The sequence below is a fragment of the Neolamprologus multifasciatus genome, chromosome 4 (assembly GCF_963576455.1).
Source record: "Neolamprologus multifasciatus chromosome 4, fNeoMul1.2, whole genome shotgun sequence".
In the NCBI taxonomy this organism is placed as follows: Eukaryota; Metazoa; Chordata; class Actinopteri; order Cichliformes; family Cichlidae; genus Neolamprologus; species Neolamprologus multifasciatus.
Genome location: NC_140442.1, coordinates 5110963 through 5255141, shown reverse-complemented (window position 1 = coordinate 5255141; position 144179 = coordinate 5110963). Strand labels below are relative to the sequence as shown.

General features: G+C 40.4%; 5 protein-coding genes across 6 annotated transcripts in view; 2 read left to right on the top strand and 3 right to left on the bottom strand.

Annotated features, from left to right (window-relative positions):
- tbc1d17 (TBC1 domain family, member 17) overlaps positions 1 to 8399 on the bottom strand; it is a 10642-nt gene extending 2243 nt beyond the window's left edge. Inside the window, exons 1-13 of the mRNA XM_085155772.1 lie at positions 8268 to 8399; positions 6499 to 6594; positions 6331 to 6408; positions 6119 to 6230; positions 5860 to 6043; positions 5593 to 5704; positions 4506 to 4676; positions 4290 to 4415; positions 3362 to 3465; positions 2851 to 2945; positions 2648 to 2764; positions 764 to 864; positions 57 to 156 (exon numbers count right to left, since the gene is read on the bottom strand). Coding sequence (XP_085011898.1) covers positions 57 to 156; positions 764 to 864; positions 2648 to 2764; positions 2851 to 2945; positions 3362 to 3465; positions 4290 to 4415; positions 4506 to 4676; positions 5593 to 5704; positions 5860 to 6043; positions 6119 to 6230; positions 6331 to 6408; positions 6499 to 6594; positions 8268 to 8294 — 1423 coding nt within the window. The 5' untranslated portion in view covers positions 8295 to 8399. The remainder of the gene's footprint in view (positions 1 to 56; positions 157 to 763; positions 865 to 2647; positions 2765 to 2850; positions 2946 to 3361; positions 3466 to 4289; positions 4416 to 4505; positions 4677 to 5592; positions 5705 to 5859; positions 6044 to 6118; positions 6231 to 6330; positions 6409 to 6498; positions 6595 to 8267) is intronic.
- Positions 8400 to 11285: 2886 nt separating this feature from the next.
- On the top strand, positions 11286 to 21224 carry akt1s1 (AKT1 substrate 1 (proline-rich)). Its single transcript, XM_085156734.1, has 6 exons — positions 11286 to 11437; positions 13029 to 13770; positions 13863 to 14130; positions 15469 to 15552; positions 15636 to 15811; positions 19082 to 21224. The coding sequence occupies exons 2-6, from the start codon at positions 13378 to 13380 to the stop codon at positions 19217 to 19219; spliced, it is 1059 nt and encodes a 352-aa protein (XP_085012860.1). The 5' UTR covers positions 11286 to 11437; positions 13029 to 13377; the 3' UTR covers positions 19220 to 21224.
- Positions 20705 to 36110, bottom strand: LOC146519570 (tripartite motif-containing protein 16). The gene is made up of 5 exons (XM_085156735.1): positions 35779 to 36110; positions 29162 to 29185; positions 28989 to 29051; positions 22449 to 22588; positions 20705 to 22074 (listed from the first exon to the last, which is right to left on the bottom strand). The coding sequence occupies exons 1-5, from the start codon at positions 36062 to 36064 to the stop codon at positions 21670 to 21672; spliced, it is 918 nt and encodes a 305-aa protein (XP_085012861.1). The 5' UTR covers positions 36065 to 36110; the 3' UTR covers positions 20705 to 21669.
- A 9227-nt stretch (positions 36111 to 45337) lies between these two features.
- On the bottom strand, positions 45338 to 53760 carry emc10 (ER membrane protein complex subunit 10). 2 transcript variants are annotated; one of them, XM_085156737.1, is made up of 8 exons: positions 53617 to 53760; positions 53415 to 53481; positions 52512 to 52624; positions 51705 to 51818; positions 48969 to 49153; positions 48645 to 48738; positions 46750 to 46847; positions 45338 to 45647 (listed from the first exon to the last, which is right to left on the bottom strand). In XM_085156737.1, the coding sequence occupies exons 1-7, from the start codon at positions 53704 to 53706 to the stop codon at positions 46761 to 46763; spliced, it is 750 nt and encodes a 249-aa protein (XP_085012863.1). In that variant the 5' UTR covers positions 53707 to 53760; the 3' UTR covers positions 45338 to 45647; positions 46750 to 46760. The 2 variants fall into 2 exon arrangements, with proteins under 2 accessions (XP_085012863.1, XP_085012862.1); XM_085156736.1 differs by lacking the exon at positions 46750 to 46847.
- Positions 53761 to 63037: 9277 nt separating this feature from the next.
- On the top strand, positions 63038 to 140051 carry mybpc2a (myosin binding protein Ca). The gene is made up of 28 exons (XM_085156801.1): positions 63038 to 63207; positions 92268 to 92282; positions 92887 to 92952; positions 93084 to 93232; positions 95028 to 95145; positions 95385 to 95433; positions 100314 to 100370; positions 100474 to 100640; positions 100850 to 100982; positions 106811 to 106935; positions 110266 to 110371; positions 112064 to 112233; positions 115387 to 115552; positions 116088 to 116194; positions 116296 to 116325; positions 120574 to 120713; positions 120955 to 121114; positions 121830 to 121934; positions 122100 to 122288; positions 122428 to 122562; positions 124451 to 124618; positions 124947 to 125035; positions 131707 to 131902; positions 133040 to 133179; positions 135813 to 135972; positions 137179 to 137315; positions 139166 to 139352; positions 139651 to 140051. Exons 1-28 carry the CDS (start codon positions 63186 to 63188, stop codon positions 139683 to 139685), a joined length of 3321 nt encoding a protein of 1106 aa, XP_085012927.1. The 5' UTR covers positions 63038 to 63185; the 3' UTR covers positions 139686 to 140051.
- Positions 140052 to 144179: the final 4128 nt, after the last annotated feature.

Sequence of the window (144179 nt, the reverse complement as noted above, 5' to 3'; positions counted from 1 at the left end):
ATTTTACACTCTCACTTCTACTGTTAATGTGCCTGGCTAAATAGGAGCTCACTTACCCAGGAAGTCACAGAGCTCTGGGTCCAGCGCCTTCAGCAGGATACTGAGCTGAAGAAGCTGCTGCTTCATGGCCTCCTGAGACTCTTCAAAGTTCTGGTGCTGCAGGAAAGAAAAACAAAGACCTGTTCTTCAGCTGGAGTCTACGGCTTCTTACAAATACATCAATCTTTTGGATGTTTCTGCTTTGACACTCCGCTAATTTCATTATTGTTTTTCTCTCACTGCTTCATCAGATCTCAATGATCAATATCACATTTCAGCACAACATAGAACCAGATGACAATGTGCCTTTATTTAACATTTAATAAGGTGTAATGCTTGTGATTGTTGGCAAACAGCCTCAGGCTACAAACCAAAATCCAGTGAGTGTTTTTGTGGTTGCTTCACAACTGGAGACAGCAGCGAGTTAGCAGAAGAGCACACTGAGAGACATCCAAAGCAGTTTTAAGTGTGGGCTTTTTATATTCATTCAAATCAGATGTTGATGAGGTCTTAAGTAACTGCACAAAAATCACTTCACTGGCCCAAGTGCATTTAAACTTTCAAAGGTTATGTTTGTGCTGCTGCCGAGTTAATTATTCTCCATTCGGAGCAGAAATCGACTCAAATATGGAGTAACAGCTTTAAAAGCTCTTGTGTGTCTCAACAGAAGATCACGGGTTTGTGACAGACGATAACAAAAAAGAGAACAGATGTTTTTACTAACCACCAGCTCCATGAATCCTGTCAGACACCAGAACGACTCCACCTCATTCTGGGTGACGAACAGGATAGGAGAAAGAAGATCACTCATCCCCTGCACATAACCTGCACCGATGAAAAAGGAGACCTGTGTTAAACCTGTGTTACAAACATATTTAAATACATACTTTACTCAAACCGCTTTTAATAGCTGCCAAACCCTTTGTTGATTGGTCTTAAAACACCATGGACATCTCTGTTGTTTCACTGTTTATTTTGTTGTTTGCTGAACACAAGGAAGTAGAGAAAATTAGCCAGTTAAGTAACAGGAAGTTGTAGAATACTTTTCCTCCTGTCGTTGCAAATCTTTCTGGTCACCAGACGCCACTTGTACTGGCACCGTAATGCTTGTTCAACTTTTATTTTCATATACAAACAATATGAAGTCATGTGAAAGTAAGCTACTGAATCACGTGGTGTACTTAGAGAACCAATTTTAGCAGCAATAGGTTGACGTGATGGGTAGGGCTGTTCGATATAACGATATATATCGGATGACGATAAAAACGTCTATCTTTCATTTTACGCTATCGTTTGTTTCGTGGTGTCGCAAAATAAACTGTTTACGGTAATATTTTTTCTTTATTTTGATGGTCACTGTAGTGGCTATATTAATTTCTTAAAGTTCTCTCTTTCTCTTATATTTAATATAACCACACTACGGACGGACAAGCGCCTGTTTTTATGCGTTGTCGTTAGCAACAACGACGGTAACACCATAGCGTGTCTGCTTTCACAGTAAAGCTCAAGATCCTGTTGAGACTTTTCAAAATAAACTGAATCACGTGAAAGAGCAGATTATTTAAGGATGAGAAGTAAAAAAAAAGAGCCGCCAGGTGCTAAAAAATAAACCTTAGACTCAAACGTTAGAGCAGGCTTTTCCCCGCAGCACGCCGTGTAATAAATACTCACAAAGAAAACGGCGGCCGTTACAACTTATGTCTAAAAATGTATCGTTTCATGCGTCGGTTAAAACACTCGACTCCAGGTACATGACGTGCAGCTGGAAACACTTCCCGCAAGTCGAGCTGCCCGAGATTCACAGAATTTACAGAAAATGTTTGATTGATTTATATCGTTATCGGGACGATAGAATTCTTATATCGGGATATGAGATTTTGGTCATATCGCACAGCCCTAGTGATGGGTTTCTATATGACTTCATCAGTCACTGGAGGAGTTTTGGTCCACTCTTCTTTACAGCATTGCTTCAGTTAATTGGGCTTTGAAGGGATTACTCTCTTAAGGTCCCACCACAGCACTTCAATCAGGCTGAGGTCTACACTTCGACTGGGCCCTTGCAGCACCTTGATTATTTTCTTATTCAAACATTCTGTTGTAGATTTGCTGTTGTGCTTGGGAGAGGATGTCCTGTTAGATGACCCAATTTGGGCGAAGCTTTAGCTCTCGTACAGCCTTACATTTGACTGGAATACTTTTGTATACAGAAGAGTTCATGGTCTAGTCAGTGACTGCAAAGCCGTGACACTGTTCTTCATGGCCCAACACGTCTACTTTGGTTTCATTGTTCCTGAAGTCTTGTAGTTTGCTCTTTCTAAACCTGCGCCATGTTCTTTTTAAAGAGAACGGGCTTTCTCCTGGCAACTTTTACAAACAAGCCATACTTGTCATGAACTTAGCTCATGGGTTTTCTGCTATTTCTATGCGCCTTGCACGGTGTGACCTTGGGGCGAATTTTTTGGGTCGTCCACTTCTGGGAAGATTGTGGCATTACACCTAAAAGATCCAGTCCAGGAAACTACCAAAGGTGATCTTTTTGTCAGTCACATGTACCGGTGATCAATTTATGAAGTGCACATCTGTTTACCAGCGGTTCATAAATACACACCCAGATCAAAGTTGTACATGCAGTAAGTCATCAGCACGTCGTGAAGCAGGGTCAGTCCCGGATTGTCATTCCCAGAGAAGAAAGTGTTGTGTCTGTCTGTCCTGTTGACGTCTCGCTCTGTCACAACAGAACAAAGACAGTTTAACTTCTGACGGGCAGCTGACTAAACGCTGAACAGATCTTCTGTTATTAGACGTACTGACCTATCAGGCTTCTGTATCCTCTGAGGAGGGAGTTTCTCATCTCCTGCTCTTCACTGACAGACTTCCACTGCACCTTCATCCTGAAGTACTCATCCCTGCACACGCAGAAGGGTTGTTAAAGCAAGTGAACAGTTCAAGAGTTTAGGAAATACACTGGCTCGCTGCTAAGCATTAAAAAAGAAAAAAAGTGGCTGCATCTAGCTCAGGAGGGAAGGAGAGCAGGTCATCTGCTAATTGGAAGGTTGGTGGTTCGAACCCTGGCTACTAACCCAAAGTTACTCTCTGATGTATCCATCGGAGTGTGTGTATGTGTGTTTGAATATTAGCTATGAAAGCACTTTTGTAGGAGATGTGTGTGAACAGGGCGACTGTTTTGAGCGCTCAGGTGGAGTAGAAAAGCGCTATATAAGAACCAGTCCATTTACTATTTACCAAGCAAGGCAATGAGAGCGTTTCCCAAAGCCTCAATAAATTATCATAAAGATATGACAGGAAAAAAAATTATACTAACGTTTTGACCCGAAGAATGTCCTCTCTTTCCTTGGCAGTGCTGTTCCACGGATAAAACCCCAGCAGGAATTTCCATATCTCCTTCCTCAGTGAGTGTGTGACGCCCTGCAAGATACACAAAAACCCCATCAAAGAATGCACACCTGGTTAAACATGAGAAACACACGTTTGTCTCTAAGGCTACGTTCACACTGCAGGCGAAAGCGCATCAAATCTGATTTTTTTGACCCTATGCGACCCATATCCGATCATGGTGTGACAGCGTGAACGGCACAAATCCGATATTTTCAAATCCGATCTGGGTCACTTTCGTATGTGGTACTGAATCCGATACATATCCGATGTTTTAGAAAGCGACTGCTGTTTGAACGGTCATGTCGCATTAAATCCGTCTTTTACGTCACTGACACAAGACAGACGCCAATTATCAGCGCCCGATAAGACATCGCGAACACTTCCTGGCCATCCTGTGTAGATGTCAATGAAACTGTTGGGAAGACAACGTTGGAGAAACGTGAACATTTTATTTGTACTGTATAATCTGCAGATTCTGACCGAAATCTGCAGCTATCCTTTGAAGCACCGCTCCTCTAAAACAGCAATAAGGATAATTATTAGGTTTTTTACATTATTGTGTAAATAACAAAATAACTTAAAGCAAAAATTGGGAAACGTAAAGTCTGAAGTCTTTACATTAAGGCCATCAGTCAAACAATACTGTTGCTCTGGGTCTAAACAGAGCGCGTTGTGTGTGACGTCTTCTTTTGCGCATGCGGGCCGCTTTGAGCGTTCACACTAGAGCGCGTTTGCTGTCGCATTTTATTTGTAGTGTGAACGAGCAGACAAAAAAATCGGATTTGATCAAAAAATCGGAATTGAGCATTAAGACCTGCAGTGTGAACGTAGCCTAACTCTATTTACTGTCCTACCCCTCTGAACACAAGTTCTTTGATTTTTTCTTTGCAAGTCACTCGCCCCTCAGAGTCCAAAAACTCCTCCCACTTATCCAGAGGCTGTCCCCTTGTTACATCTGGTTTGGGTCCAAGTTCCACACCCTTGATGAAAGAAATAAAAGCAAACATTAATAACTTATTTTTTATTCCATCTATCCGCGCTCAAATTATCTTTTTGTATCTTTCTCTTACGCAGGTGATGAGTTCGAATCCGGGCTCTTCATCCGGCTGTGGAGGCAAACTGGGATCCTGAGGAGTACGTGTGTGGATGGGGGACTCTGGAGGCCGAAGTGCTGCCCTGAAGAAATTTGTGACTTTGGAGAATCCACCAAATGTAGTGGCATACGGGTCATGGATAAATCTCTGTTATAGGTGAAAAATAAAGAATGTTTATGCAAATGAAGGCCTGTCGTTTTAAGTATGATGTTTCCTTCACTAATGTTAGCTGGTACCAAAGGCTATGATTAAAAAAGACAGATGAAACCACTGTGTCGCTGCCACCGCATGTAGTCCTGTGTTGATTGTCTGTTATATGTTATATGTAGCACCAAGGTCTTGGAGGACCATTGTCTCGCTTCACTGTGTACTGTACCACTGCATATGATTGAAAGGAAATGCTACTTGACTTGACTTGACTTGACTTGGTGGAACCTGTTTGAAGCTCTGATGGTTTCGTTTTTGGCCGATCCCATCTTGCTTTCTATATGCATAATCTGTATGAGAGCAGTGCACAGATACAGAAACCTGCTAATAATTTCTGTTTTGTGTGATCTATTAGTACAATTACCTGCACAGTTAGTGCAGGAGCTGAGGCGAAGGCTGGTAAACAGCTACTGGACTACTCTGCCTGTGATGGCATCCAACTGTCAATGTGACCATGCCCAAATAATGCAACCTACTTTAAACATAAAAACATCTGAAATCGGTTTCGGAATTTAGTCGTCATCCGAGGGGAGACAAAAACTCTGAACTGCAAAAATGCTATAAACATGTTTATTACTACTCTGCAGTTGGAGGTGTTAACATCGGGGATCTATATAGCTCAAGCTGCTTTTAGAGGAAATTGAGATTTTGACACTTCCACATTAGCTTTTGTTTTCAAGCTCTGATGCTGCTTCGGTGGAAGATGACCTCATCACCGGGTCACTGGTGTTAATGGACAAGCTAGTAATTCATAGATTTTAAAATGATTAAGTGCGAGATTACTTAAGAAAATTACTCATTAGAAATGCAACATGCACTATCCTCTAAAAAAATAACAACAAAAAACTCTACTTACTGAGACAAGATCATTGCCTCCATCCTCAAGAAACTGCAGCCTATCAAAGGATTGAGGGAGCGTGCCTGAGTCCTGGGGGTAGGCAAGGAAGAGCCGCCCGTCAAGTGGTGACCTGATAACAAGAACAGAAACCGCATGACACCCTGACAAAGAAGCAAAGGGCATCTGAAACTGAGGTACTAATCAGGGTTTCTCCAGCATGTAAACAATGCTGGCATTCCACTGTAATTAGAAATCTGCTGCTAAAATGATTGCAGTGATGCTTACGGGTCCAGAATAATGTAGCGCTGAAGTGCCCTCAGCAGTTCCCGGGTTCCTCCTCTGTGGAAGTGCAAAGGAGGCAGTGGGTGACCACCTCTACTAGTCAGCACGAGAAAGTTTCGACCCAAGGAGAACCGAGACCTCCGAAGAGAGTACAGCTCTGAGAGAGGCAGCGAGAACGCCCACTGACCTGTGAGAAAAAAGAGGAGTTTTTAGTTTTCTGAGCACGAGCCTTTGCTAGGATCACCAGAAAAGCAGACTGCACCTGAATTTTTGACTGGGACGTGTTCTCGTTCTTTCTTCACAGTGCTTATAACTGCCCAGTCTGGCTCATACCCCGGGTCAAAGTTTGTATCCTCTTCCCCTCCATCACCATCCTGATCAGGTGGAGATTATTGGATGAGAATCCTATTCGAGCTAATAACAAATACAAATACTTTTTATTTTTCAGCATGTAGCAAATAGATGGTTCCTAACCTTTTTGCTGTAGAGTACAGCAGGAGCGTTGCGACCGTCATCCTCCAGTGGACTCCACTCTAGAGCTGGCAGCCCAGCCTGAAAAAACAAAGACATGATAGGTTACCCCCGTGCTTTCCTGATCATACCTTTGACCTAAACAGTCTTAGCTCACACAGACTTTCTTACCCGCTCCACAATGCGGATGAACCCTGGGATGCTAGTGTCCTGGTTACTCCTCTTGGCATTTGTGTGGAGGTATACCCCCTCCTTCTCAAATATCAGCTGAGGAGAAAAAAGCCCCACATAAATATGAAGTAGCAGAAATTAAGTGTAAAATATATTTGCAGTTAAAGGTGTTTGTTTTTTTTTGGTTGGTGTCAAATTTCAGTCACTCAAACAGGCAGGTAATAATTTACCTAAAGATTATTTTAATCATCATCAATAACTACAGTATAACTGATACCTTGTGTGGTTGAACACCACTTGTTTCTCTCAGAAGTTGAACTTGAACCATATACAAAGAGCAGGGATTTAATGGCCTGTGCATACTCAGAATTCCTATCGCTACTGGTGTTCTCAGGGTAAAGAGGTTGTCCACACCTCTTCACAAAGGCTAGGCACTCTGTGTGACATCTAAGCAGCATTTCAGGCTAGCCCAGCCCTGTTTTTGCCCAATCATTGTGGAATTTGCATGTTCTCAATGCACCTGATTGGGTTCTCTCCAGGTACTCTGGCGTCCTCCCATAGCCCAACGTGTCTTTTCAGCCCCAGTCACACACACAAACTGGTCAGTGACCTCCTGGCAACCCAAAATCCTCCAGCAGCCACTTTCCCTTAGGAACCAGTGGTCGCCAAACAGGTCTGTGTTCCTGACTTCGGGCTAATTGGTGGTACCACACTGACAGCAGGTTGGTTGTAAACAAAGCAAGTTTACTTTCTTGCAGTTAAAAAAACAAAAAAACATCCACGTGGAATAAACTCATCACATGGCAGATGGAAACAAGAATTAACGTCTAACACAGCTGATCCAAACTGATTCGTAGTTATCTGAGGTCAAGTGAGAAAAACAAAACGTGATGATTGTAAAAATAACGTAAACTTTAGAAATCATGAGAACTAACTGAAATACTTACATGATAACACTCAACCTGTAAAATTAGCTCATTTAGTTTCAGTCTTTGTCAGTCAACACCACAAGCATTAACCCACAAAAACCATGGTGGGTTCAACCCAGGAAGCTAAATGACAGCTCGGTATTTCCTAGGAAATAGCTCAAACGCCTTAATAGCATATAGTTATGGCAAATGAGGTCTTCGAGACCTTATTTAGAAGATTAACGTATTTTCCTGTTATTTTTCACCGTCTGAGAAACAAGAATTGGGTAAATTAAACCTCATTTGAAAAATGATTGACGATGGCTAAAACTTTTTGGAAAACTGGACAGCAAACTAAAATTAAAAACTAAATGATACTAATAAAAAATAAATAAATGCAAATGTAGCCCACCCAGTGCCCAACTGTGATTAACGCGCCCGTGCACCACGTGACCAGTCAAACAGCTGACCCGGCAGGTAAATCATAACAAAGAGCTGGTAAGTGACACGTTCACATCACATGACTATAAAGTCACTGCTCTGCTCAGGTCAGTGGGTGAAAGCGAGACAGCCGAACAGGACAAGTTGAATTAAGTTCGCGACTTTCTGAACACACTTTAAGCTTCCATGTCTGTGTGGTTATACACACAACTATACAAACAATATATCCAGCTCTTATATCGAGCTAAAGCACCACGTAGCCCAGCTCGAGCTTAACGAACGTTACTGGAGATCCACAGCTAGCTTTAGGTGCTACCATTAGTCAGCTATCAGAAGTTCTGCCCAATATTCAACAGCACAGTTACGAACATTCACAGAAACAGCCAGTGAAAACGTGTTAAACATTTAATTCAGGAGTACCTTATAATCCTCAGCGCTTTGCTCCATTTTCCTGTCGTCTCCGTCGTTCTCCCAAAACAATCGTGACGTCAAGCTTCCTGCTAATGCAAAACCCCGCCCATGGCAACGTCATGTCAGAAAACACCCAATCAGAACGTAATTTGTACTGCTTTGTTTTTAAATTATATTTTAAACGCTTTAATATTATTACAGAGGCCAATATTTATGTAAGAGTTTATGGTATTATTTGATATGATTTTAATGTCAGCTACAGGCTGTGTCCTATTATGTCTGAATACCTTAATGTAAATTTTTATGTAATGCACATGACAACCACTAGAGGGCAGCAAACAACGCTGACTCTAAACAGCATTGGATTAGAAAAAAAAAGAATAACTTTAGTTGTATTCTAAAACAACAACAACAACAACAACGACAACAACAAACACAGTTACAAAGTGCCTCACAGTTAGGATGAACACCTACATCAAAAGACTGTGCACATCCCAACACACAGAACATGTGTTAAGTACTTGATGTAAACTTTAGCTAAAATAATGAGGAAATGATTACATGAAAGCTACTCTAGACTACTCAAAATTAGGTTTCAGCACTTTCTTTTTTAAACAAACCAATGACTCAGCTCACTTAAAGGAAGAAGAAAGGATGTTACAAAATTTACTGGTGTCAAAGACAGAAAAATGTGGGCATGCACAGCATTTTAATGTGAATGTGGCTCAAGAATATCACATAAGACCATAAAAATATTCTGATTCTGGGTTACTTGGCTGTCAAATTGCAGCTGAATAACCAGAGCAGACCGGCAGGCCTTAGACAAACTCGCTGCTTTCAGGGATATTTCAAAAACAATATTTCTGGCACTGATCTCAGTGGGGATGAACAGATGGTACCTTTCAGATGCAGTCGCAGTTTCAGGCATCCCTACATCCCCTCTACACCAGCAAGATAATTACATTAGAACAGAGGATATCCATCACAGAGAAATAATAGAGTTTTTGTATGATAGCCCTATATCTGCTGCTAAAATAGTGTGGCTGATTGGGGTTTAAATAATTCATCTATTTACAACCTTTTTATGTGTTTAAATTTTTTTTACTGTGACCAAGAGCTGCTATAATCAATATTTATTTGATTGCAACTTATTAAAAGGATAAATGTCAACGTTAATGTCTATTTGGGAAATATATAAACACAGATTTATAAAGCTCTAGGAAGATCCTGAGGAGAGTGCAAAAGAGCATTTAGCTACAAAAGGACCACATCTCCCTGCCAAGCGCCAGCTGAGAGAAACATGACTCCAAATTCATGCTGATCTATAGCTACTGAACGTGATGATGATATCTGGGCTGTGCTGACAATTAGTTTCTTCTGGCTTCGCAAGAAAGAAAGGAAGAAATGACACATTTAGAGGTGCTGACCCACGTTTTATTTTTTACTATTGTGCAATTTCAGACAGTGATGTTGCACTTTTTCTCAATATAACTGCTAGACTACAGCTAACATAATTACACTACTCTCAGGTGTTTCCACATAGCAGTGTAATAATCACAGCAATACGAGCGGCTCATACTGATCATTGGATAGATGTTTATTCGGCACCCAAGTGTGCTGTTGCAAGCTCTCATTGTGACCGCCAGGTGGCAGAAAACACACAACTCCAAAATCACTCAGGCTGCTGGTTCACCGAGGGCTGCGTCATTAACGACACTTTAAATGGCGGGACGGCAGCTGCTGGGGCTATCCAGCTTTTACTGCAGAAACAACGCAGGCCCATAACTTCCGAGTAGCTGGTAGGGCAGGTGGGCTTTGATGAGGCTAGGGGGGATAGCTCCATGTGCACGAGAACAGAGCGAGCACGAGCGCGGCCCCAAACGTCTGTCACGTGTGAAACGTGCTCTCGAATGGAAGGCAGTAAACAGGTGACGTCAGAGAGGCGTCAAGTTAGGCAGAGTTAAAAAACGGATAAGAGCCAGAGAGAAAGAGAGAGAGTCATGAGTTCAAAGAGCAGAGATAGTGATAAAAAAAATGTGGCAAAGCATATTTTAAAAATATTTAAACTTTTCTTTTTTAGCCAGGGATTTGACTTGTGTTTCTATACATGTATTTTTCTTTCTTTCTTTTTTCCAATTAAAATTTAAACTAATTTAGATGAAGTGGAAAGATTTGTTTCTAGGACGGCTTTCTTACATACACCTCTCAATTTTTTTTCTTAACAAAATAAATAAATAAACAAATAAAATAAAATAAAAAACCGGGTCAGAATCCAAGCTGGCTTTACTGATTAATTTAAATACATTCTTTAATTCTTCTGTATTTTCTAGGACTTCCGGCGGCTAGTGCGCACACTAAGGCCAGTGGACTACGATGGCTTAGAGCTTTCTAGAAAAGTTGAGTGTAGTGATATGGGAGTGTGATCATGTAGTCAGGGTGAGGTCATTTTAATAGTACCCCAATTTAATCTTTAGTAGGACCAGTGGATTTTTATTATTATTATTATTTTTTTAACATTTTATTAACTGATTTATATTTCCTTTTGAGGACCACCCATGTTCGCGACTCTCTGTCAATAAACTCAAGTAATGTATGTAACTACCTATAATTAATTAATTTCAAGTTTTGGAAGTTATTAGGAAGTAAATAAACAAGTTATCCAAGTTTACACAAAAATCCTTAAAAGCAAGACTGGCCAACCTTGAAACACTAGGACGCTTATTTGATAAGTTATGTTGAAACTTAATCTAAATTCACTTTAAATGCACACTGAGATGTTAAAAAAATGCAGGTATTAAATTTATTTATTAAAAACCCATTAAAAAACAATGGGTAACTGTATACTGATTTTTCCGCCTGTAAAGTAAGAGTTTAAAAATACTTTTTCTCGAAAAGTAATATTTTCTTTTACCAACAGCTTTGAGTTCAAGATTATTTCACTTTAAATAATTGTATTTTACTTAATTTAAAAAAAATGCACGCCGTTTAATGTTGACGAAACAGGCCTTTATTGCGAAATTCTTGACCGGAAAAGGCCTTATTAGTCCTTGCTAGCTTGCTCTCGCTGGTGTCGAGCCTAGCAAGGGGAGAGAAACTGTGGCAGAAGGCACAGTACGAAAGATTCAAACAACTTTAAGGTCGATAAACATCTGGCAGCGTGGAAGAAAGAAACTGACAAGGTAGGTGAAGCTCTCACCTCGTTTTTGTAATTTATCTTTCCAAATCTTGACTCCTACTAAAGCCCGAAAATGGAGGTGAAGTGTGCTTCCATCATGAGGAGGTTGCACACAACACTGCTTAAACAACAAGATCAGCGACAACAACAACAACACCAACAGCAGCAACAACAGCAGCAGCAGTGGTGGCAACCGTGCAGTAATGCCCACAGCGTGCAGTTCAGAAATGAGACATAAATCAGTGCAGAGGTGGCAGCAAATGGAAGCAGGAGCGAGCATAGTGGTTTGAAAGCGGTGCAGTAGCTACAGTAGTTAGCATCGGTAGGTGTCATGCAGCCCACAGAACTGGTGGGGGCTGCGACAGTCAGACTAATTCATGCAGGTTTACACGTTAACCTGCACACACCTAAATTAGACCAGGTCCCATAAAACCAAATGTTGGTCAGAGAGCGTGTTTGCATGCAACAGTGTGGAAGGCATTAGGATGGCATTTTATTATATTTAACTTAATAAAATAATTACGCAGGTTGAAGGTTTGGGGTTGATCACGCGAAGAACTAATATACAACAGTTTATTTGAATGCAATTGTTACAACTTCGTGTAAGTATAAAGGGAAGCTAAGGTATGTTATTTCAGCTGCTGTAATGTCTGGGGACCATCTTTGGGTGCCAGTAGGGGTACATCCATAGATCAACACTTGTGAGACTCACATGTTGACTTGTGTACACCAGACTCCCCCCCCCCCCCCCGACTTTTTCAATCTGAAAAAACTAGAATCAACTTTCTGTGATTGACTTGGGAGCGTTTTCTAGGTTGACTAAACCCCAGTTAACCTCTTCACATCCACCTAGTGAGTTGGGGTAGGGTTAGGTTGTCATCTTTCCCTTTTTAAGGAGTTTACAGGTACTTGTAAATGGCATCACCACTTATTTTGATATGGAAGAGTTTTCCTTTCCTGCTGATATCTCAAAGGGATTTGTATTTCGGGCTAGAGTGAAACCACTGACCATTTGCTTGCCAAATGAATGTGTTAATCACTACACTATGGAGCTAAACCCATATAAAATTAGTGAATCGTGAGAAATGTTCCCATCTAACCCCTGCAAAATCAGTCTGTTTTTAATGTCTGTGACATGCAGTAACAGGAACAAGCACTGGTACTCTGTATGATTTATGTATTTTCTTACAATCCAGTGGAAAAATACCAAAGCTGAATTTTAGGTAATCTTTCCAGGGTCCTGTGTTAGGTGGCTGTTGCCTAATATGCAACTCTTTCAACCCCTACGTTATTTGGTGGTGGCTGTTAAAGGGGTTAAAGTATAATTGGAATCCTTTAATTGTCATTAAACATCAGATGTTCAATGTAATTAGAGGCAATTCCACTATGATCTCAGTTTAAAGTCTTGGATTGTGCTTGAAGAACTTTTAAGTCTTTTTGTAATGTTCTTTGAAAAGTCACAAATTCACAAATTGAGCCAATCAGTTGTCTGCATTTTTTTTTTAAATTCTTCCAACTTTTTTGTGTTTATTGTTCACATGAAAAAAAAAAACAGTAGTGATTTAACCTAACTCTATTTATTTATATTTTTTTAGGTATCACCAGCAACTTGACAACACCTCTTCTCTCCCCTGGCTCTCCAGTGTGTAAGGACACCACCTTGTATGTCATATCTCAAAGTCACCCAGTGCCTCTCTGCCTAATAGGTCCTACCCTTCCCCTTCATCTTCATCAGTGCAAAAACTATCCATACACCAGCAAGTGAGTAACTGTAAGTTTTCAGCCATTTGAGCAAAGTCAGACACGCCACAGCTACCAAAGTCAGTATTTTGTTAAGTTTGGTGCCCCCAAGTCCTCAAAGCTCTTCATCACTTCTTAGTATTACTCAGTTGTCTCATCAAATCAGCTCATCAAAGAAATCCGTGAACAGCATTTAGCACCATTATGGCCTCCATCACGCAGTCATCCGAGCTCGAAATCCCAGACAACCACAAAGAGAGCTGGCTGGCACTACTTTCTGCAGCAGAAGTGTATTGCCAAAAGTCTGGCTGCGACCTGGCCATACTCACAGCCTGTAAGAAGTTCCGGTCGGTGACTGGAGAAGGAGAAGTGGGGAGGAAGCGGGAGAGCGGCAGTGCCTTTTCCAGGGAGTGCGATTTCTCTTATAATGTATGGGGTCAGGGATTTCTGGCTGAGTCGGCGCGTCGCTACATGGATGACATCGGTGTGCTGCACTCCACAACCATGCTAACAGCCCAAAAGCACACACGCCAAGCTGGAGGAGAGGGAGGAACCAAGCTAGTGGTTGACTTGACCTCTGACCCTGGAAACAGGGGGGTGAGTGAACTGTTTGCTTTAGATAGCAAACTGCGGTATTGATTCAGAAAGTTCACATCTGTAATGTGTTTGATTCTCTGTTGTTGGTGCAGAGCTTAACAAGTGACGTTGTAGTGGGAGGAGTCAGTCCTAATGGAAGACTGTACTCCCAAAACTACCCGTCGATCTACAGCTCAGGAGCCGTGACCGGGCAGGGCGGCGGGCAGAACGGTACCGGAGAGAGGGAATGTGAGAAGAGCGCGTTGGAGGCCGAGCGAGGTCGACAGAGGTCTGGGATTGAGGATTTAGAAGAAGAGGGTGAGGATGAAGAAGAGGAAGAGGACATGGATGAGAGGAGACCCTATGGGAATGAAAGCGCAGGTGAGGAACGACACCGTAATCTGTCGCTGTGTCTCTGATCCATGCAGATTCTTACTGTGTTCTCACTGGAAACGTGATACTTGAAGTATTCTGCTTTTTTTGTTTTGTTTTAATTAAACAATTATTATAATACATATGCCCACATAAGTTCTATTAAACTACAATCGGTTTCATAAAAGGACACATGAAAACCACGTCAGCGTCCACACTTATTCAGTTGTAGTTTGACTTTATGTTTGCTGAATTATTTTAATAAAAATTCAACACGTTGTCTTTACCTAGTCTGTTTTGTAGGCCTAAAGATGGTATTTGTGGCCATTCATTTATGCACAGCTCTCTTAAGCTCCCTCCACAGCATTTCAGTGATGTTGAGGTCCGGACTGGGCCGTTGTGAAATCTTGGTTCTTTTTTTTTTTTTTTCAAGCTATTCTGTTGGAGATTTTCTGTTGTGCTTAAGATCACTGTCCTGTTGCATGATCCAGTTTCAGCTATTTTTAGCTGCTGGACAGATGGACCCACATTTGACTGTAGAATACTTGGGTAGACAGAGGAGTTCATGCTTGACTCAATGACTGCAAGGTGCCCATGTCCTGCAAATGATGGTGCAAAACAAGCATCATTCATCATTCCTCCACCACCGTGCTCAGTTGGTGTGAGGCGTTTTTGTTGATATCCGGTGTTTTTGTTGATATCCGGTGTTTTTGTTGATATCCGGTGTTTTTGTTGATATCCTGTGTTTTTGTTGATATCCGGTGTTTTGGTAAACTCAGTGCATCCTTTCCAGTATTTATCAAATGTATCAAAGTTTTGTAATCATGCTCAGATATAATGCATGATAATCTTTCAGTGTGAGAGGTCTTTGACATTTGTCAAATAATAATAATAATTATTATTATTCATTTTTTAATTTTTACAATCCGTCTCTAATTGTCATCCAAAAAAGGAAAATCCCTGGGAAAACCCAAAATATCTACATGTGACTTGGTGGTGATTAGCTCATTTAGTCCTGCAGGCTCTCCGGCACCATTACTCTCCATCCTCGGACTATTTAATTGCTCGTTTTATGAGCTTTTACGAGCTGGCCATATTTTCCAGCCACACACACTTTAGATAATGAGGAGGTTGCTCATCATTCAGGTTGTTTCAGTTTTTTGATCATTAAAACGCTTCATTCGTTCCGTTTTCACTTTCTGAAACAGAAATGTTAAAACGAAGAGTTTTAAAACATTTCGATGGTATTGAAATGTGTGCAAAAAACATTTAGGAAAAGAAAACGAGAAATCAATTTGTTTGCACGTGTTGTGTTTATTCCAATTCGAAGTTTGCCTTCTGCTTCAGGTGTGTTCTCTATGGATGAGGACTCTGTTTCCCGGGACTGTGAGCCGTTCTTTGAATCTGATGGAGAGGAAGAGAGCACGGATGGTGAGCGTTCAATATGCTGAGCATCATATGTACACATGCACATGTGCATGAGCTGAATTTCTTTCTTTTTAAATTTGTTTCAGGCTCCTTGAGTGAGGATGCCCCTCCGCCGTCGCGCGGTATGGCTGTGGGTCAGGGTGCGTATTCATCCCGTCAGTCCCATCCCATGGCGTTGGCCCGCTCCCTGCCTGTATCTGTGCCTGTGTGGGGCTGCAGAGGAGGCAGAGCTGCTCAGGGAGACAGCAACAGTGGAGAACGGGTGAGCACATCTCGGACACTGAGGCCAAATGATCTGACCTTCTGTGTCACACATGGAGATCGGCGGGCAGCCAGTCAGTCGTTTACAGCTCAGACTAACTAGTTTTAACTCTTAACTTCTCTTAAGTGTTGATCACCATGGTTGGTTACATACAGACAGGGGTCAGCAGCACTGACCACTGAGCAGTCGGGTAACTGGAAAAATTGTTAGAATCCTTACTGGGACCAAAACATTACATAAAACGCAAAGTGATAGTTTAGAGTATAAACCAGCAGAAACTTTGGATTGTAGGTTGAATTAGTGGTGCCTTTTGCAGTGTTTCATTTTCAACCAATTTGAATGTTTTTTTTTAAGCATTTCAGCATTATACAGTTTAATAAATATGCAGTAGACCCACTAATATACCTACATAATCCTGAATAACAGTCCAATAACATTCGAATCCAAAGAGAATTCAATTTTATTAAATCGAATGATGCATTTCATTTTGATTGCCCGTCAGTGACCTCACATCTGCTCTTATCAAACGAATCTGTGTGCTAATGTTATCAAATCGCATCACAACAACGTTCAGCAGCTCATGAATTTATTTGTAGTGCGTCTGTGTCGATCACAGATAACATGCTAGGCCACCCCACAATTTAATTTGCCAGATGGTGTCTGCTGCTGTAGCTCTATGGCCTGCACTCATGCAATGTTAAGTTCGTGTGATGGATCATACATTGGAGGCTGATACCTTTAACTTACTAGATAATCTAAGTTATGTAGTACAGAACGGCAGCTGGGAGAGCAAGTCCAGGAAAAAGTGGAGTTTCTGCAGGGCCAAACGCAGGCATGCATCTATCCACACGCTGTCATACGTAAACAAATAATAGTTTGCATAAGTAAATGCATAATGCATCAAATAGTGACGTGTAGGAGCTGCACAGAGAGTGTCGTGTTTTACAACCCCTGTTCATTGCCATAAATGAAAGGAGGGGGAACGAATTAGAGGTCAGATATGAGAAACTCTCAACTGTGCGGATGATTGATGCCTGCTTTGCTTGAGCTGAAACGCCAGAGCTATCTGTTTGGGAGATGGTGGCTGCGCAGTTTATGGTTGTTTGTGATATGTGTTCTTTGCATGTGAGCTGCACCAAAAGTGCAAGCGCTGCAGTTCTTAAAAAGAGTCATTTTAACGTATTTCATTACTTCATCTTGAATATGCTGAATTTATAGCAGCACAGTTACAGCTGCAGTCTTGTTGTGCTTATTCAAAGGAGCTTGCAAAGAAAAGCGTCTGGACTTCTTTAAGTTACTTGAAGACGTTTCACCTCTCGTCCGAGAAGCTTCTTCAGTTCAATTCTATTTAGAACTGAAGAAGCTTTTCTTTGCAAGCTCCTTTGACTACGATGACCTGGATGACTGAGAACCTTCACAGACATATTGTTGTGCTTATGTAGGTTGATACGGTTCAGACTGGTTCTAACTTCTTCTTTAAATGTTGGGGATAGTGGGAGATTGTCAAGAGATTTATTCTAAAGACACTTCTTCAGCTAAGAATCTAAAGGTAGAAACACACAGACGCTGCAGTTTTTACTTGCAAGGGCGATCACAGAACGCTCACACCAGAGTGCGAGCCCTGTGATGTGCGCTTTGTACCTGCACTTGCCTTTATTTATATACAAAAGTAATACAACAGTGAATATGTCTATTCATTAACAGAGGAATGTTAGTATGTAGGGAGTGAAGATAAAAGTGGTTCAGGTGTATGTGTGTGTGTGTTATTCTGAAGGATGTGGCCCCTCTTCTTGAAGATAAAAGCATCCAGCTCCCCTCTTCCTGGCAGGAGTGAAATGATAACAGCTTGCTCAGCTATTATCACTGTGAGAAAGAATTTATAAAGCAAGTCTTGATTCCAACAACAGTCTAAGTCATAAAAGGGTCATCATGCAGTATTCTATACAGTGTTGCCAACTCCTCAGTAAGGAAAATCGCTATTGGCTGTCCTAAAAGTCGCTAGAAGTCGCTAAATGACGTCATCACCTAATTTGCATAATTGGTCATGCTAATGTAATTGTAACCTACGCTGCTGGAGAGAGAAATAACATCGTGGAAGAGACATAAAGTGAGTAAAAAACGTCCTAAATGCATTTAGAGTTTATTTAGAACTACAAATTAAATTTCTTTTAGCAATTATTGTTTTTTTTAATGTCACAATTCCAACCCTGCTCCTTTACCCGGGCTTGGACCGGCAAAAGTGACCCGAAATAGGCACTCTGGTGGAGTTACTTTGTGTGTGTGAGTTTATAAGTAGTTTTAAACCTTGTGATCCACAAAACAGCATAAGAGTAAAAGAGTAAAAGAGTAAAAGAAGAACTGACTGCGTTACAGCACCCGCTGCTAGCGACTTTTCATAGAAAAAAAGTCGCTAGGGGGGTCTGAAAACTAGCTAAATATAGCGACAAAGTCGCTAAGTTGGCAACACTGATTCTATAATATGCAAACTTATATCACTAAAAGATTATACTGACTACTAAGTACAATTTTATATTGACAGAGATATAATTAGGAATATGCAGATGTGGTACATTCAAGTAGAACTGAAATGTTTCAACAGCTGTGAATAGTTAGTGCAGTCATGTGGTGCTTTTAAAAAGGTTTAAACGATAATAAACACATTATGTTTTGATGGTTTGATCTCGTTTCATGTCAGATTTCACTTTTTTTTAAAAAAAAATGAATTGTTGGATAACTTACCATGAGTTCAACTCAGTGCTGAGCTGAGGTTTATCTGGTGGTAATATCTGTAACTAACACATTTGAATGGTATCAAATGTTAGAATGTCATGAGGTTTTCTGATTCAGAATGAATGCAGACGGTAGTTTAAACACGAATGTTATAATCTGTTTAAGAACAGACAGTTTAAGCTCTGATCCAACAGCTTGATGGGCATAGATAAACAGACCTCCTGAAAAGAAATGGGTCATGACATTTTGATAATTAAGCAGGCTTTTGTTTTTAGCGTTCATGCCCGTTGGTGTCAGTCCATCCTGACATATTTCATGCTGTCTGAAGACTAAAACAAAGACGCTATTCATTTGCACCCATTAATGGCCATGACGGCACTGTCGAACACAACTGACAGAAAGAGTGTTTACGGTCGAGCTGGGAATGTCGAACACCAGAAATGTACAGGAAATGAACATGAAAGGCAATATTTGATACCGGTCAGTTTCAGTCCACATCCCTTGTTAACCGCTCGTTTTCCCTGTGTGTTTGTCTCTTAGTCGGGCTGTGCTGACCTGGAGCACATCGCTGCCAGTATGAAGGCTCTGCTGGCCCCTGGAGCCACCGATGGGACGGAAATGTTTGGGGCCCTGCCTCGACCCCGTCTCAACACAGGGGACTTCTCTCTCAAGCACTGAGTGAAGGGGGGAAGGAGAGGGTGTAGGGAGGGAAGGAAAGGGAGTGAGGCAAGTACAAAGAGGGAGAGTGATAAAGGGATAGGAGGAAATGTGGAGAGGAGTGACGGGAGGAACCCTGGATTTTCTGGCAAATGTGACGTACAATATGTGACACAGTGTAAAAGCTAATACCTCCATTTATTTCTCACTAACCAAAATTAACGGCACATGCTTTGTGGAGTAACTTTCCTAAAGAAATGTGGTTATGAACACTAATAACGTTTCAACACTACCCCTGCCCCTCCCACTTCGTCAATACTAGCTTCCACGACACTACATTACAATTGGGCCTCGAGATGTTTGTGTAGCGACCCACTGCACTGAACTAAAAGTCACTAAAACAGGGTGTGTAATCATGTACCTGGTGTTTTTTTTGGACGTTTGCCTTTTGGTCAGGTTACCTGTGAAGTGATGAGACTTTGGGGAAGAGCCGCCTGTACCCGCTTCATCATAGATGCTGCTTCTTTGTGCTTAAGTTCCAACTTTGAGTTGTATTAGCTTTATTATGAAGATGAGGCAATATGTGGTAGTTAATAGTTAAGCTTTTTTTTTCGATCGATGCCACTCTCAAGTCTGTTAAATGTGGAGGCATAACCGGAGACTGTTAGCTTAGCTCGTCTCAGTTTGGCAAAGCTTTTCACACCAGAAAAGCTGAAAGCAAACCGGAAACTTGATGGACTCAGTTCAACCTATCAGCCCCACCAAAGCTAAAAATTAACATGTCTTTACCAACAGAGGGATCTAGGCCTGTAACTCGTTTATCCAGCTCTTCACAGCAGCACCCGACTGTGCAGCATTTCTAGCTTTACAAATGTAAACAAACAAGGAAAAATGGATACATTGGCCATAATTTCAGCTTAGGAGTGTTCAGGGGTGTTTCTTTTCACTGTCAGCATTACAGTGAAACTGTTTAAAGTTGTACTGTGAAACTACCCTTACATATGGTGTAAATTTTATAAGAGGTTCGGTAGTTCTTTACGCAAATTTGGCAGCATATGGTGCTAAAAATGGTTCCTACCTCCACCTCAGAATTACAGGAGGAAACTAACATGGGTCTAAATCATTTGCAATAGGTGGTGGTGCTTAGTAACTTTACTATGCACACGAAACTGTCTTTAAATCATTGCTGTAAACCAATTAGACGCATGTTAATCAGTGACTTTTAAGAGCGAGCCAGCCCCTGTGCTATTTAACCTCTGGTTCTCAGTTCACACCTGCAAAGGTATTCGTGTTTCAAAGAAGGTAAATAGGCAAATTGGTCCTTTTTAAAGTTTAAAAATAGCAGGGAGAGTCTCAACTTTTATGGAGAAAACATAAATCCAACATTCCCCTGAAAAAATCCTATAAGATCCGCACAGATCTGTGGGTTTAAACGCAGAAAACGTTTGCATCTGTTGGTCATTAATCATTGACGAGGTCAGATTTAACTGCAGGGCCTCGCCGTCATTTAGCTCAACATGCTAAAGTTGCCACATTTGTGTTTTTTTTTTTTCCCTTCTGTATGCTCCCATCATTTACCTGGTAAGATGACCAAGAGGCCTGCTGTTGCCCCCAATAGAAACCAGTCTATTCCTTCTAAGGGGTAGAAACCAGTGGTTGCTTTGATATGAAGCTTGTGGCTTTAGATAATGTGAGCAGAGAGCAGAGGACACCAGCACCTCGTCGTAACATGCCTATTTTTACTTTTACTTTTGCCAATGAATGACTGACTGATAGAATGATTGTAAATCAAAACTGATTTTTAGAAGATGTGTTTTTTCTTTTTTTTTCCCTTTTTTTCTTTTTTGCTCCTGATATGTTGTTGAAAAGATTGAATGAATGAGAAGACTGCGTGAGAGAGGGTGAAAGAGAGGTAGAGTGGATCTGAAAAGATAAATGTCCACGTGTGACATTTCGAAAAAACAAACAAATGTTCCGTTAACTACTTTTATGTTTCAAATAAAGGAGCAACACCAAGAGAAAAGACTTTCTGTGTCATTATAGATGTATTCTTATAAAAGGCCTCTAGAGTGTACCAGCGCTCTGTGTTTAAGTCTGCCAGGCAGCAGTCGCACAGATATAATAGAAGAGCTCAGTGTTATTACACAATAGGAGAGTTTATTGACTACATTTGGCACATACAAAACATCCAGACTGAATAAAACAGGCAGTCTAGCTCATGAAAAGTCCCAGCTGGATTGAAATATACCATTAAATGCCCATTCTTCTAAGTTTAAATAACAGATAAATGCCCGTTAGTACGATATTTGGGCATCTCTGGGGACAGTCTGAAGCTTTCTTCATGCACTAGAGAAAGCAGAAATGGTTACAGCACTTGTTCCCCAAACATCACAAGATCCCCATCTCCCCCTGCTTTTTAGATTGATACGTGACCCTCCCTCCCTTTTCCCCAATTTGCTTATACTACTGTGTCACTGATCCTTTTTCCGAATAAGGCAGAATGAATTGGTGCCAACCCAGAATCCAGGGAAGACCTTCTCCTGGAGGTTTTCTTTGAATTTGTGAATCAGCCGCACCTCCTTCTCAGCATCTCCCTCCACCAAGAGGAACTTTATGATGCCTGCGGGCTGGTCGACATAGACGCCCATGGTGGAGGACAGGGGCAGCTGGATGTCCACGTTCACCGCATTGTGCCAGATCTGACAGCAGGAGCCAGACCAGCCGGCACCCCAGGAGGTTTCGTTCTCTCCGATGCCGCAGGGTCCGTCCTGCACCTTCCGGGGTGAGCTTTCGCTGACCACCCCGATCACCACCCAGCCGTCGTATTCCACCTCCCAGTACCCTCGATGGCCCAGCAGCCCTTCCTTGCACAGCACCTAAAGGTTAGACGAGCCATAGTAGGAAAGTAAGCTAGCAACAAAAAAATGGCTTCAAGAATTAAATGATGAGCAGAATTATTGATTCGATTTGCAGACAATTTGATGAAGTAATGTTCCTAATACATTTTTTCCCAGTAGATGCACTTCTGAACCTTTTAAATTTGCTTGTCTTTAATTATGGTAAAAACTGTCTTTGGATTCTTAATTGTTGTCAGATCAAGATATTAATTTGGAAGGCTCGAGTCATTTTTGATTTTAACATACAGGAAAAAAAAAACACCAACATGTTAGTTCCAAGACCAAAAGTTTAAATAAAGTTCTGGTTCCTGTTAGTTTTACTTCCTGCCTCTCTGATGGGCCCCCAAGCTTACCTGTGGTGAGTGGTCGTATCGCTCAGGTCTCTGGGGATAAGGGCACACTGCATCTGATGTACGAGCCACCTTAGAGCCGCCCTCTGAAATCCACAACAGTTTCTCTGCAGTTCTGTCATCGAAAGAGAGGGGGATCCAATCTGAGGAAAGGGGAGGGCAAAAATACAAACTAAGACCGGGAGGCTGGTGATGGACTGGTGGCTGTCTTTCAGAGTAACCCAAAATTAAAGACTTTCAACTTTAAAATTGCACGTCTAAGTTTCGAGATCTACTAAATCCAACTCAGAAATTAGATTTTTGAGAAAGAAAACAAAAACCTTGATCTTAAATTTCTGTTGTTGCAGTTTTCAGAGTATTAATGTGCAACTTTTCTGTTTGATTTTTGGCTTAAAGTATGTTTAACTGATATCTTTGGATTTAATTGAGGCACTAACCCAAAATAGTAATATTAATGAACTATTTTTGCATTTATTCCACATTATTGTAATTTTCCCTCCTCCACTACATAAACATTATTTTGTCATCGTAAGTACATCCTTGTGCATGTACTTGCATGAATACTTGAATACTACTTTTGCCTTTATTAAAACAGATTCAGGCCTTCTCACCAAACATCTGGACAGGTGTTTTCTATCATTATTCATAGACAGCTGTGTTCAGCTTCTCTTTGTTTTACTTTTCTTTTAAGTAACCCAAAGATGTTAAATGTCATATTTTTATGACATAGAAACTGTTTTGTTTTGGACCATTCCTCTTCTGACAGGCTCCTGGAATCTTATCCAAGGGTATCTAGAAATGCTATGTCCCCAGAACCTTTGGCACTCTCCCACCTCGATGCTTCACTGTCAGCACTGTGATGCATTCATTGTGAAAGTCGTGGCTAGGTTCTTGCCAAACACGCTGGACCCCTTCTGAGCCAAATAACTTTATCTTGGTTTCATCTGACAGAAGAATGCGCTTCCTGCTGTTTTGTTCCGAACAGCCAGCGAGAGTTTTGTCACTGATATTTTGCAGTGTCTCTTGCACTCCCTGAACTGCCACATAAGATCTTCCATCCCAGTTTCAGTGAAAAGCCCACTACCACCCCTGTGCAATACTTGTAAGTCTATTTTTCAGAGTTAAACTGTACAAGCAGCGCATTGACCATGAGGTCAATTTAGGAGCACTGCTGCGCAGTTTACTTCCTCCACTGCTTTTTCACTTTTCTTTTTGTTTCTCGGATTACAGATTTTCTGACATGTGTAAATTTTTGTTGTGTTGAGTTTCTACATACAAGCTTTTATAGCTGACTTAGCTGTTTTTTGATTGTTTATAAGAGAAAATCTTAATTTTAGTGCTCCTGGAGTGATTAGGATTTGGAAAATATTGTGAATTTCCATGTAGCTCTGTCAAATCCAGTGTGTTATTGGGAGTATTAGTAGTTTATATTAATGAATAGCACCTGGGTAAATGTGAAAAATTCTCTCATTTTGGGGATACTCGGAGCGAGAGTTGAGGAAAGACTTGATTAATGTGACAAGTGATCCTTCAAAGACGGGCTACGTTAAACTGGCAGGTGAACTACGAACACTGCAAATGTAGGTTTACCTACTTACCTATCCACCCACCCCACCTTACCCTTTAGCATAATTAATTTAACTTTATCCACAAAATGCCTTTTAAAAAGAAGGTGGATACACTGGATCATCCCAAGTAGGGATGGGTATCGTTTAGGTTTTATCCGATACCGGTGCCAAACTGGTACTTTTGAAACGGTGCCGGTGCACAAACCGGTGCTTAAAGAATGGAGAACACAAAATTGGTCCAAAAACCTCTCATTTTCAGCTGTTTTTTTTGTAAAAAGATAACAATGTTAGCCTTTTCTGCAGCTATGGGGCATATATGGTATCACTCTTGGCTGGAAGCAGTGCTTAAACAATGGTAAAAACATAAACTTTGTCCAAAAACCTCTCATGTTTAACTGTTTTCCACTTTTTCTTTGGTCATTTTAGCCTTTTTGGCCAGGGTGAAGGGAGTATCTGCCATCAAACAAGAAGACAGCCGCATGTAACTACGACGGTTTTTGCTAGTTCACCTTACATGCATTAATGTAATAACGTGGTTAGCCTACTCAACGTAAATTACACACGAACAACATTAAGCTACTCACGCAGAGAAGAACGGCTGCTGCTGCATCATCCTCATCATTTCTGCTACACTGGCAGGGCTAGGGGCCAGGACTCTACTCTTCGGGTATTTGGGGGATGTTGCTAAACTCTGGGTCCGATAACAGGCACCACACCTGCAGTAGATGTGCTCGGTGTGAGGTCCCGCAGCAAGCTATCAAATACGGCGCATTTCTCGGCTTTTAAAAAAACCCGCTATGCGTCGCCAGGTGTTTCATCGGATTTGAGGTGTTACTTCCTTTGACAGCATCACAGTATCAACTTAAAGCACTTGTTGCAGGCTGCTGAGTTTGCATCTTTTGCTGTGAAGTACAGCCAAACTTTGACCGCTTCGCCTTGGCAGTGTTGCCAACTCCTCAGTAAGGAAAATCGCTATTGGTTGTCCTAAAAGTCGCTAAATGACGTCATCACCTAATTTGCATAATTGGTCATGCTAATGTAATTGTAACCTACGCTGCTGGAGAGAGAAATAACGTCGTGGACGAGACATAAAGTGAGCAAAAAATGTCTTAAATGCATTTAGAATTTATTTAGAACTACAAATTAAATTTCTTTTAGCAATTATTGTTTTTTGTAAGGTCACAATTCCAACCCTGCTCCTTTACCCGGGCTTGGACCGGCAAAAGTGACCCGAAATAGGCACTCTGGTGGAGTTACTTTGTGTGTGTGTTTATAAGTAGTTTTAAACCTGATCCACAAAACAGCATCACAGTAAAGGAAGAACTGACTGCGTTACAGCACCCGCTGCTTGTTGAGAGTAAAAGCGATATGCGCTTTCACATCTTTTTTTAGCGACTTTTTTTTTTAGAAAGAAAGTCGCTAGGGGGTCTGAAAACTCGCTAAATATAGCGACAAAGTCGCTAAGTTGGCAACACTGCGCCTTGGGCATTTTTAATCTGTAGCTCTGCTCTAAAAGAACGTACGTTCCTGGACCCGCCTACTATCCTCGGAAACGTAAAATGATTGGCTAGAATTCAAAGTGTATGACATCTAAGAAAAAAAAAAGCACCGAAATGTGCGCTGCTTTTCGGTCTGGTTACTACCGTTTATGTCAGAACCGGTACCCATCCCTAATCCCAAGTGTGTGTGTGGACAGTGTGACAGGCATTCCTTTAATTTCCTTAGTATTAAAGTGATATTTTTCAGAGGGTGGTTCTCATTTATACAGCCTGCATGAATGGTAAATGGCCTGCATTTGTATAGCGCTTTTCTAGTCCTTAAGGACCCCAAAGCGCTTTACACTACATTCAGTCATTCACCCATTCACACACACATTCACACACTGGCGATGGCAAGCTACATTGTAGCCACAGCTGCCCTGGGGCGCACTGACAGAGACGAGGCTGCCGGACACAGGCGCCACCGGGCCCTCTGACCACCACCAGTAGGCAAACATGGGGTTAGTATCTTGCCCAAGGATATTTGGTATGCAGCCAGGAGGCAGCCTGGGATCAAACCACCGACCTTCTGATTAGTGGCTGACCTGCTCTGCCACCTGAGCTACAGCCACCCCCATGAAACAACATGGTAAGAACTCAAGAGGCAGTTTTTGGGATCCATTTTTCGGGACATTGTAGTTTCAACCCTGCAGAGTAAAATCACCCACATTAGCTGTGGATTAGATGATCAATGATATTGTAAGTTAAACAGGTGGAAATCTGTCAGTGGTTTAAAACGAATGACACCAGAGGCTATAAAACTGGTTTTAAATGCATTAATTCTGTCACAGCTTGATTATTGCTGTGTGATCTGGTGCTTCCAACAAGTAACTCAACTGCTAGAAAGATGTCGGCCTATATGTTGATGAGTATAATCACAAAAACACTCGTGACAAGAATGTAAACGTATTATATTGAAGACTGTTTTAGAATTTTAGCCAACATATCAAATCTGATTTGCAATATAAATTAGGCTCATGTGGCCAAAAGTTAATACAAGTAATATACAGAAGACTGGTTATAAAACTTTATAACCCTGATCTTGTAAATGGGACTAGAAGATAAGTAATGTTTTATTAGAATGATTATTTTTTGTATAAATTACATGGTACCTGTATAAGTAGAACCAGCTTGTTTGTGTGTGTGTAGGTCGGACCTAAGGAAGAACAGCTAAAGCTGAGGCTGATGCCTAGGGATGGGTACCGGTGTCCGGTGCCATGATGGCACCGGTTCTGACATAAACGGTAGTAACCAGACCGAAAAGCAGCGCACATTTCGGTGCTTTATTTCGGTGCTTTTTTTTCCTGAGATGTGATACACTTCGAATTGTAGCCAATCATTTTACGTTTCCGGGGATAGTAGGCGGGTCCAGGTACGTACGTTCTTTTAGAGCAGAGCTACAGATTAAAAATGTCCAAGACGAAGCGGTCAAAAGTCTGGCTGTACTTCACAGCAAAATATGCAAACTCAGCAGCCTGCAACAAGTGCTTTAAGCTGATACTGTGGAAAGGAGGTAACACCTGAAATCCGATGAAACACCTGGCGACGCATAGCGTCTTTTTTTAAAAGCCGAGAAATGCGCCGTATTTGATAGTTTGCTGCGAGACCTCACACCGAGCGCATCTACTGCAGGTGTGGTGCCTGTTATCGGACGAAGAGTTAGCAACATCCCCCAAAAAGCTGAAGAGTAGAGTCCTGGCTCCTAGCCCTGCCAGTGTAGCAGAAATGATGAGGATGATGATGGCAGCAGCAGCCGTTCTTCTCTGCGTGAGTAGCTTAATGTTGTTCGTGTTTAATTTACGTTGAGTAGGCTAACCACGTTATTACATTAATGCATGTAAGGTGAACTAGCAAACATCATCATAGCTACATGCGGCTGCCTTCTTGTTTGATGGCAGATACTCCCTTCACCCTGGCCAAAAAGGCTAAAATGACCAAAGAAAAAGTGGGAAACAGTTAAACATGAGAGGTTTTTGGACAAATTTGTGTTTTTTTCCATTGTTTAAGCACTGCTTCCAGCCAAGAGTGATACCATATATGCCCTATAGCTGCAGAAAAGGCTAACATTGTTATCTTTTTACAAAAAAACAGCTGGACATGAGAGGTTTTTGGACAAAGCTTGTGTTCTCCATTCTTTAAGCACCGGTTCGAGCACCGTTTAAGCACCGGCACCGTTTCAAAAGTACCGGTTTGGCACCGGTATCAGATAAAACCTAAACGATACCCATCCCTACTGATGCCTTAACAAGCAAGCAAGCAAACAAACATGAAGTGCCAGTGCCGTCAGATTCTCTGAACTCCTCATCACCCTTAACATCCTTCTCTGTATCCTTCCTTCATTCATTATTGCTTCTCATTACTAGCTTTGTTTGGTAAAGATTAACTGTTGGGTCTGAAAAAGAAAATCAGTGCTATAAACCTTTATTCTGTCTAACAGACAGCAGGGGCATCGTCTAAGGTTGCAGAAAGAGGTTTGTGTAGAAATGTCTGAGAAAAGTTTAATGTCTCAGTCGCTATTTTTTTTAAAGTCTTATTTCATTCAGCACAGTTATTTTGTAAATTGTCCCATTTGAGTAAAAGAAAAAGAAAAAAGGGTAAACTAAGGCATGCTGTGGGCCCGCTGTATGACTGAGACCCACTTTGAGGACACACCTACGCAAATACAATATTATACTTATAATTTATTCCAACGTGGATCATGTTATAATACATGTTTGCTGACAACATCAGTAACCTGATGATGTAATCTAACTCAGCAATGTGAGTGAATGAATCTCAGGGTTGGAAAAGCTTAAAAAAAAGTTGGGTTATATGAGAGTCAGCCCCCTGCAGAGTCCCCTGCAGTCTTTCTCAGAATCAGCTGCTTACTGTGTGAGCAGTGAGTATAGCATGGTAAATCATATTTACTGGCCCTATTTTAACAGTCAGCCTGGTCTAACCCCCCCCCCCCCCCCCCCCCCAAACAACAACAGCCAAAAAAATAGGTGTAATAATAATAATAATAAACATTAGAAGCAACTATTGGCAAGTGACGAGCCAACTTTGAATCATTAGACGTTTAACTGGTGCGCTGTTTCTGTGGGATATAACATTTGTGAATATGCTGTTACAGATTTATTTAATAATGTAGTTAGCGACTGGTTCTGGGACACATGTAATAACCTTTTAAATACATATTAAAAAGTGTAATAGTCTAATTGAATTTGGTATTAAGTGATCTGGTAACCAAGTCTTACACCTTCATTAACCTTTTTATGCAGTACAAACTTTGACCATTATTATCTTAATCTTTGATCATCTTAATACGTTTGCTCCATAATTCTTTTGAATAAAAAAATCAAATAATAATAATTAGCATGGTGTGACATTACTTAATTATTAATTATTCATCTATTTTTCTTTACTCGGGAGCTTAATTTTAAAATAAAAAGCCTTACATTTCATGAAGTCGGCCCTGGTGGTTGGTTCGGGGATATTGGGCTCATATGGTGGCAGTGTTACTGAAAAGAAGAGGAAAGAGTGGATAAATAATGACACATTGATTTAATTTAATGCATTAATATCCACATGCAAAGCCTTCACAACAGCGGGACTCCATGCTGGTTTTTACCTTCTGTAGCACTGTTTTTTCTCCCTGGAAAAGAAAACGAGAGCATCATTTCACTGCTGTCTACTACAGACACTGTATATGGAATTACAGCCTGTCCTCAGACATGATTTCTCACATGAGCTTATATGACAAAAAGCTGAAAGCTCGACGCCCAGGATGGCAGCGGCGGTTACTTTAAACCTTTTCATCTTCCTCTACAGGCTGCACCTTCTTCATAGTGTCTGCCAGCACTGCAGCTGCAGTTAATCACCTGCTGCTCTCAACACACTGTAGATCACACAGGGGTATGCGTGAAATGTCGGCTCACCACTGATTCATGGAGTTCCCTCATGCTTTTCGAGGTTCTGGTTTCAACGTATGGGACTCCGCATACATTTGCTGGGAACACCGTTCATGGCCACTGATGACAGGAAGCTGATTCTAAGAATAAACTTTCTGAGGGATGCTTTTCCTTCCCACCGCTGTGGGCGTGTTTATCGTGTCACAGGCTCTCCGTTTGTTCTTCCTCCAGTTTGTGAGTCACTGCGTCTTCTGACATTCGGAGAAAACTGTGATCCCTCACCGGCCCGTCCGGTCATCAATCATGCCTCTGCGTATGTCAAGTTACCGTCTCTCAGATTTCACACAGAAAACGATTTGATTATTTTATGATTCACGCTCATTTAACAGACTGTTACATCCCGGTATTTATCTGATTTGTGTCTAACAAAATAAGACAGAACAGGCTCGTTTTTCTGAAATCCTATATGGAGGGTATAACTGTGTTCAAAGCTATGAAAATTTAATGAGAAGAAGTCATAAAACATGCTTTCTTTCACTTTTAAAGAAAAAATCAAGACATTTTAATTAAACTAAACCTCGCCCTACTCAAACTCTGCTCTCCCTCCCCTCATTTTTATACCATAAAAGGCTGTAACAGACTGAAATATAGTTTTATGGCAGTATTATGACTGAATCCCTGATTGTCATTCATCTCCACTAAAATGATAGTAAAGATTTAAGGCTTGGCCATTTGGTGAGGACGTGTAGATTAAGGGTTGATTGTTCAATTATAATTGTATAAGTCGTTGCTTTTAGTGATCTAGTACTTCCTGCAGAGTGGAAGCTTTGTATGGGTCAGTACATAAAAACTTAATTTGAAAGTTGTGCTTTTATTAAAGCTTTATAATATCTGTTGAATGGCCAGAATTAAATTACTTTTACATTGTTGTATACTTATTCAGTCCCAGTTGCAGGCTTCATAAAAAGTCTTGAATTAAAAATAATGTAAGAAAATAAAAGCATCCAGTGCAGGAGTATTTTTAACTTCAGTATTATGACGTAATTTGATTAGTTGATTTTAACTCCTTTAAATATTTGTTGGGTGTTTTACGCAGCGACAGTGCATCCTGTTTTATAAAAATCCTCATATACCTGTAAACTTTATTTGTTAAAGGTACTGTTTGTAGTTCCCGTCTGCCAATTTTAACTAAAGGTTTTACCAACAGGGGGCAGCGTTTTCCCACACCACCATTTGTTCTTTTGCCTGTTTAAATAAAGGTGATACTGACTTGCTGCATCATCTTGTGGTACAAACTGCTATCATATGAAAGTACAGCTTGGCTGAGTTAGCCTTCAGTCAGTTACTATCTCTTAAACACAATACAAAGATGTTTTGAACATGAATTTGTGGAAATTTCTTCTTTAATAGCATTAGCTCATTTTGGAAGCCTAAACAGAGGAAGGACATAAACTTGACAGGATAAATCGAATAAATTCATGCTTCAGCTCGATACATGTTCACTTTGATTTTATATATCTCCAGGTTTAGTTGATTTTTATATTTATTTATTTTTTTAATCATTGTCCTTATGTTTTTCCTTTTTTTCCTCTTTTGTTGTATAGATTATTTAACCCTTTAAAGCTGGCCGGAGCAGGCACGCTCCGTTTTGTGTAACTATTTTTAAATCCCGGTAGAACCGGAACCGCGTAAGCTAGCGCAATAATTTTTTTTTCATATGAAACCAGATGAGTTGTACTTGATCTTATGCCATGAGCTTGTCCCAGTGTTGCCAACTCCTCAGTAAGGAAAATCGCTATTGGCTGTCCTAAAAGTCGCTAGAAGTCGCTAAATGACGTCATCACCTAATTTGCATAATCGGTCATGCTAATGTAATTGTAACCTACGTTGTTGGAGAGAGAAATAACATCGTGGACGAGACATAAAGTGAGTAAAAAACATCCTAAATGCATTTAGAATTTATTTAGAACTACAAATTAAATTTCTTTTAGCAATTATTGTTTTTTTAATGTCACAATTCCAACCCTGCTTCTTAATCCGGGCTTGGACCGGCAAAAGTGACCAGAAATAGGCACTCTGGTGGAGTTACTTTGTGTGTGTGTGTTTATAAGTAGTTTTAAACCTGATCCACAAAACAGCATAAGAGTAAAAGAAGAACTGACTGCGTTACAACACCCGCTGCTTGTTGAGAGTAAAAGCGATATGCGCTTTCACGTCTTTTTTAGCGGGGTCTGAAAACTCGCTAAATATAGCGACAAAGTTGCTAAGTTGGCAACACTGGTAACACTGCGTGTGCAAACCGCTCTGACGCCACATCTAATCTCGCGCGATTTCATTTGCAGTTTGGACGCACAGGTGTCTTAAGAGCAACCCGCACTTTCACGTCAAAATAAATAAGTCTCCAATAATACCAGAAAAAGACGCCAGATTTGTCGCTAGTCGCTTTTTAGAAAAAAAGTCGCTAAGGGGGTCTGAAAACTCGCTAAATATAGCGACAAAGTCGCCAAGTTGGCAACACTGGTTTGTCCTAGGTCACGGTTTTCTTCCACATAAAGCTTTGCAAAAATTGCATAAAAAGCGCTTGCAGGAACAAAAACATAATATTCCAGAAACGGGCTTTGCCGATCTGATCAGCTGTTCGGAACACTTCCTACATTGAAACAGACGTCAGTGCGAACTATCGCATGTCCGCCATTACCTCCCCGAAACCGGAAGTGACGAAAATTTAGTTTTTTACTTGTAGGCCTTAAAAGCCTATACTGGTGTTTTTAAAAGTCATATTTGACTTTATGCTGTTCTGAATAGTTTCTGGGATGCTTAGAACTCAAATTGTACTGCTTTAAATTGTTTATTTTTATGCACATGCTGTTTTCTCTGCAAATTTGCATTATAGGATTGTTTTTTGTTTTTTCTGCAGTATATAAAAATTGGTGTATCCCAAAAATAAAACTATAAAGACACTCAAAATAAATTTCCTGTTGTTGTAAACTATTTTTTGCAACTTTTTTGTATTTAAAGTTTTGAGGGATAAACCTCTTAAATTTCTCTAACGAGAAATATATGTAAAAAAACCAAAACCAATTTTCAATTATTTTTTTTTAGTTTATTGCACTTTTTTTTTGCAATTTATGTCGTTACTATGGACTTAATGCAGACATATTATTAAAATTTGGGCTATAATGGTTGTATTGATGTATAGCAACTTGAAATGCTCCCAAAAATGGCTCCACAGCATGTAAAAATATAAAATAAAGCTCTGGCAGACTTGGTTCTATGGTAGGTCTTAAAGGGTTAATGGGATGAACTACAAACTCTTTAAAGCTGTTTTTGATTATAATGGTTCTCCTGTGTGTAGTTTAGATTATTAACAGGAATGCAAATGCACTGGATCCCATGTCTTTAGAAAGGTGACTTCTGAGCCCACAGGGTCCCTATGTCTGAAGAGGAGAATCCGACACATATCTGAGCCTGGGGAAACTTTACCTCTACGACCTGTGGGACCCTCCACTGGGGAGGATGCCAGCAGCGTGACAACCAGAAGGACAAATGATGGCCTGGCATAACACCTGCAAACATCAGATATAATTGAAGGGGTGGCATTGCTTTCTCTGAAATGTGTTGGCTTGCAATTCTCTTTACTGTGGCTAATGCACCGAGGTAGGGTAGGGTTTCCAGAAGAGGAGTGGGCCAACTTTAAATGTGTTGGCTTTTCCTCAATATGTAAAGTAATGTGTGTCACTGGGTGCTTTAATTAAAACCTAAATATATGCTGAGGTATTGTTTTGCAGGAGCGCATTACGCCAAGAACAATTACCTGATCAACATCACTACGGCCAGCGAATTTGATAATTGGCTGAGCATGCAGACATATTAATTAAACCCTACTGAGTAGCAGGATTCAGTTACAGACGAGGTTTGAGTTTGGATATTGTCCACATGTCATGATTGACTTCAACAGCAAGCCTGCCAGTTTACAATGCACAAGCTCAAACGTTTTAATAGACTGATGCGTGCGCATAATGCTGCACCATTGATGGATGGGGCAGACAGAGATTTGGCAAGACGAAGCAGGATATTGTGAAGGTCATGAAGTCATCATTGGAAACTGTGGGAGCAGAAAGTCGCTGGTGACAGATCACTTCATCGGTCTTTCTTTCCCTCGTCCTTTGAGCTCTTTCAGAAAGGGACACAGCAGGTGGGATGGGGACGCAATACAAGAAAAGCCTTCATTCCGATTTTTACTGGAATTGCTATTGGACAGATTAAAAAGAGACCAACAGTCATTAAATTCATCTCCAAATATGATGTCCCTGGCAACTATCCAAAGGGAATAAATTGAACATCTCCGATAATCTTGGATATCAAGCCAGCAGTAAGTAAGTTGGGTTGCTGGAAATATTCCAGATCTCTGGCTGCACCATGAAGGTTAAACCTCTCTGGATTCCTGTCTACACTCAGCAGGATGAACAAGAAAGCCGCGCTGGGATAAACAGATTCCCCAGAAGATTGATGACTTGACACAACAGCAATAGAGACATGGAGGGAACAGAGTGAGGTGTGTGGCATAAAAGGGACGGCTAATGATTAAGCTGCAGGTTGTAATGGATGGATATCTGGAGGAAGCCATTTCTCAGGAGGAGTTTCAGCAAGTTGACCGTTTTAAAACGAGAAAGATTCCCTGAAAGATTTGACTTAAAACTCTGGTGCCCTCCCCAAGAGCGCTCGAGCTCAGCTCAGTCCAGCTGGAAAGGTCAACGGCGACTCTCACAGTGTTTCACAAGAAGTGTTTGTTTTGGAGTGTCACGAGGTAAACCTGTTTTTTCGCCCCCTCCCCAGATTCCTCTCTCAGTGGGACAGAGCTATCTGCGCAGATCGGGTTTAGAGCATCCCACTGAGACAGCAAGATCAGAAGATAGTGAGATGAGGTGGAGGGAGATCCAGGATCATCCCTCTAGTTCCTGTCAAGTGTCAAAACTTCCTGGCTAGAAGCCCTATGGGTGACGAGTGCACATGTGAGATGGAGATTGGAAGGACATAAAGTACACTCAGGAGGAAAAGGCCTTTTTGAAGGGCTAATACAAGTAGAAGAGGGCCTCATTTATCCTGTAGGCTCCCATAACAAATTTCCATTTTGAATTATTTAATTATGTTTAGAGTATTTTTATGCATCAAAGATTAGCTAATCACATTAGTTAGTTAGATTTGCCACATTACGCTTGCATTCATGTACATTATGGTGACAAATGAAACTTTTAATGGCACTAATTCCTCCAGGAGTCGACAAACTGCAGAAGCCGCGGGTGCTGTATGTTACATAAAGGCAAAATCAAACAGCCATAAATAACACCAAGATGAGCGTTTGCATTTTGGTCCCTGAATTACTGTGCAGCATTTCACACTTCATCACTGTGGCAGCCAGAGGAGGGATTAGCAACAATTGAGGATGGAGAAGGAGGGAGAGCGGGTGACTTGGGTTATGTAAGCTATTATGGAATTGGAAACACTGAAAAAATCCATAAGAAGCAGGTAGGATATGGAGAATCTATATGAAATATCTTCCTCTAGCTGGAGACAGAGAATGAAGCAACGTGGGCGCGTTTGGACGGGTGTGTCACGTTGCTTAGGGACAGAAACAAGAAAGACAGAGAAATATGAGCACTGAAACTGCAGGCGAGGCCGTGACATTGACGAAACGAGCACCACCCGGCGAGAGGCTCTTTGTTGACATGACTAATGGACCACAAAAAACTGGCACAATCCAAGGTGAGGAAGGATATCTGGCTCCCAGCTAACGTCCAGGGATGGTCAGCGTGAGTTAACTTAACAACGTCAAATAAACAACATATAAAACACATAATAAATCAGTAATAACACACTGTGACAGATTGTAATTACAATTTTTAAAGTCCATAAGGAATGGTAAATGAACTGGTTCTTAGATGATGCTTTTTTACTCATTCACAAAAGCACTTTTTTCCGTGCCTAAGTGCTTTCTATCTAACATTCACACTGAGCAGCCCAGGCTTCAGTATCAAGGATAATCTGGCATGCAGACTGCTGCAGCCAAAGATCACACCGCCAACTTTACGATTAGCAGATCACCTGCTCTACCTCCTGAGCCACCTTAATTTAAAACACACAAAAAACCAATCAAACACAAACATTTGGGTCACATTACATTTGAAAGTCAAACATTTGAACTGCCGTATTTGTCATTAAATGCATCACAGTATAATGTACTCGTGCTTTAGAATATTGACTACAACAGTTCAAATGTCATGAAAGATATATCGAAGACACGATGCTCATAAAGACTCAGGTGAGATTGATTTCTTACCTGCTTTCCTGGGTACGGGCATGATTCTCGTGTTTCTCACGGCGCAGTTTGGCATGAATCGGGGACGTCCTGTGAAAGTGCCTGTGCATCTCCGGAGTGTCACTCTTATTAACTTCCAAATCAGTAGAGAGGGGAGGTGCACGAGTTTGGGTTGGATGTACCGGCCATCCAAAGGGATGGTCCTGTTACTTGAAACTCCTGATCCTTTCTTGGGATCGCTTGATGGAGATGAGAAAATACATCCCAAGTATGCAAACTTATCTGCGTACACATGGACTGAGCACATGCACGAGGTAAACCCCAGAGCTTACATAACATTTAGCACTGAAAAATTTAAGTATCTAGTTTAAAGAATGGGGGGAAAATATAGCAATGTGCCCAAACCTCTTTGTGTCACGCATGTAGACAGAAGCAGATACTTTATGTTCTGTGGATTGCCTCATGTGGCTTCTGTCAATCTATTGGATTGGGCAGGTCTGGAACTCAAAATCTTTGCTACTTTGTTGTGTTTGTTTTCTGGTAGAAGCCACTGCCTTTGGGGAGTGTCATTGCCATGGTAGGAGGGCGGCGGTGAGGTCAACATGTCAAAATGACATCAAGATGAATTTGGAAACGTGCAAATTTTCTGCCAGAACATTGCATTTCAACATGAAACTCAGTGCTATTCATGCAACCTGTTAATGTTTTGGCTAATTGGCATATGCTCACATCCACATATCAGTGCTTAGCCTTGTAGTGGCCTCACAGAGGAGTCATCTGCTAAATACATGAAAGACCAGGAGGAGACACAAATCCCTGTAAGGGCTGCATCAGGAAGCAACTGGTGTAAAAATCTGTGCCAAGTCACATGTGTAGATCCATACACTATGGCGACCCTTTGCAAATAAGGGACTCGTCCTGTCACCTCAGCAACACGATGAACTGCAGCTTAAACTGACTAACACAAGCTATAGGGGGTTATTTTCTGTACAGAGAGTGGGAGATGTCTACCCACCGGGGAGCTGTCATCAACCCAAAAATCCCATCTATCTGCAGTTGCTTCGAGCGCACGTGGCAAAGAACTTGGAGCAAAGTTGATCAAAATGCTGCTGCACTTCAAGCTTGTAAATAGCAATTTCTAATTAGTCTGTTTGTCCAGATTTTACTCACATTTCCTGTCAGTTATATTAAATAATTAAATATAACATTAGCATACATTTATAGTTAGTATAGTGAATGTTCTGTTTTGTTTTTGAAGATAAGATACATTTTTATAGTGTTGTGGAGTTATATGTTAATACTGTTGTAAACACCATACACAGGCATCCTTTTAAAGATTCTGTCCTAATATCAACCCACTCCTGATCCAGAAGCATCTTACCTGGGGGAAGGAGAAAAAGAACTGGACTTTAATCATTGGTCCAAAGAAACGGATTGAAAGTAGGGAGGCCTTGAATCCATGATGTCTGAAGTCCATCTGTGAAGGCTCTGCAACGTCTGCAGCCATATCATCAGCTGGTGTTGGTGGTGGTTGGTTGGTGGTTTTATCAGGTCCAAAATCAATGCAACCAATTTTAGAGCCCTTCAGCTTTCCACGTGCTGACAAGCTTTATGGAGATGCCAATTTCTTTTTCGAGCAAGACTTAGCGCACAGTGCCACAGCTACTACCAAATGGCTTGCTGACCATGTTATTACTGTAGCTTGACTGGCCAGCACACATGCCTGACCTGACATGGAATCTATGGGCTACTGTCAACAGGAAGATGAGGAACACCCGACCCAAAAATACACATGAGCTGAGGGTTGCTATCAAAGCAACCTGGACTTCTGTCTATGGGCCTGATTACCAACGATAACACGCATTCAGTGGACGGAAAACATTCAAAGCAATGCAACAAACCACGGTGACGGAGCCCCGACCACATGGTGAGGGAGTTTTAGAAGCTGGACCTGATCTACCGACTCAAGAGATCTGATTTTATTATCATTCTTCAAATTAAAATGACAAAAGCATGAAATATTTCACTTTATGCGGAAAACAACGTTAACAATCCAAAAGGTTTTTTTTTCTTTAAATATACAATTTTGGGGAAATAATGTTTGGTAAAAGGAACTTTTTTTTTTTTTTTTTTTTTACATATAATTGTAAGCAACATTTTAGTATTGAATTTATTGGCACATCCTGATAATTACAGTCAAATAACTCCGTCTCACTGTTATTACAAGAGGAATTTTAATGAGGCGCAAATCGCAGCTTAGTGATGGTTCCTGTAATACTACATACACACTGTAAGCCATGTAAGCAAATTTCAGCACCTGCTGCTTACTGCTGTCGGTGAGCGGTCTAACCAGTGTTGTACCATGACCTTTGGTCTATGTGTGTTTAGGGATGCTATATTATACACTCAGCAATCACTATGTAATATTCCAGTCCACCACCACCACCCCGACCTGGCTGTTAAGTGTCTGATCATGTTACTTCATTGCATGTTAACATGACGGGCTGTGGTGAAATGTATAGCACAATTGGTCGCTGGGGATTCATTGAGTGTGAGACCATAATCTGCGGAGGCCTGCTGGGATGCTTTTCTGGGACTGTGGAGACTTCCCTTTGTAGTTTTCTTAGCTTTTCTCTGATTGACAAGGCAGGTGCTGGCCTCTCAGTGTTTTGTTCACATTTACAGTATTTGGCTCTCAGTATGTATGCTATGAAGAGTGTTTATCCCAGACTGACAGAAGGGTCTGAAACAACTGTATGTTTGTTTGTTTTTTAAATTTACTGTCAATCGGTGACAAAAAGAAATATTTCAGGTCGTTTGCTTCATGAAAACGATCAAAGCAACAATTTAAATCTACTTAATGAGAAGAAATAAGCAACACAGTCGCATTTTTATGCAAAAGGTACACAATCTAAATCTGTTATTGAATATATATCATTAAATATAGCAAAAGTGAAAGATGCGAGAAAGAACAAAGACAGCAGAGCATTAATGTGTCTATAGGATTTGACTATTTTACTTCATATACTGTAATTTTAGACCCAACAAGGGGATCAGGGTCACGACACATATACAATCAATTTGTGAAATATTCATTCAAATAAATCATATTAAAAATATTTCTTTTGGGATTAAAGATTACAACTTCCTGAACTCAACATTTGAAAAATTAAAAATAAATAAAGAGGCCAAACAACCAAAAGGAGGGAACAGATAGGCTGGGCAGGGTCTTCAAGGCCAAAACAAGAAGCACAGCTTATGAGTCTATGTTTGAATTTTTTAGAAGTTTTTATATTTAATCTGTACTCTTAGATCATCGAACACCACTGGAGCTGTAGCTGAGAGAATACCATACCATGCACGAGTAATATTAATTTAACGGAATAACAATTAGAATCCACCAGATCCTGCGTCGCACTGATGAAGCATTGATACTCTGTTAAATGTTAGAGTTCTGGTTTCTAATGGGCTAAACTTCTTTATTTGATTACTCTTTTGTGGTTAATCAAATGCTGCCTCATTCATGCGAATGCAGTCATAGCTAGATTGATAAACCCTGAATTAATTTATTGAGTTGATAACCACCTTTATGTGACTGCTTAGCCTGATTGCCCACATTAAGATAAGTTGTCTGCTGTGTACGTTTCTTCTGTGGTTGGTAAAGAGACAAACTGTTAATGAATTTATATAAAATGAAAAAAAATTGCAACTTTTCTAAAAGGGTAATTTTTGTATGTTACATTAACTTAAACTCAAAATCTTTACCACAGTTTAAATTGTTCTCAATAAGATGCAGACTCCAAGGGCACAAACAGATCGTGCCACTCTGAGGAATTTGGGATCTCGCCTTTGGATACTTATTTTAACCCTTTAAGACCTACCATAGAACCAAGTCTGCCAGAGCTTACTTTATATTTTTACATGTTGTAGTGCCATTTTTGGGAGCATTTCAAGTTGCTATACATCAATACAACTGTTATAGCCCATATTTTAATAATATGTATGCAATAAGTCCATAGTAACTACATTAATTGCAAAAAAGTGCAATAAACTACAAACAAATTGAAAATCGGTTTTGTTTTGTTTTTACATATATTTCTACTTGGAGAAATTTAAGAGGCTTATCCATCAAAACCTTAAATACAAAAAAGTTGCAAAAAATAGTTTACAACAACAGGAAATTTATTTTGAGTGTCTTCATAGTTTTATTTTTGAGATACAGCAATTTTTATATACTGCAGGAAAAACAAAAAACAATCCTATGATGCAAATTTGCAAAAAACAAAAACAGCATGTGCATCAAAATAAACTATTTCCAGCAGTGCATTTCGAGTTCTAAGCATCCCAGAAACTATTCAGAAAAGCATAAAGTCAAACATGACTTATAAAAACACCAGTACAGGCTTTTAAGGCCTACAAGTAAAAAACTACATTTTCCACGAAAATGACGTCACTTCCGGAAATAGCGGACATGCATCGTTCGCGCTGATGTCTGTTTCAATGTGGGAAGTGTTCCGATTCCGAACAGCTGATCGGATCGGCAAAGCGTGTTTCTGGAATATTATGTTTTTGTTGCTGCAAGCACTTTTTATGCAGTTTTTGCAAAGCTATATGTGGAAGGAAACTGTGACTGAGGACAAGCTGATGGCATAAGATGTAAGTACAACTCCTCCGGTTTCATATGCAAAAAAAATTATTGCGCTAGCTCACGCGGTTCCGGTGTTGTGCCAAAAAGTGATTGTCTGCCAAAAAGTGATTTCCGGTATTTGCCAAAAACTGATTGCTCGTATTTAAACTGCTATAAGTAACTTGTTGGGCTATAATATGTGAAACATATGTTAAATGCATCCCTCATGGATGACATAAAGTCATATTGAGCCACAAACAATATTCGTGTAACAAGGTAGAAGCCGCAATCAGTTTTTGGCAGTGACGTTTATATAACCTTTATTTATGCAGTTAAAAAAAATCTCATTAACAATAAAAATGTCTTTTGTAAGAGTAAGTGGGCCAAGAGGACAGCAGAAATGGCAGCAAATATGACAATAGTTCTGTAAAAATATTTTAAACGAGGATAAAGGACCGGATTGGTTATAATGTAAGTACAATAACACAGAGCTGTAAAGATACTTGAAAAAACAGATAATTTTTTAATTCTATATATAACCCCTTTGTAAACGCTGTTCACCGAAGTCTATTTACCAACATACATAAAGATATTACACATAAAAAAATACACGGAAACATTGGAAATCGGTTTTTGGCAGGCAATCACTTTTTGGCACAACACCGGTTCCACAGGGATTTAAAAATAGTTATGCAAAAATCACTGTCTGCTGAGTTTAATTTCAATCATCATAGCAACATTTAAAAATAACAACCATCATATCTTAGATCACCAGCCAAATTTGATTAAAAACTACTTAAAAGGTTTGCTCATTTCCCCTAAAAACAGTGTTTTAAAAAAGTTTTTTTTTCCAACCCAGACTTGCTTTTTCTGAACTCTCTTTAGATTTAATTTCAGAACTCTCTTGTAATGTCTCTGTTCCCATTTTCTGAGACTGTACTCTCACTGTAACCACAAATACGCTGGATTCCTAAACATCAGCACAACAATAATGTGTCCCTGTCAGGGCCCCCCTCCCCGCTCCCTGGTACAGGGACATACATCACACCCCCTGCTGACTTTCCCTCTGGATTTATTAGTGTGTGAGTTATGTAAGTGTGTAGCTGTAGTTCTGGTTTTTAAACTGTGTGGCAGGAAACATTTCAAAACAAGTTTAGTCTCGGCTCATTTAGCTGATGTTACACAAAAACTCAGATTGATCACCATCTCTAGTCTAAGCTCTGCTGCTGACAGAAGCAGATCTTTTTACAAATAGATGACTTTTGTCATATGACTTATTTCATTCCAGCTCTCATCTTTCTCTCAGCTGTTGTTATCACCTTATCCCTCATGTTATTCATCAAGATAGCGCAGGCAGTGGCTGAAAACAGTCACAGAGTAAGACTGTGTGTGTGTGTGTGATTCTGAGAAATGCCTGGTTGGTGAGTGGAAGAGGGCAAAGGGGACCAAAGTCTTGAGGCGCAACATTTAACCTCCCAAAAGAAGAGGATGTCCCTCACAGTTGGACATGCGGACTCAAAACAGCCAGTATGACTGACATGTGCTGATGAATGTTGTCTCAGGGATTCTGGAACATTCTGTTACTAAAGCCACGAAGCTGTGGTCTCTCTCCTTGACTCATAATTATAAATACACAGATTGGAAGCAGGAAATGCTCACATTAGTTCGCCCTAACATGGCCAGAGAAAGGATCTGTGGTAGAGGGGTTGTCCCACTTTCATTTGGATTGGGCTGCTGTCCAAGCAAGTAATAGCTTACTATTCTAGGATTATGCCTTTGAAATCAGCAGCATTAACAAAATCTCTTCAGTGAATAACTGTTTTTTCTTCCTTTTATTAATTATCATAGCTGTGATCTATATTGATCACACACAGCTGCAGCTGATTAATATATCGCTATCATAGACTGTAAATAAAGGATGGTGATAGCCACCTTGCTTTCAATCATGGTTAGTAAAACCTTAAGGTGAGCATTTTGCTGTCGCTATCTTAGCTTCTTGAAACTCTCTGTGATGAGCCAAGTCTGAATCTGATTTAAAGAGACTCTGTGATGTGATTCTGATGACGACTGTAATTTATTCTGGAGCCTATCCAGCTGTGATGGAGAAAAAGACGCGATACAAGCCGGACAGATCACCAGTTCATCACAGGGCTAACAGACAGGCAGGTGTGTGGATCCTTGAGCAAATGCCTAGAATGAGAATGCCGATTGGATAATCCAGGCCAGGTTGGAGGAACGTGGAAACTCTATAGAAAAAGGCCCCAACCAAGCAGGTTGCAGAGCATTCTTGCTTTTTACATTTTGATGTTCAGTGTGTTGCACTTTTAGTGTTTCCCCAAACATCCATTTTCTTGCATACATAAGAAATCATAAAATGCAGTGACGTTTTCTAAGGGATATCCTTAAATATCCTTCTGTGTGTGCAGTTTTTTTAAGCAGCACTTACTGAATAAACTGTCACAACAGTTGACACTTGCTGGGGGAAAGCAGCAGCTGCTCTAATCCCACGGGGTTAACCCTTGGGTGTATTATAAAAGATTAAACTGCTGAATGAAGGATTTCCAGTTCACATGTGGTGAAGTGACACAGAGGCAATTCTCGCTTCACCCATTAGTGAAAGAAAACAGGAAGAAAGCCGGAATATACAAGAGCAGATAGAACTAGATTTAAAGTAACAGTTTTGAAAATGAGGCTAGGTCTTAAAATAAATATATGTCACTCATACATTAGATTTGGTTACCCCATTTTCTAGATCTTATTATACTTCTTATCTGCAGTTTATTTTCATTTATACTTCTTCCATTTGCTGTTTTTGTCAAGAAGAGAGGACTTTTGCACACATTGAGTCAAGCCTGAAGTGCAAGTTTCCATTTGGACTGTTTGAATGCGGGTTGTCCAGTTTTAGCAACAGTTCCTACATGAACTGCCATTCAGTTCCATTAACCCTTTAAAACCTGCGGGAGCGGGCACGCTCTGTTTTGCGCAACTATTTTTAAATCCCGGTAGCTCTGCAACCACGTGAGCTAGCGCAATAATTTTTTTTGCATATGAAACCGGAGGAGTTGTACTTACATCTTACGCCATCAGCTTGTCCTCAGTCACGGTTTCCTTCCACATATAGCTTTGCAAAAACTGCATAAAAAGCACTTGCAGCAACAAAAGCATAATATTCCAGAAACAGGTTTTGCCGATCCGATCAGCTGTTTGTAACACTTCCTACTAGAATAGACATCAGAGCGAACTTTCGCATGTCTGCCATGACCTGCCTGAAACCGGAAGTGATGTCATTTTCACGGAAATGTCGTTTTTTACCATCAGGGCCTCATGAGTCTAGACTGGTGTTTTTAAAAGTTATGTTTGACTTTATGACTTTCTGTGTCGTTTCTGGGATGCTTAGGACTCATATTGCACTGCTGGAAATAGTTTATTTTGATGCACATGCTGCTTTTTTGCAAATTTGCATTATAATATTTATTTTCGTTTTTCCTGCAGTATATAAAAATTGGTGTATTTCAAAAATAAAACTATGAAGACACTCAAAATAAATTTCCTGTGGTGGGAAACTATTTTGTGCAACTTTTTTGTATTTACAGTTTTGAGGGATAAGCCTCTTAAATTTCTCTAACTAGAAATATATGTAAAAAACAAAAACGATTTTCAATTTTTTTGTAGTTTATTAAACTTTTTTTCCAATTTATGTAATTACTATGCACTTAATGCAGACATATTATTAAAATTTGGGCTATAATGGTTGTATTGATGTATAGCAACTTGAAATGCTCCCAAAAATGGCTCCACAGTATGTAAAAATATAATATAAGCTCTGGCGGACTTGGTTCTATGGCAGGTCTTAAAGGGTTAAGAAAACACATACCCTCCAAAATGAGGCAACTAAAATAAAAAAATATATATTTAGATGGATAAACAACACTACAAGCCAGAGGAAAGCACTGGAATGTAATTTTGAGAACAAGCTCCTTACTTCATCAGATTACAGTAATAATAGTTGAATTAATTGGAAAGAACACATTATGTTGTCTTTTCATCATTTTTGTGAACATTTTGTCTGTTTGTATCATCTAAAGTTCAAACTGAGCATCAGAATGAGGAAGAAAGGTGATTTAAGTGACTTTGGTGTGGTTATTGGTGTCAGACAGGCTGGCAAGAGTATTTCAGAATCTGCTGATATGCTGGGATTTTCCTGCACAGCCATTTTTTTGTATTTATAAGAGAGAATTTTCCAACAAAGAGAAAATATCCAGTGATCGGCAGCGCTCTGGGGAAAAGTAAGTCAAATGGTACGCAGAAGAGCATCTCTGAATGCACAGCACATCCAGCGTTGAAGCAGATGGGCTACAGCAACACCACATGCCACTCCTGTCAGCTAAGAACAGGAAGCTGAGGCTACAGTTCAACAAAACAGGACAACAGAAGATTGGAAAAACATCGTCTGGTCTGAGGAGCCTCGATTTGTGATGTGACATTCAGTGACGGGGTCAGAGTTTGTGAAACATGGATGAAACCTGCCTTGTCAAAACTTTTCAGACTGGAGGTGGTGATGTAATGGTGTGGGGAATATATACATTTTTTAACCATGCATTGTCTAAACACCACAGATTACTTGAGTACTGTTTCTGACCATGTCCCTTTATCTCGCTATGACCAGTTTGCCTGGCTGCCTCAAGCTGGATAACATGTCACAAAGCCCAAATCACCTCAAACTGGTTTCTTGAACACGAGCGAATGCACCACAATTTTTCACAAGTATTGATTTTTATTTTTTTCTTTCACTACAGTAGTTTTTTTTTTTTTTTTTACCTCCACTGACTGAAGTTTTGGAAGCATACTAGTGCAACTAAATACAAATCTGAGTAAAGAGGACCTATAGTATAGTATAATAGAGGAGCAATAATATAAGCTTGAGTAACTCTCCCTCAAAAAAACAAAGACAGCTCAAGTAATAAATACTTTATTTTCACATTAGAATTAAAAACGCAGTCATCTGCAGGGCACTAAATCTCTTCTACAAGAGGTAAGTTGTGTGTGACCGACATGTATCTTCCATTAACAGCATTATGTACAGCAATGAAAAACTGCCCAAGAAGTATTGTTTACTTCACAAAAAACAAAAACAAAACAAAAATCGTTGTGTTGTTGATCATCGGCCACCGCCATTGCCTGCTCCACCGCCAGCTCCTGCTCCCGACTGATCCTGAGCGCCAGACATCATCAAGAAGAGAACGAGAGGCACAATGTACATCCACTGGAAGAGAAGAAGAAAAGGGCAACTAAATACTGCAATATTTTTGGTTTCGACATACAAATCAACTATTATCTAGCATCAGTGGTTCCTGATTGGTCATCCCAGATTAGCTTCAGAAGAGAAGAAAAGGCACAAGTAGGTGACAGGGCTATAGAGTGACGATCTCAGGGGTCAAACACCAAACACATGCTAAATATAGTCAGAATAATAATTTCAGATATACTGGTGCTTTATCCTGTAGACTCCCAATAATACATACTGGTGGATGCCAGTGGTATCCCTAAGCCTCCCAGTAGATACCCCTATGCTATGAATTCCAAAATTGTATGTCGCCTTGTTCTGAGTTATCACATTCACAAACTTGGGTGTCGATGTCACCTGCCAGCCCAGCGTAGTGACGACAATACACAATCAGCCTTTTACAGCTGACGAGTAAAAACAAATTTGATCTCTGTAATTCATGTTTTTGGCATTTTCACCTTTCCTCCCAATCACACATGTATGAGAGAAAGGCAGGTGGAATGTTAAAAATGCAAGTAGTCGAGATAGGGAAGGAAAATTACTTTAAATACCTGGGCCAACCCAAATGACAGACAGTGCACGAGAGAAATGCAGAATGGATAACAGCAAGAGTGAAAGAGAAGGTTTTAAGACCTGCTATGATGTACAGTTTGGAGACAATTACACTGACAAAAAGACAGAAGGTGGAGCTGGAAGTGTTCGGATTTTCATTGGAAGTGACAAGCACAAACAAGATTAGAAAAGAGTATAGGAGGGACAAAGTCAGAGAGGCAAGGCTGAGATGGTTTGAGCATGTGCAGAAGAGGAACACTGGATATTGAAGATAGAGGAAAACAGGAAGATCTCAGAGAAGGCTGAAGGATGTAGTCAAGGAGGAAATGCAGGGGGTTGGTGCTAAAGAGCCACTGTGGCAACCCCTAAAGGGAGCACCATTGCAAGTATTTAGCATTAGACCTGAAGAGACCATGAAAAGACAGAAGGACAGAATGAGTGGACACAGAAAGGAGACGGGGTTTCATTTAGTCACGCTGACTAAAAGTTAAATACAAACTGAAGAAGGGGACAAGTAAGGAAACTGTACTTCAGTGGGACTCAGCTCTGCTCTCTGCCTCCCCCTGCTGGGGGCTGTGCTGAATTGGTGACCATGAGGAAGATTGCACCACCCAGAATCAAATACCACTGGAACACAGTACAGCATCAGGTCAACACAGATCAGTGAACACAGCAAGAAACACACAGAACAGCAAAACAAGACAGATTTAACAGCGCTCAGGCAAACTACGACAGGATACAGGGCGGGATTGTGCCTGGAAAAACAGCTCGAAGCTAAGAAAGTCTGAAGACACACAAAACCTTACCACTGGGTTTAAGGGATTACTTTTTATGTTCTTATGCACGTTGTGGAAAAACTAATATTGGACGACTAGCAAGCGACCAGCTGGCTGGAGCAGTTTGAAAACAAATCAGACGGAAAAACAAGTCTGCATACTCGTATGCCTCATAAAGATAAACACTATCTGTTCCAGAATTAAGGGTTTGATTACACTGTCCATCTATATTTGACCACCAAGTCCAGTTCTTTTTACTAGTGTCTTTAACAGAGTTGCATTGCAAAGAAGAAGGAAAGGAGGAGGACTCGCATCGCTGCTTTCAGTGGAGTAAGAGAAACAAACTGAAAAGTGTACCTGTGCCTAAAAGGTACAGACAAATAACTTTCCCCCCCGTAGTTTGACACAAACTGCAGGTAGAAAAGAGCCTTTCAATTGGACAACAGGAACCATTTTGAGAGATATTTTCACTTTTCTGCCATAAATACTGGCAAATGAAATAAAAGCAAAAGTGCAGTACAGCACTGATGTCTCCGGTGTATAGGGATGGGTATCGTTTAGGTTTTATCTGATACCGGTGCCAAACCGGTACTTTTGAAACGGTGCCGGTGCTTAAACGGTGCTCAAACCGGTGCTTAAAGAATGGAGAACACAAAAGTGGTCCAAAAACCTCTCATGTTCAGCTGTTTTTTTTTGTAAAAAGATAACAATGTTAGCCTTTTCTGCAGCTATAGGGCATATATGGTATCACTCTTGGCTGGAAGCAGTGCTTAAACAATGGAAAAAACAAAAACTTTGTCCAAAAACCTCTCATGTTTAACTGTTTCCCACTTTTTATTTGGTCATTTTAGCCTTTTTGGCCAGGGTGAAGGGAGTATCTGCCATCAAACAAGAAGACAGCCGCATGTAGCTATGATGGTGTTTGCTAGTTCACCTTACATGCATTAATGTAATAACGTGGTTAGCCTACTCAACGTAAATTACACACGAACAACATTAAGCTACTCACGCAGAGAAGAACGGCTGCTGCTGCATCATCATCCTCATCATTTCTGCTACACTGGCAGGGCTAGGGGCCAGGACTCTACTCTTCAGCTTTTTGGGGGATGTTGCTAACTCTTCGTCCGATAACAGGCACCACACCTGCAGTCGATGCGCTCGGTGTGAGGTCTCGCAGCAAGCTATCAAATACGGCGCATTTTTCGGCTTTTAAAAAAAACGCTATGCGTCGCCAGGTGTTTCATCGGATTTCAGGTGTTACCTCCTTTCCACAGTATCACCTTAAAGCACTTGTTGCAGGCTGCTGAGTTTGCATCTTTTGCTGTGAAGTACAGCAAGACTTTTGACCGCTTCGCCTTGGGCATTTTTAACCTGTAGCTCTGCTCTAAAAGAACGTACGTACCTGGACCCGCCTACTATCCCCGGAAACGTAAAATGATTGGCTAGAATTCAAAGTGTATCACATCTCAGGAAAAAAAAGCACCGAAATAAAGCACCGAAATGTGTGCTGCTTTTCGGTCTGGTTACTACCGTTTATATCAGAACCGGTGCCATCATGGCACCGGATACCGGTACCCATCCCTACCGGTGTATATTAAAACATACTAGACTTATTTGAAAAGATGTGATTTTCTGTGTAAGTACTTACATATTTAGCGATGAAAGATTTCTGCTCTTGTGGGTTCTTCCCTTTCTTCTCAGATTCCTGTTCCATCCGTTCAAGGAAGAAAGCCGTCTCAGGTCTGGAAGAAAGGTGACAATTAGTGTTGTGAAAGGTATAGAAAGACTTGTGCCCCCCAGGACAGCTGACATAGAGCTGCTAAGCCAAGGCAAAAGCTAAACCAAAGGATGTGGAAAAAACCTGCACAGGAGGCCTTGACTTATGCAGAGACAACCACAAGTAGAGATGGAAACAATGTCAGATTGTAAAGGAGAAAAGGACAAAATCACAGGTAAAAGCAGTGTGACTGACCCAGGTGCATTGACTGGAGCCATTATGCTGAGCGTGGTGTTGAAAATCTCAAGGTCGACCTCATCCTCGACCTCGGTGCCCCTGCAGGCCCCAGGTAACGTCACTATGGAGACACCGATGAGGTACCCGGAGACGTCAGTGTGGAGCGCGATCACATCGCTCAGATGGGACTCAACCATGGCACACTGAGGATCAGAGGAGAATGTTAAAACAATATATAACAGCTTATTGCTTAGAAATATTTACAATTTACGCTAATTACACACCTTTTGAGAAGCTTTAGGTCAAAACTAGCACCGATCAAATATTTTAGAATTCCAAAGTGTGAATGCGTTTTTGTTTCTTAATTTCTATTGACAGGATCACAAAGTAACTCACGATATTATACTATCATAATACCTTTCCACTGATAGAGGGACTCTACTTCATACATTCATATATGATACATCACATAATCTGTGTATAAATGTTTACGTGTTAAAAAGAACCACGCCTTTCCTGTCTAAGAGTGACAGCAGCGCGCCAGCCTCAGATGAATACGTGGCAATTAGGGCTGGGCCATATCATACCGTTCACGGTGATACCGGTGTAATGTTGGGCAACGATAAGAAAATGAAATATCGCGATAGAATATGGGTAAAACGCGCATGCGCGGTGCCTTTGTTTTCATACGCACATGGCGGCGACGGAGAATAAGAAGGGCGAAAGTGGATCGTTAAATGAAATGGATGAACCAGAACTGGTTTGTAAAAATGCAACTTCAGTGGTGTGGAACTGGTTTAGCTTTCGTCCGTCAGCTACACAACAAAGCACTATTTTTGGTAGAGCATGCTAGCGGGCCGTCGTTATTACCGTGTTTTTTGGGGAAATACGGCACACTTAAAATCAATCCTTTGATTTTTCTGAAAATCGACAGTGCCCCTTATAATCCCGTGTGCCTTATGTATGAATTCTGGTTGTGTTTACTGACCTCGAAACGATTTTATGTACACGGCGCTCGAAAATCTGTTAAATGTTTCAGTGCGACTTTGCAAAGCTACGAAGCCGCACCGCTTGATGGCTTGTCGGAGCATTACGGCTATCGTAGGCAGGAGCCTCGCGGAGTGATACGTACTGTGCTTCAACATAATATTACCGTATTGTGTGTGTATAACCTCTTTTTAAGTTTTGTGGATATTATACATGGTTATGCTGAGGATATGTCGGCCAGTTTCCACTGGAAATGCCTTTTGGTTAAACTGTCAGCAAGGAATTTGCATTTGCTCTGATAATTTTTATAGAACTTTAATGCACATAAAAAACAGCTGCTTGTTTAAGTGAAAATACATTGATGTTTTTTTTTTGCACTAATAAAGTTGAGGAGTTGTAAAGTATTTTGTCTAGTGTCAATTATATCGTCAGTTATATTGTTATTGCAAATTTTCAAATGTATATCGTGATAAATATTTTTGATCATATCGCCCTGCTCTAGTGGCAATTATAAAAGAGGCTACTTCAATGGTATGCAAATAGTAGTTGGGCTACAAGAAGTCAGACCTCCAACATGTGCAATACTTTGCAAAATGTAAAAAATAGCTAAAGATGGAAACAATAAACTTGTTTAATGAAAACTTACAAGGCTAAGTTACTCTAATTACTGTTAAACTAAAGTTTTAAGTAGTTTTGTTATACTTAAAACACTAACCAGGTGACTTTTGTGCTTGCTGTGCCATTACTGTAGTATTATATTGCTGCTGCTGACAACTTCAAACTTGGAATTAGGTAGTCTATCATCATTGCTCATTGTACACAAACATGAAAAATCCATTTATTTTTTTCGCACTAATAAATGCTGCCCGCTGCAATCATCAATAAAACGTCATTGTCAAATATTATTACACATATTCCTTGAAATACGGTGATATAACTTTGAGGCTACTTCGCCCACTCCTTGTGTCGGTTCATCTTATTTTATTTCAATTCTTTTCTTCCAACGGCTGACCTCCTGCTGTGAGAAATTTGTTCTTTAACACAAGTAAGCTAACTTCCATTAACTTTACTGCCTTTTATAAGGCCACTATGAAGAGTTTATCAAGTCAAATTGGTCGAGGAACTCACATTAGAATATGTATAACATATAACTGTATAAATATTCTGTTCTATCCTTTGTGGAAAAACATAACATTTCTAAACCAACTGTATTTTTTCCAGCACAGAAGAGCAAAAAAAGCAGCAACTAGACTGTAAATTATTTGGGGAAAACACATCAGATTAACCACATCATAAAAAACCTCATTCAGAGCCAAAATGTTTGCTCAAAGTTGCTCTTTCATAGCTGGAACAAAATGTTTAATATAATTTTGTATTAACAAAAAAGTTTCTATATTTTGTGGTGAGCCAGTCTAGAGTAATTTTCATGATTCTTGAGTAAAGCAAAATTTTGCCTCACAATAATCATGTGAATTAATTTGCTTTAAACACCCATGAACATTTGCCAATAACAGCCAGAACGAGGAGAAATAGGAGCTGGAATCAAGTTACAGTAATATATTTTAAGAACCTATCATTACATCCTATAATTTTACTCACTTTGCTCCAAGCCATTACCCTTTTCCTGTCTCCATCTAAAAGCTAAGTTTAACCATGCAGTGAAAACTACCCTCAAAAGCCGTCAATAAACATGTGCTCAATTTTACAGGAGGTGTTGTTTTTTTAATCTTATCTGTTATTTCTGGAGAATTTGAGGGAAATACATACAGCTCTGACGAATGCTGTGAGGTAGCCTTCCATCTGCCGCTCTGTCTGTCTGTCAGCCTGCAGGAAAACACGAGGCACTCTGATCCTGTATAGACCGTCCACTGCAGCCACTTCCTGTGGGGATAGCCAAGTTAAAAACAAATAATTTAGAAACGCATGTTCATACAGAAGCATTATAAGGAGGATACATTAACACATCCTGAACTGATACTATGGTTAATGTAGTATAAATCTAGGAAAGTTCACCTATTGTTTTACTTGGCTAAACATCCAAACACATCCTACACCAGTGGAACAAGTGAGTGATGTTACCCACGTTGGTACCAACATTTTGGGTGACTTTCAGTCACAGGTAATTCTACAGATGAGGAGGTGGTGGCTCAAGAAGAAGGTTGTCTACTTATCTGAAGACTGCTTATTTGATTTATAGCTCTTCAGGAAAAATGCTGAACCCCAAATTGCCTCGATGCATATGTGATCAAGTGACAGGTAAAAAATGTCTGAAGCTAACAGAATGCATGAGTGAGCGTGAGAATAGGTGACTGCAGTGTGCACTGCAAGTACCGACAAGTACTTGCAGTGCACGGCAAGAGTAGAAATAGCCCTTGCTATTTCAATACAGTTTTTATGTCCTGGTCATGGATGCCCCCCCCCCCCCCCCCCCCCCCACCCCCGGGCACCCAAAAAACAAACAAACAAAAAAAAAACGACTAAATATTTATTTGAAACAGGGGAAATCTCTCAATCACTGGGCCATCTTGGAAATGTGTAGAACACATCACTAAATCAATAGTTAACATGGTTCACCTTCAATTTGGTCCTGTCCTCATCTGACAGCGGGTTCTGACTTAGTGAGACACTCGGCTCTCTTCCAGGCTTTAACAGCAGAGCTCCACGCACTTGAAACTTTCCTACATCATCTGAAAAAATAAATAAATAAATAACTAAATAAATTACAAATGATAACAAACCTTCCCTGCTTGGAGACTTGTAAAAATCTGGGTAAAAAAAAGAACCAACACATTGTACCTCTACATAGTTCATAGTTAACCATAAAATGAAGGTAGAAGTCTGTCATCAAAGCAGTGTTTTATTATTGTTAAATGAAGAGATAAACTGTAACTGCCTGTTTTTTTTTTATTTGATTGACAGCATGTTTTGATTTTGCATTTTGATAGTATAATAAATACTGAATTTACCCATTCAAATGCTATGATTTCAAAGGGTGTTTAATTCTGGCCTGTGAAACGACTTTTAACTGTTTGTATTGTTACAGCTGACTTTATCCCAGATGCACGCATTATTGAGAATACTGCGCATTAATTTAACTTTAAACAGACAGAAATGTCGTAGAAAGCCTTCCGAGAAGAATGGAGCCTGTTATAGCTTCTAACGGGGAACCAATTCCATATTAATGCCAATGGATTTAGAATAGGATGTCATTAAAGCTCCTGTAGGTATAAAGTGTAGGCGTTCATAGGTTGTTATAAACGCAAAAAGCCAATTCTGAAAAAAAAATAGTACATTTGTAGCAAATCAGCTACATTCATTAATAAATGCAAAAACATATTAAACAGGCACATTTTTAAATGAAGTCTGGCGTTTACCATGACCATTTTCTTGTTGCGTTAAGCTTAATTAGCTTACCAACATAACCAATGTCGTATCATACAACGTTAAAGTAAGAAAAGAATTATAAATGTTTCTTACCAACTTCAAATGAGTGTTCAAGAGGCACAGAAAAACCACTGAACTCAGTCTCCAAGGCATCACCAACCTGAGAACGAACATGAAATCCACCGCTAGCCTTTCAGTCGGTCATACACAGCTAATGCTAAATAGCTAACAGGTACAGCATCCACTTCACTGCATTTAAATTGATGTCGTCTATGTTATAACACTTCACACTTACCCTTCTTCCGTTATTACAACATGCAAAATGTAAACATACGAAGAAAACAGTGGAAACAACAGCAACCTTAGATTGTACCACACGAGCCATTTTAACAGAAACAGACACCGGAAGAACGCCTCAAGTGGCATAACACATTAACTTCCGGCGATTTTCATAACAAAAGCTTTTGACAAAGCTTCTTTTCTTTTCTTTTCTTTTTCAAAAAGTAATTACGATTTCAAACGAAGGGTTAACAAACAACACAAAATTTAATCACATGCAAGTGTTTTTTTTCTTTTTTCTTTAAACTGTTAGACAGCTTAATTACTTACCATCAATTAATTATTATCAAGTAATCCTATGTTGTCTGCATCATTCCTAATAATGATTGGAGACCTTCACGTGCTCTACATGTAGGTAACGTCATTGCTTGCACACTTACAGTTCACACACACACACACACACACACACACACACTGTTGACAGAATGCTACTAATAATCTGCCTGTATTTCTGGTGATGCCTTGTAATGTGTCAGCAATAATGAATTCGTCTTACCACATAAACGAGTTTTAATTTCTATTTCGTGCTGTAAACATTTTAAATTAGTATTGCTTTATATTTTGTCATGTACAATGAGAGATGGAAAATTTACTTTTCCAACAACCCCCAAAAATCTTTTCTATTTAAATTAAGATATTAATTTAATGTCAGAGTATACTTCTGACATTATTTAGGGTATAATTAGTTTTGGAATAACAATTTTATATACGTTTAATATCTGTCACAATATGCCAAACATGCCAATTTACTCTCCTTTGCATTCCAAAACAGAAATCCTGAAACAAACATGATAGAGATCTCTTGTGAATGAGATTAACATGTACTGACACATCCAACGCCAGCAGAGGCTGCTAACAGATCATAAAACACTGCCTCGACCTTCCTCTCACCCCCATTACTTCCACAGAAGTGCCCCGAAAAGTGCAATTTCTATCAGCTGAATAATAAATATTTAAGGGGTAATTCATGTGTTACATCTTTTAGTCAGCATTTCATGCTCTACCTCAGCCAGAGTTTTATTTAGGTAAATGCCCTGCTAAGGGGTAAGTCTTTGATGAAACAAATAAAGCTCTTTAGATCCGCTCCTGCACTAATCTAAAGAGCTAGATCAGGGTTTTACATCAAGTCATAACTGGCAGCAGTTCACATCTGGCACTGGAATGTGTCTCAAGTGACCTCTTATGATCAGATTTCTTTTCCCTGCTAGACTTTTTTTTAATCTTTGCAAAACTGTGACTACTGCAATTAGAACTTACCAAAAAAAAAGAAGAAGAAGAAACTGGAAATGAGGATTGCAGTGGCTATTTGAAGACTTAAGTCTGGCTCCAGTACCTTCTCAATATTATTAAAGTTGGTAGTATACTTTGCCCAGTGCCCGGGAAGCTTATGGATTAAGTGTAGCCCTCTGATGTAGGGGTTTGAGTGCCTGACAATTCAGTTACAGTGTTTCTGTTTAGGGGTGCTTCTCTCATTTCAAATTATTTCCCTTGTGCTCCTGCTAAATTAAAAGAAACCAAATACAGGGAGGGGGCTACATGAATACTTAAAATATGCATATATTGATTTTCTTTTTTTCGGTGGAGGAATGCACACTTCTTTCCCCAGAATGAAGTATTCAATCCCAGGGTTTTCTTGGTGGTGTTTGGACATCTACATTTAGAGCTGCCTGCGTATGATAAGATTTAGAAGTATTTTAATCATTTTTTTAGATTTAATTTTGAATGAGACTTTTATGAAGGGCTCAGCTTTCTGTCAGTGCTCTATAAACTCAGAGGTCCTGCCTCAGTTTGTCAGCGTTCCTTCAGCTCAATAGGCTCAGTGAGTAAAGGCTGCAAAATGTGGCACCTCCAAGTCAGAATTTATGGATCGTTGCTGCTCTTTTCTGTGCCTGTGAGCACTGGATCCTGGCTCCAGCTGCTAATTTAACTAGGCTTGAAGGTGCTGCAATGCTGTTGGACAATCCAAGGGTCAGGTACAAGAAGCACTGTAGCTGTGACTTGACTGATTAGAGGTACCCGCCAAATATAAAAGTATCAAACCAGAGAGAAGAGAAAACAGCTACACGTTTCTGCCAAATGTGATTGATGCGATTTATTTCTCAATGCTTATTCTTGGCTGAAGAGTTCTGCTGACATGCAATAAACCCTCTGTGGATACAAGTGAAAGGCATCAATCATTTTAAACTTCACATTTCAGCATCAAAGTGCTGAAAAGGAGTTGTGAATTCATCGTTAATCCATTAAAGTTTAGAATATCAAGAAGTCAAGGTTACTTTTGGACATCCAACTTCTCTTAACTTATTTATTTATTCATATAACTCTTTGAAACAGAACTCTTTTTTTTGTAATTTTTGTAAATAATGCGCAAAAATGGCTAAATAATTACTACATTTACAAAATATTTTCCTTCTGTCCCAAAACAGTTGTGTGCATCTCCTTAAAAGTTCGCTCGCAACCTGCTTTCATTTACACACAAATTCCTTCCACATCTTATCTGCCAACATGAATATATTAATATATTGTATGAACTGTATTTATGATGTATTCAAACCGGTTATTCAATCATAAATTATAGATGTGCACATACTGCCTTTACATTTCTGTTGATGGAAACGGTCTGTCTCTCTGGGCTTCGTCTTCAGCTTAAAGGAGGCAGAGCTCAGTATGGAACATATAGTGACTGTGGCATGTGATTCCCCCCCCTGGCTTTGCCTTTGAACCATGCAGCCCTATACAGTATCCTCCCCCCCCCAGTGGGAGAGCCCATTACTCTCTGTCACAGCCTTAAACAACAGTGTCACCTTACTATTCTTAGTCAAATATAAAAGCATGTATATTTATGTGAAATGACAACAGGACTTTCACTTTGAAGGAAGACACTGTCATGTCCTGTCTGCCTCCGGGCTGTTAAAAATGGAGCAGGGTGACAAATGAGAGAGAAAGCGAACAAGATGTGAGAAAAAAGAAAAAAAAAAACATCCGAAGTTGTAAATATGTTACCACAGTTTCACTAAAGAAAACATTTTCTCCCAAGCCTCAGCAGTGCAGTCTTTGTGAATACATTTTTCATGCTGCAGTGTTTGCAACTGATCAGACAAATCAGATAATTATAGAAATTAAAATTGAATTGTTTTCAGTTTTTTACCGCCGCGCTAAGAATCCCTCTTTCCTCCGTTTACTGAGCGTGGCTGCGCTAGACAATTTTTTACAGGCTGTCAAGATGATCCCACATCGGGGTGGTGCAGCGCAGGTATGACTTCCATGTAGAGTTACACCACGAGGATCAAGTGAGATTTTCCTTTATGCTGGTTCTTCCTGAGGCTCTTTGTTCTAAGAGGAAGTTTTTCGTTCCCACTGTTGCCAAGTGTTTCTCATACAGAGTCAACTGATTGTTGGGGTTCTCATTCTAATATTCTAGGGTAAAGAACTGAATTTTATGCAACCATCCATCCATCACATGGCTACATAGCAAATTAAACATATTACAGCAGTCTAAAACTTATGAACACTGCTCTATCTACACTGAAAAAAGGCCATGTTGGAATTACTTAATTCAATAGTGGACATTGGTTGCACACAAATGTTTTGCTTTTGCAGAAACTTAAACAACTGAGTTAAATCAACACAACGTTTTCATGTTCACAAACCTGTGCATTTTGTGTTCATAAAACGTGATTGAAACATGTTTAGATGAAGTAAGTTGAGCTCATGTAATATTTTAATCCTTCACAATTTTGTCATTTTATTTCAACACTATTCAATAACTTTTACCCCAGAACTACTTGGTCACTTAAATACTACATGTTGTCTTCATATTACATAATGTTCAACAAAGTCTAGATCCTGGTTAACATAAAAATTGAATGGATGTACAACAACTACCATCCTCCTATCTTTATCCTGGTTGCAGGGGGGCTGGGGCATAACCCTGAAGTGATAGGTTATGAGGCAGGGTACACCCTGGACAGCTCACCAGTCCATCACATAAAGACAAACAACCATTTGCACTCAGATTCTCGGGTAATTTAGAATCACCAATTAACCTAACTCTAATAACTGCATGACTTTTAACTACAGGAGGAAACCAGAATACCCAGAGAAACCACTACAAACTAGCCAGATTGTGGATTTGAACCCAGGACCTTCTCACTGTGAAGCAGCACTAACCACCATGCCACCAATCCAGGAAGTCCAGGAACACTATGATTTCAAGGCTTGATGCAGAATTTTATTGTTTTTGTCCTTGACAGGTTAAACCACAATAAATAGCAATAGCATACACGTGGTGTGTGTGTAGTTGTCTGCCTCTTATATGATTTTGACATCTCCTGCGATCTTGTGAATTTCACGAGTTCAGCAACTAACCACTCTTACTAGATTGTATCACGTCATCTCAACAAGAACAAATTAAGTTGTTGAATTTTGTACAGATCCTCATTTAATTACGTTCATAGAAACATGAAATGAATGAAAATAATTACTTTTTGAATGTAACAACCACCCAATTTACTTTTTTCGGTATACCAAAAAAAGCAGAGGCGGCTGCTCGACTTGACTGAGATGGACGCTTTCCTCAAACCACGATCCAAAGCGCGCAAGACTGAAATCCCGTGCAGTGTTGCGGGATTTAACATTGCTATATTATTGACTTACTTCACTTGAACATGATATGAACAATTTAATCTAGCCTCTCTGCATTTCATGTAGTTTCTACACTATATCCAAGAGCTGGCCAATCCCTTTTTTTCAGTGTACCATAAGTGTGAACGTATTAGAAAACAGCGTACACGTCCCATATAAAGCAACATCGTCAGTGGCATGTGCAGACATGTTTCTGTCCACTGGATGTGTGTAGGTTCAGTTTCCACTCGTTTCTGCATGGTTGCTAGCTGTCTAGGTTTGGTTTCTGGCAGTGTGTGCTGCACACATACTATTACCTGAAAGCAGGTACCTGCTGTGGCCAAAAGCACGCTGGTGTAATGCAGTTGACCCAAGCAGTATATTTTTCTGGTATAACTCTACAAAGATTGCAAAGTTGTGAGGTAGTTTTCTATGAGTACATTATAAGTATGTCCATTCCCACTGCTGAAATCTGATCTATTGTAAAATACATTTTGATGGGACGCGGCATCAGAGTAAACAGGTTGATGATACTTAGTAGAAACTTTCTCAGGTTTCCATGGACCTGACTCAAATCAGGTCTAGGCCTAGCTGTTTACTAAAATATTGAAAAATGGTGTCTCAGATTTTGCATCACTGTTGCACGGCCTGTTCAAAACGTGCTTGCTTGGAGCCCAGCGGCAGGTCGAGGGTATTCCTTCTAAGCGAGACTAGTCAATCTAAGCTTTTCAGATTTGTGCTTTCAGAGGTTTATTTATAAGCTGCGTTATCTGTACAGGTGAAATAACTAGCTTGTTTTCAAATACTGCTGTTTTGTCAAAGCCACTGGCATCTGACAGTTATGCATAAGGTTTTCCTTTGGTGTATGTGCTGTCACTCACTGCTATGTATGCTTATAAAGTACATGCTTATGGCGTCACACTGTGCACCCTTAAAGGGGGCTCATTAATAACTCCACATTTTTGTACTTGATTGACAATAACAGAATAATCCTTATTTATCTTATATTAGGCTGATGCAAACCCTTGGTTCACTAATTTACTGAAAGGAGTTATTTTAGCTCCTTTTAAGATCATCCTGCTTTTCTAATTGGTTTCACCTCTTAAAAATAGCAGTTGGGTGGTGCTTCTTGTGCACATAGACAGAGCACTGTACCTCAGATGACATACTATAAATCTTATTGGCACTATACAGATTCAAGAGAAAAAAAAAAGTCTACTAGAAACTGAAGATTTAGAGAAGTGACCCTGAACCTGTGGCTCACCAGAAGTACTTGTACATACAACTTATTATTTCAAAGTTTGCCTCTGTCTTTGCAGGATACCTAGAAGTGGTAGTGCCAGCCAGATGTTTGTAGCTGTGGGTGTTTGGACTTTTAAAGCACTTTTAAGAAAGTTAATGTTCAATTTTAGAGAACGACTGGATGGTTCGAGTAACAGTATAATTTTAGCACTTACAGATCCGACAGCGAGTGGTTCCCGTTACTCATCCAGTCTGAGAAAGCACTGGTTAAAGTGTTTGTGTATTTATTGATTTATTTTAAGTAATTGTGTTTTATGTATATTATGGTTTTATAATTTTACAAATGCTTTATATACTTATTTATATACTTATATATATTTAATGGTCTATACCTTGTGTTGGGGGGGGGGGGGGGGGTGTTTCTGTCTTGTTTTTATGGACATGAAGTCTGCCAATAAAGATTGAATTGAATTGAAAAATCAAGGAAACGTGTCATAGGTCTGCATAATAAACATAACATTTAAAATATGTAGGACTATTGGGGTTTTAGCTCATATCAGGATATCCTCCTGTAGTCTTTGTGATGGGTGCAAAATAGAGCCCGAACTGCCAACATAGTGATAAACCCTTAACACAAATATTTTCCAAAGCATATTAGTAATTTTAAGTAGTGGAGCCACTGAATTTATTTGTTCGCTAGAAACTTCAGTGCTATTGATTAGCGAAATTTGTATGTAGGCCTCCTATTTCCCAGTTGGTAAGGAAAACAAGTTGCTTAGCGACCATTACTATGCAATTAACACTGCATTGGCTCCACCTCTGAAAATGTTTCGTATGATGTGGTGGATGGCAAATTTTATGCTTTTTTATCTTCATCTGAGCAATCTCTGCACCTGTCGCCCAGACGATAAATCCAACCACATGTTCAGTTTTTCAGTTCAGTTTTATTTATATAGCACCAATTCATCACAACAGTTGCATCAAGGTGCTTCATAAGGTAAAGACCCAACAATATTAAAAAGAAAACTTGTTGTGGCTGTTGACTCAACCTATGCGGACACTACATGCATCTGACAGAATTTGACACACCAGGATGAGACATTTAGAGACTCCTTTGTTTATTGGTGAGATATACTCATCTGACCATTTTCTGTCTTTTTACTGCAATTTCCCATAAAATACTCTCATATCACCCTGAATGTAGTTTCTCAAACACAATAAAATATATTTACTTAACAGATTTCTTTTTTAAATTATTGCTAAACGACATCCATTAAAAGCTTTAACCTCTATATAGTGCTATGACGCTGTCTTGGGAAAGCTGCTGTGAGAATGGAGGGGACCTGCTTCAGCTGGCATTAAGTGTTTTTCAGTGAGGCTTAACTAATGCAAGCGTTAAATAACTGTGGTGTCATCCTCTGCAGGGAATCAGTGGATCATTTAGGACACCTATAGTAAGTCTTCTATAGCCACTTTGAATCCACAATATATGAATAATTTCAGCTCATTCAGAGAGTTTAGTCACATTATAAATTGCAACTGATGACCTGTGAATGCGTAAAAAAGATTTATTGAAGATAATTCAGCTTTAAAGTAAAGTAATGTAAAGTTATGATATACAGTAAGTCTAACAGACTCAAGGACCTTTTATGTCCTATTCAAACAGCTCTCCATAATCTTCCTCTGGGGTATTTTGTTCTCCTTGAACATATGAATCTTAAGTTGCACTTACCTTAAATAGCTGTTCTTCAATCTCTGCCTCTCTTTCTGGCTTAAGTTCTCTCTCCAAAATTAAAGTCTCAAAGAATACGTATTATTATGCAAGGTTAGGGCTGCCTGAGTAATTTCGAAAGCAAAAAAATGAGCACCAAAACCAAAGGAAAAAAGAGAACTGCATATGGATGAAGAATGGAAAGTGAAAGGCTTATTAAATGCATAATTTAACACTGATGTTTGTAATTTGGTCTACAGTAATGTCCTTTTTCTGTCATTTAAATCCCGTCTTTTTTTGGTAAATATATTGATTACGTCATATGTCACACATGTGAAGAACAAATCCTAGGGTGAGCATACATAGTTCAGCTACTCATAAGGTGACCTCTCTCTACTCTGACCTTGCTCCGTAAATCCCTGCATGAAGCTTTCCTCTCTCACAAAGTACAGCTAGTTGACAGCTATGCCTACAAAAGAACAAATGGGATTGTCATTGCCTATAGGAACGCACGGCTGCCGCTGTTTTGCTCTCATTTTTGATTTCCTTCCCCCTCTCGCTTTCTTGTCAGCTGGGGACAGTGAAAAAAATCACTGGGTGGAAGAGGGGGAGTAGAACCTTAGGGTAGGCTTTTCAGAAGAGCAACACCCTCCGCAGGGTTATTGATATATAGTTTAGACCCCTTCTCATGACACAGAAAAATACTGAAACACCTCTTACAATAATTTTTCAACACAACCTACATGTTAATGGAACAACACAGCCCATTAGGAGTAGAAAGAATCGCCAAATACTCCTATTTTGTAGCTAAGCAATGCTAAATGGGTATTCACTACAGCATAACATATATTTGTGGTAAACATGCATTATATAACAAGTTAATTCTACATGATCGGTCTGTTGCGCTACAGAATAAAGTGAGGCAGGTGCTGGCTAGTGAAAAAGATTAGAGTCACAGAAGCCTTAATTTCAAGACCGTTAGTGAAAGCAAGGCTGATACTTGCATTTGCAGTGATTTATACATGGTGACATAGTTCTCCAACAACCCTTCCATGTGCATACATGGAGAGCTGGAGGCAGGCAGAGCTGCAAGAAGACAGAAAAGAGCAGGCATCACTGAGAGATGTGACACTGATTAAGTCTGATACGGGAGGAAGTGAGGACCTATGGGTTGCAAAGGGGGTTGCAGATGTGCAGCATCTGTCAGCGAGCTAAAACTTCTTAAAAAGCATGCCCTATTTGTCAATTGGAAGTGTAGAGACGTTTCCTTTGAGCCATCAGCTGATGTGGCCAGGGACTGAGATCGTCTGATCTGCTGGCACTGCAGCTGAGCTTGACTTTGTGGCCTTCCCAAGCTAAAGCTATGCTTAATTATAGATTTAGGGCATGGAAAAAAGGAAAAGATTCACTCTTCATTTTTTAAACCTCCTAACCCTCATCAAAGTGGCAAAAAATATTATCCTCCCCTCTAATAACACAAAACATCTGTGGAGTTTTGCCACTGCGGCATCCCTCAGTCAAATTGTCAGTCAGAGCTCATTAGCATCAGTAAGTTTATTAATGTTCTGCCTACAGGGCCTAATGAGTTAATCAGCTGGCAGGTTTTCCCGTGGGTTGGAATTCTTTATGGCTCTGAACCACTTTTACCCCTCATGGTGTCTCAGTGCCTCCTCGGGGCTCTGCAGCTACCACTAAGGTTTCAAGTGACAACATCTCTGTCACTCTCTTCCTCCTTCCTTGTTCTGCTTGTTAAGGGGGGGGGGGGGGGCATGGCAGTGGTACAAAGTAAAAGTGTTGGGTGGGCATGAGGGGGATAAGGCGGTGGTAGTGGTGGTATGGGTGGGGGTGGCGGAGGTCATAAAAAGGGATGGAAGAGTTGGAAATGCAGGCAGAGCCACTGCCAAGCAGGGACGAAGACGCTTTCAGAGGAATCGCTGTAAACAGACACAGTCATGCCTGAGCCCCAGAACCCAGGTAAGCTGCTCCATCCTGTGAGATTAGACCAGAAAAAAACAGACGTGGAAGCCAGTGAGTCTGTGCAAGGTGCAGATGTGTGGGAGGAGAAAAATCAAGGCACTTCTAACTAATTTTAACCCTTTATTCTTGATAAAATTATTTTTTCAATCACAATAAATCAGGAGTTTTATAAAGTCGTTGGTAATGAATGACCTAATATAGACTACAATTTATTAGTGGGCATGCAAATTAAAGCTGTTTGATGAGTGTTAGGTTTATAGGTGCCTGCCTTTATTTGGTATCACTGTGTTGCTTTCTCATTCCCGAACAACTGTTCTGAGGTATAGTGCGAAACTGCAACTGAGTTCAATGAAAGCTAAACAAGCTGTTTTAATAAATAAAGCATTACATTAACAAATATTTAAAATACTTTCAGAGTTAAATGCACTTAGGTTTTTTTTGTCTAAATGTTGGTAATCAAAAATAAAACAATCCAAAGTTACGGATAAAGAAAAATAAATTATTTTTACTGCTTGAACTTGTGTTTTCTTATAGGAAAAGTGTTTTGTATACATGACGTTTAATTAAGCTGAAGAAAGCAAGACGGTAAAAGTTGGCAAACTTATAGTGACGTCTGATGTGAGTTTCGTAGTTATAACTGATGAAAATGCACATCATGTGCAATTATCTTAAGTGACTATGTTTTATTACAGAGACAGAGTGCATACGCCTTGTTTTTACACTAAATCCAGTGTCATATAATTATGCAAAACTCCATACATTTTTATATACACTGAAGTTATTTAATTAAAAGAAAAACAGAGGCTGTAAATAGCAGTAAATTCCTTCTTTTATTACTGATAATAAGCCCTTTCATTGCACCATAAACTGGAAGTATGTGGTTCCAGCAGAGCAGGATAATCTTCCCATGCATGTGGCATAACATTTGGTAATCTCAGCGCTGAAACATCACCACAGCACTGTGATGTAGTGTATGCTGTAATGTTTCTATCAGTCACTGGGTCTGAAATATGCTCCGCCGCCTTTGTCAGCAACAACCTCAAACTGTAAATCATCTCGCAGCTGGGCGAAACGAGAGCATGCATGAGGGAAGGAGTGGAGGAGGGCACGGGGGAAGAAAGAGGTAACAGATAAAAGCGGAGAGATGAGGGGAATGATTTGTTAGAGGGACCTCTGTCAAGTCAGGTGTAACTACCTTGCCGTCGTATCTCTGCACCTCAGACACCTTATCTATCTGACCCTGATTGCCTCCCTCATTCTATTACACTGTCTCCTCTGCTGGCATCAATCTCCCCATTCGCAAATCTGCATGAAGTTCACCATATCACTGCTGTTATGTAAAAGTCAGAACTCCCATTTTCTCAGATATATAATTCCGATATCTGTTTTACTCATTGAGCTCTTTCAAAGTCATGTGGATCAGACCAAAAAAGGCGTTTTGCTGAAAGCGACATGCGTCTGCAAACGTCCGTATTTAGAAATGCACGTCAGCGTCGATGCATCATAAAATGCATTTGATGCACTGAAATCTGTCCCCTTTAGTGTACCTTATACCCTTTCCCTTTTTATTCTCCCATCAAGCAGTAATTCCATCCCTGCATCCAATGTGTCTCCAGGCCAGCGTCCTGACATCACACATATTATGTTCCTAACACCACATTACAGCCGTCACCCAGTCTCCTCTTGTTCTTGTGTTTCCACCCATCCCGAATTATTGCCCCGCTCATGAACTACCACACACATCCTCAGCTTTGGAGCCCCTCTGCCCCTGTCGATCAGCTGGTTACAGCCCATGTGACTCATCCATTAAGGCTGCTTGGGGCTTCAGAAGACTTGGTGATCGGGAAGAAGCACGCATCCCAATAAACAGCCACAAGAATAGTTCTCAAGTGTAAAAGCGATGGCCGTGGTCTTGTGGATCCACAAAAGGAAAGGCGCCTCTAGAGAGGGAGGGGAAACACACTTGGATGGACCTTAGCTGACCCATATAAGACACGTGGAAGGAGCCCAGTAGGATCGTAGTTTTCATGTTAATCATGGATTGTTATGTCTCATGAACCAGTGGGCTCTTTGGAACGAGCCAGTCACAGAATAATTAGACCTTGCGCACCAGAGTTGATGGTAATAGTTGCAGGGTGCAGGGTGACAGTTCGCTGGCGCTGCTCCACTGCTGCACGCGTAGACATAACAATACAATTTTTAATTACCAGTAACGCTGCCAGAGGCCGCCATCTCCACTCAAACACTCCCTCCCCTGTTAGCATACAAAGGAGCGCACTCCAGCTTAACAAAAAAAGACTTTGAATCTGTCTTAGATTCATACGAAGGGCAGACGTAGACTGATAAATGCATCCATCCACTGCATCAAGTTCTTGAATATCTTAAGTAGGAGTAACCATACTTTTTTTGAGCGAGCACATCGAACTGCTCGGCTCCTACTCCAGTTGTTTTAGCAGAACTTCTGCAGACTTGTCTGTTAGACAGTATGATGCTGCTCAGACAAATGAAAACAGCTATCACCACTGCGCATTTTCAACGGCTACTTATGAGTGTTTTGGACTCTTTGATGAGTGCGTGTAAATCGTCTGCTGATGCCAGCTTTTTTTTAGTCTCATAGACTGGATATAACAGCTAAGAAGACCAGCTGTCAGTTTGAGGACTTTTGTTTTGAAGAATGGTCTTTGCCATCCTGGTCTTTTGGAGCCAGCAGTAGCTAAAAAGAGAGAGTAAATTCTAATTTCGCATTTAATTCTTGCTAGTGTTTCAGTGAGTGCTTTGCAAAGACATAGATACTTGATAAGTTGAGCATTAGAATGCCACTAATAAAAACCTGCACATCAAGCCAAGTTTTTGTCAAATAATGAATAGAATTAAATTAAATACAGATGGTAAATGGCCTGTATTTATATAGCGCTTTACTAGTCCCTAAGGACCCCAAAGCGCTTTACATATCCAGTCATCCACACATTCACACACTGGTGATGGCAGCTACATTGTAGCCACAGCCACCCTGGGGCGCACTGACAGAGGCGAGGCTGCCAGACACTGGCGCCACCGGGCCCTCTGACCACCACCAGTAGGCAACGGGTGAAGTGTCTTGCCCAAGGACACAACGACCGAGACTGTCCGAGCCGGGGCTCGAACCAGCAACCTTCCGATTACAAGGCGAACTCCCAACTCTTGAGCCACGATCGCCCAACAGAGCAAGAGGCAGAGACACTGCAAATGCTGTTGAGCTGTGCAGTTTAGTGACTGAAAACAGGTGAAAAGTAGCAGAAAGCTAGTGGCTAAAGCCATCGATGTCAGCATCAACCCGTTCCAGTCAAAACAGGAACGCCACAATAACTTAATACATTTAAACTAAAGATTTAGATGGAAATTTGCCTCAAGATGTTTTTGTACCAATCTGTAAAAAATGTTTATCTCTGCTGTGAAGTTATGCATACAGAAATCAGGTGAGACTGACTCACTTTTGAGGCCAGCATCAAGTGGTCATGGAGCCACAGTTTCTGCAACTTCTGGCTTCATTTATCAGCCAGGAAGTTGCTGCTTAGTTATCCCGAGAGTGGTTTTTTTAGGGTCAAGTCTTTATTTTTAGTATATCTTGTGGGACCGGCCTAAAACCTGTTTGTACAACTTTCTGTGACTAAAGAACATAAATAGATGACAAAAAAAACTCCAAAATGATTAATAAATTTTAGTTTGTTTCATTTTTTTCTTTTATTTGAGTATCGAGCCACTGCACTGCTGCAGGCCTGTTCAGTGACATTGAGACTATGTCACTTTTTTGAACCATTAAATTATTTTTCAGTTTTTATTTTGTTTTAAAGTGAAGAAATTTTATCTGATTTCAGAGCGAGGGAATGTCCTTATTATGGTCACATGGCTCTGGCTGTGAGGACAGAAGCCCAAACTACCAGCTGTTCAAATCTTCCATTAACAAGTAGTATCCACTCAGAAAAAAAGGTGGCTTAAAGAGCAGGATAAAGGAAATAAAATGGCTTCTTTCACACGGGTGGATGAAGTGAGAGGCTACACCAAGGCCAGGTATAAGATAAATAAGGATCCATTTGAGCTCTGAATGCTACTCCAGCACAGTCCAAGAATAAAACCGCTTTCTCTAAAGGATGAATTAAGATGTGCAACTGAATTCTTTTGATCTAAACAAGGATCTGTCTTAGTGATAGCTACAGCTGGACCAATCATATATCTGTGTGTAAAACTGGTGCCAGAGCCCGTCTTCTTGTTTTCACAGTTGTTTAGCAGAAGGTTAAACTTCCTGTATTCCCATGTCTATTATGTCAGATCCCCGCTCTTCAGCTCCCCGAACCACGCGTCTCACAACGGGTCGAGTGTAGCATTACTTCATACCAAGGCTATCATCAAGTTCCCGCAGGTATGCGCCTGCTGCTTGATGGATTACAGACAGATGCAGAGTCAAGCAACTGTGCCACGAGGTCCCACAAAAAGAGTGTGAAAAGTTAACTGATCCCCCGAAATATCATTAACAAAGCCTCTCAGAGCGCAGCCCAAGCAGTGTGATGCGCAGTGGATACACACCCAGAAATGTATCCCATTTTTTAAAAGCTTCCTCTTTGATCAGAGAGAGGCCTTAGCCTATTTGGAGCACTGGTGTTGATGTGAGCCGCAAGACAAAAGGAAATAAATGGAAAGCTGAAGAGGATGACAGCTTAATATGGTATTTAAAGCTGCCTTTGTTTACAGATTCCTCATGTCTAAATTAGAATTGCATTTAGTAATTGTTTTCTTATGAGCGCTTTTTTCACACAATGTCAATTCATTGAAATTGTCGGGAAAGTTTACAGCACCGCTATAAAATCTAATCTTCAGTTTCACACCCATTTTTCAAACCGATTACCAAATCCTTCCCTTTTCTGCGCTCTTGTTCCTCCATAAATCTTCATCCTTTTGTGTGGCAAGGAGCGAAGAGGAAGCAGGGGGAAAGAGACACGACTGGTCCAATTCAAACAAGCCGTAATTCTTATCATCGTCATTAAAAGTCGGTATTATATACAACCATCCGGTCTCTTGTGTTCCCTCCACAAGCTTGTGCGTCTAATCCGTCGGTCGTTGGCCCACGATCGGGCTTAATGCAGGATCGTTGCAGAACGCGTACAAACGGAATAACACGGTGATGTCAGCGCTGTCGGAGCTTTATCAACTTCTCTCAGTGGGAGAAACATTATTAGTGACCTTTTTCTTTATAGTAAAGTCTCTATAGAGCACAGAGCTTGCTTTTGAGATCAAGATGAAATACTGAAAAGAATGGGAAGAAAGTATGTCATTTCATCCTTTCTGCTGTAATAAATCAACACATAAATCACACACGGGTTCTCTAAAGGGATGACAGCACAACAATCTCGGGACCAAATCTCTCATCAAAGCACAGATTGAGGAAGGTTTGCTGTTGTACACAGTGTAAGGCTACAACTAATACCACCGCTTTCCTCGATCCATTGATTAGCTGTCTAAGGTGACGCCTTCAAATTGCTTGTTTTGTCCCACTTGCGCTCAGTTTACTATCACAGAAGAACATTTGAGAGGCTAGTAGCAGCAAATGTTAAAGTTAATGCAGAGATTATTGCGTATATGTGTTCAGATTGTAGATTTTATGTAAACTGTGACCTTTTTAAAATAAAGGAGGGCAATGATGATTAAAATGGTTCAAACCTAGACACAGTCTGGACGAGCATACGTTCAACCATTTTCTTCTAAATCTTCTTCAAAGCACCTTTCACAACTTTTAAAGGTTCATATGAAAAAAAAATCCCTTAAAATATTAAATATTGTTTGTTTTTTTCCTCCAACAAGCTAAAACTAAGCAGCCGAAAACAAAAAGTAGGTCATCCAGATTTGCAAAGACCGCTCCTGTTTATTTCCTGGTTGTATCAGTGCAGTTAAAACTGCGAGTTCTTATTTACCAGGCAGATCAACTCCCTTCCCGAGGCTTTCATTTTACAGATGAGTGGACATTTGATCAATACAGATTTTTTGAGTTTCAAAGTAATATTTTTTCTTATATTTGCAGTGATTTTGATCAACAGTTCAGGAAAAAAAGAAGAAAAAGATCAATAAAATCGTCATAACTGCATGTTTTTTATTTTAAAACTGTGTCAAAAATTGATTTCATGGAAAGCTGCTCTGCGATCTGCGATGTGCAGTTATTATTTTTGATTCTGACAATCACTCGAATTACGGGAACATCTGCTCTTTGATGTTTTACACCATCCATTACTACCTGCGTGTCAAGCAACTATTTAATTGCTACTCGAGATTTATCCATTTACCTTCTCCTCCTACATGGAGAGACAGTCTATTCAGTACGTGATGCAGCTGTAAAGATCATCAAGACTGTCAAATTAACTTGGCAACTGATTGAGTGATCGGGAGGGCAGAGGCTTAAGCGTACCCAGATTCTGTTGACAGCTTCGCTCTCCATCCTCATCATAAAATGGTGAAACTACATCAGTCATGCTCTGCTCCCAGCGTGGATGCCAGCCAAGTGCCAATAATACCATTGATACTCATACACAGAGTCTGTTTATAAATAGACTGCTTTAATATTAATCTTCTTTTTATTTCTCCCCTGCTAATACGCTGCATTTATATATATATATATATGTGTGTGTGTGTGTGTATCTGAATATTGTGGAAAATACAAAAAATACAAAAATACTTTCGGTCACACCGTCATGCGATTTAAGGAAAGTGTAGCAACAGCAGCAGCTTGGCCACATGTGATTACTGCATATATTAATAAAAGAGTGAGTTGCTTTTATATTGGGATTAAGGTGCTTTACAGGCATTGAGGGATTCCCTGTTGAATAGCGTTCGGAAAATGCGTAAGAATTGGAGAGGATTGGACTTTCAGTTACTGAAAACATCACTCAGTAAGAAGCAGAGCTGCTCCCAGAGCAGAAGCAGCCTGACTGGTTGAGTTAAATCTGACTAATTCAAAAAGAACAGTCTCCGCTCTGAGGTTCATGATTTAATTACTTCCTGAATCACATTTATTTATTAAAACTGTTAAAAATGTATGGCTAAATTCCACTTTTTGGGGTCAACTTATAAAGAAATCCTGGGTCCTGCACTTCTCTTTTTCCATCCATTGCCAAGTCAAACCTCACATACTCACATCTGTCTATAAGGAAACGTAGCCCACTGGCATTACGTCGATTCAGTAGCTTGTAAAACCAACTTTAGCATCAATAACTTAAAAGAAGCATTTTCGGTATGACTTTATCGGTCTTTCGTGTGGAGGAATTTTGGCCTATTCTTCTTTAAAACATTGCTTTAGTTCACAGAAGTTTGCAGGCTTTCATTTATGCACAGCTCTCTTAACGTTCCCCCACCTTAATGACTTTGTGTTTGACGAATGACTGCAAGGTGCCCAGGTCCTGTGGCTGCAAAACAAGCCTCCCACCAGCTGGTATGAAGTGTTTGCACTGATATGCTGTGTTGGGGCTGTACATCTAAACTTTGCTCTCATCTGTCCAAAGGAGATTTTTCCAGAAGTATTCTGATGTGTTTAGATGCAACTTAAGCTGTGCTATTATTGTCTTTTTCTTTTTCTTTTTTTTCCGGGAGAGGACATTTCTATTGGCTCCTCTTTTAAATGAGCCATACTTACCATACTCAGACCTGTAATGTCTCAGGTGTAGCTCTTAGGCTTATTGAAGTTTCTCTGACGCTTGAATGGTCTTATTTTGGGGTCAGTTTGATGGGACATTCACTCCTAGGATGATTGTGGTAGTGTATTAAGTGTATTATAAGTGTCTCCAGACCAACAAAACACCAAAACTTCTCCTTCTGGAGGTGCTCACGCTAGCTTCTAATCTGTTGATCATCTGTCTCTGACTAACAGCACCTGGCTGCTGCTTACTCCTACTTACTTGCTTAATCGTGTGGAAGCAGTAAAGGCGTAATTAGTTTTTTTTTTTTTTTTTTACAAGAAAGCATAAAGTCCTGAAAAAAAACGTCCTTTTTTCACTTGACCATATTTGAGATGCACTGAGTTGCTCGGTCTTTATTTACATACATTTGAAGTCTATGCTGTTCAAATGAGGGTTTTCCAAATTGTCTTGATATGACTGGAAACACCAAAACAAATGTTTTAATGTTGTTGTTTCAGTGTGATATGAATGTAATCCATATTTTCAGAAAAGCAGTCATTGGTTTGTTAAAATCTGACATCAGACGGGTTATATGAGAGGCATTTGTCCAGCCGAGAGTTTGCACAGTCAGAGTAGCAGAGCAATTGTCAAAAGTCTGTCACAGTACTGTGTAGTTAGTGGACTGACCTGTATCATTCAAAAGTTCCCTTGTGGACGTGTACCAAAATCCCATCACACCTTTTCCTCTGTTTACCTTAAGCTGTTGATTCTGTGTCTTTATGGGAAGTAATCTTAATCAATAAGTTATCTTAGACAGAATTATTTTATTCAATATAAGCGCAGACACACATATGAGACAGTTTGTGCAGCCCGTTAGGAGGCACAGATGTTATTTTTTTGCATGATTAAGATCTGCACTCTTTGGGGTTTCCTCTTCGCTCTGATTTCTTGAATCACCATCTGCTGACAAATGAACTTTTGGCATCTTAAAGAAATATTATATCTCATGAATGACACAAGTACTACTAATGTGTAACAGGAGAAAGATCCTGTTTTAAAGTCCTGGTCTTGGTGCTATTTTGCCTCTGGAGCAAGTCTGACTCCAAAAAGTAAAAATGTACTCGTCGGATCTGTTACACACTTGCAAACAAACACACACAGCAACACGAGCTTATAGTTTCACCTGACACACTCATCCTGATATGACAGGGATGCTGTGCAAAATGGTGCCAGGATGCATTAACAAAGTATGAGAAGCAGGACTGTGTTACCACCAATTGGCGTTATGCTCAGCTGTAGAGGAGGCCACGCTAGCCCCAGTTTCTGGTTGACGTGTCTGCTGGTGCAATAGCTTACGGTTATAGACACGCTTAATGTATTCAGCGGTGCTCCAACATGAAGCTTCAGCAGAAACAAAACCGTGTAATGGGTGCCTTTTTTCAGCCGCAGCAGCATCGGATATGTCAGTCACTGAGTTTAAAGGAGACAGCTGTTCAGTATCTAGCATCAAAACACACATTCTTATGAGGAATCTATGCCCTTTTTGGCTTTGTTCAGCGATGAGAAAGATTTCAAGATTCAAATGTTTGTCTTGGCCTGACTCCTTTGGCTTAACTGCCTGAATAAGCAGGAGGCGCACGCAGCAAAGGAAGGCAGGGAAATGTCAAGAGAGATTAACGAAGCACATTCCACAGAGGTTACCCTTCAAAAGCAAAACGGGAGGAGAGATGCGAGAGGCGGACGGAGCGAGAGAGAGAGAGACTGTCGAGGATCGGCGCAGAATTAATCTACTTATTGTTTTCAGATTTATGAAGAGAAACTAATATTTTTTTAAGGCTAATTGCGATACGGCCCAGAAAACTCATAAGTTGCTGGTTCTTATTGTATTTTCTAATGCGTATGATTTGTAACGATTATAACATTACAGAGCAAATAGTAATATAAGTGATCTCTGGAATATAAGTGTTTTTTAAACTGTCTCCAGTGCTGCGTGTTTCACTTGCGCTTCAGAGAACACAAGCACTAAGCCGAGTGTTTTCTTTAGTGCCGAGCAGATCGATAGCTAAAGTTTGAACTCGACCGTGACAAAGTCTTGTCTTGAGGTCAGTATCAATAGGATTGATTAAAATAAAAAGAAGCTCTTGCTTGCAGTAGCTTTATTCTGTATAAATGCTTTTCTGAGGCACGTGCACGAGCCTCACCTCATTGGGTAAAAGAAGTGGCAGATTTTTTGTAATTATTTCATCTTGGTTTTACTTCGTGTAGGATCAAAAACACACACCTCCGAGGCTGAATAGGATCACTGTAGTGGAAATAAGATTGATATTTCCTTGTAGCAATTTATATTTGATGGCGTGTCTCTGCTCTGGGGGAACCTCTCTGGCCTTAAATGGAAAGGTCGAGCGAGGGAAAGCAGCAGCTAGATCCCCATACAGAACGGAGCAGGCATCAAAGACCACAAATATGACAGTGACAAAGTTAGATACAACATGACAAAAAGAGATGAGCTAGAGGTGAACTCCACAGCTGCTTGCAAGTATACAGCAGCCATGGGAAAGCCAATTGGATACACAAATCGACATTGACTAATACTTCTTGAATTGGGTCATTAGAGCATAGATTTGGTTTGCCAGCCCAAATGGTGCTGATTTGGATCAATCTCATTGCTCTTTCGGGGACGTGTACCTGCATGTAAAAAAAGCAGAGCTAACAAAGTGATGCTGGGCTTGTATTTGCTGGCAAAAAATGTTATTACCTCTGGTTTAGGGAACTTGTTTTCAGGATTTAAAAACGCTGATGTCAGATTTTGCAGCCATCACAGACACATACACACAATGTCCTTTGGCACTGACGTCTTAGGCATTGGCCACAGCAACACCGCGTGACAAAAGAAAGATTTTTGAAGAACTACAGAGCCTGAGGAAGGAGGCTGGAGGGGTGGCGATGGAGTAAGTCACAAGTTACCTTTAGTTTGTGTGTTGCACCTTAATTTGGTTTGTTTTCTCTCACTCTGTTTCTTCTTTTTCACATGCTTTTTACTTTTGGCTAAGAGTTAAGCACCAGCACCGACTTGAATAGGTTTAGGAAAATATCGTGGTTTGGATTAAAACGCTCACCTTCATCGCATTAGCTGTGAAAGCTGAAGAACGACGCTCAACCAGCTCAAATGTGAGGCAAAACTTTTTCTCAGTGTTAATATGTCAGGACATCAAGGCAGCTGTGCCAAAGGACACATTGATCTTACCAAACAGTGGGGCGATCGTGGCTCAAGAGTTGGCAGTTTGTCTTGTAATCGGAAGGTTGCCGGTTCGAGCCCTGGCTCCGACAGTCTCGGTCGTTGTGTCCTTGGGCAAGACACTTCACCTACCGCCTACTGGTGTTGGCCAGAAGGGCCGATGGCGCGATATGACAGCCTCGCTTCTGTCAGTCTGCCCCAGGGCAGCTGTGGCTACAACTGTAGCTGCCTCCACCAGTGTGTGAATGTGAGAGTGAGTGAATAGTGGCATTGTAAAGCGCTTTGGGTGCCTAGAAAAGCGCTGTATAAATCCAATCCATTATAACAGCAATATTTGCAGGCTGGTTGAAGAAAATGTACAAGAGCTAAATCGAATTTATAACTGGTTCAAAAACCAAATTAGAACATTAAACTGCTCTAAAGTGCACGAAGATGAGTAAAATATTTAAAACTTATATGGATTATTACACGCTATGTGGTGAAAGATTATATTCTAAGCACACGGAAAACTCAGGTATGCATACGCCTTTTAGTGTCTGTGGTCAGATAGAAAATCCCCTACCCAGGCACTTAGCTTAAAAATCCCCCCATGTCTTGACTTCAGTTTTATGACTTAATCAGTTTTTAGCCACAGTCATGAGGTGCTAAAGTCCCCGAGACGTTAAAATGATATAAGTGATAAGCTTTTGGTCTATAATTATGGATGCACTACGCATCAAGCGATGAGTGTATTTAAAGAAAGTATTGGTGGTGGCAGGGTCAGCGAAAAGTGAGTAAATCCTCTTTCAACACGCATCTCACATGGTATTTGTTAAATATAAACCATGTAGCCTATATCTCATCTCCTCCACCGAACAACCCAATCGTTGAGCTGCTTGACCCCAGTCGGTCTGGCTCATTGTTCTTCTCTCTCCCAGTTCTAGTTTCTGCCTCTCTGCTCAGCCGTTTACTTCAGAGGAGAGCGGAATCAGATTAAAGTAGGACAAAGAATTGGCGGGACAGAAAAGTGCTGAGAGTGACGATTTGCATTAAGTGAAAAGTAAGATGGAATGGAGACCGCAAGAGACATTATCCATTTAACAGATACCTGGAAGACAGGGAAGCAGACGGCTGTTGAGTGAAATTATCTAGGCCAGAGAGGACCGTCGATGAAGCGTGGACGGTAATGAGAGCGCAGATGGATCCTCGCAGACAGAGCCTTCATCAGCCGTGCATTACCTTCAGCATTAGCAGGGAGGGTTCAAGGGTTACAGTGATCCTGGTTGTGACTTGGTTGTCACAGCTTTCTCAGAGCTGGACAGAGAGACCTGCAGTAGAGGAAGTGCTACAGGCCTGGGCTGAAGGAGAAACGGGTCACTTATGGATAATTAGGAAAGGATAAAATCGTTCTTTAAAAGCTGCACTAGGCAAGTTTCTTTTAAAAAAATAAAATATACCCATCTTATCAGCTTTGATCACAAAGTGGAGCTACAAAAGAGAACTACGTCACTAACCTTGACTAACTGAGATGCTGTAGATTTCCTCTTTCTGCACATTTCAAAAGTAAAGCTTTTTTTCCGAGTACATTTCACATAAAATTTAGCAGATTGTAGGTGTGTCATAGGATTCACCTCTTAGACCTCTTGAACCTAATGAAAAACATCTAGATTATCACTGATACGCCTTGAATGTCCTGGATCTGAATTTGCAATAATGCTACAGAAATCCAGAGAATGTTCCTCCTGCTGAATTCTGCTCTTCCAGCCCATCACACCACTATTTACTCCCTTTACTCAACTGATATGGTCTGAAAAGTCTTGCCAATGGCCAGAGTTCTCCATTGTGGGCTAGATTTTCTAAGGCCTGAAAAAAAAAAAAACATACTCAGAGGTTATTATAGATATTTGTGTCCAGTGATGCCAAAAATATGTTGCCCAGCTCAGCTTTAACGGGTAATCAAATAATGTTGCTGCTGGTAACTGTGGTGCCAATTTCAACTGAGTTACACAGTTATGGGTAGCTTAATCTGTAGGCCTAATAATATGTCATCGGAAAGGTCATTACAGCAAAGCCTTAAACACCAGAGCTTTTATGTGTTTCCCAGCTTGATTTTGGATGTCGTGTTCGCTATTCCCTGTCGTCAGCAGGACTGATTTCTTTTTGAGCTTGGCATCAGAAAAAATCCCCCAAAAAACAAAAATAAAATGAAATAAAAACAGAAAATGGATGCTGGGTAGTTTTCTAGAAAGTGAGCATCATCTCTTCCAGACTGGGCTGCTGCTTTTGTATATGGTTTTATTTGCTTGAGTTATTTTAAAAGGTATTTTTACATTCTATTTTTAGCTTCTGACATTCAAAGCCAGACTAAGTTCTAATATTTGTTTTTATTTGTATTGTTTTAATATATTTTCTTCTTATTTTTTAAGCTGTACAGCACTTTGGTCGTCTGTTTTTCTTTTAAAGCTTCCACAGTATGTTATAATGTTTCATATATAAAAACCCAGCAAAGTAAAAATTAGTTAACTTTCATAAAAATCTACTGGAGAGATCATATTTACCTGCTCAGGGTTGCATTTTATTATGCTGTGTATATAAATGGATTTAGTTATCTTTCACTCCTTGAAACATGTCAAGAAATATCAGATAAAAGAAAGAATCTGCTGAATCTCCCACTTTTTAATCATTATAAAAAAGCATTTTGTCTTTTATTTTGACTTATGGCAGAAAAGAAAGACGAGAAGACAAGAAAAAAAAGCTCTAAGGTGATTTAATGTTAGCTAATGCTCTATCTCGGTTTTCCAACACACTGACGTACGATGGTGTACATTGCAAACCTGCTCAGTATCACCTCTTTGGTATCAGTGTGAGTATTTTATGCCTCAGGGGATGTGCCAAAATAATTCACTTACTTATCCAAAGGATTGCCGAGGTACGCACGCGAATTACTTGGCTCTCTGAATGAATAGATCGGCTTGTCGAGTGGGAGACCCATCTGGTAGCGCGATAAGAAAGAGATCCTACCGGCCTCTTAGCACTCAAAGCTTCTCATTTTCAACATATTAACAAATGAGTGCAAATGCGGCCGGCCTCATAAACAGCAGAAAAGGAGTATTGTGTTGAGAGAAAGATTGTCTCGCCGCTATTTGACATTTCACTTCTTGGAAACAGAAACAATCTGTGTGTCTTTTACACTTCACGTGTTTTTTCACGTTTATTGCCACTTGCAGCTGCGAGTGCAAAACGTCCTTTGTACATCTTTAAATATTTTCTCCGTGCTGCATTTTGGATGCTGGGTAATAATTTGCATTTTTTTCACCCCTCTATCATCATCTGCATGAAATGTTTCACCTGGGATACACAGAAAAAATCTAAAGCGCTTGCTGATACTACCCTCATGATGCAAACTACCTAAATGGGAAAAAAATAACCAATCCAGAGCAGTGAAAAGCTTATAAATTAGATGTGAAAGGGTGATCCTGATAATGTATAAAATCCCTGCGTAATCATGCAGAGAGGAGGTGGCAGTGACCTTGAGGGCTAAAAATTCTTTTGTGAAACCTAATTTACTGCACAATGAACGTTGCTGGGTGCAGTGGAGGAAACTGCGCAGAGACTGGTGAGTGTGTCACTATCTTGCTTGTTTGCGGTGAGACAGCACGCAGCTACAGGGTAAAAAGATCTTTGTTTTAAAAAGCCTGTGCTGTTTTGTCGTCGTATTTTCAAGTTATGATGTAAGAGGGGAAGAAAAGGTTGTCAGTTGGGATGCAAATTAGCAAGTCTAATCTCCTCTCTAATGTGTCTCCAGTTTATCACGTGACCAAGATGTTTGTTTTATTCATCTGTTGTTTAGGACGCCTCCCATTAATGCCTGCAACTGCAGATTTAGCTTTAACCGCAGTGACAGTTCTAAGATGTCACACCACATATAACATTTCAACACAGTCAAACCAGAGTCTCTGAGCGTCAATATCTTTCTCTCATATCTTGACACCAGTGAACCAAAACTCTCATTCACTCTCATATTGCTGTGCTGCTGCTCCGCCGACACTCAATGAAGCTCCGACTGAGATTTCATACAATGACAGCTGAAACTTTTACATCTAAGAAAGCTGTGCAGAAAAAAATAGAAAGCTATAGAACTGCTTTTAGTCAGGAAACGCTCTTTCACCATCAAACAATGTGAGGAAAATGTACTCACACTCGGCTTTCCTTCCTGGGTTTTATTAATGTGCAATTACTGGTGTACAATATAGTTTTTTATTACAATTCTATTCATCCAACTCAGGGTTGCATGGGGGCTGGAGAGGCAGGGTACAACCTGGACAGTAATGTGTTTCAGAGCCAAACACACACCATGCATGCTTACACTTACACCTACTGCTAGTTTGGAAACATCAATTCATCTTACATGCATGCCATTGGACTGCTGGAGAAAGGCAAAGTACCCAAAATGTGCAAACACCACACAGAAAGACACCAGCTGGCCTGTGGAGTCAAACCCAGGACATTCTTACTGTGAGAAGGAAGTGCTAACCATGACACTATTGTAGAAAACTGTGGGAGAACTGTAGAAATTCTTTTTTGAAAGGCTTAGTGAGAGGTAGTTGCACATTTGAGACCCCAGACATGATCTTTGAGCAGGTACTGTTTGTTGTACCTTGCAATAAACTCCTTTAAAAATTTGCTGTCTATTCATTTAGTTTTACATTTTCTATAGACTGCTGGGTTATGATCAGTGTTGGTCAAGTTACTTGAAAAAAGTAATCAGTAACTAATTACTGATTACTTCCCCCAAAAAGTAATCCCGTTACTTTACTGATTACTTATTTTCAAAAGTAATTAATTACTTAGTTACTTAGTTACTTTTTAAAAACATGATTTACAACCTGAATAGGTGATAAAGCGATAGATCTTCAGCCCAGTTCTACTTTTTCTACATAATCCATCATACAAAATGTAATCAAATGAAAAAGTCTCTTTTTAAAACTTGTTTTATTAGTTTAAATCTTTTAACTTTATGCATCAAGCAAAAATTTAATTATATGCAACATTCTCTGACTGGAAGAAATTTGTTCAATATTTAAACCTATTTTCTGCACATTCCAGCACATAAAATAAAATATGTTTTGTGTTTACACTCAGTCTTTTAAATAGATGCAAGTAAAACACAGCAGGAAATAAATAACATCAAAGACTAGCGGTCCTGTTGCTCTATTTTCACCTGTAAAGCAGGAATGGGTGGGCGGAGGTTTACCCTGGTGCAGGTGTGCGCAGCGGTCAGTGGAAGAATCCGCTAGTTTCTCTGTGAGTTTCCCATTACGTCGTTGCGCACTCGGTGCTTGCTTGGAAGTTTAGGGGGGGTTTTCTTCGCTGTAAAAGGAAGTTTTCTTCCCACGCACAACGGACACTAATGTTTTTGTCACTTTTTATGGAATCAAACTCAAAGTAAGGTCAGTACTTCCACACTTTAAACGCTGCACGCTCATACTCTCTCCCGCACTCGATATAGTATCCATTGTTGATCTGCACACAGCTGTTGTCACCAACGTGGCACTCGCTTACGTCACTGTCATGAGACATTCTCGCAAAAAAATCACGTTTTTAGTAACGCAGTAACGCAGCGCACCGTTTTTGCAGTAGTAATCCCTTACTTTACTCGTTACTTGAAAAAAGTAATCGGATTACAGTAACGCGTTACGCGTTACTGCCCATCTCTGGTTATGATTGCTTCAGTAACGCCTGCCTCGCGCTTTGCTACAATCAAAACCCTGTAAAACAGCGGTCCCCAACCTTTTTTGCACCACGGACCGGTTTGTGCCCGAGAATATTTTCACGGACCGGCCTTTAAGGTGTCGCGGATAAATACAACAAAATAAAACTAGTACAGGTACCGAAAAAAAATTAGATTTATTCATAACGCACGTGAAAAGACCCAGGAAAACCGAGTTAACGAAAAAAAATGATAACAAAATAACACTCAAAACCCGGAAAACCATACATTTCACACCCGAGTCTCACTCTCGTGGCCCGGTACCAAATGACTCACGGACCGGTACCGGTCCGTGGCCCAGGGGTTGGGGACCACTGCTGTAAAACATATCAAAATGGAGCTACATCATTGCTCAGTCCTTTCTATCAAAAAGACAATAAAATAATCATAAAAATGCTTCATTTTCTGTTGCAAATTTGGGGTCCAGTTCATTCTTGTTAACGCTGCCTATGAAACTGGAAGTTGGCGACTGAGAGTTTCCCTTTATTGATTATTTCTTCTAAAATTCTCTGATGGCAATAGTTGCACAACTGCTGTGCAAGTTATGATGGAGTTACAACGAATATGCATAGATGGTAACGTGTCCTAATCGAGTAAACAGTGTAATAAATTGTTTACTGAGGTGATAATAGAAACAGTAAAAGAAAAGCTGAACAGTGTAAAGATTATATGCAGATTTCTTGACAATAAAGAATGTTATTGTAGATTACAGTAGTCCGATTGTAAAATAACAGTTTACTGCTGGCAAATCAATTGGCAAACTATAATTTAACAGGGAAATTTCTCTCACTTTACTTCCATGTTATTCTGTGGGGCTTAAAACCATTTATGAACAGTCTTTCATATGAAATTTTCCTCTGAGAGGCTGTGATATTTCCTTCAGTAAAGTGAGACACCAGCGGGACTCCTGTGCATAGCGCACGCTTTCTGAGTTCCAGCCGTCTTTGGCAAAACGGTTATATTATTAATCACACGTATCTGAAATCAGCACGGGGCTGTTTCCATGGTGATTTTGTGACATTTATTTAACGCCCCAGTTGTCTCTCAGGGTGAGAATTGTTTCTCAAAAACAAAACCTCCTCCCGTCGTCGGTTACATCATGTTGAGTCAAAGATTAAATCCTGCCAGCAAACACACTGACATCAAGGTAACAGCCCTGAAAAACAGAGGACCAGACGAGCACCTAATAAAGCGAAATTCAGTGACCGACTTTCCCTCTGATTTCGAGGGGGAGAGAGGCGGGAAAGATGGTTCAGCAGGAGCCTAAAGAAAGTTTTAACTGCCTGCTGTGCCACAGATCCTCTCAAGGATTGAAGTGCTGAGAGAGGCATTAATAGATTGCTACATGAAAAACAAACCTTATCCAAAATAGAAGTGTTGCCTCCCCTTCAGTTTGCCACACATGGCATGCCAGCCTCGATCACAACCAGAGTGCCAAGGCTGAGCCTTGATATCTTAGACCCACTGTTAAGTAGGCTCACGGGACGCTCTGCCGTTCCAGTTGTGGCTTCTCGTTGGTGGTTCGGAGAGATGATAGCTGTCAAGATGATGTCCTTATTCATTTCTGTGGCTCAGCCCTTTAATAAACTTTGCCGTCTCAACTGTACCTCCCTGCCACAGTGAAACCTTCTTAACATTTAAACAGGGGCCCTAATGAGGCTGCAGACCTGCAGAATTATTTAAATAGATGATTAAGATGCGAATGCTGCCAAAGCTGAATTATTACTGCGCTACTGTGTGCTTTAGTTTGTCTGGCAGACACAAATTCATACCTAATCTGCCATCTCATTAAACACCCTAGAGCTTCTAAAGTAACCTAGATCTGCGATCCTGGAACTTTGATGTACTTATCCTATCAAAAGCATTTTTGTCTTGCGGCTGCCCCTTTCAGACTTTTTTTAAGCCCAATTATTCCTCCTGATCGCTGACAAAATTGCTTATATTTATCTCGAGCTCACTGTTTCTGTAAACTGTGGCTCATTTGAATCATGCAGTATTCCCTCGCTGAAATCCAATATTCTGTCTTTTGCCAGCGGCAAACCCTCCAGAAACCAAGAAGAGGTTCACAAAGCAGGGTTGCCGTTTCCCTGTGCGGGTACATGCGAATGTGTGTTTATGTTGTTAAAATGAAACTGTTTATTTTAAAGCGTATTTCATGTGCAGTGTGGTGTATTTATGAAGGTGTCTGATCACTGCTAGTAAAAAAAAAGAGTGTGTCCCTGCAGAGTGGTTCCCAAAACCTACCTGAAAGCATCTGTGTTGACGGTGTACAGCTGAATGTAAGAAACAGAATGATGTTTTGCATTTTAGATAAATATAGCGATAAACAAGCAGCCCTCGGTTATATTAGTTATTGTCTCGTGAGGATTCAGATTACAGGATGTGGCTCTTTAAACATTTTACCGAGTCTCAGCTCTGAAAGACTATCCAAACGCTGTGCTCCTAGTGTTGTATGATATGAACTAATGAGGACGTGCAAATTAATTTACATAATTGTTGTTTAATTGCAGCAGCCGAGGGTGTTAAGGATGCAGCAGCCCCTGCTGGTAAGAGCCTTCATGACATCTAAACTGGGCCCACTAGCTGTGCTCCAGATATCCAATTTATTTTTTGAGTAATGCATACAGTAGCCACCCACTCTAAGCAGAACATGCACTGGAAACAAATATTTAAAGAAATGCTTCTAATATAATTTTTTTTTATCTCTCATTTACAGATAACAAGGGTAAGAAACCTGCGTTCAGTATTGGTTTGTCTCTGTGTCGCGCAGACTGTCTGTAGATCATCCTCATCCTCATCTTTCTCATCCTTTTCATCATCGCTGTCAGCTTCATCGCCTTCATCCTCATCATCAAAATAATGTCTTTCCTTCCACTGATTCAGAGATGTCAGGAGAGGAGGAGGGTAAGGTTTAAAGATAAACCCGAACAAACACAGAAGCAGTGAACTTCTGTGGTGATGGGGTTGAGTGTGGAGATGCATGATCACACACTTACACACATGCACTCGAGCAGTTCAGAATTCCTCGGTAATCACTTGTTAAAATCTCGAGCAGTGAGGAAGGTGTTTAATTCACGGGTAAGTGTCACACCGTCTATACACGAGCGCGTCTATGTATATGATATTTTTGGCTTTATTTAAATCTGTGATTACATGCAATGGATACAGATGAATATTTGCCTTTTAGCTACATTTATATAATTTACTGGAGCAATATAGCGCTCCTAAATGAAATCTTATTCGTGTAGGGAACAGCTGAGGACTTCAACCAATTTTAAATCAGTTAGAAAAAGATAAGCTGGCACCTTATCAGCACAATATTTATCCTGATATTCGTTTATTTATTTAATTAAAAAGTGGGTTTTATGTCTGATTTTTTTGTTTGCAGCTTCTACATGTGTATCTATGTTTAGCTGATATACAAAAAAGTGTTTGTGATTAGACAAAATCAAACATGGAAGACAAATCGCCCCTTTTGGTTTTTCCAGAGAGGAAAACATTAAATTTAGTATTAATTGCTGCAGGTAAATTTTAATACAATTAAAAGCATTGAAATTAAAATCTCTAGGTTGTCATGGCTACAGAAATTCTTGCCTATTTTCTCATGTTTTAAATAGCATCAGTAGTACTACTGTACTACCAATGCCGATAATAAAGATATGAATAATTTAGAAAGTAAATGTGTTCGGCAAGAGCCACTGCAGAAGTCTGAACTGATGCTATCTGTGCTGCTAAATAAAACTATGGCAGTCAGTAGGACTAAACAATTTACACTGGTGTCATGAAAATAGAAATGATTATAATCAACTTCCACATTAACATCAGTTGTTAATCCAAATGTCAGATAACCTGTTGAGGTTTTACTGTTTTCGTGAAGATAAAGGTTCACTAAAATGACCACTATAAAATAGACATAATACATGTTTTACTAATGGTTAAGAATGTTAGAAAATAGAATGGAGATTCTCAACTTGTTAACCTCCATCTTTTACGTGGAAGGAAGCTTTTATATTTACATTTGAACATTTTCTTGTTCAATATTACGGAGCCCCGCAGGGGACATGGGAGAAAAAAAAATTAAGACAGACTTTTGCGAGATCTCGCAAAACAAACTCGGGATCTCGCAAAACTTTTGCGAGATCTCGCAAAAGTTTTAGCCGCATTCTTCGGAGGCCGCCAGCTCGAAGCCGACCAGGAGGTCGAGGCACGATGTGCCGGGAAAGCGGTGTTCCTCCAGGCTGTAGTAGGTCTCGACCTCCCGTTAGCTTCGAGCTAGTGGGTGTCAGATCTCCGAAAACGTCGGAGCACTTTTGCAAATATGTGATGTCTTGTAAACCGAGCAGGTATCTGACGTTTACACAACTACATTCACGTCTCAAAATATCTTAAAAGTGTATTTTGTGACCCAGAAAGAGTAATATTACAACTAAGTAGCTGTTGGAATTCAACTTTTGCGAGATCTCGCAAAAGTTTTGCGAGATCCCGAGTTTGTTTTGCGAGATCTCACAAAAGTTTTGCGAGATTCAGAGTTTGTTTTGCGAGATCCCGAGTTTGTTTTGCGAGATTCAGAGTTTGTTTTGCGAGATCTCACAAAAGTTTTGCGAGATTCAGAGTTTGTTTTGCGAGATCCCGAGTTTGTTTTGCGAGATCCCGAGTTTGTTTTGCGAGATCCCGAGTTTGTTTTGCGAGATCTCGCAAAAGTTTTGCGAGATTCCGAGTTTGTTTTGCGAGATCCCGAGTTTGTTTTGCGAGATCCCGAGTTTGTTTTGCGAGATCTCGCAAAAGTTTTGCGAGATGCCGAGTTTGTTTTGCGAGATCTCGCAAAAGTTTTGCGAGATTCCGAGTTTGTTTTGCGAGATCCCGAGTTTGTTTTGCGAGAAACAAACTCGTCTTAATTAAGTCCGTCTTAATTTTTTTTTCTCCCGTTTCCCCTGCGGGGCTCCGTACAATATGACTTTTAACTGGAATATTGAACCGTAAACTGTTTAAGTGTCAGTTAACAGTTAATTATTACATGTAATAATGAATTATTCTGAAAAACGGCTAAAGCTCATTTTCCTTTTTCGAAACTACAAACTGAAATAGTTAATATTTATTTTTAATTCAGGAGTAGTAAACCTGGGATATACCCAGCACCTCTAGCGCTTTCTGAAATGCCCGATGATGGGTTCACATCAGTAATATAAATTATTATACTAATTATTGTTGTTGTTATTGTTCTGGTTGTGTCATCACCCTTTAGTGTTTTCCAGCCTTCTCTATAATGTAAGATGCTACTTTGTATTTGTGAGAAAGAAAGCTGAGTTTTATTTTCTTCTTTTGCTGATTTTTCCTCTTATTTCCATCAGGGACATCTGTAAGAAACATAATTATTTCTCTCTGCAAAAAAATGTATGTTCAGCAATATATAGCTTTGTTCTGGGACCTCCCCACCCTTCTATGTGCATATGTAATCAGCTCAAACTGAGAGTTAGAGCAATTTAACTGGAAGTCGGGGGGCCTAGGAGGCACTTAACATATAGTAAACTATAATTAACTGTTGTTTACATATATAATATGTTCATAGATTGTGGCTGGTGTGTTACCTGTAAATAGAAGGCATAGCCACTCATTGATTTATGAACTACTGTTATTAAACCTCAAGCCTCAATCAAAAGTGATGAGAGATGTGTGTGACTGAAAAACAAGCCTTTATCTGCCTTTTTGATAGAATTAAATGTAATGTACAAAACAGGCATTGTGTTGTATTCACGAAGATGTGAAAGCAGCTTTAAGACCGTAAAGTTATCAGGAAAGAGTTTACTGAAGTCACAGAAAACAAAGCTGAATTATTGTTTTTCCCTATGGCCTGGAATTGTGATGTCACCCATTAGTTTTGCATTTTCACGCCTCAGTGTCATGGCTTTGGACGGCACTATGATATAGAGTTAGTGTACTTGAATTTAAGGTTGATATGTTAGAAAATGTTGCTTCCATAAACTGTATGTATACACTCAGATATCAGATGTCAACTGTTTTGGTCACTTAACCCTTTAAGACCTACCATAGAACCAAGTCCGCCAGAGCTTATATTATATTTTTACATGCTGTGGAGTCATTTTTGGGAGCATTTCAAGTTGCTATACATCAATACAACCATTATAGCCCAGATGTTAATAATATGTATGCATTAAGTGCATAGTAATTACATAAATTGCAAAAAAGTGCAATAAACTACAAAAAAATTGAAAATCGTTTTTGCTTTTTTAACATATATTTCTAGTTAGAGAAATTTAAGAGGCTTATCCCTCAAAACTGTAAATACAAAAAAGTTGCACAAAATAGTTTCCCACCACAGGAAATTTATTTTGAGTGTCTTCATAGTTTTATTTTTGAAATACACCAATTTTTATACACTGCAAGAAAAACAAAAATAAATATTATAATACAAATTTGCAAAAAAGCAGCATATGCATCAAAATAAACTATTTCCAGCAGTGCAATATGAGTCCTAAGCATCCCAGAAACGACACAGAAAGTCATAAAGTCAAAGATAACTTTTAAAAACACCAGTATAGGCTCATGAGGCCTTGATGGTAAAAAAAAAAAAAAACTACATTTCTGCGAAAATGACATCACTTCCGGTTTCGGGCAAGTAATGGCGGACATGCAAAAGTTTGCGTTGACATCTATTCCAACATAGGAAGTGTTATGAACAGCTGATCGGATCGGCAAAGCGTGTTTCTGGAATATTATGTTTTTGTTGCTGCAAGTGCTTTTTATGCAGTTTTTGCAAAGCTTTATGTGGAAGGAAACTGTGACCGAGGACAAGCTGATGGCATAAGATGTAAGTACAACTCCCCCGGTTTCATATGCAAAAAGAATTATTGCGCTAGCTTACGTGGTTGCAGAGCTACCGGGATAAACATTCCAGCTATGGACATTTGTTCATCTCTGGAGCGAGCCTCAAGTGGCCATTAGAGGAACTGCAGTTTTTGTCACTTTCACACTTCAAGGTTGCTCCTTGACTTTCCTATAGACTTCTATATTAAAATTCTCTTTTAAACCAAATGAGTCAACTGGTCCTGGTCAAGCAGGTTAATGCTCTTCCACACTCTCTTCTCTTTTCAGACCCAGAAAGTATAAAAATCAATCTTTTATACAGTCTATGTTTTTGATTCTGTTGCAAGATGGTCTTTATTTATGTTTATGTGAATTTCCTTTAATTGTAGCTCATAAAAAGTCTTAAATAACAGGTTCCCAGAGAGTGAAGTACACTTTGTTGCACATTTATGTGAACAGTCTATTTGTGTAATATGTTCACCCTTTAAGTTCACCTCTCTGGATTGAATGTCAGTTCTTATTATGGGCCAACTGTAATAGAGGGCATGAGCAAGAAAGTTGGACACGTGGTTCTCTGCCCGTGTATGTGTGAGTGTGTGCAGTCAAGATGAATTATTACATAAACCTTCTGCAGCTCACCGGGAGTGATTAAATGTGTGCGCGCAGGTGCAGTGATGAGGTAGAGCAGCGATTTCTACTCATACTCCAGCTCATTTATGCTTAGTCACAGTCTTTGAAGGGGTACATTGGCCAATATACAGTTAGAACCCAAATCAGACAATTACAAACAAACATGATTGAAAAAGCCAAAGCAACACTCAAAGCAAATGGCTGGCACAGCTTTAGTCTGTTCTTAACTCCATGACCTTTTGCTTAATATGCCATATGCCAGTGAACTTAGCTAATTTGTTTCTCAAATCCTTTCTGTTGTGCCCACCATGTTAGCGTTGGCTGCAGATGGCAGAGCTAAAACGTTGGCTGTGGTTTGAGAATCCCGCTTTGGGAGAGAACATAAACACTGAGGGAGGCGTGATGTTTTGCAATCTAAAGGGAAACTCTACCGATCTGATCTCTCTCCAGGTGTAGGACCGTATGAATTTATATGTGAAAAAACAAAACAAATCTGATAAGCCTCTGTTGTTGTTGTTTTTTTGTGTTTTTTTTTTGTTGCTATTTTAAAAAACAAAAAAACAAAAGTGCTGCAGAAAGTTCACCAGACCTTGTGACTGTAAGCTTGATGTTATTTCTGTGATTTTAACAACATATGCATAGTGCATGTTAACAACTTCACCCTTACATGTCATGTATGGAGATATTTTGCATTTCTGGAGGAATTAGACACCACAACTAAACTGGGAAACACAATTTTTACCATTCTGTGATTCCAATGGAGAACATGATCATAGCATCTAAAGAGTCTAAGATGCACAACGACAAACTAACACCAAGACCGACATCCAGTCCAGAGTACAATAGCAAAACAGAATCGAGAAGTCCTTCAGACAATCTAAGGTTACCAAAGTCAGAAATATGGTATATGGTACCCTCTTGGGTGGTAAAAGCCACCCAAGTCAGCTGGCACCAACAGCTTGTATTTGTTTGTGAAAACTCACGTTTTTTTCCCCCATTATTTTAGCATGGCAGAGAAGTTTAAATATGGCAGTACCCATCATCCAATGAGAAGATGCCAGTCACTCTGTTGAGGTATTGCAAATTTGAATCATATTTTCTACTACTACAGGAAAAACTGCCTTTCCTTCTTGGCCCTGGGGCATCTGAAACGGCACCCCCAACTTTTCAACTCAATTTTGTGTCCAGCCTGACTTGGGTCTCACAGATCCACCATAACAGAAACTTCCTAATTTATCTATCAAAACCCTCTGAGCCATCCTTGGATTGCTGCCTTTTGTTTGTTTTTAACTTATATCTGTAATCTGGCACACTGTTTACATCTGGAAGTCTCAGTCGACATCTGTACAACATCTGGATCTCGCCACCGACAACCTACATGCCGTTTTAATCGTCCCTCGTGGCCTGCAACATCACAGCTCGAGTCAGTGCAGGGATTATTATGTTTTGGGGCCTGATAATTAAAATTTTCCGATTGTTTCCTTTTACACTATTATATCACTTCCTGTGGCAGAAATGCAGCCGGCTGTAGAGGGTAAGCACTGTCCTGCAGCTGAATAGCGTTACAGGTGTGCTGACGTATGTGTGCGCTCATTTTGTCCTTACTCATGTGTAAAATTAAACACATTGATTTATCTCTACAATTATCACTGTAGCTCACAGAGGCACGGGCGGTTTATGACGCCAAGCACTTTTCTGTCATACTGTGTTTATTTACAGCATGCATTTGCATGGAAAGCTTGCAGTACATTATATCTGCATTACCACTTATTTAGTCCTGTTTATTTACAAAACCTGTGCTTATTCTTCATTAACAGATTTAGGTAAGTGCTTTGCTTTGTTGTTATATCTGTGTGTTTGTGTGTTTGTCTGAAGATACTGTGGTTGTCTGAGTGAATAGGCTTGTGCATTGTCTTTAATCCGATCTTTGTTGAAGCATTTTCATTCTTTACACACACACACACACACACTCACACAGCCCTCTGCAGTCTGATGAGACCTGTGCTGTGCTGTGAAGACTAATTTCCATGTACCAACTGTTTCTTTTCATTTAGCCAACAATGAGCCTAGGGATGGTAAGCAAAAGACTCGACACAACACATGCCAGCTTGCTTGTGCTTTCCGTGTTTGTGCTCGCTTTGTGTCAGTCACTTTTTGCGTTAGTGGACATGGGTATCAGATGAAAAACGCTTCCTCGCCGAAGCCTGGGATTGCTCTGGTGTTGCTTAAAGTTTCAGTATTTTCACTCAGCAGACGGAGACATTATGAAGATGCAGCTTTGTTGCGGACATATAGCCGCGGTGATTTCTGGACATCGAACATAATAACGACACTAATCGTGACGAGAATAACTTTATTTATGGAGAAAACAAAAGTGACAAAGTGCCCCGCGGCAGACAGATAAAGGAACATAAATCAAAAGGAAGAAATCAATGCAAAGGCGCAGCTTAAAAGCAATTCAAGGCACGGCAAATTCAACTGATAGACTGTCAGATGAAACACGTTGATGGTAAAATGAGTAAATAAATACAAATATAGCAGATAAAAGAAAAGCTTCTGACAATGTCTTGTGAAAAAAAGTCTTTCAAAAGGATTCAGGGTACAGTGGTTAGATTGCTTCCACCAAAGCATCCAAGCAAACATCTGTTTTAAAAGTGAAATGATGAGATCTGATTGGTAAAAAGCGATATATCCTGCCTGTGTTTCTGCTGGATATATGCCATCTGTGTGTGTGACATGGCCTAATTATTACTAGTGCTGAAGAGTTACACTGCACTGATTACTGTTTACAGCCATGATTTTTCTGTTGTTCATGTCTTTACATAATGAGGTCCTCTAGTTTCATTATGTTTTCATACACTTAATAAGTAATAATATTAATATGTACTGTACAATCAGGATTACAGTAGTATACCATGTGTAGTACTTGACTTTATAGAACTAGAGAAATCCCGATTACTCTCTTATCTTTTCCTCCAAGTGTGAAATGTGGAAACCAAGTATCTGTTGATTCGTCAGTGTCAGTGCTCACCTGAAATTACACTGCGAACTGCATACTAGACATTTCAGTAATTAAATTAACACAGTGAATGAAGTTTTCAATAACCAGTGAATTAAGTTGGTCAGAATATTCATTTTAATGGGTTTCACTAAATCATCTTTTATGATCTGACACGAAACTATTATTAAACGGAATCCATTATTATATATTTTTTACCCTCTTTAATATATGTATATATTGTTACAATAATGCTTAAGTTTAACATGCACGTGGCTATCTCAGACACATGGTGCTCACTATGTCAAAAGAAGCCCCACCCACCTGCCGTATATACCTCTAATTTATGAGGCCAATCAGAAATAAGATAGGTTAAGGGCATACAGTAAATGAACTGTAGGGAAAGCCCAGTATAAGACACAGTGGAGGGAATAATTATTTCCTGCTGAATTTTTAAATTTGCTCACTTCCAAAGAAATTAAAGTGAAATAAGTATTTTGATCCCCCAAAAAACATCACTTAGTACTTTGTGGAGAAATCTCTTGTCTTGTCACAGGGTTTCATCTCAGGAGGGATTTGGACGTGCTCCTCTTTACAGTAACTGCTTCCTTTAGGTTTCCTGACTGCCACTTGGAAACTAAAAACCTCAGCTCCCTCTGCAGATTTCCTAACTACTATGGGCTGGAGATGTGCTTGTCTTTAGCCACTCCTTTGTTACCTTGGTTTTGGCTCACTGCCATGCTGTAAAAACCATAAATGATGCATTTTCAGTGTTCTGGGAGGAAAGAAAGTTCTCATCCAAAATTCATCCATCTAGTTGTCTTTTAGCCTTAGCAAAAACACCCCCCCAAAGCATAATGGATCCACCTCTGTGCTTGACTATGGGGTTGGTGTTCTAATCGCAGCGCTTCCTCTCATACCTTCTCTGAATCATTTAAATGTTCACTGGCAAACTTAAGACAATTAATGTTAAAATAATATCCATGAATGCTAAGACCAAGGTTTTAACAGGAGAATGTTGCAGTTGTAGTTTATTAAACTCTATAGAAAAGATTAGGAAATTATGAGGAAATAAGAACCCCATACAATCCATATTATTTATACTGTGTAATCCTTTACAAACAGTTAAAAAAATCTATAAGCTGTATTTTAGAGTCTAAAAGTAATGCATGGTTAAATAGTGTTGCTTGGCATAATCTAAAACTCCCAGTGCCAAAGTACGACAGTGTCTGGAGTCAATTTCATTTAGCAGCCCCATCCCAAACACAGCCAGCATCCAGTGCAACAGCTTAAGAGTGTAAACATTCGAAAGTGTCCCCTGAGCCCTATCCCTGAATCAGTTTTACCCACTTAGCATTCCAATGGAAACCTTTTAAATCACGCTGAACATCTGAACTTGGATCTGTCCTCAGGGGTACTTTTTGATTAAAAGATCAAATTAACTGAGCCCATAAAAGCAGAGAGAGGAAGAGGCGCCGACAGTATGGCTCTCTGAATTTATGGAAGCGCATGACCTTATCTGACTTGTGACCCTGGATCCATTCTCTCAGCAACTGGTCTCGTCCAATGGATGTCCAGTCAGGGTCCTACTCACTCTATCTGATTGGTGATTCGATGTACCTTTGGCTTATTGCTTGTGTATGAACCTCATTTTCTTGTTAAATCTGCAGGATGTCTGACTCAGTTTATGTAGATTGTGTACTGTACCTCAGAACAGTTGATGTGATTTTAGGACAGTTGTTGAAGAAATAACTCATTAACAGTTGTGCTTTTCTTAAAAAAAAAAGAGGAAAAAATGTTAATTAGACTCTGAGAAAGAAATCCGTGTTCTTTTGAAGTGTGAGAGCACTGATTTAATGTGTGAGTGTTCGTCACCTGAAGTCAAGGTGATCACTGGGCCAATTAACGCTTGTGTTTAATGGGATAACACAAATACTGTACAGACTGACGTGTTCCTCACTTTCTCTTTTTTTCCCCCTTCCGATGCAGAGTTGCCTCCTGATGGTAAGAGAAGTGAATATGTTAGCATTTCTATAAAGCATATCAACTGACAAGCAAACACCTTACAAAGGTTACATCAATTTACTTGCAAAAGAAACAAGCGAGTAGATAAAAGAGCAGCTCATTTTTTATTGCCACGATAAGACTGTACGGCTTCAGCTTATGTTCTGTCGGGGTGGCAGATGATTGCAGAGAGTCAATAGTAATATGATGTCTTCAGGGGTGATCTGAGGAGTTTCTATATTCCCCGTGGGCCAGCCTGCTCCTTGGTCGCCTGTCATTTCTCAGAGGGTCCCATATGGCTTATGCAGTGTAACAACAAAGGCATAATGCAAACAAGCTGCCTTGTGGAGAGACTGTTGCTCAGTTTCAGCACTAAATAACCATGCAAAGACAGAATTTAGTGGGTTGAGGCTTTGTGTCCTTGAACTAAATTTCTGAATTTTCCCAAATGACTTTCAAATAGGCACTTAAGACGATGATTTTTGGGGTTTGCTTGGTCGCCTGGTTGCCTTTATTTATCTAATATCTATGTGCTGTGCTCAGATAACATTTTCTTGTTTAAATTCATACTTTAGTTACTCTCTCCATTCCACTCCCATCACAGATCATCTTCCAGGGGAGGGTCCTCAGCTGTTTGTGCTGAAGCCGGAGAGCGTTACGGCAACAAAAGGTCTGGCAAGAATCGTTGGCCATAAAAACTGAGTTATATCTGAAACGAGAGGAATGGCCACTTAGCGATCAATTCCAGTTGTTACACACACAGTTGAATTAATTACTGCATTTAATCTTCGTGCTTGGCAGGCAAGGACATCACGTTTGTGGCTAAAGTGGACTCCTCAAACCTGATAAAGAAACCGGTCATGAAATGGCTGAAGGGGAAGTGGCTTGACCTGGGTAGCAAAGCTGGAAAGCACCTTCAGTTTAAAGAGTCCTATGACAGAAACACCAAGGTACACATTTATACTCTGTTTTAAATAGAACTTTTGTGAATGCATTAATAAAGAGACAGTAATATCAACGGGACCGTAGCCTCCTGAATATTATCGCAAATCTTTCAGTTGGTTGGCTGACCAAAACATCTGAGTATGTTATGGTATTTCGTACAGCACTATGGACAGAAATATTGGGCTACATAAACGTTACACCGTGAAAACTCATGGCATGAGACTTCCATCGCACAGTTTTGGTACTGATATTAATGCCAGAGGAGATTTGGAACTTGGCTATTATTGAGTCAGCAGAGCCGCGTTGACTGTTACGTACGATGTGACTCATCATTTGGTGACCCTGCTCAGTAACTTTACACAGTCTGCCATTTAATGGCTGAGTTGCTGTGGTTCCTAAATGCTTCCACTTTGCAATATTACCACTTACAGCTCTCAGGGAATATGTAGGAGGGAAGAAATGTCTGGACCCAACTTCTTGCGATGGTTGCAGTTCAGTAAGCTATACAGAAGACGCATACTTTCACAAATGTTTCTAATGATGTACTGCATGGCTGTGTGTTTCATTTCATGCACAAGTGGGATTGAAAACACGTATATTAAAAAAATTAATACGAGGAGGTCGGGGAGAAAGGGGGGGAATAAAATGATAGACTACAAATAGAAATGCAAAATGTAAGTGGTTGTGAAACTGAAGCGTCAGATGCAAAATGGAAACAGAGAAGTCAAAGTTGCACTTTTTGAAACATGTTGGTTTCAGTTGGCGCAACTTTTACTTTGACAGTCAAAGGTTTCCTTTTACAGTATGTATTGCATTTTTGCAAAATTCACTATCACTCAGTGGTTAGTTTGCAGTTGTTTACAGAGCGATCACTGTTCTGTGAAATCTGCTACAAACCAAAACAATCACAAGGAGGTTTTTGGTGAAACTACAGCCAACAACCTTCAGCAACCAGTTGGCAACAGGTTGGCAAATACATGTTTTTTCTTAGTGACCTGCGTGGTAAGTTTCAGGCATAAAATGTGAAAGTGCTAATGGCTAAATATCAGTTTTTAAATAGCCTGACTGCATGAAAGTCAGCCTGCTCATTGCTTTGTCTCAGACTCTTGGTGGTTTTTTAAAAAAAATGGGATAAAACTTTGCGTAAAACCGACGGTTTTAACGAAAGACCCAAACTTTGTAACTGAACTCAGCTCAGCTGTTTACACTGATCGACCAAGTGGTAGCAAATAGTAATGTGCTTCAATATTTATTCACTTTTTGAATCCTGTGAAATCACATTTATTCCACCACGGCACAAAAAGCTTCTCGTTTAAAACGTGTTGAATCTTTTGGATTATACTACTGTAAACAATGGCACGAAGGCATGCCTGTGCAAAATCCTGCCAACATTAATAGCAAATTGCAGTAATGAACAACTGAAAATAAAACTTGCAATTAATAGATTTTATGCTTTCCAGATCACGCCCACAAAGTGTTGTTTATTTCAGTCAATATTTGTAAAACTCAGAAAAACCAACAGCATAAAAGCTGGTAGAAATAATCTGTTTTCTTACCATTTAATGACATTTCTTCCCCGACATCTTTGTGTAGAAAATAGAGGACAAGATGAACACGTAATCAAAGTCTAGCGAGTGACTAGCTAACTAGGCATCAGTGTCACCCTGCTCGCTTTATCCATACTTCGAGCATGTGTTGGTCAGTTTATATCCGTGCGTGTACGTTTGAGCTTTTGCGTTTGGGCGTTCATTGAATTGTGTGTGTTCCCAGCATATCAACCCCCCCCTCTCTCTCTGTCAGATCTACACTTACGAGATGAGCATCATCAAACTAGTGGATGGAGACGCAGGTGGCTACCGCTGCGAGGTCACCTCCAAAGACAAGTGCGACAGCTGCACATTCGAAGTCTCCGTGCAGGGTAGGTCTGGAGACGGACACTTAATCACATTATTGTCATCTTCCATTCGGCGTATCCACCATTACTATGTAACTAGCTTTGTCAGGCAATAACTCAGTGAGTGCGATATACATTAGGTCCTATCATTTAGTGGCCTAGCGAGGTCATCAGTCCATTATTCCTTTGCTGCTCGAGCCTGCTGAGTAATGAATTAACCTAGCTGAGCTCTCACCAGCCTTTCTCCTTCTGTCTGGTTTCAGCTGCAGAAGAGGACCAGCAGGACAACATCTTGGAGGCATTTAAGCGATCGTGAGTGTCAGTGTCGGCGTGGGTCTACTCTACATGTCACCCATCACGCTGTCTCGCATATGCTCCTCTGTAGATCGCTGCCTCTGGGCATCTGTCAGTCTCAACCAGCGTCTCTGCCCGTGTGCCTATCTATCCCTCGGTTGTAGTCGACTTTGTACGAGTCACTCAGTCTGCCATCTCTCTCTTTCTGTCACGTCTCAGTGCATCTGCTGCCTTGGTGTTTCGCTTCACCTGGACTCCCTCGTGGTTTAGGATCTTATGTATTTCGTCACATGTCTCAGTAACAGTCTCCGAAGGGAGTATTTCTTTTTGCGTGTATGTGTAACTGTTTCTCTCACTGTCTATTTCCGTCTCTGCTTCTGGCCTGTGTGAAGTCGGTCTATGCTAATGTATCCTGCGAATGTGTAGTCTTTCTTTCTTTTTTTTGAAAAATGAGATTTCAGCTGTTCTCAGCCTGTAAATCGTACATACGTACACGTGCCTTGTGCTGGTGAATCAGCTGACACCTTTGCACCGATACCTCGAGACGCCCCTTTTTTGTAATCTGTGATCAAAAATATAATTTCCCTCCCTCATTAGAGCGTGAGCAAAAACGGGCAGGTAAGATGAAAAAGGCGACATGCAAAAAGACAGCATCGTATTGTGGTTTAGACAGGATGTCGGTGCGTTTATTTGCAGAGTGCTGATAGGAGGGAACAAGAGGGTGAAGGAGAGAGAAGGTTAGTGAGATAAATGAAAAGTGAAAAGTTGGTTAAAACTCAAATATGTTGCTGGAAGAAAACAGCGTATGAGTGTTTTGTGGAAGTCTTGCAGCTTAGCTTCTGTAAAATAAGAATAGAGGATCCTGTTTCCCATAGGAGGATCATTTGTGCTTCTCTCATTAACACAAAGTCTGCATGCATTAAGATACACAATCCTCTTCTCTTAATTTCTGGAGTTTTATTAACACCAGATTTCCGTGTCTGCCTGAATTAGCACAAGCGCCTCATTGTGTGCCCCGGGCATATCAGGCTATTTTTTTCTTCGTGTTGCGTCTTCACTGACTGGTCGGCCAGCTGAGAGGGCTTCAAAGGGAAACAGAAAACACACACTGTATGTTTACACAGCAGTGTTTCACCAGCATTTAAAAGCATTCCTAGGTAGAATTCTCATTATACCACTATGTTTGTTCTTATCAGTGAAATGCGTACGGGCATATCTGCATTCGTTAGATAGTATGCCGTGGCACTACTGCACAGAGATGAAGGTCAAAATAACAGATCCAGCCGACGTGTAAAGATGCACCGCACATCTAAATTCAAAGAATTCCTCTGACACCGGATTTTATTTTGATTTATTTCTTAGTGGGCCGCGATAGGTGGCGATAACGAATCTCATTACTGCACGCTAAATCAAGGAAAAATAAAATACTGTTGTTACTAGCTGTGGAGGTTAAATATCTACACATAATGTGTTTTTTAAAAAATATACTGTAAATAAAAGATGGTTCTAGCGACCATCGCTCTGGTTTGTGGACTACAGTTTTAGAGCTTAGCGGTAGCACGTAGCCACGTTGGTTGTTACAGTGCATCTGTTATCTTTCTTTATTTTAGACCAAGTTTAGAACAAAATCTACTTACCAGAAAAACTGAGCAAGCATCTTCTCAGACAACACGTTCTCACTCCCAAAGCGTAACATTTCACGCTAGGTGACAAATCGTCAACATATTACGTTTTCGGCTACCCACCACGTTCCTAAATGACGACCTCGGAAAAATGAGGAAATATGAGAACCGTATGGACTCAATCTACACATGTTCGCTCTTTTTCTTCAAATCGCTTAGAAACACGCTATTTAACATCATTAAAGTCCTGGTTAAGCTCAGGAAAAAGGTTATGGTTAGGGCTAGGGATACAGGGCTGGAACGTCTATTACCGCGGGAACGTCATTGCACTGGATTTCAGCCATAACCCGCCGCGTACCATAAGAACGCCGAAGGTCTCCTTTCGCGTTCCTCAGGAACGCCCCGGGACGTGACAAAACGTTGGCATGTTACGCCTCGGGAGTGAGAACGGGCTCTCTCAGAATATATTTTAGTACAAATTAACCAAACAAGCTAATGGTCCATTTAAAACCAAACACACTAAATGCATAGAATAGCACCACTATATCTTTTTGACTATAAATTATGTCTATTTTACAAAATGAGCTTCACCCTTTAATAGAAAATACTTAAACCAGCAATTGAGATGAACTAAACAGGAAACTGTTCACTGAACTACATCTGAATAGGTTCATTTTCTCATACGTTTTTCTACATTACAAGTTATGTTTGAAACCAGAGAAGTTCCCTTCAGCTGCCATCAAAAAGAATGCATAATAATGACGCTTTGCTGTGGCTTCAGTCTTTTATCTTTTTTATACAGTCTATTAGTGTTTAGCATTGCTTTTTCATTCATAATTTGAATTTATAGTGTGAATCACTGTTTGCCGTACCACACAATAATATGCATTTTATACATTAACAGGTATCATTAATCGTTCTTTGCTCTCATTCCACTCTTCACCTCTGTTTTCATCTAAACTTTCAGTCTAGTTTTTCACATAACTTGACTTTTGTGTAGAGAGAAGCTCTCTGAAGTGCTCAAGCAGATTGAGATTCTGCATTTGCTGTGACCACAGCACCGCAGACATCGCTTTTATCATTTGGTGGTCATGTGCGCCCGGTGATCGACGACAATACCACCCAGCGAGAATTTACCTCCATTAGGATGGCAAGGATAACACGGATGGATGTTATCCTTGGATGAACTGTTCATCCATAGGACGAGCATTATCACTCAGAATGGCTCTGAATTTACTGGCATTTATCTCTGGGGGGTTCAATGAGCCTCAACAATGCTAGGGAAACGCACTCCACGCTGTAAAGGAGCTGCCAAAACCATTCACGGTGAAAAACAAGCAGCACTCGATCCTGTAGACATTCATTGGTGTGTGCCACACACAGTGCTTGTCACCTTGTTGAGCACGAGACAGCGACTGATTATGCCACAGCACATGACATATTCACCATTATTTTATACTTGCAAATGTGCATCTGAAGGGTAATAAAGGGTTTTATGCATGGTTACAGATGCATAATTCCCCCTACTTGTATTCAACAAAATATTTTGCATGTGACTGTCGCTTTTTGAGTATCTTCTTCCTTTCACTATGCTGATGTCTCATTCTTACATAAAGTTCCTTTAACCACATCATGACCAAAGATAATCTGATTACTTTTGTCAAGTAATGAGTAAAGTAAGGGATTACTATTGCAAAAAAGTAATTTGATTACTGTTACTTTCCTGTAAGCACTCTGCGTTACTGCGTTATTAAACCGTGATTTTGTTTGTGAGAGTCTCTCATGACAATGACGTACGAGCGTGCGACGTCCGTGGCAGCAACAGACGTGTGCAGATCAACAATGGATGATATGGAATGTGGAGAGTACGACCATGCAGCGTTTAAAGCTTGAAAGTACTGACATTAGCGTCCACTGTACACTCTGTGTGGGAAGAAAACTTCTTTATACAGGAAAAAATTAAATGTGGCTCCTAGCACGCTGCCACAGGAATGTGAAATTCACAGAGAAACCCCCGGATCCCCCCACTGACATGACCTGCTAAACAGATGAAAATAGACTTAATACACACCGATAGAAGTGACCAAAGAGTCAGGTTTACATGTAAAGTCATCATACGTAGAATAAGGGAGCCAAGAGCTACATGGAGTTCTGTACAATCTGCCTTCCTTTTACAACCAGAGATGTTGCCCCCTGCTGGCCAAGTTGTAACGTGCGGTGGAGATGAAGCCAGCCGCGGAGGTGTGCAGGTGGATAGCGAATGAGCAACAGCTTCTGACTTTCCAAAAAGTACTCATTTATTTACAATATCAAAAATAAAAGTGCTACCTCTACCACACATTACACACGGGAGCATCCATTACAGGAGGAGTGCGAAGAAGAACAAAAAAGGGGGTGACCCACCAGTCATGAGACAGGAGGCGCCACCATGTGGTGATACACTGCATTACAATAGCAACTGTTACAAAGTGAAAGAATGCAGATTTAACAGACTGGTTTCACTTTACATTTCTGATTTCCTCCGGAGGCTTTGCTTTTAGTCAGGCTGCTTCTGTAAATAACAATTTTAATGACTTGTCTGACTGATTCACTCCACTGTCTTGTGGTACAAATTGGTACTACACAAAAGTACGGCCTAGTCATACTATAGAGATTGTGCTTTAAAAAAACACTTAGGTGGGTTGCACAGTTATAGCTCTTTTTTCCATCCTCAAATTGTATTCATAGCTAAATAACTTTTTAAAATGTGCAATTTTGAAGCACAGAATTTGCAATAAGTAATTTAATGTTGATCCAAATCTGCTGGACATCCGTGATATGTCACATGGTCCTCTGTTTGTGGCTTTTGTGTACTTCAGAGACCTAACAGATCGTTCAGCTCAAGAGTCTTATATAAACAGACTTTTATTTTATTACATGCTGCTTGTCTGTTATGATTCTTCTGCCAGTCAAGTTTAGGGCATGATCAGAGCTTATGATTCACTCTATGTTCTCACTGCCCCTATTTTCTTTGTTGCGTCATTCTGAATGCAGGATGGTAAAAGGGTAAGTGTTAACCACAGGCACAAATTTGTTAGAAGTTTACTGTTCGACCATCTTCAGCATTATTGCGTATTAGAATTTCCTATGTGTAATATGGAATAAAAAAGGATATATTATTGAATATAAATACATTATTAATGTCTTTTTTTGCCACCTAATTTACAAATAAAGTAAAAAGCACAGGATAAAAAGAAATAAATAATAATCCCAGAATTGAATTTCTTTTAATTCCAGTGGAGATGCAGATGAGGATGCTGGAGAGCTAGACTTCAGCGCACTGCTCAAGAAAAGGCAAGATAATTTACATTTTCGGAGAAGCATCTTTCATCTTCATGTGTCTTAAACTTGGTTTGCACTCATTATCTCATTCACAATCAATCTTAAACACCACCAGGCAGAAGAAGAAGAGGAAGGAGGAACCAGAAGTGGATGTATGGGAAATCCTAAAGAAAGCTAAGCCCTGCGACTATGAGAAGATTGCCTTTCAATATGGCATCACAGACCTGAGGGGTATGCTGACGAGGCTGAAGAAGATGAAGGCTGAGTCCAAAATGAGTGATGGTACGGGACGGAGTTATGAGGCAAAAGCAGAGTTTGTGCTTTGAATGAGATAACAGGCAGCAGGCTGTAAATACCAGCAGCACATAAAGACCAGCGTTTTAAGGAGGAGCAGTTTTGTTGCTGGGACGACAGGTGGAATATGTGTTAGCGTATGCCTGCTGTTGGTTGGCACAGGTATTATTTGGCCCTTAGAGCCTTTGTCTTTACAGCTTTCCTGAAGAAGCTGGATCCAGCGTACGCAGTGGACAAGGGCGAGAAGATCCATCTCACAGTGGAAGTGGCTGACCCCGACGTTGCAGTCAAATGGTTCAAAAATGGACAGGAAATCAAACCATCAGCTAAGTGAGCAACTATCCTGCATTTGTGCCAGTTTTTGTATTTAGATTCACATTTCTGTCATCTATGATTATGTGAAGAAGAAAGTTTTCATAGGAGTCTATGTAATGAAAAACTAAGTACACCCTTTCTGCAGCATATCAGGACAAACTCCTCATATCAACTGTCAACGTGGTGATGATTCGGGCTTGTTTTGCAGCCACGGGACCTGAGCACCGTTTAGTTTTTGAGTCAACCGTGAAGTTTTCCGTATACCAAAGCATTTCAGAATCGAGCGCGAAGCCATCTGTCTGACAGCTAAAGCTGGGTCATTCAGCAGGACAAGGACTGCACCAAACTGAAGCAACACTGTACAGAACAGTGGACCAAAATAATGATGTGAGAGGCAGATGAAGTGATATAGAACATGCATACTTCAGGTTTTTGCTCTTTAATACATGTCTACAAGCTAATTATGGGGTGTACTTAGTTTTTTTTTTACAGACTACACAGAGTCCTGTGAAAACACATAACTGTGGCAACTGTAACTGTAACTCACATCTAACTCAGAAAAGTGCTGTGTGCAATTCAACACCATGTCTCAGGATAGACCTGTTATCGTTCTGTCTTCATCCTACAGGTCTCGTGTTGTATCTGACGTAGCTCCTTGTCTCTTGACGCTGGTTTCACTAATATGGCTGAGCATCTAGAATGACTTACTGCTCCCGTAGCAGGATAACTGGTTTTAGGGCAATCCACCATTTCGGTGATGACTTTCCCAAGAAGACAAACTTTTGACAGTATGACGCCAGCTAAGGTCAGCCCCATGCACATAAACAAACTCGTGGGCACATGAATATGCTAGTGATTAGATCAGCTGGCAGGATGTCCCAGATTTGTCAGAGTTCTCGTTTCCCTGCATCTCAACAGAGGTTAAGAGTGCAAAGTTTGCATTGCAGCCACAATAGTCACTTTAAGGGGAGATACAACATCTATAAATAAAACATAATTGTCCTTTAAATAGTTTAGCTTAGCTTGATTGCTCTCATTATGTCACTAACATTATAACAATAACAACTTGACCAACTGGAGCAACTGCAAGAGTTGCAGAGTACATTTCAAGCAGTTCAGCAAGCACATCCTTCCTCAAGCAAAACACGGTGCAGGGAGTGTAAACGGTTAATTCAAAATCCTGTAGCTCTGACTGGGATGTCTGACAGAATACATATGTTACTTTTTGAGCCTCTTTAGCCTGCTGAGCTTTATCCAGTGTCTGCGTCGCTCTCCTCTGTGCTCTTTTCCCTCCTTCTTCAAAGGCTACTTGTGGTCTTTCATTGAAGAGGCTACAGCTGTTTCAAGTGCTGTGTTTTCAATAGCTCCACCATCTGCTATTTCATGAATCTTCATGCTGTTATTGGAAAGTAAGGCGGCCCGCTTCCTGTTATGATTAAGACAGTTACATCGGGAGAAGCGACTTTTATTTTGGCCTGAGCATAGCCTCCCTGGAGGTCTCTCCAGGCTGTGGGCTGTGACCATTCAGCTCTAACAAATCAAATGTTTTAGGTTAGTGACTAAAAGCCATTGGGATCAGGGTATTACAGCCCTGCTCTTTTTTGTTGTTGCTTTATTTCACTCCTACTACTGCTGTGGATAAAGCATAAAACCAAAACCAAGCCAAAAATTCATTTGACATAATACAAAAGAGATTATCTTATTATGGCCAGCTGAGATTCATTATTTTACCACTCAGTGTTACACCATAGGAAATGAATTTAATTTTGTTTTGTGTTTTCCTTCACTGATAGCAGCTTAAAACATTGTTTATCAGGTACAAACAAGTGATTTTTCTTGAAGGCTGAGTTGTCTTTTTGTTTCATTTAATTTACCAAAGCCTCAGAGATGAGGAAAAAATGCCATACTGATTCAATTTAGTCTATCTGCACTTCTTTAATTTACTCTTCTATTAATAAATTACCATAACTTAAGATTGCAGGACGCTGTATATGACATAATGATACCTCCAAGAACTAATGTCGTGGAATAACAGACATCTACTGAAGTTGGTTTGCAGGTGTTGGGGAATAAAGTATAAAAAGACGTCTGTAGCTACAGAGGGAGTGTTGTGAAATAACACATCACCCATATGGAAAAGATATATATAAATCTTCTAAAGTTTGTATCTGTCTTGTGTGAAACTTGTATGAAAAGCATACAAGAGTGAAAACAGATAAAAGATCCGTTGAAAAATTATATAAATGAAACTTGTATGTTTTGGATACTTCCTAAAACAATATATGAAAGTATTGAGAAAGTGGCCACTTTCATGAGTAAATCATATCAGCCTTCTATGATTCATTATATGAAGCAAGCCAAATCTGATGCGAGTCTTTTATAAGTTTTTTCTGTTTCTTTTCCATATGGGCAATGAAAGACCACCCGTGATGCTAGTTGAGTCAGCTGGAGCTGCAGAGTTAAACAGAGTTAGGTGCATTGTGGGTAACATGGGCATAGGGAGTTCTGCAAACAGACTTTATTTTAAAGATGGATGTACCTACAATTATGTGGCTTGTTAGATTGTGTACTTGCAATTTAAAGTTTCGTCCGTCATCAGTTGAGGACAATATCTGGACAGTGCATCGGTGCAAAGTGCATCTATTGTATGTATGGATGCATTGTACAGTCGTATATACCTGCTAGTTATTAGAATAACGTACAAATACTAGAATTTTACTAAATCCTAAAGGATTTATGTTTCCCGAATTAAAATGGAGAGCTAGCTCCGCAGGAGTGGTGCCTGATAGCTGAAGGCTCCGCCTCCCATTATATGAGACAGTATTGGTGTCCACCTATGAGTCAAAGTGGACTCTTCCTTAATAACGAAAACTTCGAGTTTAACTGAGTCATACAAAATCACCCCCTGAAATAGCCATACAGATGCAAATATTTTATTTTATTTTGTTATTTGATTTCATTTATTTTATTATCATAAACATATTAGTTTGATTCCTGAATTCGGGCAATTCAAAAGGGAGTCTGTGAATGACTAAGCAGCAACGGCTGAAAAATTAAATCACAGCAAAACTGCTACGAGCTTCAATTCCACTTGAGGTTGGCTTTAAAACCAGTGTTAAAATGCCAAACTCAACACCAATAAAAACCACCCTCACAGCTCGGTAAATAAACAATTTTGCCATTATGGAAAGTTTGTCCCTTTAAAACAATACTATGGTAGTGAACTTTCATCTTCTTAGATGCTGGTAAGCTTTAAGGTTTGGGAGCATTTGATGGATGGTAGCTGTTTTCTAGCTATCATCTATCATCTGAAAATCCAGTTCACTCCACGTTTAAGCAGTTGGTTCCTTCTGGAGGAGGTGTATTGAGGTTATGAGACAAATTGTGGTGTGGTATAGATCATCCAAGCCATTTGAGCTCAAGTCTGGATGAGTGACTAACTTACAAAAGCTTGCTAACATTAGCATTAGCTGAGTTAGCTCTCATATATTAATCTGCCATAGCCAGTGTATGCTGTAGAGACTAAAATTATTCTAAATACGAGGCTGTAACCATGGTTACTTTTGCTGTGAAGTAAGGTATTATAGCTTTGGAGTCTATGAGGATTTACTCAAGTGTTTGCTTTAAGGTTTGGGAGCATTTGATGGATGGTAGCTGTTTTCTAGCTATCATCTATCATCTGAAAATTCAGTTCACTCCACGTTTAAGCGGTTGGTTCCTTCTGGAGGAGGTGTATTGAGGTTATGAGACAAATTGTGGTGTGGTATAGATCATCCAAGCCATTTGAGCTCAAGTCTGGATGAGTGACTAACTTACAAAAGCTTGCTAACATTAGCATTAGCTGAGTTAGCACTCATATATTAATCTGCCATAGCCAGTGTATGCTGTAGAGACTAAAATTATTCTAAATACGAGGCTGTAACCATGGTTACTTTTGCTGTGAAGTAAGGTATTATAGCTTTGGAGTCTATGAGGATTTACTCAAGTGTTTGCTTTAAGGTTTGGGAGCATTTGATGGATGGTAGCTGTTTTCTAGCTATCATCTATCATCTGAAAATTCAGTTCACTCCACGTTTAAGCGGTTGGTTCCTTCTGGAGGAGGTGTATTGAGGTTATGAGACAAATTGTGGTGTGGTATAGATCATCCAAGCCATTTGAGCTCAAGTCTGGATGAGTGACTAACTTACAAAAGCTTGCTAACATTAGCATTACCTGAGTTAGCACTCATATATTAATCTGCCATAGCCAGTGTATGCTGTAGAGACTAAAATCATTCTAAATACGAGGCTGTAACCATGGTTATTTTTTCTGTGAAGTAAGGTATTATAGCTTTGGAGTCTATGAGGATTTACTCAAGTTTTTGTCATGGTCACATTTGCTTTAGTTTTTAGGTTGCGTGGTTGCCTGTTAGTTTTGCCAATGAGTGCAACAGCATTAGAAGGTACAAAAAGAAGCAATGGGGAGTTTATTACAACGTCTACTACTGATTATAATAATCACATTATACGCTGCTCAAAAAAACAAGCAGAGGGGCTTATTAATCAGTTTCAGCTACTTTGGCATTAAGGAAATTAACAACAGTTGTAGTAGAGGGGCAACAATGAGACAACCCTCAAAACAGGCATTGTTTTACATGTGGAAGCCACTGACATTTTATCCTCACTTTTTTGCATTTGACTAGGGTCAGCGTCACTGCTAGTGGTAGTACTATTCCTGACAAGTTTGGTGGTGGATCTTTATACCACTGACTGCCCCCCCCCCCCCCATCCATCACCAATCCATCAGACAACACCAGGTTGCGCCTCAGACTGTCCAGGAGCTCGGTGATGCCCTGGTCCAGATTTGGGAGGAGATCCCCCAGGACACCATCTGTTGTCTCATTAAGATCATTCTCCAACATTGTCAGGCATGCATACAAGCAAGGGGGGCATACAGACTACTGAGTTACATTTGGTATTGCTTCATAAAAGGCTGATGGGATATTGTCGTCACCTTGGCTGGCGGTGCAGACACGCAAGCTTGTGAATGCGAGAATTCAAGAATGAAGTGACGTAGCGGTTTGAAATGAATACTGCAGTTGTTTGGGTCTCAGTGACCTCCACCTCAAGGTCAGAGGTCAGGTTTTCTGAAACTGCTGTGAGGGGTAGAAATCGCAGCCGACAGTATTTTTCACTTTGATTTTTGGGGTACTTTTCAATTCAGCCCTCTGCCGTGTGATCATTTTTATTTCCATCAAATGATGTGACATCATTTTATTCCTAACACGTCACTGAGTGTTCCTAAGTGTTCTTTTATTTGTCTCGAGCAGTATACGAGAATAATAAAGAAATCCAGGGACCATGACATGTTTACATCAATGAAATCAAAATGTAATACATTTTAATCCTGAACACTCTGTTTCTAACATTTCTGCTTAACTGTTAGCCTTACAATATGTACTTATTCAGTATTCAAATGACACCTACTGTTAATGGACCTTGAGTGGTGTGATGATGTGAATGCTTGCAGCTTGTAACCATGGGAATCTTTCTCATCACTGCCTCATCGCTGCGTGTGATGACACTGTGGCATTACTGTAGCTCTCTGATGTTTGGCACCATATTTTCACAGCGAGCTCGACGCATGTGTGTGGGAGCATATATTAAATGTGTGCATTCTTTGTCTCGATCTGTAACTTTGAGTCACTCTGTTGTCTTTAGGCCCCGTTCGCCTCACAGCGGTTGGATTTGCTGAAAGCACTTAATCATTATTCTCTCTCGCTCTCTCTCCCTTTCTTTGTCTCTCACTTCATTTCTTCTTTATCCGACTCGTATAATCTTCCCCCGCCGTCCCTCTGCGTCCAGGTATGTGTTTGAGAGCGTGGGCAACAAGCGGACACTCACTATCAATAAGTGCAACCTGTCGGATGACGCAGCATACGAGTGCGTGGTCGGGGAGGAGAAGTGCTTCACGGAGGTTTTTGTCAAAGGTATATGAGTCACTGTCTTTGGAGGAATCCTTTCAGGAGGGAGCGGTTTTTCTGCTTGGTTTAGCAAATGCTGTCATTTGAGCGTTGAGAGGCCTGACAGCTCTGTTCCCTTCTTGTCATCTGTGTATTTCAATGCTTTTATGCCACGCAGTAACATGCTGCGCTCTGTTGTCTGCTCACTCATTTTTAATGGGTACGTGGCGAGTGAAATTTTCATGCTTTGTTTATTGTCATGTATCATTGTCGCCGTGCTGTTTGTATTAATGTGCTGACATATTTATCCCAGTTTGACTGATATGTGTGTTTTTGAAGGACAATTTGAACACGGATCAATGGTAATAGTAAAATTGCTAGGCAGATTTGGTGTATGATAGCTCTGTGTTTGGGATTTTTGAAAGAAGCACTTGTATTGTCATTTTCGGTATTAATTGGGCCTATTTGATCGACTAAATGCATGCCACTTTACTGTACATTTTAATGGATGTAACTCAGTCTACTGCTTTTATATTAATCCCATACTTTACTCCGTTACATCATCAGAACCATAAAAATAAGCTCTGTAACCACTCCCAGGCAGCTACAATGTGTCTATGTGTCTTGATCGAAAATGACTCGTAAAGGTGTGCTCAGACAGGAAGCATTTTCAGCTCCAGCAAACCAGGTCGAAATCTGACTGCAGAGGTGATTTCTGTAAGCTGGCTAGCAGACATCAGTTTGAGATATGCTCAGAAACCCATTTTTTTTCCTGTTGATTTGCTTTAGTTTCATATATTTTTCCTCTGAGCTCTTTATGAAATAACACTAGATTCTTAAAGTGAACTGTCATGCTTATTTCCATCTTCAAATTCATATTCTGAATACTATCCTACACTACAATATACTATTTTAAAGTAGATTTGCTTGGCCTTTATAGTATCATTATTGTAAAGATGCATCAGTTTAGATTGTCTTGGATGATTCCAATTTCCAGTTTTTCCAATATTTTTCTTTTCTCTCTTTCCTTCTAAGAACAGAATATACAAGCAAAAATAAACTTTTCAGATCACCCAATCAAAGAAAAGTAGCCAATCAGGGACCAGCTGGAACAGTTTAGATAAAACAAGTTATTAGATTAGTTTACTTTTAGTTTATACTTTATTTATCCCGTATTTAAAGGAGCTTGCAAAGAAAAGCGTCTGGACTTCTTTAAGTTGCTTGAAGACGTTTCACCTCAGCAAAGAGGCACAGAAAAGAAGATCAGACACCAGCGAGGGAGGATAAGAAGGACAGACGCAACAACATTGTCATCCCCTATGTAGCCGGTGTATCAGAAAAACTCAGGAGAGTTTTCTCCAAGCATGACATCCCGGTGCATTTCAGACCCAGCAACACACTCAGACAAAAACTGGTTCACCCGAAAGACAAAACTCCAAAACACAGACTTAACAATGTGGTGTTTGCTGTACAGTGCAGCGAGGAATGCCCAGACCTCTACATTGGAGAGACCAAACAGCCACTTCAAGCGCATGGCACAACATAGAAGAGCCACCTTCACAGTACAAGACTCAGCAGTCCATCTGCATCTAAAGGTCAAAGGTCACTCTTTCGAGGATGCCAATGTTCACATTTTGGACAGAGAGGACAGATGGTTTGAAAGAGGAGTGAAAGAAGCCATCTATGTCCACTGTGAGCGACAATCTTTGAACAGAGGCGGTGGTTTACGACACCAACTCTCTGCCATCTATAATCCAGTTTTGAGATCCCTTCCCAGACGCCTTAACGCCCACTCACATCCTGGGCCATCTGACCTCAGGAAATCACATAATAAGGTGGGAACAGGTTTCACAAAGAACTCACCCGAAACTCTGGCTGATTGGGACCCACACCCAGTTTCACACCTTGGCTCAGGCGATTAGAGGATCATCAGGGGGTCCTTTTGTCCCTCTGTGGGGGGATACTCCTACTAGGTTTATATCTTATATCTCCACCATTTGACCTTAGAACTGAAGAAGCTTCTCGGATTAGAGATGAAACGTCTTCAAGCAACTTAAAGAAGTCCAGACGCTTTTCTTTGCAAGCTCCTTTGACTACAATGACCTGGATGACTGAGAACCTTCACAGACATATCCCGTATTTGTTTGTTATAGCATAATAATGATAATAAATAATAATAATACAGGCTTACATAAATACATAGACTAACAAAATGATAATATAAAGGGATAAGAGATAAACAGACATAAAAAAAACAGTTGGATTATTTATTAAACACTAAACGGATTATGTAACTTAAAAAACCCTTAAATCTAGATTAAATATTGCTTTTCTTGTCCTAACTGAAACCTGTACAGCTCACTCAGGTGCCTTTTCAGCTACTTCATTGACAAATTCATGATAAACTATTGATTACATGACTTTGTATCTACAGCTACATTTCTATTGCATTCAGCGTCTCACTTTTAGAGTTTCTGGGAGCCTCCAAACATGTTACGGTTATTCCATGTCAGAGTACAAATCACATATTGCTTTTTCCAGACTTGAAGGTACGGCCGCTATTACAAACCCACTGGGCTATTTCAGTGTCGTACTCTTCTAGCTGCGTCTGTGTGTTCCAGAGAGAATATATTCCTCAGCTTTTATGTGGACAACATCAAATTCATTTCACAAAACTTTTGTGATGGCCGCAGTCAGATTTGTACATATTTCTGTGGTGTTGTGAGTGTAGTTCAGAGAGTTCGCGGGCACACCAGCTAAGGGGAGAAAGAATTGAAACGTCCGGAGGGGGACTGGAGGCCGACTGTGACAAATAGCTGAGGCTAGCAGAGCATCAAGCATCTCACCATGTGGTTACACAATGTGACTCCCACCGCCTCAGGAGACTTGAGGTGCCTTCCACCTCCACAAGACGGGTGTGTTTGGTGGCTTTGGATAAGAAATTCAGAAATATACTATGCTGTTATTCAAATACGAAGGAGCGTTTACACGTTTTGTGTGCTATCCTATTTTTCTGCTAACAGGTACTAAAGTAGGGTATCTACCATTCAAAAAGAAGAAAATAATGCTAAAAAACCTGACCTACAGGTACATGTATACTGTATTATGACATAATTAATATCTTTTAATGATAGATTCTTATTGCTGTTGATATCGTAGAAAATTAGTCACTCTCCTCAAGTCCTGCTTCCTTGCAGATGTGTTTATTTGCCACACTTATTTTACTCTCCATTCGTATTTGTGTACACCGCTGATTTAGATATGTCCAGTTTCCAGTTGGTGATTTACATAAAATAGCGTATCTCTTTAACGACTCACTTTCCATCTGTTGTTTGACTCAAAGCTATTTGTTTTCAGAACCTCCAGTCACCATCACCAAGCTGCTGGATGATGTTCATACAGTGGTGGGTGAGAGGGTGGAGTTTGAAGTGGAAGTGTCTGAGGAAGGCGCTAACGTCATATGGTGAGCTAATTTACCCTTCGGTTCGTTTTGAGTTTGAAATTCATCAATGTGCTACTCAGCTAATAAAACTCTCTGTATAACGGGATAAACAGTCCAATGAGACAATACGTTTCAGGTCTCATAAAGCAATGCTGACGCAGCTCACATAGTGATTTTTTTTTAATTTTTACAAGCTAACATAAAAGATACTGGCTAATAGTGTGTAACTGCGATTTCTGCATAAGGACACTCCAACAGAGTCATGGCAAAAGGACAGATGTCAGTTCCTAAGGCTTTACATTTTAAAATTAAATACTGTAAATACAGCGTGATACGAACAACAGCACATGACATATTACAACATATCATGATCTATTTCTTAAAAACTATAATGCAAAATCCAAAATGCATTGTGTGAAAAGCAAAGTACCCAGTGATTCAATTCCTCTTAGGGCGAATGTTTGCAGCAGTAACTTGAAGTAGCTGCTTTCTGCACGACTTTATCAGGCTTTCACATCACAGAGTTTCGGCTCACTTTACAATGTTACTCGAGCTCATTGAGGTTCGTTGAGTTTATTGACGGCACAGCGTTTCAATCAGGTTTTCTGTCTTCTGTCCTGTTTTAGTTTTTCAAGTATTGTTTCTGCAGGTCTGCTTAAGTTTGATTAAATAAATGATGACAAAGTGTAATATGTCACGTTTTGCTGTTGTACTGAGGTTGTATTTATATAGTTATATCATTTATATAGTTTATTTATTTACATAGCACATTTAATTACAACAGGAACGTGCTGTACAAGAATACAAAATACCTAGTAAAATAACTTATAATATTGATAGCAAACATCAAATATGAATTGTCAAATAACTCCCATATTGTATTAAAAGCCAGTAAATACAAATGTGTTTTAAGATAAGATTTAAAAAGATTGGCAGTATGAGCCACTATTTACCAAAGGCAATGGTGGAGATTGATCTGTTCTGTCACTTCAGTACTGTAATGGTTTATTATTCCAAGATGGTGTGATGAAAAGCTTTAAAATAAACATTTATCAGTGCAAAAGGTGTAATGAATAACAAAACCCCCCAAAACCATTATTAGTAAGCATCTATCAATAAGCTCAACCAAATTGTTATATGAAACACTGCTATTAGCTAAACATTTTGCAATTGCCTCTAATATCATTGTTTAATAATTCTCCCCACAAAAAAAGAATCTTTGTGGCTTTTTTAAATTAAATTAAATTAAATTAAATTAAATTAAATTAAATTAAATTAAATTAAATTAATTTTATTTTATTTTATTTTTTATTTTTTGTTATTTTGTTGAAATAATACACAGCAATCAAAGCTGTCTGAGCATTTAGGGGAAGCCTAGACGGGTTGTTAACTGGGACACTGTCTTCCTTGCTTCCTTCTTGTCTGCACTTTTTTGGACGTGGTTATTCCACTCAGAGGTTTTTAGAGAGCCAAACTAAAAGATATGAGTATGAATGCATGCATTTTTTTCCTTTGCTATACGCAGTTTTTTTTGGTACAGATATTGTACACAAAAAATCCTCACCTACTGCACAACTTTGTCCCAAAGCCTTTTGACTCCTGAAGGATCTCACTATCTACAACACTGCCAACATCTCAAGTATCAGTCCCTTTTCTCGCGTTCCTGTGCTGAAGTATCTCAGATGTATATGTGTGTGTGTGTTTTCTTCACAGGATGAAAGATGGAGTGGAGTTGAATAGAGACACTGCAGGTTCAAAGTACAGGTTAAAGAAAGATGGGAAGAGGCACATTTTGATCATAAATGAAGCCACTAAAGAGGATATTGGAACGTACTACGTCTATACCAACGGTGGGGAGTCAAAGGGAGAGCTGGAGGTTGAAGGTATTTGTCCTCCAGTCCACCAGTGCTTGAAAACTTGCTATCCAGGCTAACCGGGCTGATTGACAACAAACGGGGAGCATGAAAAGCAAATAACAACATGATCATATATTATTGGAGCAATTAAAAATAAAACATTACATAAATATTAATTAAAATAAAAAATAATAATTAAAATATTAATGTTCTTAAATTGCAAAGGCCATGAAATCTGCGGTGCTGTTTAAAGTTTACGGACACATTTCCAGTATGACTCCTCAGTTAGAAACAAACTTCAGCACATGTTGATGTTTTCCATCCTGACAAGCATGAAAAGCAACAAATTAGTCATTACTCATGTCATCATTAATTTTATTTCATTAATCTCTTGTATCAGTTGTATCACACTATTCGTCATACTAATTTGGTTTTACACCTCCAAAATTGATATCAGGCTTCAGATATCAGGCACTTACACGCTGTGAGTCAAACGAGTCCCATAAATTGATTATAGTGTGAGAAAATCTCTGTCCTTCCCCCTCAGATGAAGGATAGAAATACAGAGAAAGGATAGTATAGTTATAGTAACTGTGAATTAGGTAGCTGATATAAACAAAGTACTACAGTCAAAGTGGCTAAAGCCAGCATGGCTGAAGCCCACGAGGTAATGAAGGAATGCTGGATAATAGTTTTCCTCTCAGAGACTGCACATACCAGATGGGCATAGTGTTGCCTGTGTCACCGTCCAGTAATGTGACTACTGCTCAGATCTACTGTGAAGAAAGAGATGAGCGTGAAAGCAAAGGTGTTGATTTACCAGCTGATCTACATTCCTACCGTTCACTTGTGGCTGCAAGCAAATTGCGGATATAAGAAAATTAGTTTCTTCTGTGCTGTTTCTGGGATCTTCTAGGTCACGGGTGTCGAACTCCAGGCCTCGAGGGCCGGTATCCTGCAGGTTTTAGATGTGTCCTTTATCCAACACAGCTGATTTAAATGGCTAAATGACCTCCTCAACATGTCTTGAAGTTCTCTAGAAGCCTGGCAATGAACTAATCATTTCATTCAGGTGTGTTGATCCACGGTGATATCTAAAACCTGCAGGACACCGGCCCTCGAGGCCTGGAGTTCGACGCCCCTGTTCTAGGTCATCCAGAACTCAGAACTGCTACTCCATAGTAGTGATATATATGTATGTATGTATATGTATGTGTGTTTGTCACTATGTAATTATTATTGCCTGTTACCTGTGGTAACGCAATTTATAATTAATATATATTCTGTATTCAGTTATGATGGTTCTAATTGTTGTTGCGAGCTGCCGTTGAGATGCTTGCATGTGTCCGGGGCTGTTGATGGTTTGTTTGGTTGCAACGATGGGCGTAGCTGTGGGAAGCTTATTGTTTTTTGTTGATGAGTGAGTATAGGGGTGGGATTTAATAAGTTTTCTTCATCCCACTCCTTTTCAGGTAATTTTTGTTTTTTGTTTTGTGCACTTTATGTTCAATATATGTATTTTTGTTGTGCCTGAAATGAACAAATAAATGAAATGAAATGAAATGAATGAATGTGGTTAGGGAATCCGAGTAGGATGGGTTCTTTCAGATAAAAGATGACCAGAAAAGCGGTTTTGGGGTGTCTCTGAAATGGTTTACAAAATGTATGGATGGATTAGTTGTACTAAAAAGAATGCATAAAAGGGGGAAAATGGCTAAAGACACGTTTTTGCGATCATGTTTATTCCTGCGGTGCAAGAGGCAGCTTAACATAGGAGTTTGTGGCGACTGTCTCAGTTTTAGCCTCAAGTGGTCATTCACAGAACTGCAGTTTTTTTTTTTTTTTTTTTTTTTTTTTTTTGCCTGTCCCATTTGGTTCTTTAGCCGTCAGAATTGTTGTCTGAAGACCAACAAGGATACCCAATGGATTTATTTTGCCAAATGGATCATCATGGCATTGCCGTATTGGTCCATTTGATCGACCTTTGTTTTTATTATTGATTTTATTTTCAGTTGTTACAGACGGGACAGACATGAGTGAGGGATAGGAAAGGGAGAAAGAAAGAGGAAGGAAAAGAAAAACAGAAGGGGAGAGGGACAGTGAGAAAGGGGGGAAGAAAAAATATCTCCGGGATCACCTGTTGAGAGAAAAAGAATAGAAAACAAGCAAAAAAAACAAAACAAAGCAACATACTATACACAACACCATCGCATTAATCTAGCTAAGTGTAAACAGCAGTAAATACTAAATATTGAATGTTGTTGTGCAGCACGCAGGACAGACAGCGCACAATGTGCTTTGAAGTAGCAGCCAAGAAAGGTGTGATTTAAGTCTACGAACAGTGAACACCCATGTGCACACCTGTGTGGATCGGCGCGCTTGTATTCAAATGGTTTCCCCATGTAATGGTCTGCTAGAGGATGTAGAGAGCCATAGCCCCGTCCCCCAGGGCATGAAGCAGGCATGGAGGAGATCCAGGCCCCAGACATCCAGAGGCCCCAGAGTGCAAGAGCCCAAGGAGGACCACCGGAGGGGCATCCGTGCCACCTTCATGGGAAGGGCTGAGGATCCCCAGACGAGGGGTCACCCAGTAGCCACCGGGCAGAAGCTAGAGGGGGCTGCACCGGCGTGCCTGCCGGCTCCGCCGGCAGCCAGCTGTGCCAGAGTGAACCGAGCCGCAGGCACAGAGGCCGGAGGCCCGAGGGCCCCCCGCGCCCCGGAAGAGGCCTGACCGAGCAGCAGGCGCCAGGCCCCGCCAAGTAGCCACCGGGAGTGAGCTGGCACATGACCTGAGCGCCCAGCCCCGGACACCAAGAACTGCAGTTTTGACATTTGTGCAATGGTTTCATTGGGTTGTGGAGGTCGCTGTTAGTTTGTAGCAATGCCAGCATAGGTACATAGTAGAGTTTTTTTTCTTTTAAAGAAAAAATGGGGGAGGAAGCAATTCCTCCAAATCCAACGTTACTTTATAAATACTTGGTAATAATTAGGTTTCTAATGGGTAGTTAATGTAACTCAGCACTAAGATTGGAAATGGGAACACACAAATAAAATCCAGGAAGTTGTAATACTCAAGCGCAAAACTGTAACATTGTATTTGCACTAATTTTGCACGGATACACTTAATTAATTAGGCTTTTTTTTTATTAATTAAACTTTTGATTGATCTTTGTGGTGCAGATAAGGAGCTGGAGGTTCTACAGAGCATAGCCGACCTGACAGTGAAGGCATCTGAGCAAGCTGTATTCAAGTGTGAGGTGTCTGATGAAAACGTGACGGGAAAATGGTTCAAGGATGGTGTCGAAGTCGAGGCCAGCGATCGCATCAAAATTTCACACATTGGAAGGTATCGCTATCAGACTCCAGTGGGTTAATGTCCTGCTGTGATAAAACTGTTGTTTCCAGCTCGGCTACCTATCATGCACAGCTGCACGCATTATGACAACAGCAAACACACACACACCCAGGCTCACAAAATCATATAGCTATGACAATAAACAGTTTGCTACATGGCTTGGAAAACTATTACCAGAGGGCTTTCTTAGTTGTTTGACCCATTTTTTGGGGATAGGCTGCAATCTGTAAAGCTCTAACCTCTAAACACTTACACACGCTCCCTCAAACACTCGCACATGGTCACACACAAACAACAAACAGACCCCAAGGGTCTGGGTTTTCTCTCAGTAAGCCCTCCATCAGAGCGGCCTACGGAAGGAGATTTGCCAAGGTGACAGCGGTCACACAAGGTGAAAGCCATTTAGTAGCTTTCTCACTCTGCGATATTGTCTCTTGAAGTATGTTGCTAGGGCAACTGTCCTTTGCATAAATGCGGGTCATAACAACTGCTGTCTCCTTGGTAACATCTGGCGACATGTCCCCAGGATCCACAAGCTGACGATCGATGACGTGAAGGCTTCAGACGCGGGAGATTATACCTTCGTCCCTGATGGCTACGCACTTTCTCTCTCAGCAAAACTGAACTTCCTGGGTGAGAGCGACGTAAAAATCCAAATATTGAGCGGTTCTTCTGAATTCAACCTATAAGTTGCAAATTTGAATCTTCCTGATCTGTTAAATTTTTCCCCGCAGAGATCAAAATTGAATATGTTCCACGAGAAGGTAGGTGCTTTTTTTAAAAGACAAAATTCCTACTTTATACTGTCGTGTATGACAGTAAATGTTAGAGATATGTGAATGTGCTGACATCATTGTAATGTTTGTGTAAAACTGGATGCCACTAGGTTTCCTTCAGCTGTGAATCTTCTGTCAATTAGAGGTCTAAAATATACCTAACATGAAATTTGGTTTAAAAATGAAAGTAGACATCAAAATGTTGTGTCAACACCCATTATATTCAAGAAAAATTGTTTATTAAATTAAATAAAATAAAATAAAAATTGACAAGTGAACTCTTAAATTATTGAGCTAATCAGCTGTTGAGAAAATATAGCAAATATCATATAAGATGCCACTGTGTGACCCTCTGAACAGAGAAATGGTTAAATGTCCTTGTGCCCTTTTAAAAATCAAATAGTTGATTATTTATTGTTAGTGTAACAAGTGTAACAGTATTGATTGATGCCTAACCGTACGTTATGGTTCGTGGTAGAGCTGGGCGATATATCGAGTTTTTAAAAAATATCGATATATTTTTATACGAGATATAAGATGTGACAATATCCTTTATATCGATATAGTCTATGTTGAGTTATAACTATACTTGTGGAGCCGCAAGTTTGTCTCTCTTTCGTCCACTTTTGTCTTTACGCAACATTACTCGGCCTCGCCTCCTCCTTGACTGAACACAACTCCCCCTCCTCCCCAGCGTCAACGTGTTAGCTAGCTAACCACGCTAACGAGCTAACCACGCTAACGCCATGCAGCCCAGAGGCGCTGCACAGCCTAAAATCCTTTCATTTTCTCAAAAGTTGACAGCGCGCCTTATGTATGAATTCTGGTTGTGCTTGATGGCTGCGAACCGATTTTATGTGGTACACAGCGCTCAGCAATCTGTCAAAAATGTTTTAGTACGACTTTGGTAAGTTACGGTGCTGCACCGGATGATGGATTGTCAGAGCATTACGGCTACCGAGGAGCCTCGCGGAGTGATACGTACTGTGCTTCAACGTAATATTACCCTACTGTGTATAAGGACCATAAATGGCACCTGTTAAGAGGCGTGGTTACGAAGAGGATTTCAAACTCAATGCTGTCAGTCACACAGTAGAAGTTGGGAACAGAGCAGCTGTGAAATCTGTCTTTGTTACTATGCTCTGCATCTTTTAGTTTACATTTTGACTGCACAATTGTGAGCTTTTTGTTATGCACAAAAACAACATTGTTTTCTTTTATTTATGCAACATTATTATTTAATAAATGCTCATAATTTATTTTTGAGTAAATTTTATGTACATCTATGCTCTATGTTAATAAAAGTGCCTGTGTGACATCTGGGATACAGCTTTGACTAAGAACTCTCTTTTGGTTCTTACTTTATGGCTTAAAAAAAAAAATCGAGATATATATCTTATATCGCCGTCCAGGTAAAATATATCGAGATATAAATTTTGGGTCATATCGCCCAGCCCTAGTTTGTGGGACAGATTCTATGTCAGGTTTTCCTCTACCCCAGAAGCACATCAAGGATTTCATTTCAGTTTTTTTAGCGCAGACATTATTATATGCTTTGGTAATATAAATAGACTGGGTGACAGTTATCTGGGCTATCTCTAGTCTTCATATAGTCATCAAAAAATGTAATGTTTGTGTGCATGTTGTGTTTTTTGTGTTATACAAACTCATCAACAGTTAGCTACAGAGGTTGTGATTATAAGAGAGCTACAGTAACTGGCCTAAAATAAAGTTACTTCATACATAATTATGGGAATACTTGCATTAAATATCCTTAAAGGTGCAATATGTAAGACTGCTAAACAAACCATCAGAAAAATGAATTAGCTGAAAAATATCGATAAACAATCATGACAGTGTGTCTGCATGTTGTTTCCAGAGATACCAAGCAAGCTCACATGATACCAAAATAGTGGTGTCTAGGGATGGGTATCGTTTAGGTTTTATCCGATACCGGTGCCAAACCAGTACTTTTGAAACGGTGCCGGTGCTTAAACGGTGCTCAAACCGGTGCTTAAAGAATGGAAAGCACAAAATTGGTCCAAAAACCTCTCATGTTCAGCTGTTTTTTTGTAAAAAGATAACAATGTTAGCCTTTTCTGCAGCTATAGGGCATATATGGTATCACTCTTGGCTGGAAGCAGTGCTTAAACAATGGAAAAAACACAAACTTTGTCCAAAAACCTCTCATGTTTAGCTGTTTTCCACTTTTTCTTTGGTCATTTAAGCCTTTTTGGCCAGGGTGAAGGGAGTATCTGCCATCAAACAAGAAGACAGCCGCATGTAGCTATGATGGTGTTTGCTGTTCACCTTACATACATTAATGTAATAACGTGGTTAGCCTACTCAACGTAAATTACACACGAACAACATTAAGCTACTCACGCAGAGAAGAACGGCTGCTGCTGCCATCATCATCCGTCATCATTTCTGCTACACTAGCAGGGCTAGGGGCCAGGACTCTCCTCTTCGGGTTTTTGGGGGATGTTGCTAATTCCGGGTCCGATAACAGGCAACCCACAAGCAGTAGATGTGCACAGTGTGAGGTCTCGCAGCAAGCTATCAAATACGGCGCATTTCTCAGCTTTAAAAAAAACCGCTATGCGTCGCCAGGTGTTTCATCAGATTTGAGGAGTTACCTCCTTTGCACAGTATCACAGTATCACCTTAAAGCACTTGTTGCAGCTGCTGAGTTTGCATATTTTGCTGTGAAGTACAGCCAGACTTTTGACCGCTTCGCCTTGGGCATTTTTAATCTGTAGCTCTGCTCTAAAAGAACTTACGTACCTGGACCCGCCTACTAGCCTCGGAAACTTAAAATGATTGGCTAGAATCTAAAGTGTATCATTCCATACCAGTTGGTGGCGGTAATGCACCTTTCAGTTGTTTGCCAACCGCCAATACAAATTTAAGGAAGAAGAAAGTATATCACAGTTCAGGAAAAAAAGCACCGAAATAAAGCACCGAAATGTGCGCTGCTTTTCGGTCTGGTTACTACCGTTTATGTCAGAACCGGTGCCATCATGGCACCGGATACCGGTACCCATCCCTAGTGGTGTCCCATTGCACGAGGCCACATTTGTACCTCAAAACAGGACAGTGAGTCTATGCTGTGTTCACTTTGCTCTAATTTCAAAACAAGAAGAGAAAGAAGTAACTTTCTCTCCTTGTTTTGGAGAACAAAGGTCATATATGATGACGAATGAGTCTGAACCTTACAGCAAATTCTTGATTTTGTCAGTCAATGGACAAATGAAAAATGCAACAAAGGCTGAAGATACTGGTGAGCAGGTTTTGTTTGGAGCTTAGCTCTGGTTGCTGCACTTATAATGTCCCTCCCTGAGCCATAAGACGATGGAGGGACTGAAAACCTGTCACTGAACTTAACTTAACTTTACAGTTTTTCCTACTGATAAGGGAACTCTGCTATTGTTACTCATACTATGCCAAAATAATAAAGTAAGAGGTAAACAAAAACAATTAAAACACAGAAGCATTCTACTATAGCAACTTATATTTGTTTATAATGGGTCCATGAGGGGGAGCATTTTCTGTAATTTTAGACATAGTGACAGATGTTTTATTGACACATTTACTTCAGCAGAATTTCTTAATCATAAAACTGAACAATACTGGTGAAATTGCACTTCCTTTTTTATTTAACCACACTCAGACTGATGCTTAGGTATGTCTGTAGTGCACTTTGTTCCACCTGCAACAACACCCTACAGTTTACACACGTACCCTGGAGTTCATTTATACATCCCTGCAGAAAGATGTGAAGTTAAATCACAACAAACTGCTTTTAGCTGCTGTTAAGTTGCTCTTTGCTCTCTGTTTTGTTCTCAAAATTGTGGGATCTTTTCATAAAATGCAACACAAAAGGGTCTTCTATGAAACAATTTAAAAATATATAACGAATTGAAGAATGTGAAAGTTGAAAATGCTCACAGCTCTGGAAAGCCATCGAGTAGACAAAAGCCCCAACTTGCTTGTTTGGCTTTAGGCAGTATAGTATGATGCTGCTCCAAATGTAAAACCCCCAAATCCCTCTAGTGTTTTTTGGCCAGAGTCCAAAAAGACCATATATAGAATAAAAAAAAACAGTAAATTTAGTCTTTGTGCCACCTTTGAGACACCTTGAATCTCAAATATAAAAAACAAAAAAAGAACCAACATCATTGTTCTAACCTAAATGGTCTTTTTCTTCCTGTCTTCATCTGGTCACAATGAAAGACCCTCCCAAGATCTTCCTGGACACCGGTAGCTCCGGCGGCAACAACAACATCACGGTGGTGGCTGGAAACAAACTTCGCCTGGACGTTCAGATCACAGGAGAGCCGGCCCCCACTGTGTGCTGGATGAAAGGAGACCAAGTGAGAAAGAAATGGCTCTCATCCTTCACCTCGCATCACAAACGCGTCAGATATTTTATATGTTCTGCGTCAATCGGAGTACCTACGGTTAGTCATTAAACAGCACAAAAGAAGAATGAAGCAACACTAGAGTGGGACGGTTGAATCACCTGTCTTTGTGGTGGCTGTCGTCATGCGACACCGTCCTCTTCAGCAATCTCCTTTTGTTCTGTCTCTCACTCTGCGCTGCCCTGTGTGGTAGGTGTTGTCCGAGGCTGAGGGACGGGTCTACGTGGAGTCAGAGCCGAACGTGTGCAGCTTTGTAATAGAGGGGGCGGAGAAAGCGGACGAGGGCCAATACTCCATCACGGTGACTAACCCTGTCGGCGAGGACAAGGCGGATCTCTTTGTTAGAGTTGTGGGTCAGTGGCTGTTTCTTACTTTTGCCTTTTTCTTTCCTCGATCCCTTTCTATTACTTCTGTCTGACTGAGGGCAATAGTTCCTCAGAGTTTGAGACTGGGTCATGGTAAAAAAAAGAAAAAAGAAAATCCATAATTTTCACCAGTGGTGCCATCTTTTAAAAACTCACATCATCTGAATTTTAGGTCCAGTGTCTTTGCAGCTTCTACCCAGAACAATTAACATATTAAAAAACGTTTTTAGACTTTCACCTCAGATATTGTTTTTCATTAAAATACATACTGTAAGGAATTTGTCTGTCTCTTAATAGAACTAAGAATGACCAAGACATAATTTATATAATAAATAATAATGATCTAGTCTCTAGTCTAAGATGGATTTTAGGGTGAGCAGTGGATGAAATTACTTAAATAAGGGACATAGAAACATTTGATTAATAGTTTTTAAGAGTCATAAAACACACAGAATAGCTTGCTCTAACATGATTTGTAATCACCACTTATGTAATTTATTCTACAAAGTGGCAATGTCTATATAGAGGTAATAAAAATGTAACGTCTTTCGTTTGTTACCAGCGCATTTGGTGTCGACTCCCCAAATCACATCTGCATGTCGTCGTACGTACTGTACTACATCAAAAACCTCAAACGCTCCCATTTCTCTCTGTGTTTCATCTCTCCATGCTTTCAATTTCCAACTGTAACCTGCCTCTCCAGATGTGCCGAACCCTCCCGAGAACGTCAAGTGCGCATCAGTTGGCGAGGACTCTGCCATCATCACATGGGACCCTCCCGCCTTTGACGGTGGAGTTGCCGTTAAAGGTACCCCTGAAACATGCAGCGTCTAACGTTCACACCTGATGTCTTCCTCCCAGGAGAAAAGAGGAGTTTAAATTCCATTTTGTTTATTACGTTGCATTATTTTGTTCGAACTGACGCGGAGCTGTTTTTAACGACTTCACCGTATGTTGATCCTGCTTCCTCGAGGGTACCTGATGGAGAGGAAGAAGATAGGCTCGCCCAGATGGACGAAGCTCAACTTTGATGTTTACGAGTCCACCACATACGAGGCTAAGAAGATGATTGAAGGTGTACTCTACGAGATGAGAGTGTTTGCAGTCAACGGCATTGGCATCTCTCAGCCCAGTGCAAGCTCAAAGCCCTTCATGCCCATTGGTGCGTTGCCATTTGTCATTAGGAAAATGGTTAATTAACAGAGGCTTTTCACACAATGCTCATTTTGAAGCAGCTTAACCTACCTTCCCATCCCATTATACCCCGTATTAACGTATTAATTAGCTCTTGTCTCTCTCAGCCCCCACCAGTGAGCCCACTCGTCTCACAGTAGACGATGTGACAGACTCTACCTGTGCACTCAAGTGGCGTCCTCCAGAGAGAATCGGAGCAGGTGGCATCGATGGCTACATCATTGAATACTGCAAAGAAGGAAGTAAGAATAACCAAAATGGATATCACTTTATACTAAGGCTTTATTTTGGATTTGTAAGCTATAACTAACGACATTAGATAAATGTCAGAACTTTACAAATTAGGTAATTGTGGGTTAATATATATTTATGCACCTTTGAGTTAGCTAGCAAGAGGAATTCATACTTAAACCTGCTATTCTGAGTGTATGAATAGTGTATGTAATCGGAAGGTTGCCGGTTCGAGCCCCGGCTTGGACAGTCTCGGTCGTTGTGTCCTTGGGCAAGATTCTTCACCCGTTGCCTACTGGTGGTGGTCAGAGGGCCCGGTGGCGCCAGTGTCCGGCAGCCTCGCCTCTGTCAGTGCGCCCCAGGGTGGCTGTGGCTACAATGTAGCTTGCCATCACCAGTGTGTGAATGTGTGTGTGAATGGGTGAATGACTGGTTGTGTAAAGTGCTTTGGGGTCCTTAGGGACTAGTAAAAGCGCTATACAAATACAGGCCATTTACCATTTATGACTGTTTTCCGGCTCTCAATCAAGGCTGCATGACATGCTCTACACGTGTGAAACACTCGTCACGCTCAGTGGTCTATGCAACAGAAAGGAAGGGGCCTCTAAACAATTTTAAGCAGGTTAGATAATCGTTACAATCTAAATGCTAACAGTGATATTTGCATCTGTTGTGTTTTGTGTATATACATGAATTATGTATAGCCAGAGGCATGGCAGGCAGAAGATAGTGGGATGATCACAGTCAACCATTAGAAATGTTATTTCCTGAAACTGGAAAGTTTAATATGTTGGATTTAACACAACATTACCCTGTTGAAATTAATTTCCTTTACAAGTCAACTCATAGTGCACATAATGTACTACATGGCACAAACAGAGAGAAATGGAGGCTACAAGCCTGACTCCTTGCTGCTTTTGCTAGCTGTCTGCTGAGCTTTATCGTCACTCTTGGCTAGCTTTATGTTAGCATGCTGTTTGAGTAGATGCTCGCAAAGAGCCAAAGTTTTGGAGTATAATATAGTTGTTTATGTCCTGGAGTTTCTTTTGTCCGATGAAAAAAAAAATATCCATATCACTGCACAGAAAAAAAAATCAGCTGAACGCAGCACAAGTGTAGGAAGAAGTGTAAGGAGCTTGAAAAGAAAAGCGTTGGGACTTCTTTAAGTTGCTTGAAGACGTTTCACCTCTCATCTGAGAAGCTTCTTCAGTTCGTACTGCATTACTGAAAAATGTAATGTGATTACAGTAACACTGGAATTTAGACACATTAGAAATCAATCATGCAAATGAGATTCTTCAAATCCTGGCAACCCAAAAATTCTTCATACAAAGAGAACGACTGATCATTTGCTAAACCTCTCTGCCTAAAAGTTCTTTTATTACAGGAACTGTAATGGTCATGGTTATTCCTTCGGTTAAAGTAATCAATGAGTGACATGACAAATCCTTCTTAAAACAAACAAACAAAAAAACATGAGCAAAGCACATACAGCACACACATCCACATGTTTGATTTGGCACAGATTTTGCACCAGATGCCCTTCCTAATGCAACCTTCTCATTTATCCAGGCTGTAGGAGTAAACTAGCTTGTGACCCCCTCAGAAAAGGCCACCTGAGGCTGGATTAATGTGCGCCATAGAAAACTGTCCAACTTTCTGCCTACTGTAATAGCAATCATCATTCAGCTATTTACAAACTGTATGTGAGTTTTTAAGATTAGTAGGTATAAGATGTGCCAATGTGCCTGTGTGTGTGTTTTAGTGTTATTTGTATATCTGCCTGTTCACTGGTAAGCAATATTTATACGTGATTAATTTCTCAGCATTAATCTCAAAGTTACACACGAATCCTGCTTTTCTGATCTGTTTCTTCACTATTCCTACTATTGCTTTTAGGTGACCAGTGGGTGCGGGCTAATGAGGAACCGGTGGGAAATATCCATTACAGGGTGAAGGGACTCCCAGTGGGGGAGAAAATGCTATTCAGAGTGATCGCAGTCAACATTGCCGGCCACAGTCCTCCTGCCGTTCTCTCCCAAGCCGTCACTATCCGAGAGATCGTGGGTCAGAAGCAAGCTTTAATCAAACGCAGCATTTAATGAACACATTTGTTTAACAGCATTAGAAATATTTAGTGTATTCAGGGTTAGACATCATGTTCAGCAGCCATTTAGGATCAATTAGAGGGGAAAAAATTATTTAGCTACTATAAATTTACTGCAAATATCGGAGATTTTTAACCAATAAGTCATTAATTTCTACTGTAACCACGCAAAGGAACATACACAAAACCTAAAAGCTCGACATGTTTTACATTTTACATATCTATACGCACCCACACCACCCACTCTTTCACAAAGTTAACTTTTGCTTCTCTGTGTCCACCAACCAGAAAATCCAAAGATACGCCTGCCTCGCCGTCTGAGAACCAAATTCATCACGCAGGTGGGCGAGAAGGTGAACTTGGTCATCCCCTTCCAGGTGAGTCTGGTTTTAGAGTTTTAGCATTTACACTTCATTTGCAATATCGGGAAAAAAGAGTGGACAATACAAGGTGCTCTTGTGTTTTTGTTTGTTTGTTTGTTTATTGTTTAACTGCATAAAATGTAAAGGAACAAGGTGCAGTCACAGGCAGTAAACAACTGTAAACAGACCAGTCTCACTCCTCGTGCGAACGACACATATTTCCTCGTCAAAATACAAAAGCAAACAAAAAACAGAAATGTAAACAATCATAGTAAATATTAAGAAATATACGAATATTAGAACAGTGGTTCTCAAACTGTGGAGTGGGTTCTCTGGGTGGTTCCAGCATTTTGAGTTTTTTGTATGTTTTTATTTCTGTTTATTATTTAGGTTTTGATTCTAGTTCTAGTTTGTTTTTATGGTCCCCTCAGTGCTTCCTCTGTCTCATTCTGCGTCTTCTCCCATCTGTTACCTTCACTCGTGTCTCTGTGTTTTCTTTGTTGCAATTATTGTTACTCATTTGGTATTTTTTTCGTCTCTTTGGTCTTACATTTAGTTTTACTAAGAACCTTCTGTCTCATTGTATAGATTTGGTTCAGTTGTGTCTTGTTACCCTCCTGTTTCCACTTTTCCCCTCTTGTGTAGAAGTAGTCGTGTCCTTCGCCTCAGTCTTTGTTCTTTCCCTTAAAGTTTATGGATTCGTTTAAGTTTTACGTGTGCAATTTGCTCTGCTTTTGGATTTCTTTGTCAAACACATAAATATAAATAAAAGGTTTGCTTTTGTTACCTTCCGCCTGCTTATTGGAGTCCTACATTTGGCATGTGCTCCGAGTCACCAAAGGTGAGGGACAGATGACCATGAAAAAATATGGAGTGAAAGCAAATACGGCTCATTTTCTCATAAAGTTTAATGATTGATTTTTGATTTTGAATCAGAGTAAGTGGGGGGATATATGAGTAGACAGTGAGGGTTGAGGAGAATGAGATTATGTTAAAGGAATAACAGCCAAAATACAGCTCAAGGCTAAAATTCTGGTCAGATGCCTTAAAGTTTTTTGAGGTATTTTGAGTTCATTTAATAGAAAAAAAGGATATTGTACTCATTAATATACATTCATTAATGTGATGTATAATTATGCCTTTCAACAAATTGATGCAATCTAATAAAATTATATGTAATAAACTTAAATAATCCATTAAAAATACATAGGAGCAGGCACTGCTTTGTGAAAGCTATCACGTTGCCCTGCCATAGCACCTGAGATGGACGCTGCTGTTCTGCTTAATTGTGTTTTATATGTGTGGCTTGAGACCAGCTGCATATGTGGTACATCAAAGGCGGTGGAGAAGAGAACTCTTTTGCTGTCAGGGCAACTTTTATTCACGGCAGACTCAAGATATGAAGGATCGTACCTACAGTATGTTTTATCACCTAAGACGGGGTTCTCATCACCAAAGATGCAAAACGTGAAGGAAAGAGACAACACAATCAGCATCTGGTTAAAATATCATGCTTTTTCTCTTTACCTCAAACCTCATCTCCCAAACTGAAGTCAGAGTTTGTGCAAAACCATCTTATTTATTCCAAATATGTCTGCAATTAGTTATTGTCATTAAATGTGACCCTCAACAACAACAACAACAGGTGGTTATAAGCTAACATCATGGAAGTGTTCTAGAATTCACACTTTCCCCTCTTATGATCAGTCTTAGTCCCCACTAAGTTCAACAATTGTAGATCCACTTTAAAGAAATTTTTACTAACACACTAACAGCAGCTAACAGTGGCAAAAACAGCAGCACTTACCAAAAGAAAAGTTCAGGATGTCCTCAACAACTCCCCCCCAGTATCGCTGTCATCACACAGAAGTGAGCTTCACTTCAGGAGGAGTTTTAAAGCCTCCAGAATAATAATAATAATAATAATGGATTGGATTTATATAGCGCTTTTCAAGGCACCCAAAGCGCTTTTCAATGCCATTATTCATTCACACACTGGTGGAGGCAGCTACGGTTATAGCCACAGCTGCCCTTGGGCAGACTGACAGAAGCGAGGCTGCCATATCGCGCCATCGGCCCTCTGGCCAACACCAGTAGGCGGTAGGTGAAGTGTCTTGCCCAAGGACACAACGACCAGGACAGAGAGCCCGGGGAACGAACCGGCAACCTTCCGGTTACAGATACGCAGTGTTGGTCAAGTTACTTGAAAAAAGTAATCAGTAACTAATTACTGATTACTTCCCCCAAAAAAGTAATCCCATTACTTTACTGATTACTTATTTTCAAAAGTAATTAATTACTTAGTTACTTTTTAAAAACACGATTTACAACCTGAATAGGTGATAAAGCGATAGATCTTTCAGCCCAATTCTACTTTTTCTGCATAATCCATCATACAAAATGTAATCAAATGGAAAAGTCTCTTTTTAAAACTTGTTTTATTAGTTTTAATCTTTTAACTTTATGCATCAAGCAAAAATTAAATTATATGCAACATTCTCTGACTGGAAGAAATTTGTTTAACATTTAAACTTATTTTCTGCACATTCCAGCACATAAAATAAAATATTTTTTTGTGTTAACACTCAGTCTTTCAAATAGATGCAAGTAAAACACAGCAGAAAATAAATAAAGTCAAAGACTAGCGGTCCTGTTGCTCTATTTTCACCTGTAAAGCAGGAGTGGGGTGGGCGGAGGTTTACCCTGGTGCAGGTGTGCCGCAGCGGTCAGTGGAAGAATCCGCGAGTTTCTCTGTGAGTTTCCCATTACGTGGTAGCTACTCGGTGCTTGCTTGGAAGTTTAGGGTTTTTTTCGCTGTAAAAAGAAGTTTTCTTCCCACGCACAACGGACACTAATGTTTTTGTCACTTTTTATGGAATCAAACTCAAAGTAAGGTCAGTACTTCCACGCTTTAAACGCTGCACGCTCATACTCTCTCTGCACTCGATATATGATCCATTGTTGATCTGCACACAGCTGTTGTCACGAACGTCGCACTCGCTTACGTCACTGTCATGAGACATTCTCGCAAAAAATCACGGTTTTAGTAACGCAGTAACGCAGCGTTCATACGGGAAAGTAACGGTAATCTAATTACAGTTTTTGCAATAGTAATCCCTTACTTTACTCGTTACTTGAAAAAAGTAATCGGATTACAGTAACGCATTACAAGTAACGCGTTACTGCCCATCTCTGCAGATACGCCTACCAACCCCCTGAGAACGCCCTGAGAGCCACTAACAATTTTTGAGGGGTAAAAACTCTACTGAAGCCTAGTGGTGATAGTTTATACACTTTAACTTTGAACAAAGTGTCAGTACCCCATGTCTAATATTTAATTAAAGGAGAGTAAAGGCAGAATATCCACATGACACATAAAAATATTTTTTATCTAGCTTTGGTAAAGTGGTCAGAGAGTAGATTAAAGAACTGTTTTGCACCCACTGCAAATCAGGCTTTCACATCACACATACCTCCACTCGACTGCCTATGGAATATTTATAGACTCTAAAAATACAGAAGGAGTCAAAATCAGTCATGAGCTTTGAAATATGAGCTGTGAGCAAAACCGTGAGGTTGGACAGAAAACATAATGACTAACTGTTGAAAACGATTTAAAAAGACATAAATTCAAATCTTTACTAGTTGCTATTCTAAATTTATTTCCACTAGAAAATGCAATTTCACCTAAAGATGGCAGAAAAACATGATTAGCTAGTCAAGCAATCCCCAGCCAAAGTTATTGGTTCACATTTCTGGTGTTTGGGGCCATCTGTAAACACCACATTACCTTAACTTTAAACGTGCTTTTTTCAGTTATCTTTAACAAATGGCTATATCATGCACCGGGGCATCTAAAGATCTAAAAATGGGGTAACATTTGTATCAAAGCTTACCCAAGCTCAATCCCACTGCACATTGTAGATGTTTTAAGTGAATCCTGGAGTGGTCATTTGAAGAAAAAACAGCCAAGCCCTTATTTCCCCATGGCTGCTACTTGAAAACACATCGTCCTCTTCTGGAATCTAAATCCGACGTGCTAATGTTGGTAGTAACAGGGGAACAAGAGTTCTAAAGACACAGGGAGCGTTACAGCTTTTGACAGCAACTTGCAAATTATGGCAGTGGTGAAAAAGAATCTAACCATAAGCTGTAAAGGGTAAACCATTGTTCTAAATAAAAATAGACAAGAAGAAAGCGAGCCATAGCTCGGTTTCCTTTTGAAGAAGCAGATGAAAAGCCTGCTCTGAGACAGAGAACGTGGCTACATAGTGTTCTCCTGGGAAAAAAGAGCACCGACTGTTCTGTCATCTCATCCACGAGCTGGACTGAGTGTGTTCCCGCGGCTGTTTTTACACTGATGTAATATCAGGCCATAACTGAAGTTATCGGTGACATGTTTAATAAAATATTTTATGTGAAAAAGTTTGATTTTTTTTTTTTTTTAATATTCTATAAGATCAATTTATTGTTAATCAAAAGATCAATTTACCAGTAAGGACATTTTTAGTGAATAATCAAGTCAGTTGTTTCATTTTCAACAGATTAACCAAAGCATTGGTTTAGGTGGGCCCCCGGATTGAGGTCAGATGAAATAATGGCAAAGAGTTAGTTATTCTGATACGCTGCCAGTCAAACGCTTGGACACCTTCTCATTTAATGTTTTTTTTCTTTTACTACTTTTTACATTGTAGGTATTAAATGAAAACATTAAATGTATGAAGCAAGATATATGGAATTATGCACCAAAGAAAAAAATGATAAATAACTCTAAATATGTTTTATATTTTCAATTCCTGAAAGTAGCCCCCCTTTGCTTTGTTGACAGCGCTGCAAACCCTTGGCCTTCTCTCTGTGACCTTCATGATGCAGTCACCTGAAATGGTTTTCACTTCACAGATGGGCCTTGTCAGGGTTTATTTGTGGAATTTGTTGTTTTCTTAATGGGGTTGGGATCATCAGTTGTGTTGTGCATAAGTCAGGTTGGTACACAGCTGATAGCTCTATTTGACAAGTGTTCGAATTCATATTATGGCGAGAACCAATCAGCTAAGTAAAGAGAGATGACAGTCCATCATTACTTTAAGAACTGAAGGTCAGTCTGTCTGGGAAATTTGACTTTGAATGTGTCCCCAAGTGCAGTCACAGAAACCATCAAGAGCTACGACGAAACTGGCGTACATGAGGACAACCCCAAGAAAGGAAGACCAAAAGTCACCTCTGCTGCTGAGGATAAATTCATCTGAGTAATCAGCCTCAGAAATCGCAAGTTAACAGCACCTCAGATTACAGACCAGATAAATGCTACACAGAGTTCCAGTAGCAGACACATCTCTACGTCAGCTGTTCAGCGGAGACTGCGAATCAGGCCTTTATGGTCAAATAGCTGCTAAGAAACACTACTACTTGTTGCGATTCTCTGCCAACAAATCTTTATTCAGATTTACTTCAGTGACATATCTCTATCTTTGGGCAGGCTGTGTATCTCTGTATCTGCAAGCTGCTTTGGCAGGGTGTATGTCAACTAGATGTGGGCCAGGTCTGGCAATGACGGCACTATTTATGTTCCTATTTTCCTATTTTAGTTAGAAGAGCCAAATGCCATGTTGCAACACTGGTATAGTAGCCAACATTTCAAATGCAGGTTTTGACAGGTTTGCGAGTGTACACTCATGTTTACTACAGAGTGGCTGTGGCTCAGGAGGTAGAGCAGTTCACCTATTGATCACAAGGTTAGTGGTTCGATCCCTGGCTCTTCCAGTCTGCATGTCAACTGTGAATATGTATGAATGTAGTTAGAAAGCACTCCTACGATTGTGGCTCGGGGGGTTGGGAAGCGTGTATGCAACCAGAAGGTTGCTGGTTCGATTCCTGGGCTCTCTGTCCTGGTCGTTGTGTCCTTGGGCAAGACACTTAACCCTGCCGCCTACTGGTGTTGGCTGCCATATTGCGCCATCGCTTCTGTCAGTCTGCCCCAGGGCAGCTGTGGCTACAACTGTAGCTGCCTCCACCAGTGTGTGAATGTGAGAGTGAATGAATAATGGCGTTGTAAAGCGCTTTGGGTGCCTTGAAAAGCGCTATATAAATCCAATCCATTATTACTCAGTTTAGAGAAAGTGAGTGTGGCGTGTTTGAGTAATCTGGGAGAGTAGACAAGCGCTATATAAGAATCAGTCCATTCACTGTCTGAACAGAGTTTTGTCATGTTACTTCGAACTATTATGCACGTTGTTATTACATGGCTTGATTAAGGTACACGTTAGGCTGACATCTGGGGCCAGAGCTGAAACTGTTCTGGGCCACTTGTGGACACATTGCTGGCCATGCGTGGGCCACATCTGGCCCACCAAAGGGCTGTCATTCTTTGCGGTATGTGGGCCATGTGTAAGCACATTGTGTGGGCCAGATCTGGGCCATACCGATTTTGCTATGTGGGTAACATCAGGTTTGTTGACAGTGATGATTCCTCTGTTCTGTGCTGAAGTCTTCCTGCTTCTTTTGCTGCCTCAGTATTTTAAAATAAATGCTTAGCGGGGGAGAATGGTCTCATGGGACAATAGAGACATACTGTCTGACACGATGGAAATTATGATCTTCTTTTGCTATAAGGGTTGTGCCCGATTTTTGGAAAGACTGTATCCCTTGAAATATTTGCAATCATTTCCTTTCCTTTCCTTTAATTACAGGGAAAGCCTCGTCCTGTTGTGACCTGGTATAAAGACGGTGTTCCCATGGAGGACCGCACAGTGGGAACTCGTACCAGTGAAGTTGACACCATCCTCTTTATTCGCTCTGCCGAGAGGGCCCACTCTGGAAAGTACACGCTGTCTGTTCAGATTGAAAACATGTCAGACAGCGCTGACATACACATCCAGGTTGTAGGTCAGTCCCTTCACCATGGCAACACCATCTAAGCTTCACCTAAAGGATGTAAACTCGCACCTCATGTTCTCTCATTAAGATCAGAACATTGCACGTAATTCACAAAGTGCGCGATTAATAACCTTTTTGAAATGGGATGATGGTTCGAGCTTGAATCTGTGACATGTCAAGAGTCTTTTTTTGTCAAATTTGATGATAATTCCTTATTTCATACTCTGAAGGATCTGTGACTCAAAGTAGCAAATCATCAAAGTGCTCAGTCCTCTCTCTCTCACTCTCTTATAAGCCTGGCTCCTGCCTCTGTGGCCGCCAGCTCATTCCCCAGCTTACTGCTCGTCTCCGCGGGTCAGGGTTCTGGGTGGATTATTTGGTGGGGCTCTGCTGAGATTATTTGCTTATAGACTTGGATTAGGTTTGGATTTTGAGGGCTATTCTGTCACTTCCTCTGCTGAGAAGGTTGAGCTAATAATGAGAGGCTCTGATCCACCCCCTCCTCAGTTGGTCTGTCACTGTACTCGTTTAGCAGAAGACAGTACAGGAGGGATTAAAGGGGGAAAACAGAAGCAGTGCTCACAGTTTGTACTGTACTCCGAAAGAAAAGAGTGTTCACAGCAAGATTAATGAGACACACACTACTATGTTGCACTGTTTTCTTTACTGCACTGTGTTTGGTGAAGGCCACAGAGAAGGATCAGTGATAAATACACTGCATTTCTCTGCTTTGTTATCGAGGCATACTTCTTCTTTGTTACGTCTATGCCAACCGTTTTTCTAGTTATGTATGCAGCTATCACCGCCTTCCCTTGATCCTATTGTCTTTTGCTCTGCTAATCTGTCAATCTTTCTAATCTGTCTAATCTGTCAAATCTCTACGGCTGCAAGTGTTGATTTCTTTCTCTCACTGGGACTTCCCTGCTCCATATCTGTTTGTACATTTCTCCCTCTCTCAGCCTCTAAAAGCCTCGCCAACATCTATGTCTAGGCAAAGAAGAGAGTTATCTCAGCCAGCTATGCATGCGTGGAACATTTTTTTCACCACCCTTGAGCTGTGCAGTTTAATGAACCTGTCTTGTTCATAGTTTCACACAAAATCCTCCACCTGTATCTCGACTCTGCCACTTCTCACAATCCCACCAGAAAAGCCGGGTCCTCCCATCGCCGTGCATGTCACAGATATCTGGGGCTTCAATGCTGCGCTGGAGTGGAAGCCGCCTAAAGATGACGGCAACTGCGAGATTATTGGCTACACCATTCAGAAAGCTGACAAGAAGACTAAGGTATGCATGACAGAGTGTACAGGTGGTACTGAGAGGGTTTGTCAAGCAAGGTAATTCGCTAATAATAGTGCTGGAGGCATGCAACTCTGGAGCAACAGTGTCTTTTAAATTAAGCATCCAAGTACAAGTTGAACCAAATTCTTCTGTGTTTTGTTTTTAATGTCACTGGGATTAGATTTAATTGTTTTGGCCTGACATTTTCTATATTGTGGTTTGCTAAATGTTAAACAGCCAGGCACGCTCCATGAAGATCAGTCCTCCTTTGGGATGTTGCAATCTTTTGTTGACATTAGCTGCTGCAGAATACATTTGGAACGATCACACACTGTCTCGTGTGTGTCTGATCATCAGAAAATAAACAGAATGTAAAAAAAATGTAAGCTTAAACTTTCTGTAACTACAGAAACAAAAACTGCACCTGATTTAAATTTGACCCATTTCGCCCATCAGGGTCGCCTCATGTGCACTTCTGGATCACTTCCAGAGCTCACTTTTCAACTTCTATGTTGAACTAACTCAAGTTTTATGTTAAAAAAAAGCATCAATTTAATGTAAAAGCCCACTTTACACTACAGTCATGGTAAAAAAAGAAATCAACTGTCAATTCTAATTGACAGCTGATTTCTTTTTCAGTGTCTAATTCTAATTCTAATCAGTTTGTCAATCAGCACATAATAAAGATCCTTGGAAGGTGTTAAAATTGGGTAAAATTACATATGAAATATTACACCCTGCCATTATTTATTTAATAAAAACGAAGTCAAAATGCAGAAGCAGTGTGCAGAAAAAGTAAGTACACCCTTACTGTGTCGACAGGAAATAAAAGGGAAAGCGAAAGACAAGTGCATATAATCAAATGCATTTAATTAACTGATAGTCGATAAGTGAGAGCACTCCTGTTAAAGCTAGTCTGGAGCGTTCAGGTGTGTAGATACATTGCCGAGATGCAAAGACATCAGCTATCGTGTTAAAGAAACAATATTTGCTGCCTATCAATCTGGGAAGGTGTTCTGAGGCTTTGAAGTGAGAAAGTGAAAAACATGTCATCTCCACACGGCATTCCCACTCTGGCTTCCTAGAAAATTGACTCCAAAGTCAGAATGTGCAATGCTCAGAGAATGTGCAAAAAACCCAACTTTAGCATGTTAAATGCTAAAGTAATGACAGTTTGATTAGAAAAAGATATGAGCGTCCCTTCTCTTTTAAAAAGAACATGGCAGCATGATTTAGCTTTGCAAAGTCACACCTGCAAAAATCACAAGACCTCTGTAACAATGTTCTTTAGGCAGAAAGACCAAAGCAGAGATCTTTGGCAAAAACTTCATAGCAACTGTCTGCACGGCGGTGGAGGTGTGATGATTTGAGCTTGTTTAGCAGCCACGGGTTTTGGGCACCTTGCAATCTTTGTATCTACCGTGAACTCCTCTACATGTCAAAGTATTCTAGAGACACACGTGAGGCTTTCTGCTCTGTGAGCTAAAGCTTGGCCCAAACTGAGGTAAGCACACCAGCAAATCAGCCCAAACTTAAACCTGAATGAAATCCATACACATACGACATAAGTATCCATCCATCCATTTGCTTCCGCTTATCCTTTTCAGGGTCGCGGGGGGCGCTGGAGCCTATCCCAGCTGTCATAGGGCGAGAGGCAGGGTACACCCTGGACAGGTCGCCAGTCTGTCGCAGGGCTAACTCACAGGGACAGACAACCATTCGCACTCACATTCATACCTAGTGACAATTTGGATTATCCAATTAACCTATCCCCACAAGCTGCATGTCTTTGGACGGTGGGAGGAAGCCGGAGTACCCGGAGGGAACCCACGCAAACACGGGGAGAACATGCAAACTCCACACAGAAAGACCCCGGCCTGATGTTGGAATTGAGCTCAGGACCTTCTTGCTGTGCGGCAACAGTGCTAACCACCGTGCCACCGTGCTGCCCACATCACATTTAAAACAAATACAATATATGTTAATACTAGCTAAGGAATAAAGACTTAACACGGGTGTACTTTCTTTTCAACCTGACTGCATCTGACTGCATCTTTCTAAAGTTCAAACACAGATCTAAAAGACAGTAGCATACAGTCATCAGCTATAAACTATAGTGCCAAATTAACAAGATCATTTGTACGGAAAGTGTGCCAACATGTTTGCTCTATCAGCTTAAAAGGTGATGCATGTTTGCTCTGTCTTATCTTTTTCTTTGGATAAAAAAAATCAGAGTTGGTGTATTTGTACTCATTGCTCCTGATTGTTGGTGGTGGGAAATAAAAATTGTCTCATCAACCATCCCTGAGTGATTAAAGCAGCTCTGAAGTCCTGATTTCAGAGCTTTTTATGTTTCATGACTCACATAAGTGTTTCTTTTGGAGTAGGGAGATCCAGTTTTACTCATGCTAACTAAACTATTGCTCTATTTTTACAACCATGCTGCCAGCAGTGGCTGCTTGAAGATTTGTCCGATAGCTGCAAAGCCGTCGTACGCTACCGTGGTCGTTACGTCGAACGAATCGACGGGAAGGCGGCCTAGAAGAACATAGATGTTGGGCACTGGAGATTCTTCAGCATATAGAGCTCCACCTCAGCTATAAGCCTCTTTGAACCTCTCCTTCTCTCTCACACATCAGGAGTGGTTCACGGTCTACGAGCACAACCGCAGGCCCAGCTGCACTGTGTCTGACCTGGTCATGGGGAACGAGTATTCCTTTCGAGCGTTCAGCGAAAACATCTGTGGCCTCAGCGATGAGCCTGGCATCAGCAAGAACACCGCTGTCATTACCAAAACAGGTAATGAAATCCCCGCAGAGCTCTGCTCTCTGTAACACGATAGTATTGCTTTTGATGCTGAGCAACATCTAACGCATGCTGAGCGGTAGACCACATTGTATTCAATTGAAAGATAAAGTGAGCATTGTGGTTTGTAAAGGGTACAGTAGTGAAAAGCAGAAGCTACGCTAAATAAAACGCAGCCTCGTATTATTTTCGCTGTAGAACGCAGTAACGACATTAGAACTACCTATGATTAATTATCGGCTGTGATTAATTGCTTGAACATGGTTTAAAGCGAAATTAATTCACACTGATTACGCTTAACAGAAATATTCTTTGACAGAGTGTTAAATACCATTTAATATTGGCCGCATATTATGAAAGCAACCAGGCTGGGAAATTAACACCTGCCACCAGCCAAATGCTGCTACTGTTTTTGTGTTGTTGCATTTGCTTACTCTCCCAGAAAACTTGGCAGCCCACCAGCCAATCTCTTTTGTGTTCCAAGCATCAGTCTGGCCTATAAAATTTGGAGGGTTGTTGATCGCGGTGCCCACCTGACCTGAGCGTAAAACAAAAAGTCAGCTTCCTGCCTCGATAACTTAAAAGCCAGTTGAGAACAGTTGCTTGTGTGAGAGGATGCGGCGTGGATATTACAGACAAAACATTCCCAAAATAGTGGACAGTGACAACTGAAGGTTAATAATTATGCATTTCAGTCTGTGTGTTACACATACAGCGTGCTACAAACTAGCTTGGCGTCTTTTAAACGGAGACATGTCCCACCGAAATGAAAACATCTTTCATCCACTACACTATGTAAGCCTTTGCAGCTACATGGCCTTCATCTGTCTTTTCATCATATTCTTCAGAAAATTCTCAGAATTATTTGAATTTCCTCTTAACCCATCAATGGGTAAATTTGTTGAATATCCATTATTGATACAAGGAAGCAAATTCGGTATTATTTCAGTCGCACGTTCATCATAGAAAGAGCCGGAAAGCACAGGACATAAACCTTTGGGGAGTCAGCGTTAGCTTTTATGCTCCAGTCTGCTGGAGGACGTGTTGATTTATTTATGGATAAATGTACTTTATTTTCATCTATGTTGACTTCGATTATGTTTCATTATATCTGTGTTGGCTTCATAGCAGCCACTGTTATTATTACACATCAAGCAGTGTGAGTGTGTGCGTGTCTCAACGTCTTCACTCCATGTCCAGGTTTGGGTTACAACCCTTCACCCTACAAAGAGATAGACGTGAGCCGCTGTCCTAAATTCACAGCTCCCCTGGTGGACAGAAGTGTCATTGCAGGATACAGTGCCGCCATCTCCTGTGCCGTTCGTGGCAACCCCAAGGTATCCGAACTTTACTTTTTACAGGTGTGTGCAGTGTTGGGAAGGTTACTTTTAAAATGTATTCCATTACAGAATACAGAATACATGCCCCGAAATGTATTCTGTAACGTATTCCGTTACGTTACTCAATGAGAGTAACGTATTCTGAATACTTTGGATTACTTAATATATTATCATGCTGTTTACAACTACATGAATGTACTATTGCTGTGATGTATTACTGTTACTGAAGGTCCGCGACTCCGAACCGTAGTAAAGGGACCTCTGGCTAATACGGTGGGTTCTGTGTCGGGCTCATAGCCGAAAACTAGCTTTACTTTGTTGTCTGGGTCAACTTTGCTAGCGAGAGACAGAGAGAGGCGTTGAAAGGCTGCTCCAACAGAACTTATTGTTTTTGGAGGAAAACACGAACACGGTGTACAGTCGAGTCTTAATAGCTTACTTACAACTGGGCTCGTCAGGCTCTCTTCTTGGCTGCAGTGGTTATTATTATATTTACATGCTTCCAGCTCCCGTTTTTGCTCGATGACAGCTCGTACTTTTCCTTTTTCTCCCTCCCTCGCTCACAGACACATAACGTGTATGGCAGTCCATTCTCCCTGCAGCACGGACTACACTGCCCATGATGCTACATTCTTTAGAGCTATACCTGTAGCATTCTGCCTATTAGCTTAGCACAACAACAACAACAGGCGCTCTCTCACCCAGGAAACACGCAGAGAGAGAGCGTCACCCCGTAACCATGGCAACCGTAACGCTGCCGCCTGTAACAACAGAACGTAGCTGTCAAACAAAACCCAAACAGTCCTGACCCGCCACAATATGAAACAGGGAAGTACCGCCGTGTAATCCATTTATTTCAACAAAGTAACTGTATTCTAAATACCACCTTTTTAAACGGTAACTGTAACGGAATACAGTTACTCATATTTTCTATTTTAAATACGTAACGGCGGTACATGTATTCCGTTACTCCCCAACACTGGGTGTGTGTCAGTGATGTCGTTTTTTGGGCATTCGATTGGAGTTCATTTACAACCCAAGGCGTTTATCCTTCTGCTCTTAATTATTTGTCTTTTTATATTTTTAAGATATAAAATAATTTTTAAAAATCGGTTTAAAAATGGGTTTATAAACCAAGGAACAAGGTATTTAGACACCAATCAGCATGTGAATTTTGATGGTAGTTTGTGTGCGGCTCACAGATTCAAACATATCTAGAAAACCTAAAGATAAAATATAGAGAAGTGTGCTTCCTGGTTCATGTGTGAAGAGTGAAATAAATGTGAAATAAAGTGAGCACAATGTGTCCTAGTGTGGTTGTGTTAAGACAAAAAAAAAAGTCATGGCTGTCATAAATAAATGCACAAAAGGTAACCCCCAGCTGTTTGTTGCAAATGACTACACTACACACTACAGCACCATCGTGTGTGGACTTTACCTGGATTGGCCTGTGATAGCTGCACTGCAAGGATTTGCCACAGTTTTCCTGCTTTGTGTTTTTTACAGGTTTTGAGTGTCAAGCAGTGAGCGTGTGAACAGTCAGAGAGGATTTTGATGCCTTTGCTGCAGGAATGTATTTTTATGTAGGAAGCTAGAACAAGAGGTGGAGCAGCTAGATCTTTTAGCGCATGTATTTTTTTTTAATCACACAAAATCGGCAAAGATTTGTCAAGGCGAAACGTTGACCTAATTTCACCTCCTACCCTCCTCCCTCTGCTCTCTCCTACCCTCCTGACATCCCTCGCTGTGTTATCTCCCCCCCCCTCCCACACTCACACACCCTTCTCCCCTCCTTTCCTGCATCCCACCAAATTTGCTTGCTCCTCCAACATCCTACTGTGCCTTAGCCAAAGATCATTTGGATGAAGAACAGAATGATCATCGGTGAAGACCCCAAGTTTCTGATGCAAAACAACCAGGGAGTGTTGACTCTGAACATCCGCAAGCCGAGCCTGTTCGACGGGGGCAGATACTCCTGCAGGGCCGTCAACGACCTCGGGGAAGACGAGGTGGAGTGCACTCTGGAGGTTCGAGGTATGTCGATGCGGTTTTCACTTCCCACAACAATGTCGTTTCAAAGCTAAAGCACGACCTGAAGTCAGGGCAAGTCTCTCCCTGGCAGGCTTCAATAAAGCTCACCGTGACAAATCTCCATCCCCTCAACCCCTTTCGCCTGAGCTGTTGTTCAGGCGAAAGCAGAATTCCTTTTCCTGCGCTAAATATAAATCACCTTATTGTATTTGTCAGAGAAAGTTTCCGAGCCACAGATGACTTTAAACAGGATGATCTGCTGGCCCCTCGTGCTGATTTAAATTTCTCTTTTTCTCCACAGTTTTACAAGAGAAAGGGGAGGAGGCGAAGAAATGAGCGGCACTGCGAAACAGCAGAGGATACAGTTGAACAGGAATAGTAATGGATTATGTATAACGGGATAGTCATGAATAAATATGATTAAAATAGATCACTTGTGAGGCTCTAAAGCCACCCCTTGCACCCCCCCACCCCCTTAAACGCATATGCTTGCCTTTCACCGCTGCTATGATGAATGCCGTATCAGTAATACGCCATAAATTCTTTCAGCACGCTGCCACCTTGTCACTCCCTGACTGAGAGGAACCCACAGTGTAGAGTAGTAGAGCTGCCCTGCTGTGACCACACACACAGATGGATCCTTCTTATCTGTGAAGTGGACCTGTCACTGAACACACTTATAAAACAGCCTTTCATCCATTACGGCTCCCTGTGTTGTCTGTTTTGTGTCCTGGACGTTTTTATAGGTTGGTATGAATTTACGATTGGGATGCAGCTGCAGCACTGAAAGCACCGCAGTGTGACTGACCGGCTGTACGCACGCCCCTGTTTCCTCGCCGTGGTGTGTGAGCAGGGGCCTGCAATGGTTCAATGGAGGGATCAATATTCAGTCAGGCATAGCCGACATCGTGGCGTAACCAGGATTAAAGAGGTTCTCATACACAGATATAGCCCTGCTGCTCCACCACACGCACGCACAAAGTACCAGTGTTGACTCACGACGCGCTCTCTTGCAGTATTTACCCATTCCCTCATGCTCTCATGCTACATTCCTCATGGCGTGACCTATACTGGTGGGCCTTTACAGAAACATGGTTTACACTCACGCACATGCGAACACAAACATACACACTCCAAATCAGGGTCTCATTAGCATCACACACTAGAGACTAATTAATGCACCCATCAACACTGCCCTAATTAGCTCTCCCACGTCATTACTGAGCAAACGAATTACCGCTAATTTACACACCCGCAAAACAAACACAGCACCGTCTCTGCTGGGAGAGTCCGCGGCGGCTCGCCTCGCACACCAAATTAAAGCCTCGCCGATGTGCTGCAACTCCGACCCAAGTGTGCCTGCCCTCCCTCACACACACACACACACCCTAACTTCACCTGACTGAAGGAAAAGCTCAAGTTGGAGAGTGAAAGTGTGACATTTGTGAACTAGGGCAAATACATCACCCTCCCTTGGAGATGTGAAGGTACTTTTTACTCTCGAGACCTGCCCCACCGCTGAGTACATCAGGCCCCGGTCTCTTGTCTCTCCAGCAGAGGGGGTAAGAGCACAGTGACAAAGAACACAACTGACCACCATTAGGGTCTGTGCTGTAATTGTGAGTGGCAGGTTATTAAGCATCATTACATTACTGATGCGCCGCTTATCGAAACGCCGAACCTGGCTCCCAAACTGTGCCAATCTCCCCGTAACTCTTGGCACTCATCCTGAAACACTTCCAAGTACAAGAAATTGAGTTTCCTCCTTTACATCGCAGCATAAAGATGAGTTGAAATAGGATGAGGCCATATGTGGCCAGATAAAGCGGGGAAATCCTCCAGATACCTGAAAGTAGGCCATGATTGGTTACACAGTAGACCTGCAGTGCGGTACAAAGCTTATATTTTGAACCCTGTCGAGCAGTAAATGACTCTGCGAGTGTGTGCGCGTGTGGATTATGTGTGGTGTTGATATAATCTTATTGTCAGTTAACCCGAGACACAGCGTGGTGCGTTACTCTGCTGATTGACACATTAAAGCGGCACTGAAGATACGCCGCGTGCTACTTTGCATGGAAGTTTTGGGAAAAACAGATTCTTTGGGAGAAAAAAAACAGCATGTAACCTCGATACTCCACCTGAATCTTACCCCGTCTCAAAAGTGATGTTCTGTTGCTAAGCAATCAAACTAATTGTATCTACTGGCATCATCCACAAGCCGTAGGAAACTTTAAAAACATTAGAAGGTGCTGGTTTACAATGCCACGATCAGTGTTTGTGTGCGTGCGCGCCTCTCGTCTTCTCACACAGTTCGGGAAGCTTTAAGTTGTAAGCAAGAACAAAAAAAATTACAGAGCATTTTGTTTCCCCTCATTCCCTGTGACACACCTTAAGGCTCTTTAAGTTTGCGATGTCTGGATGAATAATTAATGAGGAAGCATGGCAGCTCAGGAGTAAAGCACCAGCTTCTTCGTGCACACTGTATCTGCTCTGCTGTCTTTCCAATATTAGAACAGGCCTGCCTCAGACGACGACTAAACAAAGAAAAGTGACAAGACAAGTCTTACCACCAGGCAAAGGGAAAGGGTGGGAGAATCAGCAGGGTGCAAGCACTGTTGTGTCTGCGTGCGCGGGATGTGTGAGTGCTCGAGAAAGACGAGCGATACGAGAGAGACAGAAACAGACCTCCTGAAACAGTAGAACGGAGGGAACTATAATTATGCAAGTAATTATACATGAAATCACAGACTTGGATTGAGAGAGGGAGAGAGAAAGAGCACTGGAGGGAAAAAGCCTTGCAGTGAGTCTCATCCGTGTAATTGCAGTATAGCAACTAAATGAAACAGAAGGGGAACACACACATTATATTGGACCATCCACCTGTTTTCTCTCAACGTCACACCAGGTCCAGCCAGCTACTTTTAATCTACATCCAGGCTATTGCACAGTAATTCTGTACATTTCACCACATGGACTTTATGTCTTCATCTTCTGGTTACTGCGGTGTGCTTTATTGAAGATCACTGTGACTTATACCCTGTGTCATTCTGTTCATTGATTAAAGAGCCCGAACCCTCCCGCAGCTCATGATCCAAATAATGAGCACACTGTATCTGCAGCGGGGTGGGGGGGCATAAAGTAGCGAGCTGCCCTCGCATTTCACAATAATGACAACTTCATGACTGCATGTGGCTGACAGAAACAGCTCTGTTTCTGCTAACGGTGGCACAGCGCTGTCATACCTCTGCAAAGGAAGATTCCCATTTTTAGAGCTCAGGTGAACGCTTGGAGTTTGCAACGTTGGCATTTTGCCAGCCGGATCAACTTCAGGTTCGACTCCCTTATGCACTAAAAAGCAAACAAATGTAAAGCTTGGAAATGTTTGCATACGCAAGTTATACATGAGTAAATGAGAGATACAGCTTTCTGGGCTGAAAAGTGAAACCAGTGCAGAAGCTATAGACTGTATATAAAAGATGGGTAGCGGTTAAAGACGTTGTAGCGACTTCCACAGTCGCTAGAGGCCGGGGATGGAGCCCGCCTATTTGCCTATTTGTCAAGTTTACGCAATAATGCGAAAGGTGGAATTGCTTTCTTGTTTATTAAAGTGTTTACAGAGTAATGTCATCTCGCGATTTGGACTCTTACAATGTCACAGGCTCTAATATAACAAGACAAAACATGTTGTGCAGCGGTCAACAAAAACTACGGCTACCCAGCCCTCCTCTCTGTCAAAATCAAAACCCAGTGAATGACAGACTGACAACGCCCTCTTAATGTCACCGCTAGCACCCACGTGACTCCCATTACACATCACCATAACAACCCAAACAAATGAAAAACCCAGTGATCATCAAAAAATTCAATACATTTAATTATGGCTCCTACAGATGTTAACTTCATTATAGTCTCTTATAGGCATGGACACAGACAACTGGAGACTCAGTGTCCATAGTTTGCACACTGTGTTGTAAATTATCCACAAAAAACAAGCAGACGTTGGAATGTTTGCACTGACCGCGTGCATGCCATCTTATGATGAAGTTCACGCCACTCAGACGTGAGGAGATCCTAGCAGACTCATAGATGTTGAAAGCATAATAAGTTCTTTAACCCTTTAAAGCCGGTCGGAGCGGGCACGCTCCGTTTTGCGTAACTATTTTTAAATCCCGGTAGCACTGCAACCACGTAAGCTAGCGCAATCATTTTTTTTGCATATGAAATGTAATGCGGAAATGTAGTTTTTTACCATCAGGGCCTCATGAGCCTATACTGGTGTTTTTAAAAGTTACGTTTGACTTTATGACTTTCTGTGTCGCTTCTGGGATCCTTAGGACTCATATTGCACTGCTGGAAATAGTTTATTTTGATACATATGCTGTTTTTTTGCAAATTTGCATTATAATATTTATTTTCGTTTTTCCTGCAGTATATAAAAATTGGTGTATTTCAAAAATAAAACTAAGAAGACACTTAAAATAAATTTCCTGTGGTGGGAAACTATTTTTGTGCAAGTTTTGAGGCATTAAATTAAATTTTAACTCTCTAGCTAGAAATATATGTTAAAAAAACAAAAACGATTTTCAAGTTTTTTGTAGTTTATTGCACTTTTTTGCAATTTATGTAATTACTATGCACTTAATGCATACATATTATTAACATTTGGGCTATAATGGTTGTATTGATGTATATCAAGTTGAAATGCTCCCAAAAATGGCACTACAGCATGTAAAAATATAATATAAGCTCTGGCGGACTTGGTTCTATGGTAGGTCTTAAAGGGTTAAACTAAGCATTTTTGCCTTTAGTGTCTTTGCCTGTGGAAAATGG

What these genes read in the sequence shown, in the direction of transcription:
- akt1s1 (XM_085156734.1), top strand. Translation starts at nt 13,378, where the DNA reads ATGGCCTCCATCACGCAGTCATCCGAGCTCGAAATCCCAGACAACCAC. An exon ending in CTATGGGAATGAAAGCGCAG is followed by an intron (nt 14,131 to 15,468) that starts GTGAGGAACGAC and finishes CTTCTGCTTCAG; the next exon opens with GTGTGTTCTCTATGGATGAG. An exon ending in AGAGGAAGAGAGCACGGATG is followed by an intron (nt 15,553 to 15,635) that starts GTGAGCGTTCAA and finishes AATTTGTTTCAG; the next exon opens with GCTCCTTGAGTGAGGATGCC.
- LOC146519570 (XM_085156735.1), bottom strand. Translation starts at nt 36,064, where the DNA reads ATGTGCTCAGTCCATGTGTACGCAGATAAGTTTGCATACTTGGGATGT. An exon ending in CAGGGCCGACTTCATGAAAT is followed by an intron (nt 22,589 to 28,988) that starts GTAAGGCTTTTT and finishes CCCTTTCCTCAG; the next exon opens with ATTGGATCCCCCTCTCTTTC. An exon ending in GATACGACCACTCACCACAG is followed by an intron (nt 22,075 to 22,448) that starts GTAAGCTTGGGG and finishes TCTAACCTTTAG; the next exon opens with GTGCTGTGCAAGGAAGGGCT.
- emc10 (XM_085156736.1), bottom strand. Translation starts at nt 53,706, where the DNA reads ATGGCTCGTGTGGTACAATCTAAGGTTGCTGTTGTTTCCACTGTTTTC. An exon ending in GTTGTAATAACGGAAGAAGG is followed by an intron (nt 53,482 to 53,616) that starts GTAAGTGTGAAG and finishes GTTCGTTCTCAG; the next exon opens with GTTGGTGATGCCTTGGAGAC. An exon ending in AATCTTTCATCGCTAAATAT is followed by an intron (nt 45,648 to 48,644) that starts GTAAGTACTTAC and finishes CTTCTCTTCCAG; the next exon opens with TGGATGTACATTGTGCCTCT.
- mybpc2a (XM_085156801.1), top strand. Translation starts at nt 63,186, where the DNA reads ATGCCTGAGCCCCAGAACCCAG. An exon ending in TGAGTCCAAAATGAGTGATG is followed by an intron (nt 100,641 to 100,849) that starts GTACGGGACGGA and finishes TTGTCTTTACAG; the next exon opens with CTTTCCTGAAGAAGCTGGAT. An exon ending in AGCAAAACTGAACTTCCTGG is followed by an intron (nt 116,195 to 116,295) that starts GTGAGAGCGACG and finishes TTTTCCCCGCAG; the next exon opens with AGATCAAAATTGAATATGTT.